Here is a 124302-nt window from a genome sequence, read left to right as displayed (position 1 = left end):
TTATTATTAAGTATGGGAATTAGTCTCTTAATATGTTTTATAAACAACAACTTCTAAGCTAACCCCTGCCAGGGGCCCAGCGCATTTAATAGTTAAAAACCAGCAAATATTCCTGTAATGTACGAGTATTCACCTGACCACCCCGAAGGTGATTAGTAATATATTAAAGTATACATAGTTTTGTCTTTCTCTCTCTCTCATACTATATTTTACGGGCAAGCATGCAAGACTAAACTGCAAATTACTAGACATTGTACTCGAGTTCTTTTAAGTAGTTTTTACGTAGTAGCACTTAGGTACTTCTTTTAATTAAACTAAGTGTTGTTAATCTAAACTTTGAATGAAGTCCAGTCAAACTGATATAATAGAATATAAATAATTTGATTATGTGTAAACAAGCTAGATCTTAAAACACAGCAGTTCATTTCAAATTACACTCAAATTTTAATTTTATAAATTATTTAACAGAACTCTTCATTTATACGGTATAATTCAGCTTTTAAATAAATAGAATGTAGAAGGAACCCATCATAATCATTTGCAGCATTCCCAGGAACTTCATATTTACGTCAGTCCATCCAACATGTACGAGTAGTTATGACATCACGTTACGCTGAAGTCGAGAGCCATCACGCCGCGAACTAATCTTCAAACTGTTTACAATGCTCGTCTTTCAAGACGTCTATCCAAAGTGCGTTGTAAATCAGGGAATTTACTGCCTCGTACAATGGTCATTTACGAAACTTTATTTTATTATTATCTGCGACTGCCGTGAGTTTCGCTTCGTAAAGAATGCGGAGTATTTGGCACGGAAGCTGACAATGCTGGAACAGTCCCACTATTCGTTGATTGAAGAACTAATTACTCTGTTGTGGTTTATTGTTTTGTCTGCTTAAATTATTATGCTCCTCTAGTTTTAAAGCTCCTCTATTTTTTTTTTAGTTTTAAAGAATACCGGCTAGAATTTTCGATGACACATTTTTGAGATGTATCTACTCTTTTTTAATTGTTATTGCTTTTTGAGGTCTTTGTGTTCTTGAGTCAGTTGTATGGCGTGTGTGTGTAAAATGTATATTTGTGAAATTGGACGTCTATGTTTATGAACGCATTAAATATAAAGGTGTATCCTTTTTTAAAATTTTAATATAAACCATATAGCATCTCAAATTCAGTGAAGAATCCATAGACATATTGAAAGCTAACCGTCTGTGTACCACAACGCAACAGAAACTATGTGTGGTAAATAAATAGTTACGCTCAATTTTTTTCTTCAATTTTTTCTTGTATTTTGTTATGTTACAAAGTGAGTTAGATAAAAGGTTGTATGTATGAGTCTGGTATTTAGTTATAGCAAGTAGTTTATAAGAATATGATTTTAGACTACGATGCGTTAAATACTTAGGTTATTAAATGGATGTATATTATGAAATGTTATACGATACCTTAGTAAATAAATTTAGATTGACGTCAGAAAAAAATACTTACCTAAACTTAGCAGTGAGTTTGCAAGATATGTTTACGCTGCAATAAAAATAAAATGCGAGGATCAAAGTCTTAGTTAAGTACTAATGTTTTATAATAAATAAATTACGTCATAGATAAATGTACATACTGAATAGATCATATGCCATACATAGCTGGCACGGCATGGCAACTTCCAATCCAACCTATAAATTTTGTAAAAATCATAAGTAGCAATTTGGAAATACATATTAATGGGAAGCACAAAAAAATGCATATTTCCATCTTTCATTTATAAGTACACATGTCATCAACATATGACTGCCCCAGAACACTACAAAACTGCTGGAAACGGTCTCCTCTCAGAGTGAGAGAAGATAAGGTCCATAGTCCAGCACGCTGGCCAAGTTGGGGTTCATAGAGTTTACACACACGCTCTCGCGGGAGTTAAGACTTTCGCATGAGGACTTCTCCACTATTAGCAAGTGAAATTTATTTTCTTACACGCAGAAGAAAAATCAGTCGCCTGAGAATAAAACTTCGGCCCCCCAATAAAACGGTTTCAATAAGGCTATCTAACGGTATCCTATACAAAATAGTTATGTTCCCAATGATGGTCAACTAGTATCCTACTGCTAGATTCATATTAGTTTAGGGTGGATTCACCGTAACCAAATGGGAATTGAGTCACACGCCTTTGCACATATTATAAGAGCTCTAAAAATAACAATATCATGATTATAAATTGTTTTTTTTTTCGTTAAAAGAAGAAAATATCTAAGTTATCTATTTTTCCTACTTATGGTTAGTTATCGATTTGAAGTTGGCCTAAATTGAAATTACCATGTTTAACAACATTAAGACACACTTTAAATACATTTTTCTTCACTAATTGTTGCGATATATCAAATATACGATGATATATTATGTCAGGGTATGAAAAATTCTTAAACTTCTATTTAAAACATCGAATACGAGTAGGTAGAAAAGATTTACGGAACTTATACGAAAATTCACTTCCACACAGTTGTTATTGTTACGTAAACATACGTATTGAACGTTTGTTTTTAAATTCACTAAAAGCACTTTGATGTTTTTACACCTGCCTCGATCACCTAACTTTTACTACAGATTTATTCTTCTTTCCACGAAAGTTGAGGAGATACTGCCTACATACCTTCGAACAAAACTTCGAAAAATGTTTTAGATGAAGATCGTAATTTATTTAAATTCTTCTATAGTTTACACAAAAAATCTGAACATAGAATTCTTTACTATAAAATAGTACGAGAACACACCTTTGAGAATATTGGTAAAACCCTCGAAATTTTAAACCGTCACGAACTTTTAATTCTCTCATAAAAGTGACTCTAATTCTTATTACAAAATTAGTATATTTTCAATTCACCCAAAATCTATAGCTTGGGAGGCTGAAGTACTAGACTACCAAAACAAGTAAGAAGATATTTGATGTTGAAATTGATTACCAAGTATGTACCACAAAATAATATCTAGCGCTATTTTGTGTTTCCTATAGCGGTTTCACCCACAGAGATTCTGTTTGTCATTTTTTCAATTTAACTTATGGAAAGTTCTTAAGGAGACTTCCTAATCTTCGCGGTAAATTGAATAATAAATAAAAACACCCGTGTTCGTTGCTAGAAAATCCCAGCAAAATACATTCTTATTAAATTAATTCCAAGATTAACTTTTGAAAATCTGTGTTGTCTATTTTGATAACAAGCTGATATTAACAGCTATGGAAATCACAGATACACTTCAATTATGTTTGTTTGTACAAATCCACGTCAATTATTTAGTTAATGGTGTTCGTGTACAAACAACAAACGGCAAACAATAGTGATATCAGGCGATGGAGGGAACCGACTATTTGCGAAGTGAAGTTGAATGAAACGCTAATGCACTCTACATTTGTGCCGGCGTCCATTCAGAAAGTAGGTCACACCCTTCGCTATGCTATCATGTAATAAAATAGTTTCAACATATTGTTTGTCATTGTTCTAACTACATTATTTATGGGCAACCATGTTTAGGTAGCTGAAGGTGATTCGACTCCAGTAGTACCAATGTCATACCTATTTCTGCCTAATACCTAACGATAGTGTTAATCGCTGCTGTAGTGTCGTTTGTTGGGTGTGGTAATGGGGATATATTTTTGGAGACGTTCCAACTTAATCCTCAAGGGTAGCAACGTATCTGTGGCCGGCCTCGGATAGAAGTCTTATTTTTTTTTATAATATAGGAGTAGCAGACGAGCATGCAGTCCACCTGATGGTAAGTGCTACCCCAGATATGATTAGATATTCCTATCTGAGGTCGGCCACAGATGCGCCGCTACCATTGAGGATAAGCTGGAACGCCTCGGAAAAGTATGTTTCCCTTACCACACACCTCTAAACGGCAGCACAGCAGCAGCGCCTGTTGTTATTAGGCAGAAACAAGGTGTGGCGGTGGTGCCGCCGGAGTCGACTACAAAGGCTTCTACCACCTTCATAATCTTAAATTATTAAACTCTTATCTTCTGGGTTTGATTACAAATGTCCATGGTCTGCAGTAGCCACTTACCATCAAATAGAGTGCGTGCTCGTTTGCTACTTCTACATTTAAAAAAAAATAGTACAATTATTAACAGATCTTTTTTGTTTTATAATACTCGTATGTATTACGATTTGAAGAAATGGATAGAACATACTACATACTCGTAATTATAAATGCATTAACGTAATATACAGCAGTAACACATTTGCGGTCGGCTTCTACTATTTGAGATTGATCTGTCCACTTAACACCAAAAGTATTGCAGGAGCATAACAAGAGTATTCTACCCTTTCTCTTACATGAAAATAGAAGCCCGACCTTGGTATAGACGTTCTTTTTACTTATCTATTTATTCTGAAACCATATAAATATTTCAGTGGATACTCTAGCAGGTATTTTATTTTAAGATTACTGCTCCCATTTTCTCACACGTGAAAAGTAATACATATTCTCACGGGCGTTCCAAATTAAATGTTAAAATACTTACAACATACCATTCTTGAAACTCTACACTTATTCCGTCACATGCCAGCCATTCTACTCGAGATGACACTGTTCTAAATTTATTATTCTACATAAACTTTGATGTTCATGAGGCGTAGTGCTTCGGTGGCTAATGTGTTGATCCGGTTCATTCCCAAGAGAGACATAAATGTTTGCGTGATGACCGAATATCTTTCTGGTTAGATTTATTCGTATGGTACCGTGGATTCGGTCACAATGTTTAATTTTGTAACGTGCGAAAAGTCTAAATCCTAAAACTCTTTGGAAACCCGACATATCTTAAATGTTTTTGACATTTCATTATATTTCACTTATCAGGTTCCTAATAAAACAATAATGATAAAATCATCGATATACTACTACGTCTTTATTAGTAGTATATCTATGGATAAAATGAAAACTGAAAAAAAGTAAAAGACTGAAGCTTTGTAACGGGTTCCTCCTCGCAAATTCTCGATCTACGATTCTACAATGCCTACGAATTTGTGAAGACAGTTGTCCTACAAAAACAGCACATATTTTTTTGGAAATTCACTCATAACTTTAGAAATAAATTTTATAACTATATATTCATCTTATATCATATAATTCGACCTAACCTACTAACTACCTATATACTAACTAGGAGAGTAATATCTATTGTTTATGCCAGATTTTTTTATATATTGAATCATTTAACAACACAAGCTGCGTCTGCTCTTTTCAATGACTCACTTCCTCGGTGTTACGTGTGCTCACGTATTTATTTATGGCTATGAAATGTGTAGTGACGCATCCAATTTTGAGAAAAATCCTCGATATAAATACAAAATGAGTTTTCTTCTTTATTTATTCATGAATAAATGAGACTGATTGCGATCGCGGAGGAAAAAATTCCGACCCAAAAATTCTTTAAGGAAATTTGAGGCATTCAAACAGAATTTGCAGAAAGTTCATTTGCAATTCGCCACTTAATGTACTAAATAAATATTTCTATAGGAATAGGATGTACAACGTTTTTGTTACGAAGTTGCTTAACCCATGTTAGCAAACACTGTTCAAGTTCAAGATATTCTGATAAACGTACACGTTTTAGTTTTCCTTGTCCTTCAGAACATTGTGATTCAATTATATGTTTACTCTGAATTATTCTACAAAGAGTAGATTTTGGCACATTAAATTCGGCACAAACTTCTTCGCGTGTCTTCCCACTTTCATAATTTTAACGGATATTAACTTCAGTTTTTCACGTAATGATAACGATTGTAGCTTTCGTTTTGACATTTTTTAAATAAACATCTGTATGATAGTAAAGCGAAACTAAAACTGAAGGTAATTGAAGCTCAAAATTTGTACTTACGTGTGGAATTTGTGGGTAGAATAAGAATGAGTAAACAAACAATGGTATCTCAGTTACAGAGGTTTATGCATATAAAATTTACTCGCTGTCTCAGTTATAGAGGTAACTATGATGATAAATCGAAAGAACAAATCCCAGATATAGAGGTTTACCTCGTCCCACTAACAGAGGTAATTCAGTGCCAAAATGTTGGGACCTCAGCATGAGTTCCAGTTATGGAGGTTTCTCACTTATCCAGGTCCCACTTAACCAAGTTTCACTGTATTTCTTGATTATTTTATTTCCATCCAGAGTAATCGTCTAGCTATATCTTCATGGATAGCCCTATGTGCCTATGTAGGTGCTTATAAAATAGATGTCATCTATTTTATAAGTAGCTTTAGTTTAATATCTCCCGACGGACGCTACATAAAATTTTAATATTATTAATATATTTCTTCACATACCACTTCTAGTCGATTTAAGTCAAATCCAACGAATCCTTCGTTGTTTATCACCAAGCTACATAGAAAAGTCAATAAGGAGTTTCGATATTAATATAAGTAATATCGTTCTGCCAACACCATCCGGCATGTTATTCTCACAACTCAAGCGCATCGATACAACTGGAGCGTGTTTACACAATAAATTACTAATATTATACAAACATTGGAATATATTTTATTGCACTATAAAATCGAAAGACATTATTGTGGCCGCAGCTCACCGCCGAACGTTTCTTGAAACCAATAAACGTTTGAAGGTATCCATTATTTTTCGTGGCAATGAAATTGATTTTTATTATAAGTACCGCTCTCCTATACGCATCTGGTACTCCTATATACGCATACCTACGTTACAAGTTTAGGTGATAGGCATGTAGAAAAGTGGGGTTTAGTGGAATTTGAGGAACATTAATAGAAAAAGTCAGAAGAACCGATGAAAATTTAATGACAACGTTTGAAGGACGCAACGTTTGAATATACATAAGAACGTATTAAAAGAAATATACATTAAAACCTTCTGCACTAACTAAAATATTAAAATACATTAGTGCGTCACCTACATTTGGTAAACTCGGTCGACTCGCATAGAGGACTGGCATATAAGACTACCACAGTCCTCAGGACTGGGAACGCGGCTGAGATCGGCTTCAGGTAGAATTTGTGTGTTATAGATGTCCATGGGTGTCCTTAACCACTTAGCATCGGGTGGACTACAGGCTCGTTGGTTATTTCAGTCTAATAAAACTATCTGCAAACTAGTATAACTCGTTGTGAGCATGATAGTCAAATACAGATGGGTACTCATAGTAGTATCTGTGTTTGTCATCTGTCAATTCACCATTTTCACAGGGAATTGAACTCGGAAACCTTCCACAGATTGTTGTGTCGTAATATAATGTACCTATGTACCACTGACATTTAGTTGCTGTAAAGTTATATTTAATATTAGTTTCTATTAGGTATATATTATCGAGATAATCAAAAAGAACTATCTCTTTTTGATGATGACAAGAGTACAAATTAGAGTAGTAATATTCAGATCATTAATTCTCAACAGCTGGTGACAAGAACCAAAATACAGTACTCGCAGAATTTCAATTGAATCTATGGTGCCGGCTCTACTTACCTAATAGTTGAATTCCCAAATCTACTGCTTCTTGCTAAGATCAGAAGTATTACATTAGACCCTGGTCAAAGTGGCCGAAAAAGACCCTGTCATTACCACTTATTTTAAGTTCTATAAGAACAACGCATGTTTTTTTTTCTTATAATTAAAATTACTTTTGATGTTAATTTAAATATGTATCTTAACACCATGCGAGAGTGTATCGTTAATATTGGCCTCATTGTCATATTCACTACACATTCAGCTAAAATTAGCTAAACCATTGGATTATGAATGAACAGATAGATATAAACACGAACAGATGTATCGAGCGTACACATAAAAGTTTTATTGTTTTATTTATACCATTCGACGATACTTACGTGGTTTGAAACAACAACTATTCAATAAAACTCTTTCGGTTGAAATGTACATACATACATTTTACTACATGTTAGTACATGTATATAAAGAAATAAGAAATCTATCGGTATACGAATATTTCAAATTAATGTAAAATTATAAATATTGTAGAGTCATCGATTTTCAAGATCCATTCTCGAATGTTCTTCATTTCTTTAGGTACAAGTTGTTTATTTTATTACAATATTCTTTACGTATTTTATGTACAAAGATACACCAAGAATTTTAATTTACATTGACTTGAAAAAAGTGAATAGGTAGAGCTAGGTAAAATTATAAGATAGAGGTTTATAAAAAAACGGAAAGTTGCAATAAAAAATTATTACAAAATGCAAATTATTTATTCCTTCAACGCTTATAGCTGAATCACATTTAAATCTCCAAACTGTATTCATCCATTATCCGCAATGTCTTTTCACCAACCACCTACACCACCCACCAAATACATCTTATATTGAAATCAGGTACAACCCCATTCTCTTTCAAAATTAAAATTTCAGAAAAAAATACAAAATATTGAGGCTATCAAGCTAGAATTGGAGATTTGGACCTTATATATTCATAGCTAATCAATTCACAGTGCATTCATTCACAAGACAATATAACATACGTATATTAAAATCCTAATAAATCAGTCTAACTTATACAGAAAGTACAATGAAAGACATCCACACGGCCTTAAAGAATCAGGGGGCCTACCACCATCTTTTAAAAACCATCATAGTTCAGGAACAACATTACTTTGTTTCGTCCCACGACCTCTTTAAAACAGTATTGTTTTATTCCTGCCGAGTGATGTATAAGAATGAGATTTGTCTATTCCTTATCCAAGAGGAAACGCGACATCAAAACTAGTGTCATCTTTTTCGCACCACGGTCTTGATTGTTTTTCGTGATATGCAGTTGAATAAACTTAAACCCTTATTAATTTTCCGTTTTTTTATTGTATAAAACCAACTGAAATTTTCATATTTTGCTTCAAAAGTTAAAATTCCTGCAAAAAAGAATGAAAAATTTCGACCGACATAAAACAAAACTGCTTATTGTAATATTATTAAAACAATCTTTTAACGAGGTCGTGGTACGAAGTTTCAATGTATGATTAAAATAATATTGTTTAAGGAGATGGTAGTATCCCCCCTGGTAGATCCATAACACTAAGGTCTACGTTATACAAATAGAAATATTGAACAAAGACTGTCATCGCGTATTTTGAGTGTGAATTTGAACTTACATTGGCCAAGAAAGCTCTAGTCATTCAAAACATTAAATCTTTTTTCATTTCAAAATATGCAGGAATTAGGCAAGAAAGCAATTTTGAAAGACAATATAACAATGCGTTTAGCAATCATATTTTAGATAGAGAACGTCATTAATAAAAATATTCTTATACGAACATTTCACCTTAAAGTGTATTTAAGTAGGTCAATACAATAAATAAATAATCGATGTCACGTGAAAATAATGTCACGTACAAAATCGATGTAGGCACTTTACTTTAAATGTCAATAAACCATTGAACAAACGTGTCAGACGTGAAAGAATTCTGTTTTGACTAAAAATAAAATTGTTTCCAACACCTGTCTATGCACCAAAACAATACTTATTTATAATTTGAAGAATGTTTTAAAATATTTAGTTCGCTGTTTATTAACATTCCAGAATGACCTGTTAAAAATAAACAGAAAAATGTTCACACCGTTTACACAAAATAATGAGTTTCATAATATTAATTCACCTTATGTCACTATATATCATTATAATACTGCAATAACATTTAGTTCCCAATTTATTGGGGGAAAATCACCAATTCACATCACTGTGATGTTTAAGTATAAATAGCACTCGAATTTTAAGCCGTGACTTGTTCTTTAATAGTTTTGACAAATACTAAAGTGTCTACGCTCTATTGTTTTATAGTAAAAAAGCTATTTTACGATAATGTGTTCCACACGACGCAATCATGTAACTATTTTTCGCGCGGCAGCGTAAGATTAGCTTTAATAGTATTTTATTGACATTGTAGTAGTTTTTATAAACGGCGAAAGAGTGCTAGACTGATCAATAATTCATTTTTGGCTGAATTAAAGCTTCTCGAGTGTTTACTTATTTTCTTGTTAATAAAACTCTCATCGCTGTATCTCAGGTTTGTTTAAAGTCCAAAGCAGATCGGCTTAGACGGATGATTCGTATATAACGATCTGCACTATAGGCGGCTTCGGCTGACTGGACACGGGACTCGTGATATCCCTGATCATCGCTTCCATGGCTGCTTCCCACTCCAGTTGTCGCTTACCTCCACTCAGCCGCGGCATTGTTACCTTCAATGAGAAAAACACATATCAGTATTTACCGTGGGCTGGGATCCAAAATGTGGTCTTTCGGATCTAACTACTCTGTTTCAGCATAAGCCTATTGATAATAAACAATCTTAACCAAGTTTTGCTTACCGATGGTCATGTCGTATTTTCCGAAACTCGAAACTTCTTGTAGGCAATAAATGTCAAATTTCGAACTTTGGCAAACATTGGTTAAGATTAATTATTGCTAACTAAAGTTAGTTTTAACCAGCCTTACATCTTACCAATTTTTATTAAGCTGTGAAGATTTCTAGAGCTTCTAAAGAAAAATATCTACACATTTCTAAAATCAAACTACCACTATTACCAATAAACTACATTGACCACAAACTGACTACATTTATTTAAAAAGGTCAAACTTCTCACAGTTCTACGAAGCAAGAGCAAAGTGATGCAATTATTTCTAGATATCCACATTGGGCATGATAACAGGTAAACACTAAACAGGATAATAAGCGATGTAGGTACATGTCTACTGTTAACAAAAATCATATTATTTTGGCAATAAATAAAGTTTTAACGCAAGATTTATCATTTTTCTACCTTTCAAGAATTAAGCGCTAAAATGTTCTGGTGACGTCACGCGTGGATATTGCAAAAAAAGTTCAAACATAGGCAGGTGAGTCAAGACATCATCAAAATCATTAATGTTTGATTCTTTAATACTGTCATCATGCCTTTTGTGGGGAGAGGCCTGGAGTGTGACTTGGAAAATCAATCGAACGTAGTACGCTAAGCCAGCAATTATAGCTTATGTTCCAAGTTACAATAAAAATTAAACTATAGTAAGCAATAAGACAAATACTTCAAAGTAATTCTATTTGTATTTTTTTATTTCAAAACACCATTCATAGAATCAACGATCGTATAAGATCCGAAAATAGTAATAGGGAAAGGACTTATTGTTTCCGTCTAAAAGCTATATTATTCTCCTTTAATTATTGCGACAATGTATCCAAGTTACTACTGTTTGTGGAAATTTAAATTTGAACTGTAGTAAACTTTACCATAGCAGAAAGCAGAAAGCAGACAGCCTAGTGGTTGAAACTCGACCTCTCGGGGATCCGAGTTTCAAACTCCTAGATTATTTTTGCTATAACGGTGAAGGAAAATATCGTGAAAAAACCTACACACCTAGGAGTTCTTTAAAAAAGTTCTCAAAGGTGTGTGAAGTCTACCAATTTGCGATTGGCGAGCGGCTTGAACAATGGCTTGAACCTTTTCACGTTAAACGCATTTTTACTGGCATTAAAATATCTGTAATGAAGCCGAAAATACAACTTACGTTCTTGGCAGACTTCTTTATGTAGCCATGAGAGGGAAAAAAGTATTGGTGAAAAAATCTTTTTAACGGAAACTATTACGCTGGAGCGTTATAATAAATGTCAGTTATTGTCGATGACCTAGGTAAACTGTATTTTTTTTGCCTGCGTATATATTCTAAAACTATTACCTTAGTTTTGACGGTCAATCTAAGTTTTTGTTTGACTGACTTTTTACAAAATAGTGGAAGAGGGGGAACAGTGCTACAGTACATTTTATAACATTAAAATAGCAAACAAACATGCAATCTACCCGGTGGTGATTACTACCGCCTGAAATCATCTGTAACCAACTCTATGTACAACAGATTTCATCTCTGTTGTACATAGTGCTACGTGAAGCCGATCACAGATGTTTTGCCATTTTTGAGACCTAGGATGGTCACCCTCATCTCATTATATATTACAGCCGATATCTATAATCCTTTATGATTTGAATCATAAGAAATATTTTTGATCATAACCATCTCTACCACAGTAATATCAGGTGTTCGTCCATTTTTTTATATTCATTACACAAAAAACATGGCATCATTGTATTTAGCATTGACATGTGATGTTCCGATGGATCTCTGCGAAGGTCGGGTACTGACGCACTTTTATAACAAATAAAGTTTTATAACCATTACATCGGAAACTTATAAAAATATATCGTAAAATACGTTTCGAGTTCATAAAATTTTATATTTTCTATACAACTAGCTTTTGCTCGTGACTGTACTCTTGGATTTCGTTTAGAGTCGGAATTATCATAGTAAAAATTAACTCAAAAGCGGTGAATAAAATGTTTCAAATGATTTAAGTAGTACTTTGGCCTCATATATTTGAATTACACTCTTTACGTTTTTGAACTTTAATAGCTTACACGTTGTATATTTATTATTACATTAGGAAAATAATACATTTGTAAATTAAATTAAAAGGTATCACAAAATCAAGTTGATTGCAAACATTTATATTGCACTTCAACTATATTACAAGTACACTTGGTAACACTTGCACCATACTAAACATATTCTTCAAAGGTTTACTGTGAGCATGATTTCAGTAGCAATAACATCCTAAACTTATAATATCCAGTGGTATACAGTTTTTCATAGTTGTTTACCAAAGTTTTACGACCCAAACAACTGTCAACTAAGTTTTCTTTATTATATTCTTTAGTAACAAAAAGATAGAAGAGTTTTATCGCGGGTCTTTTACTCGGGATTTCGTGAAGAATGTGTTAATTTACAATTTACAGGCATAATATATAATATTTTCATTTTTAATGCGTATCAAACATGTGCTGTGTCAGACAAGCAAGTATTTTCTTAAACAATTTACATTGACATATTTATATCTACTGTAACGTAACACAGCCGAGCAGGCGCGGGCCGTAGCTGTCAAAATATTGCATAGAAAAATATTTTTTTTGTCTGTCTTAACACGCACAGTCGCACAATGTCTGTATATATAAACAGGGTTCTAATTGTTTATCCTCTCTTAGTGTGATACGAAATATGTGTAGGTATTCAGTGAGATAAAAAGATCACTCATATTAACCCAAACGTTACGGAGCCATTGAAGTCATTTTATGGGTCATTAAAACTAAAAGGGTCCTATTGCGATACTGGAGCCATCAACCTTGTTTTGATGAAACCCAAGTAAACTTGCTAAATTCCTAATAAAAGAAGATAGAACTGATTTTTGTTATTACCTAAGATCGCTAAATATATACCTACTAATGTTTAAGTTTTCGTATTCCGGAGAATTAGGTTCGAAGACATGAACTACTTATTGCTGGGGAGTTTTTGCTTAAAGCTCCAGTGCGTAAGTACCTATAAAATTTCATTAAAAATGGGCCGAGAATGTAAGCGAAAACGAAAAATTTTGTATTCTCTTTTTCCAGTGAGAAAATAAACGAGGGTTACATAATATTTAACGTTAAAATGTTTCATCATTTGTTTATTCTCAGCTTTTCCTTTATCTCATTTAAAAAAGAAAAATATTAATGACCAACAGAACCCTAAAAACTAAAGCCTATTGCCACTGAGTGAAAATTAATTGCTGCATATAGATTATTATTTAATAAACTTCAACTGAGATTTACTGAGATCAAAGTGGTCTTTGATCCCTGTGAATTAAATTTAAACGTGCTATCATCATCTTCAATCACATTGGCGAGTACACAGTCATGAGTCGGCAGTCTGTCGGCACTACACTGCAATGCACCGATTTATTGATTCGCTTGATTTACTGCTTTCGGACACTGAACCGAAACGTTGGAAATGTTTATATTATGGAAACAAGTATCTATAACACTAAAAATTAAATTATTACAAAAATAATGATAAGGTACTACCCATATTACTCCTCATAACACAAACTTTAGTCAGAATTTCTAAGGTATACGAAATTTATGTATACGTTAAATGATTTCTAAAAGTTACAAATAACCAGATCGGGCATTCACAAAAATACACTATAACACTTTACACCATGCACCATATACTATACGAATAACAAACACATTACGAAAATTGCTAACACATTCGCAGTTTCACTAAATCTGGCTACAAAACTGTTATTCGGGTCAAGGCTTAACGAGTGCTGAGTAACAAAACTGGATTAATATCGAGTACTTACAACAGTGAGGACCTTTCGCAGGTCGTTATGTAGAGCAGACACGTCGACTCCTCTGCCGGCGTCGCCGAGTCTTCTCAGCGTGTCTGCCAGGGGGCCGGAGAGTGCGCGCAGTTGTTGCCAAGATCTGGCGTACTGCCTCCGCACCAGCTCGATTATCGTAGACGTGAGCGCCAGACCGATCAAAATGTACAGTGTGCACAGTAGCATGTACTTCGGCCTTTCTGGAAATAAAACACGGCTAGGAACGTCGCATACCTAGTGTAGTTTTAAACAAAATGCGGACAACGACGTAGCTTAAAAAATCTAGCTTAAAGTTTAACCTCTACATCTTTGTCTGTCTTAACTTTGTAGAATGTAACAACATTTAATTTTTATTTTCAGATTTAGGTAACTTTAGCACCATATACGTGACTGCAAGCTATAGAATTAGTTTTCCAACGCTTGGCCTCATATTTGTCCTACAAATGATATATACCAAGTAGTTTTACTTGACTGTGGAAGGCAATATTTTTTAAGCAGGTAGCTTGAAACAATTTCATCATTTTTATAAATTGTTTCGAACATATTTACGACGTTGAATATTATTATTTATTCCATATTCATTACTTAAAAATTAAATGAAAGAAGCCGCATTGAAAGACGTAATGCGGCGCATCGACACCACACATGTACTCTTGCCTTTTAATAGCAGTGGAACTCTTCACAATTATAAGGAGTGGTTACTTACTACGATTATTAAAAGCTAACATTAATAAACTCACTAGGCACTAGATCACCAAAACCAATGGTGGTCATAGTTATGAAGCAGAAGTAGAATCCGTCGTAGAAACTCCAGTCGTCCTCCCACATCTTGAAGAGCCCAGCACCAGCAGATAAGTACACGAACAAGAAACCCACCGCCCAGAGAGCGTACAGCGAGCGTTGACCCGCGGGATTTGCTTCATATATCCGACTGCAGCATTCTGGATTAACATACAAAAAATAACAAAAACAGTTATCTACGAATAACATTCAAATAAATGTGTGCGTGAAACTCACGTTGCTTAAGATCGCCTACAATATATTTGGATAATTCGTTTCTCATTTTTTTATTGGAAATAAAGGTATCGTGCTGTTTATACTCTGCTACTGCTTCATAATTTGTACATTACCGAAAATCTGTTATAATATCTTTGTAAAAGTACTTAATATATTTTTAAAATACCAACACATAATATATTTGATGATAATTATGACAGAGAAAATGTGTAACAAATGAAAATCTGTATTACAAAATAATAACGCCTGCCGTGTAGGTACACAAAACTAGTACATGTTAATTGCTTGCATGACATTTTTAACTTTATAACTATAATTCGCGTGCAGATATTTGCTAATCGACATTCAACGTAACCCACAATGTAATGTTTTCCAATGTTTCAATGATCTAGCGGTCGACCTGATAGTTAGAGGTTACTGCAGCCCACGACAAAATAAAATAAGCAATTTCATATAGAACAGAGTTTCTACCAGAAGCTGATCAAAAGATGCGTTGTCATCCTTAAGCACTCACATGGTCGTCCCATATGCAAGAAAGTCGGCATCCATAAAACACTATGTACTATTTTTCTTTCACTTTACTTACTTGGCATGGTAGGCAACTGCTTCGCTATAACGGACACGACCGTAGCGAAGACTCTACCGAGGTCGGCAATGACAGTCAGAGTCAGTGGTATACCCACCAGGGCATATATCATACAGAACAATCTTCCCCAAAAAGTTTCCGGGACGATGTTACCATATCCTAAAACATAAAACATTAATTATGGTCCGCTAGCCAGGCATAAATTTACTCTCGGGTAATATACTACGTTTAGTCAAGTGTCAAGTCTACGTTTAGTGTTCCTAATAAAAGCTTCTTTCTTACATATATAACTAAGTGCGGAAAAAAATTGTTTATATCACGGCGTGCGTAAATGGACGTTTTACGCACGCTTCGCGTGCGCAAAACCCCCATTTCCGACCCCGTAATATAAAATTTTATACAACACGCGGACGAAAAATGTTTTTCTGACTCGTGTGATTGCAGTCCTCGCCTGCGGCTCGGCCTGCAAACTCACACTTGTCAGAAAAAAATTTTTCGTCCTCGTATCGTAATGTACTATTATGCCGCTCTCTAAGAAATAAGAAAAACATAATAAATTGACGTCGAAAATAAATATTACATTTCAAATGCTTACATGGTCGTACACACCTATTGTAGTAAGCACAGTGGAAGCGAAAAACACTGCTTGTAGCGTACTCCATTTTTCTTCTGAAGGCGGGAAATTATTTTCAATTTCTAAAGCTAATCCATTTGAAGAGGCTTCTTCTAATACCTATTTTTTAATAAAAATGAGTCACGTTAAAAAGTAGTCATGTATTAAAACATAATATAATACGATATGAAATACTTAATGTGTACACAATTAAAGCACTTATGTAAATATAGCAACAGGCAGATGTACTCGTATAGCGAACATCTTCCATAAAAATTAACTTACGATATGATATGATAGCAGATATTTCACTTTCTATAAAAAAAACCAATATGAATATTAAGTACCAAAAGTAACTTACTCTCTCGTAAACAGCTAACTGATCACTAAGTAATTTCTCTATACTGAAGTCCTCAGTTCCATTTACATTGTAATCAGATACAATTCGTATCAGATTCCACCTTTCCGTCAACAAACGATCTCTGTGATACTCTTGCTTTGTTATCTCCGCCGGGTACTCGAGGGCGCGAAATACCTTTATTGAAAAACAATTTTGTATATTGTAATATGCATTAGTGTTAAGTAAATAGTAACTAAGATAAAAAACATTACCTTTTTTAAATGTTCTGTAAATTCATGTGTTATAAGCAGTGATAGCCTAGTGGATAAGCAGTGATAGCCTAGTGGCATAAGCAGTGATAGCCTAGTGCATAAGCAGTGATAGCCTAGTGGTTAAGGAACGCGGCCTCTCGATCGAGGGGTCCGAGGTTCAAATCCCAGGCACGCACCTCTGATTTTCAAATTTATGTGCGTATTAGAAATTAATTATCATAATTATCACTTGCTTAAACGGTGAAGGAAAACATCGTGAGGAAACCTGCATACCTGAGAGATTTATAAAAAAAAATCTTAAAGGTATGTGAAGTCTACCAATACGCACTTGGCCAGCGCGGTGGACTATGGCCTAATCTTTCTAATTAAGAGAGGAGACCCGTGCCCAGCAGTGGGACAGTAATGGGTTGATGATGAGGAGACTATGCAAAAAATATTTAAAGTTACTGTCTCGTATAAATAAAGAAGATCACAGACATAAATAATTAAGTCGGTTTATACTATAACTGTAAAAATAAACCAGTCAAATAGTAATATAATTAACCAATTACGAGTATTTGGTGATAAGACAATGGTGTATCTGGATCCATAAATAAATAATAACATTGACAGTAGAGCATCTAATATTGAACAAGAAGAGTGGAATAATAAATTTATATTTGTGTGGTATAACTTGTGCTTTACGTTCAAAATAATACGCAACTTCACGACTTCACTTTATTTTGATTGTATTTTTAAGAATGTAAATAAAATCAAAAATTTTCAAACTCTTTCTCATACAAGCACGCAGGCGATTTTTTCAACTTGATGTCAGTGACGTTAGGAAAATTAGAGTAATCTCCCGCGTTTTTGCAAATGGGCATGTAAGGTGGCACCATCTTCTGGTGAAGTATTGAGTGCCACGATGTTTCTTGAAACCAGGCGTGGCTTTTTATATCAAACACACCTGATTTGAGAGAACCGAAACGCCTTGTCGGATCTACATCTAAGAGATTTTTCACCAATGATTTGCAAGCAGGAGTCATACAGTCAGGCGTCCGGAACTGTCCATCCAAGATCTTTCCGTACAACTTCATTGTGTCAGAACTATAAAATGGTGGATACCCAGCATTCATTTCGTACATAAGAATACCTAACGACCACCAGTCGACAGAATACGTGTAACCTTTAGACAAAATGATCTCCGGAGCTAGATATTCCGGCGTCCCACATAACGTCCACGTTCTGTTTTTTATTATTTTACAGAATCCGAAATCGCCCAGTTTAATGTATCCGGATTCTTCGATAAATATATTTTCCGGCTTCACGTCTCTGTGGATTACACCACAGTGATGTAGATATTCTAACGCTAACACCATTTGGGCGGCATAAAATTGCGATAAAGGCTCTGATAGATTACCTAGCCTCTTGATCAACGTAAACAGTTCCCCGCCGGCTACATAGGGTAATAGTAAATATATATATGCATTGTCTTTGCAACAAAAATCCAGTTGTATTACAAAAGGAAAGGTTACGCTTTCCAAAATCTTCTTTTCGAACAACAATTGCTTTACATTCTTCTTTTTTACTATTACAGCCTTTTCTATGGCTTTCATGGCGTGGTAATCAAATGTATTTTTGTCGCGTACCAAAAATACAGTGCCAAAAGAACCAACTCCTAAGGTTATCAGCTGATCAAATTCCTCTGCTGTCTTCTCATAAACAACTGGATTCGTGTAATTTTTCACGAAATCATATTTTAATGCGTCCAAGTAACGTTTGTGATTAATTTGAAGATCATGGGAAAAATATTCTTTTTTTTCTTCCTTTTTATCGAACGTTGTGGTCATGCCATAGCTTTAGCTTATTAATAAATACGTGACAAATAGTACACAACTCCGAACTAATTAAATAAACTATTATAACGTATTATTATTAACAATAAAATATATAATTTATGTAACATAAAACTCAGGTGATGTGCGTCATTGATATTACAGATTACACTGGATGTCAGTATGTGACATATCCATGGTTCAGATTTTTTAGCTATGAATAATTGCTGATGCATTATCTTTGTTTTCAGTTTGTATGGTGCCAGTCATAAAAAAGGCTGAATCGATTTGGCCTTGTCCCAATAAATCAATAACATCGGTAAATATTCTATACATAAAAAAGAATTAACTAATCTGAATAGAAACTCCATGCATACATATACATTTTATTCTCATATAAATTTATATAAAATATATCTTATATAATAATAACGAAGCAGAACTGGATCGGATTCAATCTGATTTTAATTCATTGCTAAATCAACACATCACGTTCTGTCTCAGATCTAAGAACTTAATAGTTGAAAGACACCTGTCTATCATGCATCTACATGTTGTTTTAAAAATCCATAAACTCTTGTTCATACATACACTTCGACATTTTTCTAAGCTTTGTTTGAGACACTTCTGGAAAATTGCTCGTATCTCCAGGTGAAGGGCATATCGGGACAAAAGGAGCGGGTACCCTTTGGTGCAGGATTGATTGCCAGCAGATTTCTTTAAACCAACTAAGAGATTTGATATCAAAGGTTCCGTTTTTCAAGCACCCTAAGCGTTTTGTAGGATCCACTTGTAACAAACCTCTTAAAACCTGCTTGCATTCTGGAGTAAAGCTATCTGGACATTTGTATTGCCCTTCAAGTATCTTCTCGTAAAGTCTATTAGGATCTGATGCAAAGAAAGGCGGGTGACCCGCTCCCATCTCGAATATCAACACGCCAAGAGCCCACCAATCTACTGGAAAAGAGTAACCTTTAGATAATATAACCTCAGGAGCTAGGTATTCTGGTGTACCACATAGAGTCCAAGTCTTTTTCTTTAATATTTTGCAAAACCCAAAATCGCAAAGTTTCAAATATCCATTAGTATCCACTAAAATATTTTCAGGCTTAATATCTCTATGGACAATGTCGCAGTGATGTAAATATTCCAGTGCTAGAGTAACTTGACTTGCATAGAACTTCGACAAGCTCTCGGAAAAATTACCGTATTTTTGGATATACGTAAACATCTCGCCGCCCGCTATATAAGGTAATATAAAGTAAAGGTATATATTGTCTTTAAATGCAAGATCTAAAGATACTATGAATGGAAACTGGACGCCCTGCAATATTTTCTTTTCCAGTATCAGATGTTTTACATGATGTCTCTCTACAACAATGCCTTTTTGTACAACCTTCATGGCATGATAGGTAAATGTCGCTTTATCTCTTACTAAGAAAACTTCTCCATATGCACCATTGCCAATAGCTTTGATATTATCAAAATCGGAGGAGTTTTTATCATAGCTTGGCGGGTCGTGATACTTCTTAATGAATTCTTCCTTTAGCATGTCCAAGTAACGTATATGATCTTGATGATTCTGACTCGTGTAAGACGATTTAGCCATAAATCAACCTGACCGTTCCTCTATTATTACATCCAGCGTTAATAAATATAACCAATTATTATAAATTGAATACAAATATACATAAAACATGATTAAGTAAAAAGTTTACAAATGAAACTGACATCTATGTCATGTCATAACAGCTTGACTATTATTTAAGCAAAATACGCCCAGTACAATGACATTTTATACTAGCATCTATGGCCCACTCTAGTGAATTATGAAAAGTAACATTACTTGTTATTTTATCTGTCAATTTATAATATTGAATGATAAGATTTATACCTATCAATGTTTATAGGTAGTGGTAGCATTTAACCGTATTTAAAATATTCAAAGACTGCATAATTATAAAAAGAACACTCTGTGGTTAAAGCTTTTACTTTTAATTCTCTATGGTTGATATTTCATCTATTCATAATTTTATTTTTGGATCGACAAGATGCATTGATTTAGATATAAAACCGTAGTAAGTTATTTTCAACGTTGCATATATACGAGTATCATATAAACAAAACAATAAAACTGATTTTCAATAACTACATTATATAAAATGTCAGAAGAAAATAAACGCCGCATCTTCTCTCCTCGCGGGGGCGGTTACTCTTATTCTAAGCAAGAACAATATTCGCAATATCTGCGAAGACTGCATCAGGAGTTTATTGAATCGTGGAATGAAAAGTCGACAAGCAACGCGAAGCTAAGTGATTTTGAACGCATAAAGGTATTAGGTACAGGCGCTTTTGGCGTCGTGTACCTCGCCAAACATGTAAATACTGGAAGATTTTATGCAATGAAGATGTTAGAAAAGGAAAGGGTTGTAAAACTGAAACAAATAGAACATAGCTACTATGAAAAGAAAATTCTATGTGGACTCAACTTTCCTTTCGTTGTATACATGAAGTACTTTTTTAAGGACAATGTTTATCTTTATTATGTTTTGCCGTTCATAGCTGGCGGTGAAATGTTTTCTTATTTGCGCAAAGTAGGCAAATTCGAAGAATCTGCCTCAAAATTCTACGGAGCTCAAGTTATTTTAGCATTGGAATATCTACATGCATGTGAATTAGTATACAGAGATTTGAAGCCAGAAAATATTCTTATCGAAAGAAGTGGATACATAAAGTTGACTGATTTTGGTTTTTGTAAGCTGATTCGCGGTCGAACCTGGACGTTGTGTGGTACCCCTGAATATTTAGCTCCTGAAATTATTTTAAGTAAGGGATATGGAATGTCAGTTGACTGGTGGTCTCTCGGAATTCTTCTCTTTGAAATGAGCGCTGGTCATCCGCCATTCTTCGCATCAGATCCCATGCGGATTTATGAAAAGATTGTTATTGGAAAATATAGGTGTCCAGGTCATTTCACGTCCGAATTAAAAGATTTGATCGGTCATATCCTTCAAGTTGATACTACTAGACGCTACGGGAACCTCAAAGACGGTATTCTAGACTTTAAAAATCACAATTGGTTTAAAGACATGGATTGGGACAGTTTGTTAAACAATCGCGTTCAAGCTCCGTTTATTCCCAAGATACGGTCACCAGGCGATACTTCATATTTTGATTACTTCGAGGAAGAGAAACTTAAAGAAAGCCCGATCTGTCTATATGATAAAGAGTTTGAAGAATTTTAAAGCTACTTTATTTATGTTAAACATTTAAGTCTATTTAACAAAAGTAAGATAATTAAATTTTATTTAGTTTAAGTGCTTATGTCGAAAGATAATAAGTTACTATTTAATTATTATTTGTTTTTCTTCATGTTTATAAGTCAACATGAAATACTTTAGTCTACTTTCCGAATAAATACTCAAAAACTAGTTTTAATTTTTTTTTAGACACGTCACTTTATTTTTTATAGATCTAATAAATCATTATGGTCCCGCCCCGGGCAAAGAACCGCAATGCGTCGAAGGAGGTGTTATTATAAAGCCTGTTCTACGAACAAAATAGCCTATTACCTACTTTCTATTTTAAATCCAAAGTTACCCCACATTATGTTACTGCGGACATGTAACGACGACGTGTTTCCTATGTTTGTCGTTTAACAGTAATGAATGGACCCAGATCTTGATAATAAGGTACAATACTTTTAAGTGAATTCTAAATTTTAAAAAAATCCACGAATTAATACAAACATTTCAACATTTTAACCTTAACCTTTTAACGTTTGTTAAAAGGAGACTAAAATCCTTCTTATAGGTACATTTATGATGTAACTTAAGGGATAACTTAAATTCATCGTCGTAGTTTTGTTGAATACTTAATTTACTTTGTTACTTGTTAATACTCAATTTACTTTTCTTATACCCAATGCAATAGTCAAATTAGTTACTCACCAATCCCCCACCAGCGGTGTACAACATAAGCGCGACGAACAATCCCACGTGGGATAACGCTGCTCTTGGGAACAACCGCTCCCATTTCGAAGGTTTAGATGGCGTGCCCATCAGGGTCTCCGTCTCCCAGGACACACTCTTCACGCCTTTGCACATGATGTCAGATGTTTCTTTCCAATACCAGAGAAAACACCATTTCGACCCCAAATAATGTTATGTACCGAGTGGTATCATTTTTGATACATTATCGGAGTGATAAGCAGCGAAATTGTATGATGGTACCTGAAACAGAAAAGCAATTGTTGAAATGTTCATTCGTTAAAATAATAGAAAGAAAAAAGAAACTAAATGGCTGTCAACACTGCATTTTTCTTTAAGTTTCTATTCACACATACTTTAACAAAAACCACAACTGCACAGTATAAAAATGCTTCATTTTAATAAGATACATGACAATTCGTCGCCCAAATCAACAAAGTGGACGATATAAACCCAGAAACTTAAGACCCCACGTCATTTTATAAAAGTTGAAAGTTTTTTTGCCGTACGCAGCACGCCAGTACATTGCATTACTACCAAAAAAATTTAACAAAAAAATACAACCGACTTCTATGTCACTACAAAGTAAAAAATAATTGAAATAAATGTTGGTTTAGTGTTTAGTACATATTTCTGAAGTCGGCGCTCTATATATTTCGTTGGAAAACGATGTAAACAGCGTGTCTTATATGAGACCGGCTGAATAAAAAGATACCGGCCGAATTGATAACCACCTCCTTTTTGAAGTCGGTTAAAAGAGACATTTCTTGTAGTTACTACAACGCGATTACAAAAAGACGAAGATAAACTAATTAAATTCGTGCCTTCAAACTTATACAAGAGTTTACAAGACATATGTATATAAAACGTATATTACTACCCCCAAGGTTGTCTGGATTAAACTACGTTAGCGATAACCTTTCCTACACAATTGTTCGAATTGCTTCTTTGAAACATAGCTGTGATTATTTCTTAATCAATATACGTTAATGTATATTCTATTATATGCCATAGATAAGCAATCAGCAATCAAAACACCCTTTGTACATCATAAATAAAACGAGCTCTCGATTACCCGTTAATAAATTAGACCATGTATCGATTATGTACTCAAACTATTATCTGATATCGATAAATAACGAACGTATTACGTACTTAAGTTATTCTGAACTATGACTAAAAATAACAGGATTTTTCTTCGGCAAATCCTTTAATATTAAATAACATTTGAAAAGTATTGGGTCCGTTTTATGTTCACATTAACGGCACATGTGGGGATTGTGTGGTACACGTATTTGGTAAACGGTAAACAAACCAATACGACCAAGGAACCGATATTTATTATTAACGTCTCACTGACCCCATACCTTATTATCTCTTATTCAATTTGGACTTATAGCCGCTACTATGAAATTAATAGATGTTAATCAAGAGCGAATTGTGCGAAATATTATATTAGCCAATCGTCGAAAGACTACTTGTTTAGTCTTTCGACGATTGGAACGTGCCTAACTATTGTTAAATATAAAACATTGCATAATCCTGATTTGTCACCAAAGCGTGGAATCCATAGATTTTCGCAAACGGAATTGCTGTAAATTTCAGATAATATAATACATAAGTATTACGATCATGAGATCATAATTTTCCAATGCTGCAGAACTCCTTAGTTTAAGGCAAAGACTACAAAACTTTAAAATCTATGTAACTAAACATGGTAGAGCTCTTTGTAGTTACATTAGCCGCACCACCGCTTCACCTATTTCTGCCTCATAACATCAATCTTTTCTGCTACGTTGCATTGAAAATGTGGAAAAGATTTATTAAGTGAGGTGTTTCACTTTACCTTAGGGCAGCAACACATCTGTATCGACTTAACACAAACTTATGCTCTTTTTTTTAGACTACCAGCGACTTACATCAGTCATGCTCATTTACAACTTGTAAATAATTCGATTTTCTTACTCAATCAAGAACTGCAGTTATACTCCAAGATCCACACTCGAAGATGTCTGCACAATCGAAAACATACGTTTAACATCAGTAATCCGTATTGCTACAAGTAATGTACTTTATTATTCACGGACTGTTGGGCGCCATTGGTAGGCATTAGTATGGATCGCGATACAGCCGCAATCACTTCTAAGGTCAGTGGAATATATCGTTAGTTTTAGACAAAATATATTTATTCTACTTTATGGAAATTACTAAACACTTTCTATAAGTAGGTTGTCGGGTTCATACTGAAATTATCTATGTTATGGCTATTAGGTACGTGTGTTTGTGTAAGCAAACATATTTTTTTTTTCATTTATTTAATAAAGAAGACTTACAAAATAAACAGAATTTGAAATCTGCCAAACTGTAGGCCAGTTTGTCGGCAGTACACATCCAGCTCTCGTGGTCGTCATATAACAAGTTACACACACGATTACAATTGTCTCACTCCAACACAGATCTTACATAAAGTTATAAAATATATAAATACTCTTATTACTTACATTTACTCGAGTTACATATAATAATATCATAATTATCAGTGATACAGATGTGCTTTTTAAATATAGTAGGTATGGCTATAATAATCTTATATAAAATTCTCGTGCCACAATGTTAGTTACCGTACCTTACCGTACCGTACCGTACCGTACCGTAAACATAGTTATAAAAACAAAAACCCGGCTGATTAAAAATATAACCTATCACTCCCACAATAATTTAGACGAATCCAACGACATCTAAGATATGAAATATTCATCAAGCCGTTTGGGCTATATTAAGTGCCGAAGAATAGATACGTACATACATACACATAGATACGTACATAACTACATACGTACATACATACATACACTCAAAAAACATTACCCTCCGCAATCGCAAAGAAAAAGTGACAAAAATAGGAATGTAAATTCAACAATATCTTTAGTATCCACTTACGACTTGAAATTCAACTCAAATATATAATAAATAAGGATACACATGTTCAAGATAATAATATTTTATTAACCGATCTTAACATTGCAGATATCAACATCTGTAATAATCTTGTGAAACGTGATATAAGAGTATAAGAGTTTCCGTATATCTGTGTTCTGAATCACGTTTAAAACATAACTAAGTTATTTTCATTATCTTAATAATACATATGTAGATCTACAAGTTCGTTAACATTATTATTCTTCGTGGTTTCCTATCACGTACGTACATATATAAACCTACAGTGAAGTGAAAAAAATAACTTTACGCAATGTGGATTCATTACAATTCACTTATCTTGTACTAACAATTTGTTTATTATTTGGTAATAACAAAAAATAGTTGACAATTAATATTAAGAGTTTGAAAATATATACAGAGGGTCACTGATTAATTGTTATCAGCAATGCCAATCTTTGTCGTCAACCCATTTCTGTCCCATTGCTAGGTCTACCGATGGATGTACCTACGGGTCTTTTTGATAGACTTCACCAATTTTGAGGACCGTTTTTTAAAGAGCCCTTAGCCGTATAGATTTCTTCGCGATAGTTTCCTTCATCTTTAAAGCAATAAATTTCTCATAAGTACATAACTTTTAAAATCAGAGGTTATTAAATTAAATACACCTAATAGAGGTAATTAAAATACACCTGTCTAAGTTGTTCCAGACAACCTAAAATGTTGACTGAACCATGAACAAATCCAGTGCTGTATAAAAATGATAAGAGAAAAAAAGTCAAGCTAATATTATTTATTAGTTTCCTTGGTTAAAACTGCCCACTTATACCCTGTACAGCATTCGTATTACGAGTATATAATAGATAACTTATCTTCCTTTAGGAAGCCTGTTAAAAGGAGCTTTAGATTTAGATTTTCATTTGTAAGTTCCATCTATCAAGAGTAAGAGCAGTATATATGTACACACCATAGTAGATGCTATAATGTACATATCTACTTACTACAAAATACAAAGTTAAAAATATTAGGCAGACATATTCGAAGAATACAAATTCGAAGAAAATGCTATCCTATGCATACGATGACATTCATGCGAGCGTATGATGCATGTGACGATTCGTAAAGCATTTTTTATAGTTAAAGACTTTCCAGGAACATGTTGTCGGGGGAAAAGCTAGCACATTATAAATATGTATGTATATTGTATAAATCATACCAATGAAACCAGATGGAATTGAAATACATGTATCTAAATCGCACGTATAATCCAAATGTAATTTAAATATTTATTAGTACTCCAGCGCAATCGGTGAAATAAACAAAATAACTCGTCTGTAAGTTATTTATTGAATCACCCGTTCCAAAAGGGTTTACGAGTACTTGAGAGTCTATGAGTTTGAAGTAATTACATTTTGTACCGTAAAGGGAATGGATAAGTAGTACGAGTCTTCGGTCTTCTATGCTTGAAAGTGGATTCAAATCCTAGACCTTCGAATTTAGACATCCATAAAAAATAGTATTATTATCACGGCTAACAAACGTCGTGGTCGTAACGTAACTAACTTCTGAAAACTAACTGAAAATTCATCATCATGTTTACGAAAAAGTTTTAAGGTGGTTTGATAGACTTCAACCCAGTTTGCTGTAGAATTACTTTAGCTATTTTTGGTCAAAGAGGACCTTTCCAACCGGTCTCACCGGCTGACCGGATAGATAGAAATTCGGATAAGGATCATTCAATCAAAATCTAGCAGTCCTTTTGGTGGTTTGAGACACATTTACAGCCTACCTACCTCGTACATCTCTGGTCGAAAGAAACCCTTAAAATAAGTGTATAAATACATAATTGTTAAAATAATGAAATGCTGAACATTTAAACATTTTTTTCGCTCTACTCTTACAGAATAAAGAGATGTCTAGAGAAATCCGTATCTCACGACATCATCAGGCGATTTTAAATGTAAATCCATAAGATGTTTTGTTAAACAAAATTAACATAATTTTAATGCACATTAATAACAGCCACGACAAACAAACAACTTATTCGTTCAAGTAACTGTGCTAATTGTTTGTGTCTAGGGATACAACTGACACTGATGAATTATCTGGGAGTCGGCTAGTTTTGTCAGGTCTACGTCACCTATATTCTATTTATATTCAGTTAACTTTGCCAAATTGGAAATATTACAAAAGCTTGCCATATAATACCTTGATGTAGGTATAATTAATTATTCTGTAAATATTGATGATGAACAGAAAAGTAGCCTGCAATGGCGTAAAAGTTACATAAGCAAGTTATTCTAAGGACTCTCCGATATCTAGGAGCAATGTCTTGACTATAAGAACCGCCTGATTACATGTATCTAGCACATGTCTACAAACTACGACTTAACAGTAATACCTACTTGAATGTACATTTTCGAATATAACTGTATTATTAATAATATAATTATTTAGCATAAAATATACTTACCAAAAATTGTATCGTAATAAATGATTACTGTACTTATGTATTTCTTAACTTCCAATTCCAAAATCAATCACTTATTGTTCTCATTAAACTCAATGAAATATTTATTCTTTGTTACTCATATAAAAAGTTTGTAATTTGTAATTAATGAATACTAAATAACCAGTTGCCAATCAATATATAAAATCACACGCGTTACGAAGTTTCGGCCGAGGACCGTTTTCGTAACAGGGAACGCTCCCGCCGTGCTTGCGGCCGACGGACAACTGAAAATGTTTCAGAGACCGAGAGCGCTAGAACTTTCAGCCGCCTTATTCCTTATCCCTTGGAAGCAGATTTCATAATGTAAATAGACATTGAGGCAACGAATTTAAATAAGGTGTACGCATTATGCCGCAGTTTTAAATAGTACTATTATACGAGTAATTGTAAAAAGTTAAAAAAATTGTCGTGAATCGTCAACCCGTTACTGTCCCACTGTTGGGTACCGAATTCCTTTCAGTGAGCGATATTTTAGGCTACAATCTACCATTTAGCTAGAAATACAAATTACGAGTTATTCAAATAACTCTCAGGATAGATACTCTCACGATAGTTTGCTTCCTGGTTAAAGCGAGTAATAACTTCTTTCTCTCTTTTCTGTAAACCTTATAAAACAGTATTTTTCTTGGTATAATATTTTTGGCTTTCCTGATATAAAGTTGTTGAGGAAAAAGTAATCTAAAATACAAGGAAAGATTCTTATTTTATTTTATTTGACATTGGTAACAAAACTTCACGAGCAGCAATGACCATTCAATATGATTTCATATCAATATCCTCAATATGATTCAATCTATTTTAATTACATGCAAGTTTCCCTAAAAACTTATCCTACAAATGTACAGTCAGCTCCAAAAGTAGATGAACATATTAAGATTGCAAAAATACAAACGTACATAAGTAGCTGAACACAACTAGCAACATAATGAAGATCACAAAAGTTTCAAAAGTAGATTAACACTACAGTGTAAAAGTAGCAGAACAATGATATACCATATTAGTAATGTTAGCCATTTAGCACATACGGTGTTCATTCCTTTTGACACGTTAGTGTTCATCTAGTATTTAAAGGTGGTAGAACCCTTTGTGGTTCAAGTCCGGCGGCACCACCGCCACACCTATTTCTGCCTAATAACAGCAGTGTTAACCGCTGCTGTGTTCTGTTTTAAAGGGTGTGGTAAGGGAAACATACTTTTACGAGGCGTTCCAGCTTAGTCCGCATCTGTGGCCGACCTCAGATAGGAATATCTAATCCCATATCGGGTTGATTACAGATGTCCATGGACGTCAGTAGCCACCAGGTGGATCGCATGCTTGTCTGCTACTCCTAGATTATAAAAAAAAAATCTAATTTTGATGATTTACGATGTTCATCTAATTATGATACTAGGGGTGTTCAGCTATTTATGAACGCTGCGGTGTGTAGGTAGAATCCTGTTCATCTACTTTTGGAGCTGACTGTACATTACCTATTACTTAAGTCACCATTTTGTCATTTAATTGTAGTAATTATTCATTTAATCAATATAATGTATGCTAAGAATGCGGTAACACAAATACCTATGTAATATTTGTCTCTGGGGTATATCAACAGATCCTTCTCTATTATTAAATGCAAATAAGCACCTGGCTTTACATTGCTATCCGGCTGACTTATAACGAATTCTTCGAGTAAGGCAAAGTAATAAAACAATGAATAATTCCATTTTTATCATTCCTATAGCGGTAAAAACAAATGTGAAGTTTTACATAAATGAGATGGTATTGCATAAAATGTAAAACAAAATTATAACAGTCATATATTTCTGAGAAGCGACTAATTACCTGTTTGGTTCAAAATAACCCAGAGTCTGAGGCAAACCGTCGCAGAGATGACGACGAAAACATTTTGGACAAATGCCACTTAAAGTTTTTCCTGTTTTTTCTTATTAAAAATGTCATTCACCTAAAAGGAAAACTTTTGTCATCGGCCAAAAATGCGATGGTTTAGACAAAGCCGAGAATTTTTAACACGATTTACCCTCGCGTGGCATAATAGGCATGCAAATGCCACGCAATGTGCCAGGTTCAATTCTTATTAGGGCGAAAAACTATATTACATTCAAGTTACATACATTATCCCTTCCTTCATCGCACCACTCGCCGAAGGATGAAGTTCCATCCGCATCAACTGGACCCGTGGCGGCCCTCCACGGTTCGGTTTGAACGTTCATTTTTGCTGCGTATTTACGTGCAAAATGTGGAATGAACTTCCTCCTGAGGTATTCCCTCAGGACTATGACATGGGGCTTTTCAAAAGGTTGTAAAAAGAAATCTTCTTCATCTTCGCCGGCGATGCATTGGCGATTCCTCTGGTGTTGCAAATGTTCATAGGTGACGATGACTGCTTTCCATCAGGTAGCCCGTCTGCCTTGTCGTTAGGTTACATATATATAAAAAAAAGTTAGATTAAATGTCTCATTTCGATCGGCGTTTACGTAATCGTGATTGCGTGTCCCATAACAAAAAGGGTTACCTACTACGCTTAAAATTAATGTCCCACAAAATCCCTACAATCTAAAAAAATAGGTTAAACCGGAGATTCATAATAAAATATTTAAATCAGCGGCATAACCTCAGTGAGCAATGGCAATAAATGTAATTTACGCGGAATGAAAGTTATTCAAGAATTATTTATTGTATATAAAGCAAGATAAATTGCCGGCTTCCACCGCGATTAGCGCGATAGAAGACATCCATTAGTGTAGTGCCGATATTTATTCGAGGTTCATTTTTAAGGTATTTTCTCACTAACGACGACAAGCGAGTAAGAACTTGACTGACATTAAGGGCTCGTACACAAAACTGCGATGCGACGTCGCATCGTAAAAATCTGCGAGCTCCCTCGACGCATCGCAAAAACTTGCGAATTAATTCGCATCGCGCATTCCTGCGATGTTTCGTCACACTTGTTGACGCCATTTTTAGTTCGTTTTGAGACAGCGTGTAGGAAAGATGCACAGACCTGTATTTGTTGGGTGGGAAGACGTATACTTTAATGTAAAAAAATGACAAAGTACGACGTTGACTTTTCATATTACTCATTGAGGAGCGCCCTGTTCTTTGGGAAACTAAATATAAAATAAATGATATTCTCTGTTACTCTTTCCTGTATCTCCTAAGCAATAACAAAAGTGCACACTTCTTTTTACGATCCGTGTCACGAACTAATTTCAAAATACGTTCCGTACGGTTGACGGTTGTCGGAAGAATGGTCACCCTGGGAGACGCTATGCCGCACGATATCGCATCGCAGCAAATCGTGTCGCAATTTTCTGCGTTGCGAATTCGCGTCGCGTCGCATCGCAGTTTTGTGTACGAGCCCTAAAATAACGAAATTTCCAAAGTGTATGAATTATTATCAGCATACGGCTTTTGTATATTTTAGGCATACAACATTCGCTTAATGTAAATTTATGACCGTTATAAATACTCAACCCATCCAAAGAATTGCATACCTAGGTAACTAGGTAGCTAATTAACATAGGTACACAAGGTAATAAAAATCCTAAGTATAAGCATGAATAAAAAATACGCTTTCTTAATTCCCAATTGTGAACGATTTTCAAATGTTTTGTTAGTGTCTGAACTTTACCTCACGTTGTGAAGTCGTTTGTTAAAATATTTTTAGAAGCACATGAATCAGGACAGTTAATAAGTTCATTGAAAAAACTGCTTATTTTATAGTCAACGATATGATTTTTTTAAATAAAACAAGTACAAGTTTTTAATTCTTGTCAATTAAATAAACAAAAAACCTCATGTTTTTTCGATAAAGGAAAAAAACAAGCAAAACGCTGATGTTCTTTCGTTCATCGTTTTTTTCGACTTTTATTTATGTTTATATAACTTAGGATCCTTTTAAAGGGTGAACTCAATGCCAAATAACAATAAATGCTAATCAGTTATAGATGCCCCTAAGCATAGAAGAACAATATCGTCAAATAAGTAGTATTGGTGTTATTTGTTCGTCGACAGTGGAACCACTGTCCATGACAGGTTGTGGACTTCGCCATGAACCCTGTGAAGTATTAATCTACACGCAACTACCTGATCTTTCAGTGCGATTAAAGTGTAGGTTTCAATTTTTGCTTGTAATTTGTGGCAGGCACGTCAACTGAACTGAACAGGGTAAATAAACGCTGAGTAGCGTTAAAATGTAATGTAAGAAATGTAATCGCAAGCTATTGCGCCCGGTTGTACTCGTATATTAACTTCTTTGCTCTATTTCATTTTTACGTAGGTCTCTTAAATATGTTTAAGGTAAAATTACAAAACTGTGACCTGTTACAAAAAGTACTCTACTATGAATGAAAGTTCCATCCAGATGGATTCGGTTATTATCAAAAGCAGCCCGAACAAGCTAATAACAGTAATCATGCAATCCATCTAATCGTAAAAGGCTACTGCCGCCTGTGGACATCTACGAGTATATCAATCAATCTCTTAAGGGCATTATTGTTTTAAAGTAGAGAAAGATGTAGGCAGCTGTGATACCTCCGGAATAGAACCATGAAGTTTTATCGCATAGTTAGATAGTCCGATTAAATATAATTATAAACTTATAATTTGTAATTTTATAATTTAATTATTTATTTCAAGTAACAAAGACTTATTTTTTTAATTACAATTAAAATTTTAAGTTAAATTACAATTTTATATGTAGAAAACTGCAATGAGAAATAAATCTACAGTCTACTCTATTGCTTACCATCTTCACATCTTCTTATAAAGAAAAGTTTTTAGAATCATACACAGACGCACATACTTTTACATTTATATAGTATAGGATGGTAGAGATAAGAAGAATTAAGATCTACAACGTTGGAATTGAAACAGTCGAGCAAAATGTTTTATTTCTTGCGGCGGGCGTTCTGGCGTTTCGGTTTTAATACGGTTTATAACTTACTGTTCTCGTAACGACTCAGAAACATGCAGGCTTGCCTCTGTAAATATTACATCTACAAGTGATGTAGAAATTCGTATTGATAATATTATAACATGACTTACCCTATTTTAGCAGACGAGCACGCAGTCCAACTGATGGTAAGTGGCTACTGCCTTCCATAGACTTCTGTAATCAACCCCAGATCAGATTAGATATTCCTATCTGAGGTCAGCAACAGACGCGCCGCTGCCCCTGAGCACTAAGCTGGAACGCCTCGGAAAAGTATGTGACCCTTACCACACCCTTCAAACCAGAACACAGCGGCGCTTAGCACTGATGTCATTATGCAGAATAGTTGCGGTGGTGGTTTTTACGATAGAAGAATTAAGTTCTGAGACTTGGTTTTTTTACAAGTTATACTTTTTATGGCATTAATTAATCTATTCACATTTGCCTACCAAAGACCAACATTTTAAAATTTGTAATAGGCAGAAACTATATACGATAGTAGATCTTTGGTAAGCAAAATATTGGATAGATAAGTTATACAATTTTGCCTATTTCCTTTACATTCAGAAATCGCCTTTATCAACAGATATAAACGATATGAAGTTATACCTATGTTACATATACTTATGCCAAAACAATGTAATTAAATCTTGTTGTTATTTGAATATTATATTATGTACCTAAATATTTTGGCGGTGACCGGAGCGGTTCAGCGGTTTTACTTGGCAAACATTTAAGAAGAATCTATTTATAATAACTATGGAACCACAAATTGTTTTTGAAATAGAAAATAAATTAATGGCAAAGCATACTCCATAACTTACACCAGAGTTATACACTACAGGTGGATCAAGGTCGGTTTTATACGACATAAAACTCTGCCATGTCATAAAATAGTCATTAGAGGTTAAGGTCTCTTTTTATGGTGTCTCAAAGTGATACGTAAACCAACTTTGACTTCAATGTATAGAAAATAACGTTAGTTAGGAAGATACCGGCGCTGGGTTTTTATGAATTACTTACTACTAATTAATTTAATTTGGCCACTTTTTTAATTCCATGTCTTATACGATGACTACAATGTCGCCAATTTAAAATAATTGGCCAAGTGCAAGTCAAATTCCCACAAGTAGGGTTCCGTACCTCGAAAATTTACATGTTCTTTTAATTTTTGTAATTTTAACAGCTATTATTAAAGTTAATGCATTGTTATTATTTCAACTGTCTACCTATTCCGGTTCAAAAGATAAAGCGAAAAACGTCGAAAAATAGCGGTTTCTTATATGGGGACACCTATTTATTTATTTTTAGTATTTGTTGTTATAGTGGCCACTGATATACATACTCGTAGGTACTCACTCTGTAAAAAATTCAAATGTCTATCTAGGAGATAGATCTCCTGAATCGTAATTTTTTTTATTATATAGGAGTAGAAGACGAGCATGCAGTCCACCTGATGGTAAGTGGCTCCTGCCGCCCATGGACATCTGTAATCAACCTCAGATAGGATTAGATATTCCTACCTGAGGTCGGCCACAGATGCGCCGCTACCCCTGAGGACTAAGCTGGAACGCCCCGGAAAAGTCTCTCTCCTTTACCACACCCTTCAAACCGGAACACAGCAGCGCCTAACACTGCCGTTATTAGGTAGAAATAGGTGTGGCGGTGGTGCCGCCGGAGTCGAACCACAAAGTTCTACCACCTTCAAAAATAAACGTAGGGCTGTCTGCCATAGGGCTCTGGCTCTATGACAGACGGACAGACAGCGGAGGCTTAATAATAGGATTCGGTTTTTACCCCTTAGTTACGGAACTCTAGCTACGATATTATTGTTATTAACCATATTTTTTTATTAAATTGTAATCAAGTGACTCGAATGGAATAAAGTTCCACGTCAGGAAATAAAAAATGAGAAATTATATATCTTCCTTATGATTATTTATGTACAAGTAATTATTCAATCGCTATATGCCTTTGAGGAAACATTTTTAGTAAAAAACCTGCATCATTATATTATATCACTATCGATTACAAATCAATGCAATTTGCTAACAAAATAATAATGTCCGTTCAACTGTCAAAAGATGATAAAGGTACATCAATAAATTCAAACGTATCTAATATTGAGATATAGGAAAAAATTGACGTATTTTCGTTAGTTTGTTGTCGTTCTCTTCGATACTCATGGCCTTTATTATGTCACGCAGAATACCCTGCAGTTTGTTCCCGACCCGCGTGTGCTTTACGTGTCGTACCAAAGTATCTATGGAATTTATATATCTACAATTTGTAACCTTGGGGTGGAGCAAACGTGCGCGTGAGCTTGCGCGACAGGAAACTAGCCCATACCCTTATTTAATTTAATAAACTTAAATAATGTTTATCCGGGCTAAGCATGTCCGTTAATGCATATAATTCTTTAAAGGTTCATTTTGTAGGGGCCTCATAAGGAAAAGCAAAGAAAAGCCACATTTTAATGTTCATTGAAGTGTACGTAAACATAGATTTTGATTTTCGCCACATAATAAATATTAATTTTAAAAGTTATATTCGCTTAATTAATAATGACATATGTTACACAGAAAAAACATAAAAGTACTTGATGCCCGACATTGAAAGCTGACCGGACAAAGGGTCAGTGGTAACAAACAGAATGTATCTTATTTTGGCAATGTCAATACGGGCAAATACATATTTACATTATAATATGTAATAGAATAATTAAAAAAAAACATACCTTAGAACGTAAAATAGAGGCGGATATTTTGTTTGGAAATCCTTCAATTTTAAAGTAAACAACATATTTTTTTTATTCTGTTTCTAGGTAAAAATAAAATGTAACACCTATTTTCCTGTTTCTGGAAAACCGGTTGGTTGTAGTGGTTACTAAGGTGTTCAGAGTTTTGCTTTTACTCTTGTATGTACCGAGATATGCAAGATCAAAAGTGAAATAACATGGAACTTATCGGAAAAAAATGGTCGCAGCAAGCGTGTCCATTCGGGGTACTACGAACTAAATAACCCGATGTAAAAAAAAGTTAGTCTTCATTCTAATCTTATCGGTGGTTGATTACAGTTGCGCATAGGCGGCAAAAAGCACTTACCATCAGGTGCACTGCATGCGCCTTCGCTATTTTTATACTGTAAAAAAAACTAAAAACTTGTGACTGACTTGATATTCACTTAAAATTGCTCTTTTATTGAAATTTTACAATAATGAATCAATTGTGCCATAATTTATAATAGATAATATCCTTAGATCTCAGACCGTAGTGGGATTCGCGACCGGAATAATTTAAAGTCGATAAGAGGTCGTAAAGAAGTCGAATTTATATACCATTGTGCTATCATTGTTTTACACTTAAAATACACTAATTATATTTCACTTCAATGATAATTACTTATTTTAACTTAACCTTAAATTATGAGGAACTTCTTCGGAAAATATCTTAATGAATGATATTGTTTCACTCATGGCAATCTTAATGGAGTTTTATTGTTGGAACCACGGAAATAAAATAGCCGTATCAAATGTCAATGGCCTGTGTTAATGTTTAAGGCTTCTCGTGAATTACGACTCAATGAAGACAGGAAGCTTTAATTTTACCAATTAAAAGTTAAATTTTTAACAACATTATATAGTTTAGTTTTAAAACTTAAATTTTTACGACATCATAATAAGGAATCATTGGAAAACTAAGTTTTTTAAATATAAATAAATACAATACAATAAATTAATTGGTATAATTTAGACAAAACAGATTTATTTAAAGCCTAATGTTATATCCTGAAGAAAGGTCATTTTAAAATCAACATAAACCTTTTAAAAGTCGATAAAGGTGGTAAGTAAATAGTGGTACTTAAGTAATAAATAAATGGTAAATAATAGAAATTAGCAAGAAATGATCCAAAGATTCGAAACCTCCGCCAAAAGTTAAAGGTTTCTCAATTGTCAATAAACATTGTCTTCAGATTTTCATTGTAATGTCAAAGTGATGTCGAATTCCTTGCAATATTTTTGCATATGTTGATTCTAAACAACTTACTCCTACACAAACAAATTGAGATGTCTGTCGAGTATCTAACACAATCAAACGCTTTCTATTAAGGCTTTCCACACTCACATCAGCACACTAGGATTCTCTATATTTTGGGTTCCATGGACACACAAAGACGAATACAGAAACACCCAGAGCTAGAACATATATCTAAAGTCATCATTCAGATATCTGTCTACCCGGGAATGGAACCCGGAACCCTATCCACATCAGACCGATATGGTGACCGCTCCGCCACGCGGGTCGTTTATTATATTGAAACCCTTCATTTTTTCTAATATTATGTGAATTTATGGGTTTATTAAACCAGAACCAAAAACCTGCTATTAGTTTTTTGTATGTCTACTGGAAAACTCGTTTTATCTGTACAAGATATACAATGGTCGGACCTAATTAAACCCATTGGTTTTCGGGTTAATAACTTCTCTCCTCAATGCCATTAAAATAAAGATAAGTTGTGTTAATTAACAAAATAAACACATTTGAGCCGTAAAAAAACTTTTATTGGATACGGAGCCTTAAGTTCTATTGTATTCTTGTATACCTTTAAGTGTTCAAATGGTCATAAATGTTCATAAAATATCTGTAGGTATATCACTTCGCGGGCGATAATTAAATCAATTTATTGACGCAAGCCTAACATAAGTAGAATTTAAAGCTAATTATATTATAATCATACATCAAAATATAGAGACCGAAGCATAATACCCCTTTTTGGCCATGTTTATGTTCAGGAATGGAGTAACATATTATCCTCATCATCATCAACCCACTAGTGAGCATGGATATCAGCTTGAAGAATCAGAAAGCGTAGTCTACCGCGCTAAATACTGACTGGTAGAGTTCACACATCATTGATTTTTTTAACTTCCAGGTGTGTACGTTTCCTATTTATTTCTTCGCTATTAAAACAAGTCAAGTTTCTAATAAGCTCATATCTTTAAAAGTCTAGGATAACTAATCTATGATTAGTTTAAAGTGAAACAAAACTATTTGTGTTTACGTTAAAAAAAATTGACTTTTACTTAATTAAGGAACAAAAGCCTAATTATAATTATTATTTATCACTTTGACATTGACTTGATTATGTATGAATTGATTTTTTTACCTTTAATTGAATTAACGAAACAGGAGTAACCTGTATTCATGTAATAATCATATTAAAATATGTATATTATTAAAACAAGACTACATACAATACAGATACACAAAAACTTTGACCACTACAATATTTTTGTTTGTTTGTGTGTATGTATGTAGACTGTAGGTAAAATGTAATTACGTAAAATTCACGTCTATACAATTTGATATATCAAAAATGAAACTTTTTTTTTAAATTAGGAGTAGCTGACGAGCATGCAGTCCACCTGATCGTAAGTGGCTACTGCCGCCCACGGACATCTGTAATCAACCCCAGATAGGATTAGATATTCCTACCTGAGGTGGGCCGCAGATGCGCCGCTACCCCTGAGGTCCACGCTGGAACGCCTCGGAAAAGTATGTCTCCCTTACCACACCCTTCAAAACGGAACACAGCAGCGCCTAACACTGCTGTTATGAGGCACAAATAGGTGTGGCGGTGGTGCCACCGGAGTCGAACCACAAAGGGTTCTATCACCTTCAAACCTATGTACCTTAGTGCACCAAGGTACATAGGTTTAATTTTTACAAAGAGTATTTATGAACTCTACACAAATTTTGGTCTATCCTGTATAAATCCGTCTCCTATTCATTAACTTTGTCGTAATATGCATAATTAACCTCACACATGGATAACAGTTCAACAGAGAATGAAAAAATTACTACAATGTAACATCAAAAAAAATATTAAAGATTCGCAAACGAAACCGCGTCCAAAGCTAGTTTGCAACAAAAAAAGTAGATGACTTCATGAGCACGAATGCATGCGTAAGGAGCTCCAAGGTACTTGACTCCAAGTCAGCTATAACATAAATAAGTACCACAGTGCCTGTCCACACACAGTGGGTGTCGACTCCTCGTTAAATAACCATTGATCCTGTGAAAACTTTGTAGTGTTGCTGTTAACAAGATGCAATCTTTGTTTTATTTTCTGTTTCTGGTTCCGCTCATCTCTGGCGCTCTCGCTGAAAATGATTATTTGCGTAAGTTTTTAAATTATTTGTAGTTTTTTAAATTAAATTATTTGAAATTGCTTTCTATAAAATATAGAAAACATTTAAAAAGATTAACTGATTACAAGTTCATATTGAGTTGGTCGTATTTATAGATATATGCGACATATATTACAATAATAACCGATACGATGAGACAGAATATGATGTATATAAATCGTGTGTTTATCTAATCTGTTTGAAATGCATCAAAATATCAATCGATAATTTTAAGATAATCACAATTTTATTTTTGTTTTTATTCATATAAATACGTATCTATAACTTAAAACCTTTTAATTTCCCTTTGTTAGTAGGACTAATCTGGACTCATTTTGATATGTATGTATTTTATACGTAGACTGGGGATTTCAAAAGAAACTTTGTGAAACATAACCTTTTCGAGGGTAAAAAGGTAAAGATTTCTTGGGTTAAAAACATTACTAATCTATAGTTAAAAATTCATAAATATCGAGCGGAAATGCACAAGATCTCATATTGTTTTACCTTATAATAAGACTAAGAAACTGAGTAGGTTGAATTAAAGAGTGTTTCAGTTTTATTTTTAGTAATTTCTGCATCCGCATCCGCATACGCATTCAAGAAATACGTAATTTATAATTTTATGAAATGATAAAATAAGCGTCATGATAAGTCTTTTCTTAATTATCTTATCTCTCACAGATCACAATCACATCAATTACATTTTAATTGAGTTGGTATGATAAGAATGAAATCTAATTAATTGCAGATACAAAAAAAAAAACACTGCAAGAGAATAATGCAATGTTTTGTTTTGCAAGTAGTTAAGTACTTTTCTCTTGTTTTATTTAAAAAAATACACAAATATACACATAAAATATATATGTACAAAGAGGAGTTCGAATTTTTATTCAAATATATACTAAGTACGTATATTTTAATGCCTGAGGGTGCCAAGTCTTATAGATCATGCCAAGTTTCGATGTCCACTATTATGATCTGTACAATATTTCTAATAATCCTTTCTAAGATCCATTATTTTTATATACTCGTACCTACGCATTTCAAGAAATAAAAAAAAAATGTGAGCCGTCACGGGACGCCTGGCAGATGTGAAACATCGAAATTATTTTGTAAAAGTAATATGCAGAAAAGAACATATTGTGATAGGAACTAAATATGTCATAATGATAAAATAAAATATTACGATTTTTTTCCAGATAACGATGACTATTTATTGAATTCGATTGCGCATGGCGACGCGTCGCCACACCGCACACACTACTGCATATAGACTGTATATATATACCATCGTATAGCGTGGCATGCGTCGCCACGGCAGAAATCGGTTTTACGTGCGGCTATAGATGTTTCACATCAAAATTAGTATATTCTGGTACTATTAGATTTACAAAATCTTACATAACATTAATAGTATGTCTTGTGTTTAACTGATCTTGGTGACGTCCAGTTTCAATAATAATATTTTGTGACCCCTGTGATGATTGTTGGGTTCTGAAATATTTATAAAAAATATGTTATTAAAATATACAGAAAAAAATAAATTGGCTCCAATATATTAGTAAACTCAAGAATCTTAGCTAGTTATTTCAATATATTACTAAAATCGTAAATTATAAGTATCAATAATGAATGTTTCACAATAAATGCCACTATGATTAGAAAAATTAATTAATTTTTTAATGTTCATATTTATAACAAATAAGAAAAAACTTTCGTGCGCTGCACGCCATCAGCTGATTTTGAAATACAATTCTGTCAGTCTTAATAAATTTATTCTCTGAGAAGAATGACATTAAAATTAATTAATAATTTAAAAACATTGTATGCAATGATTTTTATGTGAATTTTAATCTACCAAGATAGTAGATTTTACATTTGCTGGCGCTCAAAACACACCAAATATACGCGTGCTTAATGCACAGATAAATGCATACTTTAATTATAAAAAAATAATTAACTTACTGATGACTTGATGGTGTGTCATAGTGTGATTTTGCTTTCTTTGCAGAAGGCTGATCACTTTCACTCTCTAAATTATCACGGTCAGACATTTTATTATCAGAAAAATAAGCGGGCAATACTTAAAACATACAAAATACGTCAAGTGGTGTAAAACGAGTTAAAACGACTCCAGTCGCTCTCGCGCGGCGTAGTAATACACACGAATGTCACTGAACACGTTAAACGTCATTATTTTGAATTTTAAGCCTCAAAATGCCTTCTTGTGCAATGCATAAATGCAAAAATTATGCTCGAAAAAGAAACAAGATTCATGGAATCACCTATCACACGTAAATGAAGAGAAATTATTAAATTTTGTTTATTTTTCGTGTTCGATCCGCCATGATTACATGAGTAACCAGAAAGTGACAAAGTATGTTTTTGTCAATGAAAGTGATAAAGACGCAAAATGCATGACCATGCATTTTGCGTCTTTATCACTTTCATTGACAAAAACTTTCATTGATTGAATTGAACTGTCATAGATCAATGAAAAAATTTTCATTGATCTATGACCATAGATCAACAGAACAGAAGTGACATTTTATTGAAGCTCACGATGTTCATACGTGTATGTTATAGTTTAAGATCCCACTGCTTAATTTTTGTATTAGTGTGTTTTAGTCAAAATATAACTTTTTATAGTTTATTTTAATAAAATAAAATCGATATATGGGAAATTCTGTATCCTAATCTCTAAATTTTCTTCGATATCTGTGGTAAATAATAAAAAATATTACCATAAAATTTATATAGGATAGTATACGGTATTTTAAAATTTCTTTAATTGAATAAATTAACCTAAACATAATTTAATAAACAATCTTTGTATAGCCAGAAATTAATCCTCAAAAAGACCACGGTAAGATTATATAAAATTCGCATGTCACGATGTTAGTTACTGTACTCCTGCGAAACGGTTTTACTGATTTTCATCAAAATTTATATGCATATTCAGTAAGTCTGAGAATTGGCTACTATCTATCTATTTTTCATATCTCTTAAGTGATAAGGGTTGTTCACCCTTAACATTTTTTTTATTTATATGGCAACACAATGTTTGCTGGGTCAGCTAGTACATTTATAAAATGTACACAACTTTGCAATTAATGGTCGTGTGTAAAATAAAACTGAAAATAATAAACATAAATTAGTAAAGATACTTCGCCGCCTTGAAATTGAATGAAGCCACAAACGGCTTATTAGTAAGTTTTTTTTGAATTCTTGACAAATAAAAACATTTTTAGAGAAAATTTACAAATAAATAACTAATACTGCGTAATTTACATAATAGATAAATAATTATTTCAAATATTTTAGGGACATTTTAGCACGGAGACGTGGCAAAACTTTTTTACGCAACTATTTCAATTCTCAAAACTGGGTACATTTTCTTGTTAGGAGTGAGTAATCTTTACTAATATACGATAATAAAAATAAACAATTTTTAAATCGTATATTTTAAACCAGTCGATACATCTATATAGATACATTCTTTCATCAAATTATATATTTATATAATAATAATTTATTTAGTTAAACTGTACTATAACATTTCTACGTAAACGATGTACTAAAACTATTATCGACAGTTCTGGACATTTTTTACCTTCTGTTCCATTATTTCATTGTCTTTGACAAGCATGAGTATCAATGAGAAATATACGTCCATACGTCCCGTTTTTAACGGGACAGTCCCTTTTTTCGATGCTTCGTGCCGTTGTCTCCGAAATGAACCGTTGCCGTTGTCAATTAAGTAACAGTAAATATTATAATTGTGAAAAAAACATGGGGTGCTCCATTTATCAGTTTTCATAAAGCGCCCCACATTTTTTGCACAATTATACTATTTACTTTTCCTTAAATGATTCCTAGATTGAAAATTATTTTCTACTTTTTAGTTAATTTTATCATAAAAGCGTGTTTTTTATTATTTCTAACTATATTTTTTCAAGTAAAAAGTATTTGACATAAAAAAATCGATGTCCCGTTTTGACTGAAGTAATCATTGGTCACTATATTCCATGGTCAATATTTACGTTTGCGTACACTTGAAACGCAAGGTCAAACACTAGTTGTCTTTTTTATCACATTGTTCTAATAGCTCTGTCCCTTATAGAACATTTGTCTATGTAGTTAAAGGTAATCGTCGCCACGCCAGAAATCTTTTTTACGTGCGGCTATAGATGTTTCACATCAAAAAGCAGTTCTCCTCTAAGGTAAGTGTTCATTTCCATCCAGTCATCTGTAACCAACTATTATGGGTTCTACCTAAAATGGATTCAATTAGAACAAAATTTTTAACATCTGCAAATTTGCACTTACCTTAAAATCTCAATGCCGACCGTTTGTGTAAACAATTTTATCTGTACCTTTTATATGCTTATATTTTGCAAAATAGCTGCAAATTTTGATACAATAACATTGCTAGGGTAATATTTTTTGTCCGTGCCTCATAGGACGTGACTTACCCTGTAGTAAAAGGGTTCGGTACTAAGGCTGGTGTGCAAAAATGGAACGTTTCCCTTAGAGACGTGCGTATTGCTGATTTCTGGGTAATATAAATTTATTTACTTAGGTTGTTATTTTTTTAATAATGTAAATAACCAAGTATCAAAAGTTCATTACTTTTATGTATTCCACATTCAATGATTGATTTTCTTTCATTTATCGTTACATGAAAAAACTTCAGTGCCAATTATCAGTAGGACACGACAATTAGCGCGCTTCATGTCACGCGTGTAGAAGACACGCTTGTTCCAACCAAACTTACGCTTCTTCTATCCTATCGATTAATAGTATTTTATGTCATGCGTGTCACACGCACTTGTAACGAAGGAACTGCAACGGATTTATTCACGCGTGCGAATGCACATGCGTTACAAGAAAAAGGCCCTAAGTGATAACTGTAACACACATAACTTTAAAAAATTACAGGACTAGGATCGGAACCTGGGGTTACAGACAGTAATAAGTAATTCAATGGGATTTGATGTTGATGTAATTAATTAAAACTGATGTGTAGTTATCAAGGTTGGATTGCCTTCATCAAGCCTACGTGTGATGCATGTATAATTAAAGCTATTGGGAAATACATTGTTCTTATCGTCAAAATCGTATCAAGTGGGCAAATGAATGTGAAATGTGGAAATACTATGAAATGAGCTTCCTTCTGGAGTATTCTCAGCACACAAAATGGTCTGGAGTAGTTACTTCAAACAGTGTTAAAAAGTCCACTTAGTTCGAAATTTGTAACTCCCCGTGGTTTTAATATACATAGTTCATGTTTTAAAGTTAAATGACCCCATCTATTTGTTTTATAAAATCAGTGTTAAGCACTGCCGTTCGAACGTTTTGCATACCTCTAAGAGGTGTAATATAGAGGACAATTTTGATATAACAACTGTATACCCATATTAAGCAAAATAAATGATTTGATTTGATTTGATTTGAACGGTATAAGAGAGATTATTTATTTATTTTTAATTTAAAGTGGGATTTTTTCGCTGGGCGAACACATCCCGTACAAACAAAATATTAAGCAATTAAGCAACAAAATAGCAAGCAATCTCATAACATTGTATAAAACGAGAACATACTTTGTATAAGAGAGATAAGAAAGAAAATACTTAGGTAAGTAGAGAAGCATCCGTGGCTGCATTCAGATAGTAAGTACTCTAACCCTTTCTGAGGAAGATTATAGATGCCCATTGCCCATGGGCGGCAGTTGCCACTTACCATAAGTTGGATTGCGTGCTCGTTATCAACTTGGCTTATCGCTAGTTTTTATGTAACTTCTTAAATTATATAATATGTTATAAATATGTTATAAAAAAAGTAATAATAATAATATGAAGAATTTTATTGATAATAAGTATCAAAATTATTTATCTCCGCATATCTTAAATGATCTCATAATAATGATGTATCAATTATGATAAATTGACATGTAAATCTAAGCAAATAAAATTAAAGTCATTCGATTTATAAATGACTTCTATTCACATATTTTTTATTTGCGCATGATAGAACATAAGATTATTTTAATGTAGAATTCTTCATAAGTTTTTAATAAATGCATGGAGCAGTTGAATGCGCTAATGCTTGTAAGAAATATTATTATATTAATCATCTATTAGGTACTTAAACTATTATAAAAGAATGGATGTGTACGGATATAAAAACTTTATCTATATCCTTATTAAATGACCAAGGACTCGATAGGTGAACAGCTGTTTTATCACAATACCTACGTCATTCGATTGTTAAATCGTATCTTTAAGGCTCACCGCCCATTGGATACTATCGTTTCAGAAACATAGTTAACACGAGTAAATTGCATCTTAAAAGTTGCTCGCTTACTATTTAGTAATATACTCGTATATGTCTTTTAGACACACGCGACGATTATCAGCAATAATACATATGTATCAATTGCTGCGAAGTAGCTATAGCAACAGTTGGTAGTCTTGGCAACTGTTGCTCACGTTACGATAGCCACTGAGCGATTAGTCTTAACACTTCACGTAATTAATTTATGAACAAATACCTGCTCGCAGTGGACAAAACATATCTGAATCAATATTTACTTTTTTTGCAAAAAGTGACCTTAAGTAAGGATTAAAGATATTACCTACCAAAATAAATTAACATAATGTTGAACATTTACTTACCATGCCTATATTTATTATTACGTAAACGTGTTGTTTTTCGCTAATTAAAAAATTCAAATACTTATGTGTAAATTTAAGTAAATGTGGACAAAGTACTTCCGTCATTTAAATATTCGGTACATGCAATATTCGGTTTTATTTACAAAATATAAAATGAGTCAACAAATATACTAACGTACTTACATTTTAAACAATGAACTAAAAATAAAAATGAACAGAGAACATTGTGTCTATGCAAAAGAGGATCACAACGATACAATATCTATGTAGAGGAGGCCATTGTCGTCGGCGCGCAGGATGACAATGTAGGCAAGAGTTCGTGCGAATATATTTTGCGAACCTTGATTTGACGATATTCACAAATCCCGGCTTTTTCGGCTTTTTTTGGCTTTTTCGGTGAATATTTATTGCAATATGACACCCGTTCGCTTTATAAAATTACATATGACGATACGTGTGGTTTTAAAAAATCACACGGCTTGCATACAACACGGAGGATCATTAACGTAGTTCTAACTGCGTGGGATACTAAATCATTCAATCATGTTTTTTGTCTTACATGGACAATAACTGTCTACTATATAAAACTTGTCAAATTTCTTGATGGATGGATGGATGGATGGAGTTGGCCAAAGTTGGATAGACCGATTAAATTAATCACAGGCGTTAAACAACGTCGGACGCGGTCGAAAGTTATTTGGATCAAAGCTTCTGCTGCGCGCTTCTGCGTAGGAACGTTAAACCTTCGTAGAGTCTGCGTCAACTTCTAGTTCGCTCTGAAGTCTTTGCGCATAGGAGCAGTCAGAGAGCCAATACGGTCGAATACAACCACAAGCATATACTCCGTAGCAACAGTAAGGGCACACTAACACATCTATGTACAGTGCAGAGAGGTCCCGCGCTTTCGTAGTCCCATTAACATACACAAGTTGCTGTTGCGACGCGACTCGCTTCTATATTCAGAGCGGGATAGAAATTTGGCGCAAACTCTACTGGACAGCAGTTTTTAAAGTTTGTCGATGACCTTAAGGATTTAAATCAACAATCGGATAAAATCAAAACATCCATCTGTCCGTCTAAGCTTTGTAGAGAGAGGCCTGTGACAAAGATTAAAATGGTATAAGTTATACATATGCCAATCTGCGATAGGGTATCTATAAATATCACTATCAGTGAAGATTACTAAAGATATATAAGATAAACATTCATATAAGTAATAACTAATAAATAATGAACAGGTAAGTTACAATTACGTTTATAGCTACGAAAATGATCAATCAATATGATAATAAACTTAATCACGTCTTATAATAATGACATTGAGGAATATATTAGAAAATTCATCATTATTAACGATTGAACTATAATTTTATTTTTAATCATCTATTTTATCAACGATTATACTTTTCCCTCTCCCTTTCGTCTCCTTCTAGGAGATCACATCCTGGTAGGTTTTCTCGGCTTTCCATGATCCGCTTTCGAATACAGCATTCGCAAAGGCCGGTAGCGAGAATAAATGTCCCATTGCCGAACAAATAAAACAATGGAGTGTAGAGTCAAGAAGAGTATCTCTGTATATCCAAAAGTGTCAGTTGAAAGTCATATTTACAACTACGGCAGCTGTTTACGAAATTCAGTTAGTTGGTATATATACATGTACATGATAAATAAATCTTTTTTTCCTTAATTTAATTAGGGTAGCGTCAAAGCGCCAAAAATATTTACTAAAATTATATTTATTAGGACATTCTAGTTCTGTCAACTATTCTAGTCGCCAATATGATTAAATTTTTCAACACAACGCACTTCACTTAATCTAGTATAACTCTAGCATAACATATACTTCTTACAGCTGAACACTTTCAACAGATTTCTTAAATAAGACGGTACTCCTTACCGCTACACTCCATAAACAAAACCTAATTTAACTTTAAAAAATCTTTTTTCCAGCTCCTTACATCGTACCGTGCAATTTCAAAGATGCCAATTTTGAGACGTGCGTCAGGAAACAAATAGAAAACAGTCTTCGACCCTTTACGAAGGGTATTGAGAAAATGCACGTACCCTCGATAGATCCTTTGAACTTGGACGACATCGTCATAGATGGGAATGGACTGAAACTGACGTTCAAGAAGGCATCCATGCACGGGCTCAGTGATTCCGAGCTTACAGAATTTAAGTAAGTACTTAGTACGAGTAGTTTAAGCAAGTGAGAAAGATGAAAACCGATAGTTACTTCAGCCCCACTTCATCATTAACCCAATATCGTCCCACTGCTGGGCACGGGTCTCCAAGCGCCGCGCACTGCATTGGCCAAGTGCATATTGGTAGACTTCACATACCGTTGAGATTTTTTTATAAATCTCTCAGATATGCAGGTTTCCTCACGATGTTTTCCTTCGCCGTTTTAGCAAGTGATAATTAATTTCTAATAAGCACATAATTTTGAAAAATCAGAGGCCTGGGATTTCAGCCACGGACCCCTCAATTGAGATGCTTTTTAACCCCTAGGGTATCACTGCAAATTCCGTATATAATCCATTTTTTAATTTTCAACAGAATCAATTTAGGCAAAGAAGAACAAAGTTTCAAGCTGGCTTTTAAGGGCAACCTGAGTTTGACCGCGCAGTACGACGCCGATGGACAGATCCTAATCCTGCCTATTAAAGGAAACGGAGATGCCTTCATTCTTGCTCGTAAGTTGCATTTGTGGTTTTATTTTCTTTTCGTCGTTCTTTTATTTTCTTTTTTAAATAATGACCGTGTCAAGTGCCTTATTTTGTTAAGGATATAACTGGAATGTATAGCCTAGTTTAAACCTGTGTATATAGATTTAGAAGCATAATATTTTTTACAGTGCTTTTTAGAGCGTTGATAAAGTATTTGAAAATTAATTTCCTAAGGGGCTCAATAAGGGACGAAAGCTTTTATAACTTCAAGACCATATTTTTAATAACGGCATGTCATTCCTTCTTCTGCTTTAAGTACTAATTTGATTTAATTCGATTTTGTATAGAAAACATCGAGGTGGAAATGAACTGTCTTCTCCTGCAATACAACGACAGCAAAGGGGAACACTTGAAGTTGGGCTCACCTAACTACAAATACGATATCCAATCCACTACCTTCGATTTGAAGAACTTATTTAACGGCAACAAACAGCTGGGTAAGGAACTTTTTAACTTACTATAATATTAATACCTTTTTTATTATATCGAAGAAGCAGACGAGCATGCAGTCCACCTGATGGTAAGTGGCTTCTGCGGCCCATGGACATCTGTAATCAACCCCAGATAGGATTAGATATTCCTACCCGAGGTTGGCCACAGATGCGCCGCTACCCCTGAGGACTAAGTTGGAACGTCTCGAAATATGTCTCTCTTACACTCTTCAAACCAGAACACAGCAGCGTTTAACATAGCTGTTATGAGGCAGAAATATGTGTGGCGGTGGTGCCGCCGGAGTCGAACCACAAAGGGTTCTACTACCTTAAAAAATTGCATCCTTATGCATTGAAGCCAAAATAATACCTATATCTTATTGAATGTTTTCCTGGTCGAACCATGAGGGATTCTAAGAACTTTTAATTTATTTTAATCTTAAGAACTTATCTTCAAAGGAATCGGTTAAGAATATACCTACTGAGAATAAGCCACGTACCTCTGTTGCACATGGCCATAGTAAAAAGGATATGATTTTATTTAGCTACCGTATAAGTCACCTGTGGGTATACTTACGTCATTGTGCATTCTGTAAAGAGGAACAATCGAAGACTAATTAATTACGTGTTTTGCAAGCGAATGTAACACTTCTATTGTACAGTCTCATCACTCAACATTAACAAAAGACGACTTGTAATTACTAACAATAGGTATAATAAGTACCATTACACATCGTAAACATAGTGTATATACTAACTTATTAATACGTTAGCAACTTTGTTAAAAACGCCATTAAAAAGACCACAAGGAAACAAGCTTTAGTTTTCATAGTTTTATTTGTCGTAAATCATCACTTTTTGTCGTATTTTGTTTTTATTTTATTTCAAGCATATAAGCTTACATAAACATACTAAGCAATATGTTAATTAATGTCAAACATACTTAAAAAATAATGGTTCGACCATACAACAAAACTAGCGCCATTTTCTCTATTTGTATATTATAAGATCCTAGATTACGTAAGTGTTTAACTTGATTTCAAATTGTTTTTTTTTCCTATTCTAATTAATCCACTGATGTTTATATTATATTACAAATGACTTACATGTTTACCACGCTTTTATTAGCTTTATCTATCTATATGTATGTAACGGAATTTTTGAAATCGATTTTTACCCGATTAGTTCGAAATTTATTTTATCCCATGCTCCTCATCAGGATCGACAGAAATCAGGATTAACGATTTTCCTTGTGCGATTTTAGCGTGGTATTAAGTTTTTAAACTTCCATTCTTCCAACTATTCCAATATAATTGTTCACAGCGGAGACCACACTGCAGTTCGCGAACGAAAACTGGAGGCAACTAATGGACGATCTTGCGCCGTCGGTCGTGAAGCAAATCGTCCGCGCTTGCATCAAAGTCATTAACAAATTCTTCTCCAAACTTACAATCAAACAAATTATAAAGGATTATCATCACTAATAGACTGAAACTTATATTAGTCGGTCAATTGGTATCGCTTCGTCGGTGAGACGGTACCCATCTGATCATTGCACCGATCTCTGTTTTATCTATAAGAAGTAACCCTACAACGGAAGACTTAATTGAAGTAAAAGTGGCCTACATATTCTCTAGTTTTGCATGAAAGTTTTATCCAACTCCTTTCAGTGGTTTCCACATTAATTTATTCCTTGAAACAGATTGGTAATTTTAAGAGTTATATTTCACCAACATAACTTAATGTACCTACCTAACGTCACTCTCATGCTCTTAAAGAAAATATTTACCGTGTTTCCTTATCTTTCCATTTAATAAAATGTCAAGCAATAGTAATTGGTAATAAATATTTTTATTATACAGGTTACTATATTATTAAAATAATTATTTTTTTCACATCGCATCTGTGAATAAAATCTAGGTTTAACCATATGATTCAAGCGTACAAAGAAGCAGAATTGATTACACAGATATCATATAAATCACTTTTTTTCCGACCCCTTGGGACGCACACGCTCTATTAGGGGGTCGCAAAGCCTTGGTCGAAAGGAAAGCTACTATAGGTACTTGATGTGTTTAACAGCTAAGAATTTATGAAAATAAATACGAAAGTTGTACGGATTTGTAACATTAAAAATGTTTTTACTAAGGGGACGAGCCATCGGAAGGTTGGAAAACACTGATATAAATTATTGGATCGACTAATTGTCAATATTAGGTAATTATATATACGTACTTGAATAAGTATTTGCATATCTTGTCCACTGTACGACGATGTAATAATTATCAAGGTTTTTACGCGGTAATAATGTTTAAGTAGAGTATTAAAGCGTTTTTATAAGTTATTGTTTGATTTCCTAGTTCGATTTCCTTTAAATCCTACCCTATAACTACCTAATCTGTACCTTAACTAGTACCTACACTTAACTATAGGTACATAAGTAATTATATTTTGTATTTTCGCTTACTTAAGCTCTAGATATTGAATCATTACACAGAGTTGTACTCGTATAATGATTCAATATCGTGTATGTATACAATGCCTAGTAGTTAAAAAACTCGGCCTCTTGATAACGGCGAAGGAAAATATCGAGAGGAAACCTGCATACCTGAGAAATCTTAAAAAATAAGTTTTAAAATGCAGGTAGTGAAGTCTACCAATTCGCACTTGGGCGGCGCGGTGGACTATGACCTAATCTTCTCATTCTGAGACCCTTCTCACCCGTCCCCAGCAGTGGGACAGTAATGGGTTGATGATGATACAGACTTGTAATATTTTTTCTTGTCTTTCACTCCTAGCTTGCTTTTCACAAATTCCGATAATAAACATTGGTATTAAAGTAAAAAGATTGATGATCTATAATAGTGTAGTTGTAGGCCGGTATAAAAATACATACTAATTTATATTATATATCAACAAACTTATGTTTTACAAGGAAGTCGTAACATACAAATGAAATGTTTTTATTACTACTATGCCTATATATGAAGATAGGTACCTACCGACACGTTTACATTTTTACCAAGAAGTTAATTAATCATTCAAGATTAAAAAGATAATTTGTTGACTGGAACAAATTATTCTTAGAAATGCTAAATATACTGAACTTCACCACAACGTGGTTAATTAATATTCAAGTGTAATTCTGAGATCAATCAAATTACTTCAATCCGATAATTTTATTGTCTTGTTCTTATTAGTGATCGAAGTCTTAATTGGATGTTTTTTTATATCAAACCTGTAGAAAACTATTATTTAACTGGAGTAAACCTTGTTGTCCTTGATCTCTGTCACTTTTAATGTTGTTTTATTACTTGCGGTGGAAAGCTGTTTTTTCCTCGTTTAAAAGTTGTTTATATAGTCAGAAAAGCGGACAAGTTTGCAATCCATCTGATAGTACATGGTCACTGACACTCATAGACATTTGTAACTAACTCATTACACCATGGCTCTTCCAACGGTAGATACGTGTTGATCAGTCAGACTAGAGGATCAAAGCCGTTTTTTCTTTCCAAAATACGAAGTAAGAAGAGATGGAAGGTAAAAATCGAAACGCACCTGATGCGAGATTCAACGCACCGCCATGGACTCATCCGTGCTACCATAGAAGATACTCTAATCACAGTGCATCGTTTGGACTTTTACACAGGCATCCGTCGTATCACTTACTTGTCTATCCGGTATATCATGCTAAGATGAGAGTCGAGGAAAAAGAACTGTTTGCGTCTCCATGGCTCCCACAATACTGAATCCTAATATAGAGGCATGTCATATGACTAATATGTCATATAAGTACACATAATTATTTGGTTTAAAAATATTAATCTCCAAGGAAAATGTTATAACGATTTGTTGATGATCAATCGTTTAATAGTCTCTAGAATAGTTTAAATATACAATTATCTTCGTTCTATCTGAACTTGAGGCTCTGGCCCATCGCTGTTACCTGAGCTTAATGAGCCAGGCTGACGGTTTCGGAAAGCGACTTGAAAGTTTGGATCGTGGTTGCAGTTAGGACCCGGGCAGTTCGGACGACACGACATTTGAGGTCTGTACTTGTACCACATGAAGGCAACCAGAATAGACCCTAATACGACTAAGCCCACAGACATGCCTATAATCCCAGCTCGGAGTTGGGGTGCTGAAATAATAAAAATACATGAGTGTGATGACTCAAATAATTTGGAATGACGATTGAAGGTGTGGTAAACTGTTTGTGGTCTATTGTAATACAGAGTTTTGTATCATATATAGACTCTTTCTCTCGCTTTGTAGTGGGCCACAACTACGGCCAAATCATGGCTAAGCTAACACCGTTTAACCCATTATAAGAAGTAGTTCTTAGCACTTTTAAACTTCCCATACGTTTGTTAATAATGTAAGCAAAATCTAAAAACTACGTTAGACATAATGTCCAAGACATTTAACTAAAATCCTAAATTACAACTTTTCATAATCTAGTAGTTACTACCAATCTTATACTTAAATATATTAACAGTCTACAGTTCTACACCCTACAATTATAGTGGAATTAAGCTAGTCCCTTATGTTTTGTTGTATCTCAACTGTATTAATGTACATTATGTTGGTGTTCAATAAATAAATAAAATAAAACCATACCATTCTGAGGAACAGAGAGAACTATTTTATCTATCGACTCCACAGACTCTGTATTGATAACAGCTGCGCAGGCCCATTCTCCAACATCTTCTGGTAAAACTCGTTTTATGTTTAGCGAACAATCCCCATAATCCAGCTTTCGACCTGGTGTAAAGTAAAACCGATCCAATATCGCGCTAAAAAGAAAAGTAATATATAACACAACATGATAAGTAAGTAAATAAGAAACTATTGAGTTATAATTTTATTAATTTATCATTTATATCATTAGGTATATCATTTATCTTTCATTTATCATTGTCTGCCACCTTAACAGGATAATTTTAAAACTATATTGAACTTGAGCAGATAGGTTTTAAGAAACTTAGGAAAAGGGATGAATTTTCTGTATGATAAACTTAAAATTATTTTTAAAATATATAGGGATCTTGCGTTATTTAGAACCAATTCTCACTTGATCAAAACGGTGGACTTTGTCGTAAATCAATTTCAATCTGAGAGGAGACCTGTACTAATCAGTGGAACAGTAATAGGTTGACGATAGTCATAATAAAACTAATTTACTTACTTTGCCTCAGTTATACGGCTATCAATATTGATGCCAATTCTTTTTGGAGATAAGAACCGACAATAATCCAAAGGCCTTTTTCCGTTTGCGGTATGACAGTACAAGGTAGCTTCACCACCAATTGCCACCTCAATCTCTTGATCATTGGCCGCTAGTGGGCCCGTTACTCTAACTTCCACTTGATCTGTCACTTCGAGCCCTAACTGATCCCGGGGACCCATGTGACAAATCCAATCACCGGCATCCTCGTTTGCAGAATTTTTGAAAGTAATACCACAATCCCCTGTCTGTAAGCTCTCTCCAGAATACCTAGGATTTATATGGTTATTTCAATTATATTATAGACTAATGGAAACGTAACAAAATTTCATTTATATAATTATAAGTTTTCCTGTATTTAATAAGACGAAAGGTTCATGAAATAATTATTAGATAATAAAATGTATGATATAAACAGGTGTGGTAGCTATGAAATCGATTACCTACATTATTATTATGCCAAGAGATCTATCTTGAATTAAAACTTTTTTCCTGCTTTAAATAGATATTTCCTATAATCATTTTTGTCCTTTTAAAAATCCACACAAACGAGAAAATAAAACGCTCCAGAAACAAAGAAACCTCTAAGAGTAAATAAAAATATGCAAATGACTTACCAAAATGGTTGTTGTTCGTTCTCCAGCTTCAAGGGAGTGAACTGGGAGCCATTGGGATGCTGGAACCAACAGTATTGTAGAGACACTTGCGCTCTACACATTATCGTGAAAGACATGTTCTCTTGTACAAATATCTTTCTCTTCTCATTTCCATTGTTTCGAAAATCGTTACCTACAAAATAAAGTCGTTTTAAATCATAGCACTGGATTCCAAATATTATGTAGGTAAATCGAAATAAATATCGAAAGTCGAAACTCGAGAAGAGTGAAATATTTAATCGTTATGTACGTGAAGGTACATCAGAAAAATGCAATGTTCTTTAAAATATTTTGTGACGTAAAACACAACCTGTTACAATACTGAAAAGTAAGTAATACTATGATAGGAAATTATTTATTTATTAGCCAACTTCAAAACAGGAGGAGGGTTTTCAATTGGACCGTATATATTATTTTTTTTAAGTTTGTTCGCGGAAAACTTCGATTTTGATGATTCTTTTTGTTTGAAAAAAATATTTCCAATGGGACCACTTTATACGGAATGATGATGGCAGACCAGAGAAATCGAGGGGAAGCTTCAAAAATCGTAGGGGCGACTAATGCGATTGTATATTTTTTCAATAAGTATTTTCACTTATATATTAAGTATATTAATATAAAAGTTAGTATGTCATCACTAAAAAGGGTGAAAAAAAATAACAAAGAATACAACCGACTTCAGAACAATGTACCTACTAAACCAACATTTATTTCAATTATCTTTTACTTTGTAGTGTTGGATATTGATACTTTTTGTAAACCAAAAATAGAATGCTGTAGAAAAACTCTGTTTTGAATTTAGAAAATATGTCATCGGTATTCTTGCTGTAGCTTTCACACAACACGGTCGCGAAGCACTGAATATACTGTTAAACTCTGCTATTTCCTAGTTTTCTTTCATGTAGTGACATAGAAGTCAGTTGTATTGTTTTGTTAATTTTTTTCTATGGTGTTTGTAACATGTGAACGTTCAACGGCTTTTGACTTGCTGACTTTTGGATTTGTAAAAAAATATTTTATGTAAGGTACGGAATATGTAGGTATATTTAAATAGTATATTTTTGCCTACTATGTGATGCTACTCTTTCCCATCCAGTGGTACCTAGTACCTATCAAAGACAAAACAAATGTAAGCATTTAATTAAATTAACAAAGTTATGTGATTTAATGCACTGTACATTTATGCACAAACCTGATGCACTATCCAAACCTCCATTATGCGGCAAATTAGCCTAGAAACCTAATGGCCTATAAGTTAGTTTGGACATTGCATAGCAGCCAGTGCCAAGTCCATTACCACGTTTTGAGCTAAACTAGCAAAAGTCATTCAGAGTTAATTACCCGGAATTTAACTAAAGTAATTAACAAACTACATTAATTCAACACATGTTCAGATACCCACAGAAGTCATTTTAAACTTTTGTGATTGATCACATAATAGAGAACGAAAGACTATTTTAATTCAAAGTACGTGTGAACGTGTGTGTGTATGAAGTGTGTGTGTGTGTGTGAGTGTGTGTGTGTGTTAGTAATTGCCTAAAATATTAGATAGACCTGTGTTTCTCAAAGTGTGAATCGCGATCCCCCGGTAATTCTCCCCGTCTCTATTAGGGGGTTGCAGTGAAACGTGAATCTCTATAAAAAGAGAAAAAGAACAAGATTTGATATTTGTAATCTATATTTTCGAGTTACTTACTTCTCGTATTAGGTGCCACACTGATCAAAGCCTGCATGGGGTTTTGCTGTACGATATTGGTGCCAACCCACATTTGCAAGCCGAGAGAGCAACGCCAAGTGCCATAGTCTTGTGGACTAGGGTTCTCAATGGTCATACCACACTGTCTTTGGGGAAATCCTTCGCCGTAATAGCTAAAAATTGATTCAATTAATTAAGCGCATTTATACCAAAGTGGATTGTCATCCCATGACTGTTGATTTAAGAAATTAGAATCACTTGCTATAACGAATAAGGATAACATGAGGAGGAAACGCCTTCTTCAAAAAATATCTTTAAAATCTACGCATCTTCTTAATAAAAAGGTCTCAAAAGGCAATACTTTTGTCCACAACAAATGGGGTTGGCAGGTTTCTTCACAATGTTGTTAATTGCCGTTTAAGCAAGTGATAATGAAATTATAATACACAGATAACTACAACAACCTCGCATCCCCCGATTCAGAGCCCCAAATTATAATTACTAGGCTATAAGAAGAATACTGTTGCGTTTGCGAAGCAAATAATTTGTTACTAAGTAGATAATACAATTAAACATGCCTACAAAAGTGTAGGTATGTGTAAAGTAGGCAAAAGTGTAATAATGTGAGAAGCTTACGAAAGATTCACTCACTTACTTGAGCATAGCAATAAAAATTACCTACCTATGACTCCCATCACTCAGCCCATCCACGATATTGTAACCGAAAGATTCAGAAGTCTTCTGGAATCGGCAGAATGTGATATTCTTGGTTGTGTGCAAAACGTTGCAGTACATATGCAGTTTATAAGCACTAGTGTCATGCACGTAACCAACGTCTAAACGTTCCGCTAAAAAAATGAAAAAACACTGCTGTTAATGTTAATTATATTAGAACTAACCATTAACATATCAAAAGGCATTCCCATCTGACCCATCTGACCGTCAACAGTATTTGAGAAAGAATACTGTCGTCACACGTGATGGAACGGACACCATACATACCTGCTATTCTGACACACATGGGACGTGAAGTTCGATGTCCGTCTCTTTTAATGAATTTTGATTCTCTATTCTAGGTTTTGATGTTTGTGTATTGATATTTGTCTAAATATTACTTAAATCACTAACCATGATTATATTTTCATATGCCTCATTAATTTACGAATTAGGATTTTCATTTACAATTCATGAATTATCACTTATTTATAAGAGAACAACAAAAACGTAAATGAAAATATCTTCGTAAGCAGTCTTTCACATCTATGATTCGGGAATTTGGAATTTTTTAATCAATAAAAGTGTAATATGGACGATACTTACTTTCAACGGCAATCTGCCTAGACACTGGCAACTCAGACACTTGTCCGGGCAGCCCCAACAGAACATTCCAGTTCCCTTGCACCGCTCTCGTAGCTCTATCTAGAGTCACACTACAATGGCCGGGCACTAAGGAACTTTCGGAAAATGGCTTCGCAACTATACAGTAGGAATTATGGAGCGTTGTAAGGTCTATTGTCGCCTTCATTTCGCCGTCCTGTAGAGATATTGGAGATCCCGAATATGACGGGATTTTATCTAAAATGAAACATTTTTTAAAGGCATCGAATTTGAAAATTCTGATTGTTTCTAACTGTAACGGCACCGTGTACCTAATAAAGTGGCTAGGTTGTTAATTGAACGGCTAATTTAGCTACTTGGCTGCGACATATACATATGCATTATGATATAAAATACGTTATAAGTACCTAAAGTACCTATTTTCAATTTCAAGTATTATTTGAGATAAAGCTTCGATATTTTATCTTTTAATTGGTATTGTATGCTGTGGTAGTTACATTGTAGCATTTTAACGTGAGTAGCAAAAAACATTTAATGGCTGTTACATATTATTAAAATGTCATAATGTAATTTTGCTAGGTGGGTACCTAAATCTAGTGTTATTGAGGTAAATATCTACTACGTATCTTGTTCTTTATTATGGTCAATCATTTTTGGGAAATTTAATTAACATCGTAAAGGCGATTAAACTAGGAATAATATGGAGATCCGTAACACTAACCCTCCCCATCCGTAACACTAAAATCCCAGATAAGATTAGTTTCCTAACTGAGGTCGGCCACAGATGCGCCGCTACCCCTGAGGACTAAGCTGGAATGAATTGGAAAAGTATGTCTCCCTTACCCCCCTTACCTCCCTTCAAACCAGAACACAGCAACGCTCAACGGCTGAACACTGCTATTATTAGGCCAAAATAGGTGCGGCGATGGTGCCTCCGGAGTCGAACCATAGAGGGTTCTACGACCTTCAAAACAAACCTGGTTTAAGCATAGTTACTACATACTACAATATTATTACCTCGAACGTGCACTTCTGTCCATCCAGTTATAGAGTGGTCTCCCCTTGTAGCGGTAAGCCGCCATCTCCCCTCATCAGCTTTGCCTATATTGCGAACTCTGACGCCACATGAATCACTCCAGCTCTCAAACCTGAAGTCAGTAACTTGTCATAGATGGTAGTATTCGACTGTATTAGTAGAATGTACGTTACAAAGCAAAGAATTAGGTATTATAGTGTGTAGTCTTTATATCACGATGCAGAGCAGTTATCATATAGGTCTGCTACTTAAAGGATTCCAGAGTCGACTCTCAGCCAGTCAAACGTGAGGCAGTGGTGACGTCGGAGACGAACCACGAAGGGTTCAGCATAAGCGTTTACCTATATTTATTTTTGAAGGATTGTCGAAACGGAATCACCCATAGAAAAAATATTTTTCATTTTCAGCTAAGTATGAGATTGTTACAAGACTTACCTATTAGAGGGAGGCGACTGAACATTAAATGATAATCCTGTGGGTGTCGTCACATCACATGATTGCTGGTTCGCTAAGGGGCTACTTAGGCGGAGAAGTGCTTCATTTCCTTCAGTGACATTGAGCGTATGTGGCCACCCGATCCCCTGCTGCATCTTCAGGAGATTGTCTAACTTTATCTCAATGGTGTTGATTTGTGCAAACGCATAGTGCAAATATCCTATCGGGAGCAAAACGTAGATATGTATATAAAACGATAAGTAATAAGTACTACGTACATATACTCCAAAATACTCACAAATATTATAATCCATGAGATAAGGCATCAGCCTATAAACCAAATACTACTTGTTATATTAAGACAAGTTTTTGTGTAAGTACGACATTTAACAAAAGCTGTGTAAAAGGTCTGAAATTCTCAAGTTCTATTGAAACATCGAGAATAAGAGCTGCGTCCAGAATGAGCCAAATCACAACCGCTTTAATACATAGGCTTTTCTTAAGGCAATAAAATTGGGGAATAGCACAAACTATAGACGACATGCCCGTATCTATTTTAATTCTCCTACATTTTATGAAAATAATTGTCCACTGACACTCCATGTTAACGTTTGCCTCTTCAACGATTTAGGACATATAGGCAGGGCCGGATTTAAGGAAGGGCAACCGGGGCGGTAGCCCCGGGGCCTCCACAAAAGAGGGCCCCCCACAATAGAGACGTCGGTATTTTATTTCTTTTTTTTTAATTCCGACTAGTAAACACTAGTAAAAAAATATCTTTTCCTTTGAGCTTTTTTTTTCCCACTGTTTTACCTTTATCTACATTACTTTGTACAAACATGAATACTAGAAAAATCTACCTACGTTTCACCTACGATCATTTTATTCGGAAAATAATTTGGGGCCAGGGGGTCTCCACTCCTTTGTTGCCCCAAAGCCTCTAGACCTCTAAATCCGGCCCTGCATATAGGTATACTTTCTAGCAGAAATTACCGCAAATTTCCAAGAAGAGTTTAAACTTAGTTGTATAGGTGTAGCAAAATGCAATGCTACTTACCAATTAAAACTACAATTACGCGCAAATTATTCACAAACATTTTAAAAATACAAATATTAGTAACTTCGATATAAACAAACTTTACCGGGCGTACATTGCTAATATAATGAATGAGTTGTGTAAATTAAGATTATTTTTAAATAATATTTGATAAATAATAAGATTACTCTTATCTATGAAATTAAGATAGAATATCAGATAAAATAAAGGGTAACAGTAATTAAAAATGTATACAAACTGAAACGGATGTAACTAAGCAGCGCTGAATATTTTTCTTAAATATCAATTAAACCCCCCTAAATTATTTTCGTCAATATTTTAAGATGGAGCCATCTGAACTTACAACAAAATAGACGTAGTGTAGTATTGCAGGCCCAATTGCTTATTAAAAAACTAGTTATCCTTCGTCCATCCTTCCAAGTACTTAGATTTCTGATAAAATGAGTATGACCTAAATTTTTTGCCCCACACGGCAGCCCAGTGGCGATAACCTACGGGTCAAACCGTAACATCCAAAGGACTTTCAATGTCACAGAAACGCCGATTTACCAATTTATATTTTGTATGTAAATCCTTATATTTAATTTCCATCTACAACTTGGAATAAGTGATGCCTTGTAGAGAGAAGAAAATGTTTTGAAAACTATAATTTAAATAGAGGCAGTAGGTATAGTTTGTTCTGTCCCTGTAGTCCCGGGACTAGAATAGGGCTACGGTATCCCCTGCCTGTCGTAAGAGGCGACTAAAAGTGGGCTTCTGGGGCTGCGGCAGTCCAGCAAGCAACCCCGGGAAGGACGGCGGTGTGTGTGGCCGCATACAGTTGTAAACACCAGGCGTGCGGGAGGAGCGTAAACTGCTCCCCAGGGGCAGAGCCCGATAGAGGCATCGCGCTCGGAGGACTCCGGTTGGGTTTCATCGGAGATCCCAGAGTTCTCTACCAAGCGCTGAGGACGGCCACGGTAAAAATCCCACATAACCCGGCGTCGCTCCCACGTCGTCGGGTATCTTTTTAAAGTTACCCCCTCATAAACAAAAAAAAGGTATAGTTTGGTTGGACCGTCCACCGCAACATTAATTTCTAGCAGCTTGATGCTGTTCTGCGTTTCAGTGGAAGGATATGAATCCCAGCTGCTTACATATAATTAATTTAAAAATTTTGTCTGGCAACGCATATATCGGATTCCGGTATTCCGTCGATATATTTTATCACAGATGTTCATGAGCGGTATTAACACCACTTGCCATCAGATAGTATAAGGTAAGATAAGATAAGGTGGTAGAATCCTTTGTGGTTAGACTCCGGAGGGACCACCACCACACCTATTTCTGCCTCATAACAGAAGTGTTTAGCCCTGCTGTGTTCTGGTTTGAAGGGTGTGGTAAGGTTCTGTGGCCTATCTCAGGTAGGAATATGTAATCCTATCTGGGGTCGATTACAGATGTCTTTGTGCGGCAGTTGGACAGCCATCAGGTGGACAGCGAGCTCCTATATTATAACAAAAAAACTGAACTACATTGCTACTTCATCTTATAAAAAAATCCATATTGAAGTAGTGTCATGAAGTACTTCATAGTCCTTCACCAGTCACAGCTATGCCCATCGGGAAAATACATAGGGTTACAGTAAAATTAAACCACTTTTATGTATACATTCACCTCTAATAATCATGCAACTTATAAATTAGCACTTCTTACAAATATCGAGATCAGATAATTTATTAATTTCATATAGGATTAATTATAAGCTTCTCTGTCTTTTTTTCCTTTACAGGCATGAATGGTAAGACGTCATCTGCTTCCTTCATTTGCGTGAACGGAATCTGAAAGAAAATAAAAAAAATCGATTATCTGTAAAGTCGGTTTACTGACGATAGTTGAACGTGACAACGTCATAAGAAAATACTGATGGAATGGTTGCATTTTTCAAAATAAAATTTTAATTTTTTTTTGTTTAATAGTAGGAGGGAGACAGATGTGAACGCTGCCGAACGAGGAGGCCGATAGTGCCTCTTTGTCGCTCGTTCCGCGCTCTCGCTTGCACTTCAAGCCTTAAAATGGAACGCCTCAGAGCGAGGTAACACAGCATGAGACATGTTTTTTGGAGCGTGCAGCCGGCTCCATCGAATTATAAGACGTTGTCACGTCAAAACATAGATTAGTAAAGATTAATCACTCCTAACAAGAAAATGTACGCAGTTTTGAGAATTGAAATAGTTGCGTAAAAAAGTTTTGCCACGTCTCTGTGCTAAAATGTTCCTAAAATATTTGAAATAATTATTTATTTATTAGGAAAATTACGCAGTATTAGTTATTTATTCGTAATTTTTTCTCTAAATATGTTTTTGTTTGTCAAGAATTCAAAAAAAGAACTTACTAATAAGCCGTTTGTGGCTTCATACAATTTTAAGGCCGCGAAGTATCTTTACTAATCTATGCGTCAAAAGATAAATAATTAATCTTGGACAGTGCTGTATTTCTTATACATATAATATAGAAGTATAGGTAATTGTTAAAAAATATTAGATTTCTTTACGGTACTTATTTCACTTAAAGACGTAAGATAAAGCACATAAGTAGAAATTTCAGCGATCACATTTATGGCCATTGATAAATATAATGCATTAGGTAGGCATTCACAGATAAAGAATGATGTCTTATATTTCATCACTTACATTTATGTCCTGCACCTTAGCTTCCTTACTGGTAAACTCTCTTAGCACGTAATCTGTATTTAGCATGTGAAACATTCTAGTTTCATGTGATCGCAGCAACACTTCATCCACTCTTAGGAAGTACCGCAGCAACACATACCAATACGTCGGCATGACTCTCTGAAATTGTGTGAAAAAATTCAGAGCAAGTAGAAATGTATGCTTTGCTAAATTTGAATATGCATTTATAAAAAAAATGTCATAAGTGGACAACCCAAGTGGGAAAATTGTCTTCATACTGATCTGACATACTGACCGCTCCAGGTTCAAACCCTAATCAAGCAATCATCGAAATCACAAATTAACATTTCTGTTCTCTATGACTTATATGAATTTGAGGTTATTTATCTTATTTGTGTTTTCATCTTTATGTATACATAGCACTCACAACAATAGAAATTTATTTTTGGGCTCAAAAATTCATTACTTACAATTTTAACAGACAGCTTGGAGATACCATGATCATGGAGTTCATCCTCAAAGAGAGTGAGATCATGATAGAACAGGATTTGCTCTTTCTGCTTCAACAATTCAAAATTGATGGTTTCATTAGTAGGCTCCACCAGAATATTATCACTAATTGTGCCTTTATAGTCTGTTTGGAAAGTCCAGTCAAAAGTTTGCTTCTGTTTTTCTGCATCTGGCCTTTAAACAAAAATTGAATAGTTGTTCCATGTATTACGTATATAGCAACAACATTATACATATAACAACTGTAAACAAGGTGCACACCTGTTTATATGTAGGCACTGCTAGGCATAAAAATAATATACTATTATTACTACTACTATGTAGCCTTTAGTTATTCATCTTATAATATAATGATAGTCTTTTTTTATAATATAGAAGTAGCAGACGAGCATGCAGTCTACCTGATGGCAATTAGCTACTGCTACCCAAGCATATCTGTAATCAACACCAGATAGGATTAGATATTCCTACCAAAGGTCGGCCACAGATGCGCTTCTACCCTGTAGGACTAAGCTGGAATGCCTCGGAAAAGTATGTCTCCCTTGCCACATCCTTGAAATCAGAACACAGCAGCATTTAATACTGCTGTTATAAGGCAGAAATAGGTGTGGTAGTGGTGCCACCGGAGTCAAACCACAAACTGTTCTACCACCTTAAAAACCTTATCAAGTCTTACCGAGTCTCCAGCCAAGCTTCAGAACAAGCCACTTCTATAGCTTGAACTTTATTTGAAACATGTTTCAAAGCATCCAGAGGTATAAATTGTATCTTAGCACCATTACTATGAGCCAATGTGAGAATGTTTTTGGGGAACACCATATCAGGGAAGTGTGGTATGCTCAGCTCTTTACAGTATCTAGAAAAATGCATGTAAATGATATGTAGGTAGTAAATTAGTAATGTAGTAATACTTGTATGTCAAAATCATTAGTTTTTTTCTTATATTGAAGGAGTAAACGAATATGAAACCCATACGTCGCTAAGTGACTATGGCCGACCATGGACATCTTTAATCAACTCCAAATAAGATTAGATTTCCACTTAAGGTTCCCAACAGATATGTTGCTACCCTTCAGGAGTGAGTCGGAAAGCCTCGGACAAGTTTGACTAGGGAGTCAAAACTCCATTCAAACCAGACTATTGCAGTGTTTAATGCTGCTGTGTGTGTAAATATGGCAATGCTGCCTCTGGCACAGGGTTCTACTGCCTTCAATCAATTTATTTTCAATATTCAATACTTACATGCAGAATGCACAAAACTGATCATCATCCCGTTCACAAACAACCTTAGTAGGGCAGATGCTAGGCAAAATGCAACTGACGTCGTACGATATATGCCACGGCCCAAACTGTATAGACTGCGAGTTTGCAGTGAACATACCATGATCGGTCTCCTGAAACATTTACAATACACAAAAATAGTAACTATCGGCAACAATATAAAACACTCTTCATTTTATGTAAACATACCTCTGCTATATACATTATGCTTTGGATGCAATTCTATCAAATTGAAAAAGTGGAAGAATATTAGTATTTTGATACAGAAATATAATAGTTAATAAATATTTAATGAAGAAAATGCAGAAAAGAAGTAATACTGTAATATTAACTAAAACCTCTCGAAATTTTACACATTATTTGACAATCAAGTTATTTGACAATGAATGACAAATTACAAAATTGACAAATTGTCGCATAATCTCACATTGATTCAGATTAAAAAAAACTACGCCTATTTTGTCTATGGGCAAATCTATCCGAAAGAAAATATTTACATATGGAAGCCGCTTTGAAAAAGGATGTAATAATGGATTTTTTTATAATATCCTTTTCATATAAATATTGAGAATAACAGATATAAAACTTAGGATTAAAATACACGAAGTCAGAACTGTAATACGCCATAGAAAAAAATAATCAAATCAATATGGCCGACTTTTACCGGTCGGTTGTCGTCGGTTTATGTGTTTTGATAGGAGGATAATTTGATTGAAAACCTTCTATCGTAATTATAACTAATTAAGATCTATAATATTTTAAAGTGTTTAGAGAGTTTTTAATTAATTATGGAAGCCCTTATACCAGTAATCAATAAGTTGCAAGACGTTTTCAACACAGTCGGAGCTGATGCCATCCAATTACCTCAAATAATAGTTTTAGGAACACAGGTTAGATAACTTATTTTTTTATAAAATATTGTGCTTTGTAACTCAAGTTGAGGCCTTTAAAAAGTGTTTTGTGTAATTTATAATTTTCCAATATTTAACGGTTATGTAAAAATGTCAGTAAAGTTCTTTGTCCCCATTTACTTTAACTTCCCCATGTCATTGACCATATTCCCAATTTGGAATCAATCATAATAGAGTATATTTGGCTCGCCTATTAATCAATGATCCACTAGTAAGCTATTAACGATACGTAACGTTAATTATCTATATTACTTTAATTGAAATGTATAATGTTATAGAAATCTATTGTAGATTTGTACATTTACAGAGTTCTGGCAAGAGTTCTGTGATAGAGAGTCTGGTGGGACGCTCGTTTCTGCCGCGGGGCCCTGGGATAGTCACTCGTCGTCCGCTAATCCTCCAGCTCGTATACAGCCCTAAGGAAAGCAAGGAACATCGCTCGGCAGAGGAAGGTAGGCGAAGCTTTGCTTTATTGTATGTAAATAACTTAACACTCTTTCAAGTTCAATTACATAAAGCATGCCATATAAGAATATAAAGAATTAATTTGAGTACATAAAAATATGTATATGATCTTATTTTTAACAATAACATTATTGTGTACTATAGTGAATCATCAAATAGTTATTATAACCTGCTATTAACTTCATACATATTTCAAATACATGAGTAATATCATTAGAGTCCAATTTGAAATAATATTTATCAACAATACTTATTAAAATAATTGCATATTAAATTGCTGCTTAACTTAAAGTATACAATGAATAATAACTTATAAATCCCTACTCATCATTTGACCTCATTTTTTATTAAACTAACTTACATTGTGACTTAACAGCAATGTTTTTGTTTCTTCATTGCCTTTGTTGTATAAATTGCTAGCATTGGCATTCTCAATGTCATCTACAATTACACAAAGCATTGATCTTGCGCTAACTATTGTGTAAAGTGAATCATTGTTGCAATTATATTATTATCACTTATTTATCCATGTGTAGTTAGTAAATACAAGCTTTTGTCTACAGTTTCTTATACTTAATTTCCATGTTCGTAAATTATGTTTGTCTTTAAATCTTAAAGTTTGATCCTTAATCTTAAAGTTTGAGTTAGTAAGATTGTCGAAATGAGAAGGTAACAATATTGCTATCTATAGAAATTTGGTGTCTATCTATTGTACCTAATGTTTCTATCTAGAAGATATACCCAACTGTGAGAATCCCTTTTAAATGTGGACTGTGGAGAGTAGTATGGAGTATTCCTTTTGATACATTAATATATGGCATTACTCTGTTTACACATTGCATCATGTATGTTAAATATTTGTATTGGAAATTCACTATTTTTCTTTTGCTTCAATACTGAACATGATATAGTGGTTAGACTTGGGGCAGTATGAAACTTAAAATGTTTCAAATATTTTGAATGTGTTACAAAACTGTGTTTCTACTTTTGGAATAAAATTGTTTAATAGTCATGCAAAATCAGAATTAATATAAAATACTGACTACTTAAAATATTTAACTGTAAATGAAAATCTATAAAATTTAAATTAATATATTACCAAACAAATACAATTATATACTATAATGTTTTTTCTGTAATTGTTGTTTATTCCAGTTCGCAGCAGCAATCATTCTATAATATTGGATTTCTAATTTAATATTCCATTATATTTAATTTTTTTAGCAACTCATTTTATATATAATGTGATGTTATTTGTCTATTACTGTTTTTGCAGATCAATTGTAAGCATAATAATAGTAACAGAATGTAACAACAACAGTTTTTATGCTTTCCTGCAATGTATGAAATTATGTGTTTCTTATTTTACTAAAACATTGAAAATTGCAAGAACAAATTACCTTCACTTTCACATCTTTCACTATTCATCTATAAATTATAAATAAAATCACTTGACATGTATAGATCATATTACACGACATAAAATGCTTCAATGATTTCGTATCCCACTTTTACCATACATTTTTTACACAACATTTAAAAGATCTGCCCGATAATAGCATACTGTTATTTATGTTGTTGTTTTATTGCTATGCCCTTCCTTTGTATATTAATCATTATGATGTGCAAGTACAATTTATATGGATATATAATTAAGTAATAGTTATTAAATCACAATAATAACTGTTTTGATTCCATAGGGCAGATTGTTTATTACTTATTTACAATAATGAACACAAATTGATTTAAATTGTGTTGTCAAGGATCCCTCTGGAAATTAAACATTATAGGAGCATATTATTACATATTGTAATGGAGAAAAACTTTTGTTTCACAGTGAAATGTTTAATTCACAAAATGGGTTATTGTAAAATATAATCTAGTATAGACCTAAGATCTGTTATATATGTAATTTGTTATATCCAACTTAAAGCTAAGAGTTACTCAGTTGCAATTAGAAGTTTGATATGTATGTGGCCTATATTACTTTAAGTCATGTTGTATTAAATTTTATGTTATGACAATCGCCCTGTTTACTTAGCTTAGTAATTTTGTGATAAGAAGAAAACTTAGTCACAAATATTCTGAATGATTACAAATTTGTTATATGATTGTTGTTATATTTTGATTTTTTATGATTACAAGTATGTTTGTAATATCCACCGCAGTACTTAGAAACGAGGGCTCAGGGTCTGGTATACCTTGGAATCCAGTTGCTCAGCTTTCCAACACATTATTTGCAAAAGGTTCGTATTTTTGCGGACTTATCAGTCTTCCTTTATACATATACATTATATATATACCTTATAACATTATTGTATAGAAAATGTTTATTAGTTCGAGAAATTATTTACTTCGTCCTTATTTCATTTATTTCAATTAGTAATGAGAAAAAGTGCTGTTGATCCCATATACAATTTGAAGATTGAACTAAAGTTTACCAAGCTTACTTGTGTATATTGATAACCACAGTAAATGAATACTTCGCAATTATATGCTGCTACTGCTACCTCTTAGTTTAACTACTAACACCCGTTAGTAATGATCAATCGTAACCAAATATCTGCTACCACGAAATTTGACAAGTTACATAGGCAAAAACCTCTTTCTTTTGGGAAGTCGGTTAAGAATTGACAAATTTCGAAATTTTGATGGCAAAGATTGGTTAATATTAATTATTACTAACAGTTGTTATATCACATATCTGTTATTTACGATTTCCACATGAAAAAGTAGAGTGATCCTATTCAGGCCAACACTATAATATTAAGCTATTTAATTAGTCATCTGCATAGTATTAATTGACGTTAATCAAATTCAATTACTGGCAACAATTTATATTATCGTCGAGTTACATTTCCCTCATATTCGATTTAAATCACAATAACTGTTGGGTAAATAATCCTTAAAATTAATCATAATTATGAGTAGGTGATTTATTATTCCAATTACATAAAAAATGACTATAACTCAGGTTACGCATATGTATACTTACTTAGTCATGCAAATTGCGAATATGCAAAAATATTTATTTACATTAAATATTTAAATCAGTACCTAAAGTCGGTATTGAGTGAAATCGGCGATGCTATCAATAATGATTAAATTCTACCTATCTCCTAATAGCATTCCTATCAATTGTTCCAGATAAAAATGTTTGAGATTGTTTTCTAATTATTTTAGGAACTGTAAATCTAGAAGAATGGGGCAAATTCCTGCACACGAAAGACAAAATCTATTCGGACTTCGATCAGATAAGGCAGGAGATCGAGAGGGAAACGGATCGGATGGCGGGCAGCAACAAGGGCATCTGCCCAGAAGCTATCAACCTGAAGATATACTCAACCAGAGTTGTCAATCTTACCCTTGTAGATCTTCCTGGTATCACCAAGGTATACTTGTCTTTAATATATCATTGTAATTCTCTTTATTTTATAATTTGGAAGCAAAGATATAAATCATATATCTATGTACTATCTATACAATCTAATTATCTATTCACACGACACAAAACGTCTACAGGCTGTGGTTACACGTTAATAACATCGCTGCCACTTCTTATCGCTGCGGTGTGACAACCAAAAGAGTTGTGGTGGTTTTTTGCAATAGAGAGGCTTTTCACACGTGGTGTCGGTTGTGGTTTCGATGTTGTTACTACCATCACGTTGATTCGGCCGGCTTGAAATTTGGTCCATATGAATAAAACTTATACTATTTCTGGTCGCTCGCGCAGTTGCGATGTGGTTGAGGTTACGTGTGATACGGCACTTAGAACCACGCTATACGGACTGCATACATTAAACATACGTCAATTGTATAATGAGCACAATAAAATGTCTACAATGGACAAGGTTGTGTGTACTATATCTAGTACTTGTGACATATTGATACATCCTATTTCATTACTATACTTACATGCTAATACATTTCAATTAGATTTTCTAAACACGTAAACATAAGTATAGTAGAATCATCTTAAAGCAACAGTCGAGAAGTATCAAGTAACGTGAATTAAGAACTTATTTTTTTTTTTGAGTCTGTCCGGAATAACTGTAAATCTAAAAAGATAAGATCTTTTCTGAATGCTTACCACCGCATGTGTAACAGTATATTGTATTAACAATGGAATCTAGTAGTGAAAATATGCTCGTAGAATTGAGTCTAACGACCTCCGTGACGGACCAGCGCGCGCGACCGTACCAGATTGACACGCAGAGGGTTATAGGTTCAATCCCCAGGCAGTTAGATATATACAATAATATGATTCATTTAGATTTCTGGCATGGATCGGGGTGTTTTTGTATTAATATTAATTCTTCATGTGAGTGTATGTATCTTTGGCACCTTTTTATAAGCTTTAAAAAGGTGCTAAACTACACACATTTTAGCAAACGACAACGCAATTCAGCTGATTGTAATACTGCTGCCAATGGACATCTGTAACTGATTCCATATTAAACAGGTATTCTACTTGAAGGCTCAGATGCGCCGCTACTCCTGAGTACTAAGATGGCGACCTCATATGTAAGTCCACTGGCATTACCATCCTTCTGTCGCGTACTACAAATAGGTGTGGCGATGGTACGTGCCCGGTCGAACTATATTGATTCCACCACTTTTCAAAACCGCCAAAGACGGGAGTATTATGAGAGTGTGAGTCGCAGTGTATTGTGAGAGTAGAACATCACATCTTTTTTCAGCTTTTTGCAGATATCGACTAAAATAACTTTAGTCAAGTATAATAACGAATATGTTTGTCCTTCATTAGGTGCCTATAGGTGACCAGCCAGAAGATATAGAAAACCAAATTAGGAATCTAATAATCAAATACATTTCTAACCCTAACTCGATAATCCTGGCTGTGACTGCGGCCAACACAGACATGGCCACCAGTGAGGCTATCAAGATGGCCAAAGAAGTTGATCCCGATGGAAGAAGGACCCTCGCTGTCGTAACGAAGCTTGATCTCATGGATGCCGGTAAATATTATTTTTTATATTTGACACGCAAATCATCTCATTATCTCATGTGATTGATAATGTCTCAATCTCAATTTAGTTTTTAATTTAGTCACAAGTAATGTCCGCGGGCGGTGGTAACTATTTAACGACACAGCTCATATCACGCTCAAACATCTAATTTAAAGAATCTAAAATACATTTGTTAAAAGTCGCATTAAAATTTACATTAGAAATTGAGTTATTTCTATTATGTTTCATAAAATTAATTAGTATTGTATGACAACAATACAAATATCTAAATATTAAATTTGTTTATGCAACTTATGTTTGATAAAATAGTGAAATAAAGAATAAACATGGCATGCATGTACACATTGGTATTTATACAAAAACATGTTTATTAAACGTACCTACAGTCTGTTAAAAGTAAACTACAACTCTATGTAAACAACAAAATACATCATTATATTAGAGGTTATACAGCTGCAGAATACCTATAGCTCTTTATGTTAAAGAAGCAGAAAAGAAACATGCAGACCACCAAATGTTTTCTTTATTATTGCCTAAGTCATATCCAGCCTTGAATAAAACGAGCTTTCTTTTCAAGTTCGAATACATACGTTTCTTCAGAAGATTCAGTTGAAAGTGATTGTTGAATAAGTTAAAAGGATCCCCGATTTCATCTCCTGCCAGGCAGACGTCAAAATGATGCATGTATATTATACCTGTCTGGATATTCGTACATTCGTCCTTGTATGCGTGTTTAAGAAACCCAGTGAAAATAATGTGGTTATGGATGTGGAAAACGAGAATCGAAAGTGTTATAGCACTTTGCCATAATAGAGTAACACATTTTTTTCTCAAATAAATAATATACACAATGTAACTGTTACGTAAACATGTTATTACTGTAAAGTAAACATATCGTTATTTTCAGGAACCGATGCGATCGACATCCTGTGTGGGCGGGTGATCCCGGTGAAGCTTGGGATCATCGGCGTCGTAAATAGATCGCAACAAGACATTATCGATAAGAAATCTATTACAGTAAGTTACATTAAAAATCGTGTTTTTTGAAGTTTTTTTTTCTTTTGTAAAAAGGCATTTGTAAACTAAAGCATACTTGTTATAAAACCTAAGACCACTTACGATGTAGACTTCACGCGCCGTTTGACGTGTTTTTTTTTGAGAATTCTTAAGCATGTAGGTTTAGCCGCATTGTTTTTCTACGCTTTTAAAGCAAGTGTTAATTTACTTAGATATCGGAGGTGAGTGCCTTAGATTGTATCTGTGATTTCTAGTAAGTTTGAGAGGCCAAATTTCAAACCATTGGGCTATCATTGCAATCATGTTTAAATATAAAATACTTAATAATGGAATATGAAAGTACATATTAATTTATCGCAGGATGTTCTAGGATTTCTAGTAGGTTTGAGAGGCCAAATTTCAAACCATTGAGCTATCATTGCAATCATGTTGAAATATAAATATGCGGTTTCAATATAAAGTACATTAATATTAATTTATCACAGGATGCTCTAAAAGACGAGGCGACGTACCTACAACGGAAGTACCCGACTATAGCGACGCGGAACGGTACACCATATTTGGCGAAGACCTTGAACAGACTCTTAATGCACCATATTCGGGACTGCTTGCCGGAATTAAAGGTAAGTTATGATGGTAAATTACCAATGGTATATTTTAACATACATCAACTTATATGAGGTGTAGAGTGTAGCTAACTCTATCGCGGTCTCGAATTAATGTCGTACGAGTTACGTGGGCGGCTTTGTTCCCTTATTTTAAGTTTCCAATTTTTAATAAATTCGGTGTATAAAGTTACTATAATGTTAGTTCTTGTTAAACTTCTGTTAAAATTGACCTATAAAAAAAAGTTATTTTCATGTTAATAACAAACTGACTTCGTCCAAGAGACAGGTTTTGAACTCAATACGCTATTATTTTTATTTGGTTCAGTACTTTTTTTTTTATTAAAAAAATGCATTTATCCCCCAGGTGCGTGTCAACGTAATGATCTCCCAGTTCCAATCTCTGCTCAATTCCTACGGCGAGGACGTGTCGGACAAGTCTCAAACCCTTCTGCAAATCATCACGAAATTCGCGAGTGCGTATTGCTCCACCATAGAGGGTACAGCCAGAAACATCGAGACCACAGAGCTGTGCGGAGGCGCGAGGATCTGCTATATCTTCCACGAGACCTTCGGACGTACTTTGGACTCTATACATCCACTTGTAGGTGAGTGTGTTTGAACAATTATTGAATTATCTATATCCAAAAGTAGAATTGACCTTTAATTAGTAATAAGAGGCTTAAGTGCCCTTTGCTGTCACCGAAATCGACTAAAATCTACTTATGTGGTAGTTGAATCGTTATAACCACAAATATCAAATAATCATATAAGAATAATAAAATTAACAAATAAGTCATTCAATATTTAAGACTAAAGAATTGATCAATATTATTTATTTTTATTTGTTTCATATCCAGTTATTTATTGACAATTGCAATGCGCTGATTTTTCTAATTTATAGCATATTATATTTTTATTTAAAGTCTATTTCGTAAATTGACTTAGACAAGGTTAAGTTTTTCTATTAAATAACGTAATATGATATGTGCAAAATTTCGGTTAGAAGCGTTGACAACGTAACATGACACATTCTAATTTGATACGAGTGGATTATGATAATCGCACGTATCTTGCATAAACACTCGACACTCATGCCCACGTCTGCCGTAAAAAATACTATTAAAGATAACTAACTAACTTCAGTTTCAATGAAATTTCTTATATAGGCTTGATTGCTTGAAAAATAATTATGCGTTATTATAGGACATAGGGAATTTTCTAATACCTCCAGACTTATAAGCACCAATAACGGTAATTTAAAACGCCACTATTGTTATCCAAACTGCTTTAAAATTACAAGCCGTTATTCCAGTGTAATATATTCGTATTTATGTAACGTAATGCAATTACGCGTATTTATTTAAAAATATTATAATAAAAAACTACTTTGCATAAGATCAGTGAAATTTCACGGCCGTATAAGGCATAGTTACAAAATAAAATAGGTTTGTAATTGACCCCGCTGCAATCAACCCACAAAATTCCATCGTCCTAAAAAAATATGCAATAGTGTTTCCGATTATCAATAAGGCATATAATACGTCCTCTATAACCCTAAGAATTAACTTATTGGAAATTAGTATATACAATTTAATAATTTGAATTTATAAAATGCGACTTAAAATTAAAATTTTATATTTGTACGCCATTTATGGCAGAATGGGCGAAAATTATTGACTATAACACCAATGTATACACCTTATTCTACAAATAAAGATTTTTGTATTTTGTATTTGTATTAACTTATTATTATACAAAAACGTATTTCAAAAAATCAATCAGGTTTAACTCGAATGGACATACTGACGGCGATCCGCAACGCGACCGGCCCCAGGCCCGCTCTGTTCGTGCCAGAAGTCTCCTTCGAACTGCTAGTCAAGAGACAGATCAGAAGACTTGAAGACCCATCATTGCGATGTGTTGAATTGGTAAGATTTCTACCAAGTAACTAACATTAAAAGCACATAATTTAACATTAATTAAATTAGTAAAATCATTTGTATGCAAATATTGATTGAAAAGTATGAACAGTATTTTATAAAAAAATATTATGGAGTAGTTATTATGAAAGTAAAGTCAGATATTTTATCTACATGAAGTGCAATAGATAATTGTAATAGATTCTTTTTATATCAAGGAATGTGCCTTTCACTTCTTTTCAAGTAGAAAATTGCAATGTAAGATAATATATGCAATTACTGGAGCGAAAAACGTGTCTAGTGAAACTGGTCCACCAGAATCTCAAATTGCTTTTAGATTTTACAATAGATTTTTATTCTTAGTTTAATTAATTAAAATGGTATGCAAAACACTTGATTTTTTTAGTTAACCACGCAAAGTTTGTTCCTTTAAAAGCGTGTATGTGGCAGTGTTCCTAATGTCGCAACAGAAAGAACTTGATCACCTTTAAATTAATTGTTTACTAATTATTAAGTGCATTGAGCCCATATCTTCTAATGTATCACATTAATATACGTCAATCCTTTTTAAAATGTAAAAACTGAGTCATGCTAAGATAGGAGAGAGAAGCGTCTGTCCGAAATACGGCTAGCGCTATGGGTTAGAGTGATAGAGGATGAGCCTGCCTGCCCCTGCCGAATGCGTTAGAGAAAGGGGAACCAGACAGACTGGCGCCGTAACGTGTTACGTAGCGAAGCGGTTTAACCCTCCATAAGAAGTTATCACTTTAAAATTATTTCATGCTTTCGTTTATAAATTTAAAATGACAATTACATTTCTATCTTCATCATAATCAAATACTTTAGAAATAATTCGTTTGTTTGTCAACTTATATTCTTATCTTTTAAATTCAAATTTTCGAGCCTTATACATACACTAGTCCAGTACATTATAATTAGACAAGAGTTGAGTATTTTAAAAGAATTTTGTTATGATCAAATGCATGTGTCCATCTCCAGGTGCACGAGGAGATGCAGCGCATCGTGCAGCACTGCGGCACGGAGGTGCAGCAGGAGATGCTGCGCTTCCCGCGCCTGCACCAGCGCATCGTCGACGTCGTCACGCAGCTGCTGCGCACGCGCCTGCCCGCCACCAACTCCATGGTAAGCGAGGGTAGCATGTGCACATGCGCACGCTCCAGGCGCACGAGGAGATGCAGCGCATCGTGCAGCACTGCGGCACGGAGGTGCAGCAGGAGATGCTGCGCTTAGAACCCTTTGTGGTTCAACTCCGGCGGCACCACCGCCACACCTATTTCTGCCTATTAACAGTAATGTCAAGCGCTGCTGTGTTCTCGTATGATGGGTGTGCTAAAGAAGACATACTTTTCTGAGGCGTTCCAGCTTAACAATAGCGGCGTATTAGTGACCGACCTCAGCAAGGTAACTAATCTTATCTGTGGTTGATTGTGTCTTATCTGTTGTGGACATATGTCCACTTACGATCAGGTGGACTGCATACTCGTATGCTACTTCTATATTATTAAAAAAAATACTTTTCACTTCCACTCAATCACTTAGTGTCAGTTTCACTTGAAACTTTCCAGGTGGAGAACCTAGTGGCGATCGAGCTCGCGTACATAAACACGAAGCACCCGGACTTCCACCGCGAGGCGGCGCTGGTGTCGGGGCTGCTGAAGAGCACGGACGCGTACGACGAGCCGCGCCGCGCGCGCCAGGCCGCGCACTCGCCGGTACCGCACTTGTTCAAAGTATATATTATATTGATTGTGTATCGTGTGGGTGGCTGCATGTACATTGTACATATGTGCAATGTTGCCGATTGGACGTCTAATGTTGTAGCCTAACTACAGGATTTTATAGATACTGTTTGGTAGTATATATCAATTTACTTTTACTTACAAAATATCGGAATTTGGCAATTTCTATCTAATAGACATGGTAAAATTTCGATTTTTGGATAACAAAATTTGGATAGATTGATCATTAATGACGGGCATTACAGTAAATACCTTAATATAATAAAATATATTAGTCTTTACGACGATATGAGATAATAGAATTGCGCGCTATTTGACGTGGATTATATTGAAAAACGAGTGACGTTAGGAGTCCATTTGGTTACATTTCTGGAAAGGACTAACTGACACTAACCAAGGTGAGTGGTTCATTCATTTTTATATTATACTTCTATGAGCAAACTGGAAGTGTTCATACAATGATTTTTGGACACTTTAATTCCCACGAAAAATTGATATGAGTAACTCATATCAATTTTTCGTAATAAAACATAAAGTTCACTAAGAAATCAATTTTGAAATATTCCGATGGTTTTATAAGTATTTACGGCTACAACGTTCATATATAAAGTATTTTAATAATGTGGTTATTTTATTAACTTTGTTAAACTAAAAAAAAATTAGCAAGCATAGCATTTAAAAAAATAGCAAGCGCAGCTGAACTATTTCGCCTCTCAAAAAACCGTGAGGGATTTAGACAGCTGATAGCCGACCTTTACTAGTTGGAGAGGCACCGCAAGAAGAAGAATGGTTTTATAAGTATTTACGGCTACAGCACTCACATATAAAGTATTTTAATAATGTGGTTATTTTATTAACTTTGTTATACTAAAAAAATATTTTAAGTGTCATCATTAGCTAACACTACATAATCATTTTTCATTACACATGCAATATTTATGACCATATTTTTTATTTATGGTTTTATTTATAGACCATAGTTTTTTTAGTAACTTTGTCTATGGTAATTATGACCTAATTTATTCCGAAGTAGATTAAAGTTAGACGGTACAATATTGTTTCTATAGGTTCTATGCATATAAATCCATGTACGTAAATCACACCTGCATGATAATTAATCTAATCCTATTTACTCTGTACTTGCTTGTTTAGAACTCTACCTAGTCATGCTTTCAGTGCATTGTTTATTTATATTAAACTAAGAATCTTAGATAACTTGTAACTTATTTGATAGCATTAATATGTTTTGCTAAGAAAGTTTATTATGCTAAAGTATCTTACAAAGTTAATAGTTTTTTTTTTTGGTAATTTAAATTTAGCCGACTTAGCAAAAGTATTGGCATTGAATCCAAATACTAATTGACTGTTTTCTTTGAATTGAAATAATTTTACTTGTGAGTTTGTAACGTGTGTGTTGTTTGTAGCTATTCCTTCGCAAAATGGGTGAAAGTGGGTCCACACTAGTATTGTTGGCAAATTTATGGGATGCGAGCCAGGTAACGAGTGTCTGAAGTGCTGTGCGCTTAGCGCTCTCACACTCACTGTTAGTCCCATGTTCATACTAAAATGTTGATCATGTACATTATCGTATTGTTTCGCTTACGACCGTAATTGTGTTTGAAATTGTTTATATTTGTTCAAGAGAATGGCAGTAAGGGAGATTGTAATTGTCACTCAATTGAATTAGATTTCAGGGACTCCTAATTTTGGCATAGGAAATTTGAATACTCTGGTATAATGTGGTACTTTAACACATAATTCCATCAAAATATGTGGCATAATAAACGAATTTGGTTTTTAATTTAATTTGATTTGATTCGCCACGCCACTGCCAATGGCCTTACAAAAATCGCGTCGATTCATATTTTCTTTACACAATCCGCAAGGCAGAATGAATATACTGACCAAACATATAAATAATTCATTTAGATGTTTCTCTTTTTTTGTGTATGATTCCATATTACTACTACCGCACTTACAATACGAGTGAGAAGCACTGGCATCAATGTCTTTGCACTGCTTAACATTATTATCATATTACACGTTATTGCGAAATGCTATAGATTCGCGAAATTATTTTAACTGGACCCTAATTGTATTGAAAAAGTATTCATTGTATCCGACTCAAAATGTTAATATTTGTACATCATGTGTTCGTCGCTTTGTTTACAAGTGGGTTCTCTTTTAAACCATTCTGTTACTAAGAAATCTGTCATTAGTTTCATACGAGTTTTAATTTGCAATGTGCATGAAATTGTGCTTCACTTTTTGTTAATATCTTGTAATTTAATTATGTTAAGTTTAGATTGTGAAAAGTGTTTTAATATATTTCAGCAAATACCCGCAATCACCGACGGACACGATAATAAATCGCCGCCTCAGACTAACAACAGCGAATCGCCAGTAACCCCACAGGTAATATTTTATGTAGTCCCGGTGCCAAAGTTGCTGACATCGGAAATTCAAACTAATGTGTTGTTGATAGAAATAACTCATAGTTACCTTAAAGGAAGTAGCTACTAATAAATATATCCGTATTGGACTTAACATCAGTCAACAACAACTATGTAGAGTATACATATATCTTTTCTCATTTAATAGAATAGTTAAATAATCCCTTACATATGTAAATATGTTAATTGTAGAATAAATTGTAGTGAAAATTTGTAATCACACCCTTTACTCACATTTTAATGATCCGCTACCATGATAGTCTTTTGGGGTTACAATTCGTAACTCATAATTAAATTATAAATTTAGATATCTATCGTAAGTTTTAACTGTTTCTATATATACATATACTACATATCGCCCACGATAGTATACTACTAATTTGAAGCTATTTTATATGTTGTTTAAACATGAAATATTATTTAAAGCCGTTTGTCCATCGCCACGGTCACCGAGCCTATACCGATAATATTAATGACGGCGCCGAAGTAGCGGCACATACATTTACTATAGCCGCTTGTCCACCGCACGTCCGTCACCCGAGCACCATCATCCCGTCCGCCGATATTTCAAGTAAATCGGCATGACCGCTAGATCGGCACCGAAATTTTGACGGGTCGATGTGTCGGACGCGCGTGACGCGCGTCGTCACGCGCGTGACGGAATTTGTCCATACACTGCCGTCACACGCGTGACAGCTGGAACAAAATAAACCGCCGATATCGGTCGCGGTGGACAAACTATTGCCGTCACGTCATATTAAAATTGGCCCGAAATAATCTCGGTATCGGCTCGGTGACGGCTGCGATGGACAAACGGCCTAAGAAAGCGGCCATAATATTAGGCAACATTAAAAGATTACATAATAATTTATGCTCGTTTATGTCTGTAATTTTTTGTAATTCTGTAATTTTGAAGATGTAGTTAAACATTGTGATTAATAGCATGTCACGAATGATGCGAGCGTTACCAACATTTGTGTACCATTAGGTGAATGGCAGTCCAGAGAACAAAGTTCTGACTCCACAGAAGCCGGTGAACCTCCTGCCCGAAGTGCCGAGCCATACGTCCCGGAAACTGTCCGACAGGGAGCAGCACGACTGCGATGTTATTGGTAATTATTATTGTTATATTTTTGATTTAAGTGATGGTTAGAAGTGGTAGAACCCTTCGTTTTTAAACTGCAGGAGAATCACAGTCTGAGTTGATTTATAACAGCAGTGTTAAATATTTCTATGTAGTTCAAAGATTACCAAACTTAACTTTAGTTGAAAGGGAGGGACAACGTGAAGCGTTTCAATGTAGTCTTCAGGAGTAGCGATGCATCTGTGGCCGAGTTCTATCTATGTTCTATGTTCTATCTGGATTCTAGACTCTATATAATATTTTTATTCTACCTGGGATTAATTACAGATTTGTATAGGCGTCAATGGCTACTCACCATCAGATGCATTGCATTTTCTACTCCTATATTACAATAAGAATCCAATAGTAAAATTGAAACGATGTTATATTATTTATTCTATATGAACTTAGGATTATCCCATAGAGCCATAGAATTTTCGTCAAGAAGAATTCATTTGGGTGTGTGTATTATAAAATATTCATGCATTGATTATATAAATGCGTCTGCTAGTGTGAATTCGTGAATAAAAATGGTTATAACCAAATACAAAGTTAAAATGCGATCCAATACATAATAATAATATAACACATGACACCACCATCAAACATTACGCCAATAACACGGTGTTTAAAAGTAAAAATCCAAATCATTATTAAACTTAACGTACCACATAACCATACATTTACATTTCAGCGGTTCCCTATGATGTAACGATTGAATAGTGTTTTGTTATGATGCTAGGTGGACGGAGCGAGACCGCGACTCAAAATTGTTACACAAAGACTGTACAAGGCATCAGCATGATGCAATTGAATCAAATGGGTGATTTAGTTGGTGAGGACCCCGATAGCGGCGATATGCGATTAATGCTTCACTCATCTGCTCACTGTTAGGTTTCCGACCACCTTTCATCATAATTGCTACTTTGCTTGACGCGCTTGGGATCTGCTGTGTATATCACATTTATTCAATGCTACGAACTAAATTTCTAATGATGATATTCGAAAAATAACTATACTACAGTACTGATAACTACTAAAATAAAAATACGAATATATAAAGTACGAGTATCAAAAGCAATATTTAAAAAATACCAACGGTCTAATCTAAATGATCTAAAATCTCAATATCAAATGAATGTCTAAAAACATTTTAAATTTCTTTAACATAATATTATACTTTGTGAAGTAGTTATAACACACGGTTTAACAAACTCCGCACGGATTTACCCTAACAAATTTACATTTTTACATACACAAACAGGTACTAACGCGCTGTACTTCAGTACATACGAGGTTTACCGACGTATAATTATAAAACTAAGAAGATTATAAAAAATCTAATTTAACAGTCAATTCCATTATCATCATTGAGTCGATGTCATTTTTTATTATGGAATCCGCGGCAAATATAAAAAGATGTTTATAAGCTATTGAATAAATGTGGTAACATGTTTTTTATATTTTATGTTATGTAGAACTTAATAGTCGGTGTTCCACTACTGACTGGATAATTATTTATATTATTTGCCTTAGTAAATAACTTTCAACACCTATTAACACAATCATTAACATTTGCACCCTTTGAATGTTGTTTGAGCTTGATTTTAATATTAGCATTGGACGATAAATGTTTTGAATTAAAAAATGGGAAATTATTTTGTCGAGAAAGCGAAACTTTCGCTTTACAATTTTATAGCAACATCGGAATTTTAATGGACTCTAAACGTATTTGCAGAGAGACTGATAAAGTCGTACTTCTACATCGTGAGGAAGTCGATCCAGGACTCGGTGCCGAAGGCGGTGATGCACTTCCTGGTGAACTACGTGAAGGACAACCTCCAGTCAGAGCTGGTCACGCACCTGTACAAGTCTGACCAGGCGGAGAGCCTGCTCAACGAGTCCGAACACATCGCGCAGAGGCGCCGCGAGGCCGCTGATATGCTTAAGGTACAATATAATATTATCATACGACACGAATAGTTCTCACTCACATTCTAAAGAATTTACAAATTTAGAACTTTATATATACAAAATGTGTAGGTTAATAAAACTTTCAAATGACAACTTCAAATTACAACTTAAAATCCCAATTTAAGACGGTGAAGGTGTGACAGTGTGTTATGTGTAGGAGCAAGTTGAATGTTATTTGACGTAAATTTTTGTGGGGATAATAGACATTATTTATAATGACCAGAATATTCTTATATTCTTAACAGAATACCAAACAGTATGTCAAAAAGGGATACACAGCAAGAAAGGGAGTCGTGTTAGAGTCACTTCATTAAACCCGTGTCGCTCTCACAAAACCGACATTTCAAGTAATAAAAGAAAACGTGTACTTATTTACTTAATTTTTCATTATTATTTGTAATTGTTGCAGGCTTTACAGCGCGCCGGTCAAATTATAAGTGAGATCCGCGAGACTCACATGTGGTGATGCACATCCCAAGAAATGGACTCTAGTCTATGATTTAGTAAATTCGAGCGAAGCGCTCTGTACATACTCCCCTAGTGTAGGTGAATTATGTGCATTAGGCATTTTTACTTATAAACTATGCATACATTTGCTTTTAAATTCTGCAGCTCTCTGCATAATCTTCGCCTAGCGTGTCGTCTTCACTGGACCGGAATTTATTATTTTAAAACTTAACGCCACGTTCAAGCAGAAAACAAAAGCAAATGAATGTTCCCTGTGAATTGATGATTATCGAAAATGATGCATGAATCCGAGTGTTGCATACTAAAAAAAATCAGTAACTCTGTTAAGATACAATAAAAATTAAAAATATGTTTATCAATGGAGAAAATGCAGTGAAACAAAGTATAATATTAATAGCATTTCCAGCTTTACAAAAAGGAAATATTTATTAGAGATATTATTCTTGTATCGTTACTCACACATTTTTCAATGCAATTGTGAATTTTATTTCCTAAGAAAGACATTGTGCCAATGATATTTTTTGCTTAAAAGCACCGTTAAAAATGCAACGGATACAGTTCGGTTGCATATTTCACAAAATGCTATCGACTTCAGTTACCATGTTTAATTAAACTCATTATTTAATAAACTCACTAAAACTAAAAGTATTTACACATGCATATTGATATTTGTACACATGTAGCTAAACTATATAAATTATAAATATAATTAGTGTTTGAGCATTCTCAAATATTAAAATAGAATATTTCTAATGGCTTGATATAGTTTATGTTGATATTAATTATTATCAAAGCTACATGTGGGCAGACATAAAAATAGGTTAACACTAATTTCACATAGTTTTAACACAGTGATATTACTTTAGCGCATGCTTATGGAACTATCGCAAATGTGACGACGATGGTTTTTACTTAATGTTGTTTAGATGAAATGTATTATGAACTGTTTGGTTGTTAAACGTTCGGAAGTAGTTATATGAATGGTTTTTTATTTTGTTCTCGTTTTCGTGTCAACAGGGCTGAAGGTAGTTTAGATAATGTAAAGTAGTTTTGTCTTAATATTTGATGTTCATAGCCGCTATGAATTCGCTTTTGGAGTATGTTATATAATTGAGTTCCTTGTTTGTTAATGATTAAGTTTTGATTTCGCATGCATCAAGTCATTTTGTGTATCGTCCGAACGGAAGGTATTTATTAAAATAATTTTTATTTTAACGCAAACTTAGCGTAGTGTGTATTCCAATGTTACACAATGTATTTATTGTTATAGTCCGATGTGTGATGTGCTTATGTACCGAAACCAATTGAATGTTATACAAGGTAAAATTGTATTTAAAAGTCTGTTATAAAATTATAGAATAATTGTCATGGAACTGTTTCGTTTTTGTTCAACCTACTTTCTATTGGAACTCGCTTCGTATCTTCAAAATGCGGTCTGTCAGTCTGCTGGAAGCGCTTACGTTAATATCTGCATAGTTATACACTGTAAAGTAAATATTATGTATGTATAGTAAAGTATGTATAATAGTCAAGTATACTGTTTACACGCATATGGTGATAATTATTAACAATTATATCGTTAGGAGCCAATCCTGTATAGGCAGTTGACCACAAACTTTCAAATACACTTGCGACGTTCGCCGTTGCGTCAAAGATCGATATCCTAAAAACCTTTCGGTAACTCTCCCTTTTGAAGTTCTAGTATCTGCTTAGTCCATCCCCCTTACAACAATTAATGACCTCTATTACATTTTGCTGGCCGTTTCGTTGTAATATTTTTCACTACATAGTATAAAGGACAAAATAAAACGTCAATAAATTAAATAAAACGATAGTTACATTTTTCATTATTTATTACATGCTAATAAAAGATGTTAATGGTTAAAATTTGTGACATTGATTTTATACAAACAATATGGATATAATTCGAGGGTAAATATATTTTAAAACAATATTGGTCACACAATATAACACAAGTTGGAAGCTTTCGTTATACGGCATTTACATTGAAATCAAATAAGAAATTTACTTCTTGAAAATAAAAATTAAAAACTTATTTTTCCAAATCTGCATAAATTCCTGTAATAATAGTTTGATAAATAGTCCAAATGAGACTTGACGTCTCATAGCTAACTACAAGTAGTTATAATCCGCGCAAATCGTCGTAAGTAAAATTTGTATTAATGTGCAAGCATCAATCATGTCAAGCCATTGTATTTTGCTGAAATTTTTAAATGCGTTTAAGATTTAACTCCTTGCATACTGTTACGAAATTTTCTGTCCTTATATTTCCAAAATATTACAATTACGAACGATTTAGGTACCTATAGGAAAAAATTGCGACTTGTCCAGCTCCTTTTTTATATTAAAATATAATTTAACACATAATATAGTCAATATTATTTTAATTTATGAAGACCTTTTTATTTAAAATATTGTTGTAAAATAATATATAAATTTATCTTTAATATAAGTTGATTAAAATGGAATTTATTTAATCCAACACAGACTTGTATATTATGTACCTACTTTATACGTCATGCCATAGAAACGGTAGACGGCGCCAATTTGTGTGATATGATGTCCCAAATATTGATGACCGACATGAAAACATTATTTATAATAACAAATATTGCCTCACAACATAGTTAAGGTTTGTGTTTCATCACAATTTTGCCTTCACAGTTAAATTTGTAAACCTTAAGAAACATTAGGAAAATTCCTCCATTACACTATGAAGTAAGTTGTGACATCTCTAAAGAATTCTACCTTAAAATTATGTCAAGGTGAACTAAAATATAATAACATAGTGACACACTTACGGCTACGACTTTGACATTTATAAGTTGGGGCAAAGTTTCGTTTAATCATATTTCGGAAGATTCGGAAGATTTCCGTCAAAACTATAATGCGCTGGTTCTATATTAGTGAATAATAAATTGATAAATTTAATATAAAAGTACTTTACAATAAAAGAGAAATTTTGTATTTTAAAAATGTAATCCTAATTTAAGCAATACTTTTTGTTATAATTTACAAATAACACGAAAACGCTACGAAAAAAGTAAGATTTTTGCATAAGTATACAATTATTTCAATAATATATAAAAACAATTAGATTTTTTTATTATCATAGTAGATAAATAATACAACAGCACAATTTACACGCAACAACAATCACTACCGTACAATAAAAGGAATGGAAAATTATTTCACAACACATTTAGCACTCAAATCTATGGCATTTATACTCCTAATTTATATTATGGCAAGGACTTAAAATACTTCTCATAATGAACTTTTTATGAAGTATTGGTCTTTAATAATTTTACTAATACATGTACACTGTTATCCCCGCATTACTTATATTTTCCTAGAATATATTTATACTGAAATTAGGCTATCAAAAATAGCGGTATAATATTTTTGAAGCGATTTAATTGTTATTTATTTTATACCATAAAACATTATAGTTATTTACGTCGATCCTATAATTTATTGTAGAAAAAATATTATTCAATTACTTGCTAAGGTTAATTTGTACTTGACGATATTATTTATTAGCAGTGTACTTGCATAGTGCCTAGTTTTGGATGGAGAAATTGTGAATATTTAAAAAGTGACAGTTATTATTTTTATTAATACAATATTAGAAATACGCTAAGCTAATGAGAATCGGTGTGAGTATCGTTCGTATTGCTAAACATCGAGATTTACTTCTAATCTTTGTCTGAAAAGAATCACTTCAACTATTCTACTCCATGAAGCCATTCTAATTTTATTTAATCGTCGCACATATTGTAAGAACCACATTATGTAAATGGTAATATGAACATTTATCTGGATTTATTATAAAATGGTGACCTAATGAACTTGTACGTACACAATCGTTAACGTACATAAATGACGAGCGTACGGGCCTTTTTCCTGTCACGCGGGTTAATATCCGCGTTTGACAAACATGACAAAAAAATGTCTATGAAATGATACACAATGATACGCATGTCAACCAAATCCGCATCCAGATACAAACCCGCGTAATAGGTAAATGCCTCTTGCATTAATTAAAAGTAAATAGAGTAGACGCGACACTATGTCAGTCAAAAAGACGTCTACCGCCGCACGCCCCTACTGCTAAATGGGGCTAAAATGGTAAAATCGCGTTTAATCGTGTGTAGACTATTAGATCTATTTTACTCGAGTAGTTTTGGGGCAATATTGCAAAGTCCATCGTTATTATCGTATACGAATGGGTTGTTCAGTTCAATGACTGTGCACGGTACAACACTATCCTTCCCCGCACTTAATAATAAGAACCACTGCGAATATTGCATTATTCTATTTTATTTAAACGATTTGATTTTTCGAAGACGACATTAATCGGTTAAAAACGGTATTTATATGATAAAATTTATTTCCGATTATTGACCATTTTATTATAGTAGAGAGAAAAAAGTGGAGAGATGTGGCTGTACCATGCACATACTATACAGGTTTTATTAAAATATACAATGTAACACATCAGTCAAAAATAGTGCACGAGGGCGTGTTCGCGGACATGTTTGTATAATAAGCCAAGTAAAGGAAAACCTACATAGGTGTATATAATCGATATCGGTCGTAGATATTACAGTCAGACCCAGCTAATTTAGAATGGCTGTAACTATAACAACAGCGTGATTCTGGGAGTGTTCCGAATTATGGAAATCCTGAGATTTGACACGTAAGACCTCATTTATATCTACAAACATTCAGTGTCGTATCAGACATAATCTGTTCTCTATACAATGTTATGACAAAGACGGCCCGTGTTAGTACAGTCATGTTACCGAAGATTTTGTTTTCCCACGGACCTGATCACGATCTGACACATACGATGTCCATAGATATAAATGCATCATGTTTCTTATCCGGAGCGATCATAACTATAATAAGGGGTCATCCATAAATTACGTCAGACGAATTTCTCAATTTTTTCATCCTCCCCCATCGCAGTTGGTTACATTTTGTGAGATCCCCCTTCCCAGTTTTGCTAGAATTATTAAATTAGAATAGCAGTTCCGAAATTATTTTTGTCTATATAAATTATCTATACATATAATTGTTGATATATTATTATAACGTTTTGAAATGTGACGTCACGAAATTTAGACCTCCCCACTCCTTGTCACACAAAGTCACACTTAATTCACGCCCCCACTTAACGTGTGACGTAATTCATGAATGACTCCTAAAGCTAGCTAGGGAGCTATTTTATAGATATAAATATATGTATCGGTGTGGCGCACCTTTTAACGTGTGACGTAATTTATAAATTACCCCTAAGGTCGTTTGTCCACCCCCACCGTCACCGAGCCGATACCGATAATTAATGACGGCGCCGAAGTAGCGTACTTACATTTACTATAGCCGCTTGTCCATCGCACGACCGTCACCCGAACACCGTCATTCCGGCCGCCGATATTTCGAGTAGATCGGTGTGACCGCTATATCGGTACCGAGATTTTGACGGGCCGATGTGCTGGCAATATAAAACACGTTGGAACTAGTCAAGACACTGCCGTCACACGCGTGACAGCTGGAACAAAATAAACCGCCGATATCGGCCGCGGTGGACAAACTATCGCCGTCACGTCATATTAAAAATCGAGCCGAAATAATCTCGTTCTCGGTATCGGCTCGCTGACGGTGGCGGTGGACAAACGACCTAATGGGGGTGTTATCTACTGTACTATGTGTGGTGTGTGCGCGCTACACGGAGGTGACGCGCGGGGCGCGGCGCTAGGAGGGCCGGCGCTCCGCCTCCAGCAGCTTGTCGTCCGAGCAGAACTTCTCCAGCTGCTTCACGTAGTACGTGTTGAAGTTCAACCTGCACACATAGATAAGTATAGATATCTCACTGCCTTGTAATTGAAGGAAGCCGTTAAATGGCTTAAACGGCTGACAAATGTGTCGGCCATTTAATGGCTGTCGTGGTGAAATATACACGGAACGATGCCGACTTGTGCAAACAGTGACAATTTCAATTGTCAAATCTGGTTACATTTTCTTGTTAGGAGTGAGTGGTCTTTACTAATCTTGCACACGGTAAGTTATGGCCTCATAGTTATCGGCAAACAATTCTCCAAATAGTTTGTCGAACAATGACGAATATGTACACGATGTGCTTGACCGGCGCATAATACACGCACGCACATAAACAAACATCACGCTGAAAGGACAGGTATTTATGGCGAGTACCGTATACACCCAAATATTTTAGTTATGAACATGAATTCGTGACTATTCGTCTATAATCGACGAGTATCTAATTATTGCATTAGAATACCACGCTATCAATGAAGCAATCGTCTGTGAGAATGTGTCAGCTGAAACATTATAACATGAAGTTACTTTAATCTGTACCTTCGAAGCTCAAGTCTCGGAACCTTGAGGTCACCATACAGTTAACAATCGCTGGTCAAATAAATCAGATATAACTAATGGATAGGTTAGGACTCCAAGTGATATATCATGAGCACTTTCGTGCTTCGAACAGCATTAAGCTGTCAGTTTATGTATCTTGTCATTTGATGACCTTTGTCAAACATATCGGAAATCATACGAACAACTTAAATCATGCCACGGCAAATCCGTACTATGCTCGACTGATTGACATTAGAAAAGCGTATGGGATGTTGTAGGCCTCTTCCAGTCTTATTACTATAAGATTGAAGTGGCAAACGAGCATGCAGTCCGCCTAATGGTAAGTGATCAATATTGCCCATAGACATGTAATTAACCCTATATAGAGCAGTGGTTCCACCTGAACCTGATCAGCAATACATTGCTCCTTCTAAGGAATAAGATAGTCGCTTATGTAAGTCACCTAGCTCACCCTTCCATCTGAACGCAAAACCTGCTTCAAGCTAGAATTTGTGGGAGTGGTACCTCCCCGGTCGTACTTTACTGGTATCACCTGTCGATTCAGCTCAAATACAAAATCTAACAATAAATAGCTCTAACTCTTTATAAAGAAAATAGAAAGATACCTCACCGTCTTGAAACTGGATGAAGCCACAAAATGCTGAGTTGTCAGCTATTTTTTGAAGTCTTGACAAATAAAAAACACTTTTAGCGAAAATGTACCTACATATAAATAACTAATACTACATAATTTAGGTAATAAATAAATATTTCAAACATTTTAGGGACATTTTAGCACGGAGACGTGGCAAAACTTCATTTACGCAACAATTTCAATTCTCAAAACTTACACTTGTTGGGAGTTATCTACCTATGTATTTTACTTATCTAAGCTCTAACCTGGCAGAGATGTTCAGCAGCTTGTTGGTATTGTTATCCCGGGCCATACGTTCGATGATTGCGAGGACGGACAGCAGCGCCGCCGTGAACCGCAGCCCGTAGCGCGACACCGAGCGGGAGAACGAATCCGCCGATCCACTTGTTGTACCACCGGCACACCCCGTGTCCTGGGGTTAGGGTAATCATCGTCATATACATACATAAATAGGCTGTACAACACTGTTAAGAACGTTTTTCTCTTTTGATTATGAACCCATATTTTTTAATTTCTTTTCGTAGCCTTTAAAAAGCTTTAGTGATGATCTATGAAAAATGTACATAAAAGATAAAATTTATGAATACGGTCGAACTTTAAGTATATGACTTACATCACTTACAAGATTATCTTTGACTACTTAATATTGTTGGTATTATTACGTGCTCTTCATTGAAAGATTGTAATAAATCACTTGGATCTTGAAGGTAATAAACTAATAATATAAGACCTTGTTACTAGGTAAAATTAATTCATAAAATTTAGTTAACAATATATCAAAATTAAATAAAATGTGACATTCAAACCGACTACTGCTATACACATCAATAAAAATCACATTTAAAAATATACCGGGCGAGCAAACTTGGTAAAATTTACCCACAACTACATATTTACCAAACTATAATTAAACTTTAGGATTACGTGCCTATACGTCCTTGTACGTCCATGTAAGTAGACTGAGTATTACAAACTGCAATAAAATGAGTCACATTGCGTGCGACACAATATTCATTGTGAGGTTCCTTATAGAGGCGATTGATTTGTAATGTACCTATTCGAGTTCCATCTATGGTTTATGGTTTGCAATTAAAGAATTAGCGAAGAAACGTGACATTTTAACTTTGTACTAGCATTCTACTTAAGGATGACAACGACTGTATTATTTTGCCTTATTTAAATGGGTGCTAATCATTGCAATCGTTAAGTGGAAAACTTTTTTCTTTAACTATCTCATTTAATCAGCCATGGAAATACAAAACATAATCCTGTCCAATCATTATGTTTAATACTAAGTTATAACTAAAAGCTTATACTATCAACCAAAGAAAATATGACGTTCAGTTGAAATAGATTTTACAATGAAGAATACCCAAAATAAAACAACTCACCGTATGGTTCTAAAACAGTCATGAAACAAAAAGCAAGAGGGTGTGTTAATGATTTAGTTTATCCACAAATACTACATGGAAGCACTTTACTTTGAATTTGAATGATGCGACAATATTTTTATATATATTTAGGCCTATGTGTAAATAAAATTGAAAAATAGTGAATAAATGAAACTGGAATATAAAAATATTAAAATCTCACAAATGAAAGACTAAAAAATGTTCGTTATTTTAAAGTAGCAATTTTGGTAAAAATACATCGTTCTTTTTTTAATTTGTATACTATTTGCAAGACATCAAATCAAGAAAAATATTTTGGATATTTATTTTTGTATTTGTACTAGCTGACCTTAGAAGATTGTCATCAAAAAATCCAAAAATCTAAAACTGTACAAGATTCCTATCATTTTACATACAAAACCAACTAATTACCTACAACACTTTATTACAAACTTTTACATTACGGTGAATGACAATAAACCGTGTTTGAGATACATGAACCTATTTTTGTGCTTACAAATGCCGTGATGTGGTTACTCCAGTGCTTTAGTGATATACATATTTGCTTTACGATATATGTACATAATACCTCACTATATTCTGTATTGTCATACGTAGATCCAAGCATACTGTTAAGCTCAGCGTCCACGAAGTACTTGTGCATCTCCTTTGCCAATTAACGTGTATTGGTAGCGTTAAAATACAAAATAAAACAACGTTAAAATTATACACATTCATAAACAAGCGAATAAAATAGACAGGAAGCGGCTGCGTGACAGTAAAATAAAATATCTAGACGTCTAGAAATGATTTTGATATTACTAAGAGAAGAAGAATTAAAATAAATTAAAACGACATATAAACTGCATCAAAATAAAGCAAAATAATGCCATATACATTACATTTTCGATATTTACATATTTTGTGAAAGTATGACAATCTTAAACATAATTTCAATGTTACAATTGGTAAGGAAAGTAACTTTAAGGGCTCGAACACATAACTGCGATGCGACGTGATGCGAATTCGCAACGCAGAAAATTGCGATGCGAATTGCTGCGATGCGATATCGTGCGGCGTCGCGTCTCTCAGGGTGACCAACAACAACAACCACTGTGCGATGCGAATCAATTCGCAAGTTCTTGCGATGCGTCGAGGGAGCTCGCAGATTTTTGCGATGCGACGTCGCATCGCAGTTTTGTGTACGAACCCTAAAGAAGGAACATCTCTGATTTTTGTCTCGTTCTTTGAAGCAGTTTATATAGCCGAAGTACATTGACATTTATTTGAAATATCTAGTATCATAAAATTTGTATATTTAAATATGTTACAGGAAATTAATAAAATTTCTAGAAACACATATACAGAAATATAGCAGAATATTATTAAAGGATTAAGAAAATGTAGCTGAAATAGCTGAAACATAGTCCTAATATTCTAAAGTAATTTCTATATTATGCTGCTGAAAATGTGAAATATTACATATTTATGTAAATCATATATGAGATACATCGACACTTAACAATTTAACAAAAACACAAAAATGTATTTGACTTTTTATAATAGTACATTACAATACGAGGACGAAAAATTTTTTTCTGACAAGTGTGAGTTTGCAGGCCGAGCCGCAGGCGAGGACTGCAATCACACGAGTCAGAAAAACATTTTTCGTCCGCGTGTTGTATAAAATTTTATATTACGGGGTCGGAAATGGGGGTTTTGCGCACGCGAAGCGTGCGTAAAACGTCAATTTACGCACGCCGTGATATAAAGACAATTTTCAATAAGTGTTAAAATATATTTAACCCGACTGCAGAGAGGAATTTTTTTAATCCAAACGACTTGATGAATTTTTAAAACATAAGCTATATTACGCAATCGGGATTTATTGGTTTTATAATAATTCTCTAGTTAATTTCGTTTAAACTAAATTTCCAGCATTGTTTTTAATATCTGAAAGCTAACAGAAATATGCTAATATATATTTTTATTTACCATAGCATTTACTAAACAAAAAAATACTAATAAAATAATAACTGGTATAAAATCGTACCTGTATAAAGGTGCAGAACTGCACGCAAACCAGGCAGAGAGTGGTGACTGCCTTGAGCAGCTGGGGGCTGGTGAGCATGCAGTCCCCCAAGCAGGACTCCAGGAAGTCGTTATGGCGCTCCAGAACTTCGTCCACGTTATTCACCTGGAATTATAAAAAAAACATTAAATATACAAAATGTTTTTAATATATGATTTACGTATTAGTAGGATACCAGTGTGCAGTGCACCTTTTTTTTGTTTTTGTTGATGAGGGGGAAACCTTCAAAAGGTAGGTACCCGAGGCCGTGGGAGCGACGACGGGTTATGTGGGACTTTTACCGCATTAACCCCCCCGGTGGCCCTCCTCGGCGTTTGGTGGAAAACTCCGGGATCTTCGATGGAACATAACCGGAGTCCTCCTAACGCGATGCCCTATCGGGCTCTGCCCTGAGGGAGCAAAGTAAATTACGCTCTCACATCCACTGGTGATTATAGCGATATGCGACCACACAAACCGCTGTCCTTCCCGGGGTCGCTTGCTGGACGGTTTGAGCTCCCACTCTTACCGCTCGCAACTCCGGAAGCCCCTTTTAGTCGCCTCTTACGACAGGCGGGGGATATCGTAGCCCTATTCTGGTCCCGGGACACTCTGGGACATTCTGGTACAGGGACAGTATGCAGTCCACCTGATGATAAGTGGCAAATTCCACCAACTGAAATCCGTAATACTTCTTATCAAAGAGATTCTACCTAACCCTTCTAAAGCAGATCAAGCAAGTAGACGCATTGCCACTTCTGAAAAGGTGATCCCAATTTATAAGTCAGTCGGCATTCACACCTTTCCACCGAAACGGAAAAATTGCTATTTTATAAAATGGATATGCAGGTTCTGTCATAATACGATGTTCCACCATTAATATCCTAGAAATTTGTCATCCTCTATTAAAAATAAAAATATCAATAATCAAAGATTTTGAAATTTAAAATTAGCCAACTATAGAGTTAATTTTTCAATGCCATTAATGCCAAATATAGCACTGAATCATATACAGACTTAAAGCAGAACGTAACGTAGGTCAGTGTCTTGATCCCCTCTCGCGTTATACGAGTGTTGCCGCGCTCTAATAGCTTCCGTTGTTAGTGCAATCTTATATAAAGTGGGCCTACAGAGCGTTGGTTGAAATGTATTGCTTCGAAGAATGGACCAGTAGCTAGCAAGGATTCATTTGTTAAATTGTTCTTTATTGAATCACAAAGGAATACTTTGCAAAGAATAGGGCTTTTATGTACGTACGTTTTATTATTTTTTACAAGCTTAAAAACACTCAAAGATATGCAGAATGTCGATGATGTCACAAATTAACGATCACGAAATAATTCATTTTTTTGTATATGATATTTCAATTTTACCAAGAATAATTTGACTTTGAGATATATTTTGACAGTACTTAAATTTCCCTTATAACAGCAATGTAGTGCTCCTATATTCTAGTTTAAATGTCGTTAGAGCCCAATTGAGAACACCCCAAAGTTAAATTTAAAATGTTTTGGCATTTATGTAAATAGTAGTTATATATTTCATTATTTTTCTAAAAACAATGTCCTCAACTATGGCAAAACATTATTTTACTTCTCAAAATAAATACTTGTGACAGACTTAAAATCCATAAGTATAAAAGAGATTTTTTTGAATTTTCACGTTCAAATTGGACAAACAATGAGTGTTGTTCCAGAGTAATGATTAATTCAACCTTGTGACGTAAACATCGTAGAGGGTAACGCCTACGAATTAACAGAAGCCGCTCCGCCCACTAACAAAACTGCTTAAATAAAAAAGGACAATTTGCAAGGTTTTCACCTTAATTGGAAATAATGCATACAATTTTAATACGTGTTGTTGCGCGCAATAGCGCGTGTTTTTTAACGTTAAAATATAATTTCTATATCGTTATGCATAAGCATAGAGCCTTATACCAAATATATAATGTTAACGCAATTAAGAAATGCTGCATCCTCACTGAAAAAAGATGATGAGAAATAACCAAAACAGTTCATAGAATTTTCTCATTACAGATCAGCACAAGTAAGGCTGTGCGGTATTTGTATGTACGTGATATTATGATAAGGTAATCATTGCAGCGTAGAACCCGCTAGCGTTTTTGGGATTCTTTCATAATGAATAACAATCATGGCATTATTATTAATAACTATTAAACAATTGTATCGCTATACTAAAAGTTTAAAAGTATATTAGTAAAGTTTCACCTAGAACGACCCATGGGTAAATTGAAAGGTACGCTACGGTAATTATTTCAAAGAGAATTGGATTAACAAACGTTTGTAATATCTTTTATGAGGCGTAACAACCACGGCAAATTATTTAATCAATTATAATCATCAATATGTTCAAACATAATTCACTGGAACGGCTCTAGAAAAATATGTTCGTTATTGAATCGCTAAGGCCAGCACGAGTAGAAAAACGAGTAATTTCACGATGCGTAACAACCACGGCAAATTCATTGAACCATTCTAACATAGTTTTGAGCGTATTTCTAAAGTGAATAGGTAAGTTGTGGTACTGCGCATAGCGCAGGATCAGCAAATGATCGCCTCCCACAAGCCAGCGCGCGCGCACCGCCTCACTTTGACCACGAGTCCGAGTGGCGCGCACGACAAGTGCGAACCAATTGCGAGTCGACTGTGTGCATAGTGCTTGTGATCTGTGTTAAATACTCCAGTGTATCATCCCTTGGAATTCAGGTGGGTTTCGACACTTAAATCACACCAATATCCCCGTTTTATCCACGAATCGATGTGACATGACAGTGCCGCGGTGTTAAAAAGCAATTGTTCAAGACCTGTTTCAAATACGTAGATACAAAAGTCAGAGCCTGTGTCATATTTTGCGATGATTTTATGTGAATTTCTAGTATTTTGCCAATTATTAACGCATTTTTCACTTCTTACAATTGAAATATTGTGACAAAATTGAAATTACAGGCTCAAAACACCGAAAGTATATAAGCAAATAAATCTGTACAAAGTTTTTACATTAGTAACTTGATTTTCGGCCTCCAATAGGAAGTCGCTTTTTAATATTTAAGTGACGTCATCCTCATTGTGACAACAAAAGTTAACTAATTACCTTTCTTCGGCCAAGAATCATTGGGGAACAATGAAAACATGTAAGTTTACACAAAGCTCCAAACGCAACAAAACAATAAACATGTGGATGTCACGGTTGAATCGGGAGATCGGGTCCAACACATATGTTGAGTCTAGCCCTCGAACAAGGTCGACAAGGTTGACGTCATTATTATTATGATGCTACAGGACATAATCGAGTGGCTGGCCGAGTCCACGGGATGTGGTATCATGGATACTGTAATTGATAAAGTGGCATGCGCATCGCGATGCAGACTGTCCAAATGGTCGGTATATCCGGTGGCGTATAATATTTTTACGTAGAGACAATGAGCCCTTTAGATTGCAAATGCATGTTCAACGAATGTGCGGTCAGTGAGGTTTCGAACAAGTGGATAATCTCGGTTTACATTTGCGAGTGTTGATTTACAAACGGAATGATATCTCATTACCTACGTCTTCACCGCTCTGGTATGTTCTCGTACAATCAATGTCAGTGTCAAGTAATGTTACAACAAACACTTCTCATAACATTTCGTTTATAAGCAAAATGTAGAGATTTTTAAGACGGAACATTTAAATGCGTTATTATTGTTTTTATATAGTGTTATACTACAAAGTACTACTCGTATATACATGTGAAAATTTTGAAATATGGCGATAATAATAATAAATTCATACATCTTTTTTATAAAATAAGGACCTTCTTACATTATAAAGTAGGTAGAACACTCAGCAAAGAGCACCTGCGCTACGTAGAACAAGATGGACGTGTGATCGAAGATTAATAAATAGATTATGCATTGAATAATGGACCTCAATCCCATGACTGGTGACCTTTAAGACTTATGCAACGCCAAGTACCCCATACATTGACAGTGCTTCGAGTTTATTGGACAAATCGAACAATTGCATCTTTTATTACATTTGAAAACTATGTTTCTGGTTATTAACTTATGTATAAGTGTACAGTACTTAAATGGCTGAATTTATCTTCTTATTTTTATCAAAAACACTGATACAAGTAGATGGTTGACGTTCGATAGGTAGGTAGCAGGTTACTGTAAGGTTCTATACATTGCACGTTCATAATAATATAACATATGCTGTATTTTTTTTACTTCGAGTAAGCAAAAAAATTTCCGTCGGATGCAAATTGTATTGTATATCCACTATAATACAACCTATATAATAAATGATTCGGTTCAAGGATATTGTTCATCATCATCATCATCGTCATAATTGAAAGGTGCAAATAAGTAGGTAGTAAAAAATATAACAAAATGTAAATAATTCTAAATCTTAAACATATTTTAACTGAATTTCCAAGCAAAGAGGTTATTTTTTCGTCACGTACCTATTTAATTGTTTTTAAAGTATAATCAAAAAGAACACTCTTGTCCTAGTCCTAGGACTCTTCCTAAACTATAGGACAATTTTCATAAATAATCATCTTTATATAGTATTGTAGGCCAACTAATCTTTTTGTGATTTGCGGCTTAATAAACACAGTTCATACATGAGATATAGTTTTTCTGTCACACAGAAATTTGTTTTTTTCATCGAGAATCGAACCTCGAATAAGTGTTTGTAGCTAAGTCACTCAGCAAATTGTTTGTGTTAAATTTCATAGAACTTGATTAAAATTTAAAGTTTAATTTAACCTTAACAAGGAAATTTGCAGTTTAGTAGTAAGTATGCCGTAAACAAATTGTATTATTCATCTATTAACCAAACGTTGGTCAAGACAGCGCTTTAACACGAAAATGCTAATTATTGTTATATTTAAACAAAATCGTATAACTAATCTAATCCAACACCGGAAATTTTATTTCCTTTACGCAATATTTGGCATTTTAGGGTTATGTCAATATACGTGTGATTAGTTTCCCACGCTTAGCTGTTCGCTATCCAAATGCTTGTTTGTAATTTACAGTCATGTATGAAACGCGATCGATACGTGTATCGAATCGAATTTTAAACCACAGTTTAAAATGTGCTTTTTCGTTTTAGAGAATGTTCTTAAGTTACCATAACCTACGTTATGTTCTTTTACCAGTGTTATAAGGACCTATATTATTACAAAGATGTTTAATCATAATTTAACCAGAATTCTAGAAGAAATCGTAATTAGCAAAACGTAGTTAAAACATATGTACAATTATACATATTTCAAAAAACTCTTTCATTTTTTCGGGATAAAAATTACACATCCTCCTACAACATTTTACAACAGTGAAAAGTCAAATAAATACCCGTCCAATAGTTTTAGCATGATGCGTGAATAGCGCAGCTTATAGGTTAAAGTATTTATTTACCTAACAATTATTTGTACAATCAAAATAAATTACATCATAGATTACTGGAAGGGCGACACAGGCATAACATATCTGAATACAAAAGTAGTTACTGACTCGCTATGAAACTATATTTATGTACAATATAAAGGTGGTAGAACCCTTTGTGGTTCGACTCTGGCGGCACCACCGCCACACCTATTTCTACCTAATAACAGCTGTTTTAGGAGCTGCTGTGTTCCGGTTTGAAGGGTGTGGTAAGGGAGACAGACTATTCCGAGGCGTTCCAGCTTAGTCCTCAGGGGTAGCGGCGCATCTGTGGCCGACCTCAGGTAGGAATATCTTATCTTATCTCTTCAATCTTAGGTTGATTACAGATGTCCATGGGCGGCAGTAGCCACTTACCATCAGGTGGACTGCAAGCTCGTCTGCTACTCTTACATTATAAAAAAAAAAAAAAAAAAAAAAATATAGTGTTCACACAAACCTGTAAGAACAAAAACAATAAAAAGCTTAATTTTCATATCCTTACAAGAATATAAAACAGGTTACGAAAAGTACTTAACTACAGTCTAAATTGGGAATATGAAGATCGGTTTAATACTCCGCAGCCTTTTAAAATTCATGTTATAAGACCTTTTAACCTCATTGTATTGCATTCGCTTACACACCAAATGTCAACATAGCACACATGTTTCCATGATTGGTTCCAAAATAATCCTAAGTCTCCTAAATATGCATTTGTTATCAGTTTCAGATTAGATGCCTTTTACATTTGGGATTGGGTAAAAATATTCAAAACGGTACTTCGAACTGGTCAACACTTCAATCAAAATGGTATATTGACTCATTGATAGACTCATAGACATTGCAAACCTTAACAAGGGTGTCTGCTGATGATGCAGATATCAAATAATAATACATTTAATATTGCTCCGACGTATCCTATATGACGTTTAGGCTAATTTCTTATCGAATTACTTTCTCAATAATTATCTTTGAAGGTATTTCGTATACTAGTGTGATTATGGCAATCACGATACTGTTAGTCCTCGTGCGGTACCTAAAAACCTGCGGGCCTAAAAACCTTGATTCAGTTAAGTTGACTTAATTAAATTCAACTAAAACATTTCGGACGCCATGACAAGTTCAGGTCACAGAACACAAACATTGATACAAGTGTTGACTAACGATGACTACACATCGCCCACGTCCCTCACGAGGCCAAATGAGGAGCTGGCGACCGTATCCTTCCAACAGACTTCCGGCACGGTAACCGATAAACGGGGCACCGTTTATATAGACCCGAATACGTCCAAATTAGTTATCTATGACTAATTTAATATTGGTGTAAACAGTTAACCATTCAACTATTTGGATGTGTCAAACGACGAACGGATATATTTGGGGGTCGTCACTAAATTAATTCACACTCTTAGGGAGAGGGACTTTACAAAATGAACCTAACTTTAGACACGAGGTCGTAAGTTTCGTGACGTCATTCCTGATTACATGTATCTTTTATAAATTAAAAAATAACAAATTTGCATATGTGTGACACCTAAACAGACGTGACAAGGGAAAGCTATAAAAATGTGACAAAACGTACATTTAATATACATAGGTCATTCCTTCAATATAATATTACATGAAACAATTAAGGATCAAATTGTAATTGACCCTTTTTATTCTGACTAGGAACCCGTATGAAGTAATTTAATAGGAACGAATTGATAGTCAATTAAAATCTTAATTATAGCAGTCAAAAACATAACTTAGAATGCGATATTTAATAGGATGGTGAAACGGTAGAGACGACTCTACATATGCGAGATTTACAAGACGGTAACTAAGTGCACTTGAAATATTTCGTGAAACTGGATCTAAGTGTTATCTGCTTGATTGATTGTAACTTAGATATAGAGAGATAGATAGATAAGATTGCAACTTGTAACGGAAAGCTGATTTCCGTGACAGTCTCGCGTCGGATATTCCGAGAAAGATCGCAAACGAAACAAAAAGAGTTACATACGGCGCGCAATAACATCGGGTGTCCACGGTGCGTAACGGAGTTGCGCTGGTAGGTATGAATGTAGCAATATCGTCTGCAAAAACTGTTAATCCCAAACTGGGGAGTCTGCGCTCCGGCGACTCGAAATAGAAACTCAAAAACACAACATAGGGATGGCGAGCGGCGATCGATTAATCGTAGAATCGATCTTTTGGACCAAAAAATCGATCTCCAGTATTGGCTCGATTCAGTGAACCGATCTTTCATCCTAGAAAGTCGAAAATCGTTTTTTTCGAACTTCATTGAACATGTAATAATGTGTTATAGACATTTTTTGCTGCCGGATTCGTATTTCAGTGCTTGTGTGGTCCTGAAGACTTTTTTCGCTAGCTTCGCCAAAAGATTTTTAACGAATCGATCAATCTTCGATTCGAATCGATCTTTTTCGAAAAGAATCGCCATCCCTAACACAACATCGCTTCACCCGCACTTCGGGGTGTCGTAAATGAGTCGGCGTGAGCGCAGATCTTTACGAGCCATTAAGTATAAGTACTCGATACTGTTTGATTGAACGAAACTGCATCTTGCTAAATCAAGTATTTATTTTGGTACAAACATTCGATCATCCATCCGCTAAGAACCCCGTAAATACGTAGTTTATCAAGTTTAAGGGAATTAACCATAAATATGTCTGGTAAACTCTATCATGAAAACAATTTTCCGTTAACTTACGCATAATGGTAGAAAAAATATGATTTTAATATTATAAAGATACATTTCACTTTAAAAGGAGGCTCTAAGTAACAATTATTACAAGATTCGATGATGAGTGGACGACAAACCAAACAAAACAATGTAAAAACAAAAGAAACATTCAAATATGTATAATTCTCGCGTCAATTTAATTACGTGAGTCATTCATCATTGCAATAATGTCTTATTAATGAAAACTTTAATAAGAATTTAAACTTACTTCACACTTTCACAAAACAAAACCGAGAGTGCATTCTTATATTATTTTCTCCAGCGTCGAGAAAAGTAGAAAACCGTCTCGTTTTTAGAGCAAAGCAAATTAAGCACAATGTTGACAAAAAGCACCTCGTGCCTGCCTACTGGCCATTGAAGTGCGTGTCCAAATTGAAATGTGTGCGGAACGGAAGCCTTTTAAAATATTTATGTTTTTGTTGGCCAAGCGGATGTGTGGTAACCCTGGCTATTAATGGAAGTAGGTACTGGGCATGTTGTCCAGCCAATGTCAAGTGGTTATTACCGGTAATATATCTATAGCCAATAAGTCCAGGAATCCTTCCTAAAGCACCCAAACCATTATGCTATTTCACTTCTTACCGTTGTATATAAGTTTGAACACCCGTTTTGGTGTGGACACTTACGAGGGTCCTCACTTAGTCCTCATAGATCCTAAAGGAAGTAGCAATGCATCTATTTTTCGGCATCAACTGATAGATCTCATGTCATAAAAGGGGGTGATCACCACGGTTTATTGGTTACAGTGATAACTTACTCTCTAGTGTGCTACATTTTAGTTTCATATTTTAATTTAAAAGCATTTATACGGGCCACTGCACAATTATACGTCGTAAGGCAGAAATAGGCAGTAATATTCGTACCGCTGCTTATGTACCATTATCATTCGGATGATCTCTTACGAGCGTATTATTACTCATCTCATAAGTCACAATGCAACCGTGATCTGCAGCGATGGCCGGAATACTTGAGTTACAAATAAACCAAAACAATGCAAAGTACTTCCACTTACAATTAAATTTAGAGATGCTCTTATATAAATAAAAAAATATATTGCATATTCACACAGTAACTAAACATAAACCACCAATTAAGCTTATTTCCGCAGCTTTCGATTTTACAGTTTAAATTGAAACTTTTACTTGGAGTATAAAATAATCTATATTGTCTACGCATAGCCATATGCCATTCTGTAAAAAAAATTACAGAAATCAGTGCAATTGATCGTAATTAGTACAATATGGAAATCAAATATCAAAAGCAAACGGCCGAATTAAAATTAGTAATTTGAGGTTGAGTGACAGTAATTCCATTTATACATAGAAGAATAGAAAATACATTATATTTCACAAATGCTAAGTAAATTGCCGTGGAACTTATCCCTTGAGAATCTCTTAATGCCTGCAACGGCACTGTATTCCTAACTAATATTTGCGCGGCTGATTTCGAGTACCTACCAAGATATGTAAGCTAAGCGAACTTGTAGACGATTTACATAAAATATACGAGCGTGGGCACAGCTGGTTGCAACACAGCGCAAGCCACCTACCACAGAGTGGATTTAATTGCACTGCAAAGTATTTTAGGTTTATCAACGAATTATCATCAAATATTCAATTTCATATTTTTCAATTTACCGATTGTGTCAGATTTTTACAGGCCCCTACAGCCAAACTTTGCAATTTTACGTCAATAATACTCTTAACATATTCCAGTTCATAGTAGTTGAAATATAATCAGATAATCGTTAGACCCCCAAAGGGAGACACTTCCTTATAATACACCAAACTGAACTAATATACTTGCAGTTTTGAAAGTAGTTTGTGGTTCCCTTCGTGGGACCCTTTCGTGATTCCTACAGAACCATTGATTATTATAGAGCTAACTGCATATTTTTTATCAATGCAAATCATATTTGAAATATACCTACATAGAATATCAAGTCACCACTTTGTACTTATTCCAACCGCATATTATAGTCAAAATTGAATCACGTTTTTCATTCAATTACTCACATCGCGATAAATTATAACTTCATAGGCACGACGAACTTTCACTTTGCACGTTATGGAATATAATATTAAATAAATTTCCTACAATATATATTTTAGGGTTTCGTACCCAAAGGGTAAAAACGGAACTACGTAATGACGAACGTATTACTAAGACTCCCCTAGACAGTGGAGCCCTGTGACAGACGGACAGATGGACAGACGTCTGTCCGTCTGTCTATCTCGTGAACCCTAATAGATAGTTGCTTGATTTTTTATAGAGTATGCTTATTTGTTATAGCGGCCACCCCTATGGCCGCTATAACAACAAATACTAAAAATAAAAAAAAGGTAGAAAATAAATGGGAGTTATGTAGCCCTAGAATAGAATAGAGCCATAGAATAAACTGCTATTTTTCAATGTTTTTCGCTTTATCTATTTAACCGTAATACGTAGACAGTTCAAATTTTTACAATGTATTTACTTCAATGGCTGCTATAATAACAAATACTAAAAATAAATAATAGAAATAAAAAATATGTGGTACGGAACCCCCCGTGTGCGAGTTCGACTTGCACTTGGCCAATTATTTTATTTCTATAATAAGTAGGTAATCTTTCTTCGTTGTTTAGGGCGTGGACGGCAATTAGCCGGTCGGTAGCGTGCATACGAGCGACCACAACATATGATTAAGCCACAACGGAAGCAGTAATAGTAATAGCCTAACAGATTAAAGAAGATTACTCTTCTAACATTATCTCACTGACCAGTTAGAAAGTACAGTTTGCACGTACGACTATAACTTCATAGTTTACTTACTATATGAGCGTTTCTCGGGGATTATTGTGCAATTCATTACTTAATAGCCGTTAAGGTACTTTTAACGCAGAATTAATGTTAATGAGCGATATTTTAAAGACGTGAAATATATTAAATATCTTGAAATGATGACGAGATATTCATAAATAAATTAACGATAACATTAATTCACGGTGTCATAATTATAAGCGTGGTACAGTCATGGCGTTCAAATGGCTTAAGATTCTTCTTAAGAGATTAAGATGTTAGGTACACGTCCAATAGAAATCCTTTATAATATGAATGAAGCATCATGAGTCTTAAAATAAATATGGTTTAACGAACACAATAGAGATGACACACTAACCCTATGAACCCTATGAACCCTATGATCTCTTGAATGTTTTTCTTACTACATTTAGGTTAAAAATAAACCGAATTACAACACCACAGTTTAATTGAAAATAAACTTTGCAGAGTGATTCAAACTGACACCCAAAAACATACCTAAACTTCGTCACTTCATATAATAACAATATAAAATAACATTGTACCATTGCTAATAATATACATAAGTATTGTTGGCAAAATGTTTAAGTAAATCGGTATTATGTATGTATATTATTAGACCTCACAAAGTAAAATTCGTACTTGCGTCATATTATCTATTGTATACATAGATACAATAAATATTGTTATGTTTATTGTAGCAATGCCAGTGATAATAAGAAAAATAACCCAATATGTACATCATCATTATCAACCCATTACTGTACCACTGCTGGGCACGGGTCTCCTCTCAAAATGAGAATGATTAAGCCATAGTCCACCGCGCTGGCCAAGTGCGTATTGATAGACTTCACATACCTTTAAGATTTTTTTTTTATATAAATCTCTCAGGTATGCAGGTTTCCTCACGATGTTTTCCTTCATCGTTTAAGCAAGTGATAATTAATTTCTAAAACGCACATAAATTTGAAAATCAGAGGTGCGTGCGTGCCTGGGAATTGAACCTCGGACCCCTCGATCGAGAGGCCGCGTTTCTTAAACACTAGGCTAATCACTGCTACTATATATATGTACATCAGATGTTATATATTTTTACTTTTAAATAATATAAGTCAAAACTAAATGATATGAACTTTTTTAACCACTTCTAACTGACTATCAAGTATCAATATTGAAAGATCTAAACATTTACGTCTGTTAGTAATTAATCGTACAATCCATTGCCTTGCCCATAAAAAAGCGAAATTGTCAATTTTGACTACTAGCAAAAGTACTATCGAGTCAAATTTTGATTACTGGTAAGCAAAAAATAACTAAACTCTCTCTTTTGACACTTGTTCTAGTTCTTCGGACGTTAGTTTAAACTGTAATTTAACTAGAGTGTTTTCTTCCCAACAAAACTATTTAAATGTATGCCATATTAATGCACAGAGTATTCCGAGTCATTATTCCGAACTTGAGGCTGCTTTCAACGTAAATAATTTACATGCCATTTTGATTTCGGAAACCTGGCTAAAACCCTCCTTACACTCAACCACATTTTCACTTCCGGGTTTTGTGCTGATTCGCAATGACCGCACAGAGAAAGGGGGTGGCGGTGTAGCGATTTATTTAAGATCCTCTTTTAAGTACAAAATTATTGCCTCTTCGCCGTCTTGTTACACTGCTTCACCTGAGTATCTGTTCATAGAACTAGATGTCATGGGCACTAAGGCGATTCTAGGCGTAGTATACTGTCCTCCATCCATCGATTTTTCTGACACTCTAGAGTCAGTTTTAGAGACCCTGGGATCTGAGTATACACACTGCTTAATAATGGGAGACTTTAATACTGACATGTCTAAGTGCACTCCTCGTTCCCTAAGACTTAAATCCTTAATTGAGTCGGTTAATTTCTCAATTCTTGCCTTATCAGCAACTCATCATAATATCAACACTGATGACTCATGGATTGATCTTATCATAGTCGCGTCTCCGGAGTGCATTGTGTCTTATGGTCAACTTTCTGCCCCTGGCTTTTCCCGGCATGATCTTGTCTACACATCTTATAAAATTAAGTCTCCCAAACAAATTCCTGCCGTATTGCAATTGCGAAATTTCGCAAGAATGGATGTGGGCAAGCTCAAGAGAGATGCCTCTTTGATCAATTTTTCCCCTTTAACTGATGCGTCAACGGTGGATGATAAAGTCCTTTTCCTTAACAACACCATTCTTTCACTTTATGACGCTCACGCTCCGTTGCATGAGGTGAAATTGAGGCGTCCTCCTGCTCCCTGGTTCACTAACGATATTCGCGTAGCAATGGCCAGACGGGATCGTGCTTTTCGCAAATATAAGAAGGAGCGCACTGAAACCAATTGGGTAGCATTTAAAGCTGTGCGTAATCGATGCAATCAGATGGTACGAATAGCTAAACGCCGATATATCCACTCTAATATTTCTCTCTCGTCAGCCGCTGGTATGTGGAAATTTCTGAGGTCACTCGGTGTGGGTAAACCCTCTTCGTCGGATTGCTGTTCCTCTCTCTCTTTGGATGACTTAAATCGTCATTTTACTTCCACGGTTCCTATGAACAATACAATCCGTTGCCACACTATTGCTTCCATTGCTTCTATGCAATCTTCTTTTGTCCCTGCCTTTAAATTCTCTCCTATTAATCAGGAAGAGGTTAAAAAGGTTGTCCTCAGTATCCAATCCAGGGCTGTAGGATGTGATGAAGTGAGTAGGACTATGATTTCCAACGTAATTGATAACTTTCTTCCAGCTATTACCCATATCATTAATTTTTCCTTGTCCTCTGGTCAGTATCCCTCTATCTGGAAGAAAGCCTTTGTTCGTCCACTTCCTAAAGTATCCCATCCTACGCTCCCTAACCATTTTCGGCCTATATCTATTCTCCCGTTCCTCTCTAAGCTTCTGGAAGCCTGTGTACATAAGCAAGTCTCTATTCATATATCGAAATATAACCTGCTGAGTATATATCAGTCTGGGTTCCGCTCCGGTCACAGCACCTCCACCGCTTTAGTCAGAGTGTGTGACGACGTCAGAAAAGGGATGGACGATCGTAAACTGACGGTGATGGCGCTTGTTGACTTTTCTAACGCTTTTAACACAGTCGACCACGATATTCTCCTCGCTATTCTTACTCACTTACAGTTCTCGCCCTCTGCCCTGAATTGGTTCTCTTCATATCTTCGCGGGCGCCAGCAGTCCATCTGTATGGGTAATGCCTCCTCGGACTGGGCTTGTTTAGATGCTGGTGTCCCGCAAGGCGGTATTCTCTCTCCTTTATTATTTTCTTTATTTATTGACTCCATCACTCCTTTTATCAACTGTTCGTATCATCTGTATGCTGATGATTTGCAACTATACGCTCAAGCCGATGTTGATAACCTCCACAGTGCAATAGCTAAGATAAACGATAATTTGAGTGCTCTCCGGAGTTGGTCAATGCGCTATGGGGTACCAGTCAACCCTGCCAAATGTCAAGCTATCGTCATTGGAAGCTCTAGACTGCTGGCTAGGATTGACCGGAATTCTTTACCTGCAGTCATTTATGACGGTACGCAAATTCCAATTTCGGAGTCGGTGAGGAATCTTGGCCTGTATATTGACAGCTCCTTGAGTTGGAGTACGCAGGTTACAGAAGTGTCTCGTAAGGTCAATGCTACCTTGCGATCTTTATATCGCCTAAAGCACTTCCTTCCCATTAAGACCAAACTAATGTTAGTGAATACCCTAATTTTGCCTATCATCGATTATGCAGATGTGTGCTACTCAGATCTGACCGAAGCTCTTCTCAATAAACTAGAACGCCTTCTCAACAATTCTATCAGGTTCATATTTGGCCTTCGTAAATATGATCACATCTCTCAGTTTCGCAGCCAACTCAAGTGGCTTTCTATTCGTCAGAGGCGTAATTCTAGAATTCTCTCTATGCTTTACTCTATCTTGAATGATACAAATACTCCTCCTTATCTGAAGGATCACTTCCAATATAGGTTTTTAACGCATGATAAAATGCTTCGGTCGTCCAATAATTTAAGAGCCGATATTCCACTGCATTCTAGCGGTTTTTTTCATTTCTCATTTTCTGTTCAGGCGGTACTACTTTGGAACGCCTTGCCCGTGCATATCCGCAAAGCCCCCAGTAAAGCTGTGTTCAAAAAGCTTGTCCGAGAACATTATCTGAACTCCTCATCTAATTCTTAAACGACTTTTGTTACTACCTGTGTTTATTTAGTTATTTATATTTATATATATGATAAATAGTATGTATTAGTTTATTTATGTGTATCTGTATATAGGTATATTATATTATATATTTATTTTATTGTTAAAATATGTATATTTATTTATTTTTAATACATATTGATATATCTGCTGTTTCTATTATTGTCTATCGTTCTTTGTTACTTTCGCATAACACCTGCTGCAAATTCTCCTCATCCACCCAGGGTTGACTGGTAGAAAATGCCATCAGGCATTATGTTTGCCCTTTTGTGCATTTCTTTTGAGAGGTGATGCAATAAATTTTTTAAATAAATAAATAAATAAACTAAGAACGTTAAACTTTATCGATCGAGAACAACGTACGCCACCGACAGTCGCAGAATGATTTCGCGTAAAATCAACATTGTTTTCAATTCTATCTTAAAAGCGATCTATAAATCAACGCAGCAGTAAAAGCCAACTGTTCGATTGAAAACAGGTGAACCGTCTCCAAACACAATGGTGAATTTCTGGCGTAAGCGCTGGACGGGAAATAAAATGAGCATTGTAGCCACGGCTTGAATATGTGGAGTAACTTTCCGATGACGGAGTAGTAATAGAAACAACATAACATTTTCCACATTTTTAACACGCTTTTATTAGCTTCAGACGTATGTATGTTGGTATGTTGGTATGTTAGTATGTAACGGAATCTTTCAACATGATTTTAACCCCCTTCAAAACGTCGGATTAACTCGAAATTTGGCATACTTATTAAGGACCGATGACAATTCAATATTTTAAACATTAATAGTTTTGTACCATTGTCCTTATCAACATCCTCTGGATTAACGATTTTCGAGGCGAGATTTTTCAAACACCTTCAGCAAAGTTCATCGCAACTTTAGATTGCAAATAATTATTGCTATTTAGTTTCAATAGGCGTAACTTTTATATCGTGATTTTTAGTTTAGAAAATAATAATGTTATTTCCCTATAACTCAAATGTTCTGAAACATATCTATAATGCCCTCCTGTAGAATGATTTTTAGGATTCCGTACTCAAAGGTTAAAACGAAACCCTCTGCGGTCTGTTCGTCTGTCGTTGGGCTTTATCTCTTAAATCGTAATAGATAGACACTTGATTTTTTTACAAACGATGAATAATGGTGGTCGCTATAACGAGAAATACTAAAAATTAATAAATAATTATAGTTCAAAAAACTAATTTTCTACTTTTTAGTTGATTTTATCATAAAAGCGTGTTTTTTAGTTTTTTGAACTATAATTTTTAATGAAGAACAAAGTTGCGCGTGCGGATGTAGCACATAATTTGATTGTTTGTAATATTAACTTACGTCGAAACCTTCCTTATTACGTCCTTTGGAAGCGATCGCGGAAAAGGTATGTTTTTTTAACGAATTCGAGTTCCGTTCGATATCTTAGTTTTTATCTAACTAGCCGGGAAACTTCTTTCAGCATTTTTCGCTTTAACCTAAAGTTTCAAATTTAGCCATCTACGCACACTTGAAAATTTCACCTGGATGCAAGTATAAAATATTTCCCAAAACAGCCATAGACAACGTTGGTTAAATTTAAAAAGACGAGAAATCATCCTTTAACAATTCTAGCTACGGCAACACGTAGGAATCTTAACTTTAAATGTACATGGTTTTTAATTAAAGCTCTATCGTTAGGTATATGAAGTTTTAAAAATCACCATATTAATAGTAATTTTAACATGAGTCAAGCAACATTTGGACACAGCGATTAGGATACTGAACGTATATCCAAAGACAAATATGTTTTAAGTAATCCGACAGGCATGGCGAATCGTAACTACTGAAGAACGCATTTACGTTTTGCCTCAACAACTTGAGAATTTTTGATTTGTTTTCCGAACAATTGTTAATAAAATGGTAACGTCATAAAACTTTATTATCAAAATGACGTTTCATGAAGAAATTACTAATAACATTAGTTAACTATTCCGAAAAAATATACCTATGATAAACATGACCCCAAAAATGTATCAATTTATTTCTGCAAGTACACAACACTATCACGGCACAATGCGGGTATTTTAAAAGGCAAATTGAAAGAGCGTGTGCTGAAAATTAGGCCCTCATTCCTTTCTAAATTAACCAATTCAAACGATAAATATATAGTATCCGTAATTATTATTTTTTAATAAAATAAGCATAAATTTGTAGAGTGCTATCGATTGAATCTATTTACGCGTCATATAATAGGAAACAGAAATTGGAACAATTGCCTAATTGTAGGGCGTACCGTATGCGAGAATCATTAATTTTATAGCACCGAGAGAAATTCGGAATAATTGCTCCTTCATTATGGCTCCCGAGATGTTCATATCAAACGAGCTCATTAAATTCGATGATAGAACAACAAACTTAACACTATTTCTTAGTTCAATTTTTAGGTGCTGGCTAATGAACAAAATTGCAATAAATGAGTGCTTCAGGTGCATTTATGAAATATTTCTTTTAGTCCTCAATTCCCTTTCACCGGCTTCGTTTAATGTATCAATTTATAAAAACTCAACTTATGTATGTTTAAACAGCAATACTATATGTTATCTTCTATAACAGCATACAACGAATCACAGTTAAAAAAGTAAATATTTATGTATTTGCAGCACCTTATCTGTGTGCACAGAATTTAACGCATAAACCAATAGCTACAGATATCAAAAGATTAACACATAGCTTCGTAGGTACTAATGGGACTAACTAGACCACTATGGATTCACACGATCATTTGCTCAACTGGTTTGCGAGTATTATAAAATTGACTTTAACTATTTGCCCTTATAAGTAAAAGCTTACCGTACATAAATACGAGTAAACGTAACTCCCACGTATAAGTTTTTAACAATATAACTATTGGAGGATGACGTCATTTATGGGGAATAGTAGGATATACCAATAGAATGTACGCCAATAAAGCTTTTGTTGTAAACCCGTACGTGTGAGTTAAAGCCGACAGATAAGACTACTCGAGTAGGGGAAAATTTGACACTATGAACATACAGAGTTAATTGAACTCAATTGAATAACAACGTCTGCTTCGGTCAGGATTAGTGTACGTAGTATACGTATGCTCGTGTAATTTATTTTATAGAAAAATTGTGTGATAGAGGAAATAATCTCACGTTTCTGTTTTTTTCTTTTTTGTTTCAGATGCAACAATTGTTTAAAACATGACGCAGGACAGTTACGAGATGAACACCAATAGGATAACACGCGGAGGCTCACTGTTCGGTACAGACCCTCAAACGCAACTCAGGACCGCTCTACTAAATAATGATTTAACCACATTCAAAAAACTCGTCAGCTACGGTGCAGTTGATCTCGATTTCGTTTATCAATATCCGGATTTCAAAACTTGCCTTGAACTAGCCATTTCTGAATCAGACAGCAAAAACAATAAAATAAATTTTGTGAAGCTTCTTCTCCAACATGAAGTTGAAGTTAATAGAGTTAACGAAACATATGGAGTTGCTCCTATTCATATAGCTGTTGAAAACGGAAATATTGAAGCATTACAAGCCCTTCTGGAAGATGACAGGATAGATGTCAATGTGAAGTCTAAAGGAAATACTGCATTACTATTGGCAATAAAGAAAATTCAGGACTTAGATGATGATCGCGAACAAGATTTAATCATGTACGAAGATATGATTGAAATGCTTTTAAAAGCTGGTTCTAATGTAAATTCCCCAGACCTTAAAGGTGTCACGCCTGTATTTTCCGCTGCTAAGCAAGGTCTTGAAAGAGTCGTTACGTTAATATTAGACTACGCTCAAGACCCAGTAGATTTAGATTCATATAAACATATAAGCGGGAAGACAGCTCGTTATTATTTACAAGAGGCTTTTCCTCATTTACTGGCAAAATTTAATTCTGCTGCAGAAACTGTTCAAGTCATTGACGCTGACAAATTATTTTCATACCTAAGTCGACATGAAGAAAACAATTTTGTACGTGATTACACCAAGTTGGTAAAGAAAAATGAACACCGTCCTATACTAACTGCTAACAATGGTATGCATACTATGTTACAATTTGCGACTGAGAAAGGGTTTGAAAAAGCTGTTGAAATTTTATTAAAATCCGGAGCAGATCCAAACGCTACTTGCTCAGGAAACTCGTATCGTCCTGTCGCTATAGCATGTAGGAATGGATTTCATAATATTCTAAAAATGTTTATTGAACATGGTTCTACATTATTTGAACCAGTAAATGGTGAAACTCTCTTACAAATAACTATTAGAGCTATGAAGTTTACGTCAAAAGAACCAAACGTTGATTTCAAGGAATGTTTAAACACATTGTTAACCGATACGAGAGTTAAAAATCAGATCGACGTAAATCATCCTGATTTCAAATCCAATACCGCGTTGCACTATGCTGCTAGAAACGGTGATCAGCATGCAGTCTTGTCATTACTTCGAAAGGGAGCATGCGTTGGATTGTTGAACAAATTTAACGAACCTCCACTAGCAGACATTAATGCTAAGACATTAGAGACTTACTTAGATGAATGCATAACGACTAATGGCGAACGACCAAGCGATGACGATTATGAAATTCGCATGAAATACAGCTTTTTAGTGTATCCAAATAATTCCTTGGAAGACGAAGAATGCAAAGTGCCTCTAATGGACAATACAAATAATAATGCTAAGGACTGCGATTCCATTTTGTCCCCTGAAACAGAAGCATTACTGTATATGACAAGAAATGAGGAATTAAAGCCACTACTTAAGCATCCTGTTATAACCAGTTTCTTATATTTGAAATGGCAGCGGATAAGCTGCCTTTTCCTCGCCAATATTACTTTCTATGCTGTCTTTTGGCTCAGTTTAATCCTTTACATTATATTGGGGTATGGAATTGAAAAGGACCAAGTGAAATCCCTTGGAGGATTTAATGTCGTTACCCACATTGCAGCTAGTATTGGACTAATACTTTTAATAGTTCGAGAATTGTTTCAATTATTGGTTTCACCAACGAAATATTTACAGAGTTTCGAAAATTTGATGGAAATAACACTTATAGTCGTCACATCGTGGATACTATTTAACGACTCAGCAGATGAACATACTAAACAACAACTCTCTGCAATTGCAATACTCTTGTCTTCAGCTGAACTTGTGTTAATTATTGGTCAATTCCCAACACTATCGACAAACATTGTGATGCTGAAGACTGTCTCTTGGAGTTTCTTCAAATTTATACTTTGGTATTGCATTTTGATTATCGCGTTTGCTCTAAGCTTTTATGCGTTATTTAAGAAAATAGATACAGATGAAGGTCAAAAAGCGCCAAATCCTAACAACACCGGTGATGATGAAGAGGAAGAAGATTTCTTCGAAGACCCAGGTAGCTCCTTGTTCAAAACGATAGTCATGTTAACTGGCGAATTCGACGCCGGTTCCATAAAGTTCAGTACATTTCCAATAACTAGTCATATAATATTTGTTGTTTTTGTTTTTATGATTCCTATTGTTCTGTTTAATTTACTAAATGGTTTGGCAGTCCATGATACTCACGAGATAAGGGCAAATGCTGAACTAGTCGGACATGTTTCACGTGTAAAATTGATATCATATTTTGAAAGTGTGCTCATAGGAAAAGTGTACACAAAGCCGCCTAAATTGTGGTCTTGGTTGCCATCGTACTTGCAAGAATTAACGTTTATTAAACCTGAAATGCTGTGCATAAGACCTTTTGCAAGGCGAATAAGTCTATTTCCGACCTTTCTGCCACTTTACCGCATAGTCGTAAAGCCAAATCGAGACAATATTATTGAAATACCTCAACCGTCCGCTCCATACATGATCGGCAATGATAACAAAGACATAGAGACAGGTAAATGCTGCTTCAATTGCTGCCAGGCTTATAAACTTGACCGAAAAATAGTGAAGAATGCCAAGACGATAATAAATAAAAGGTCCCAGGTTTCCGAATTGGAGCAAATCAGCAATAAACTAAACGAATATGAAGAGAAAATGACTTCATTGGAAGACACATTATTAAAAATATTGAAGAAATTGGAAACACGTTAAAATATTTATTAATAATATTAACAAAATAATATCAATTATCAAGTAAAAGATTTCTACATGCATTTACGTGATCGTGATGTTCAAATATAATTTCGAGTTTGTAACTTGCTATATTTATATTTTATATTTCATTTTTTTAACTATTGTATTACATAAATATATGTACATTTTTATTTAAAACAAATAGTTTTTTATTACTTAATACTACGATTAACAGTTTTCGCCTGGTGGTCGAATTTCGGCCATAATTGTTATAGAAAATTTTTAGATTTTTGTATTGATAAAACTTAAAATTAAAAAAAATATAACTTTATCTATAAACAGGATGGTCATACAGTTAAATTTATTGACAAATACCTAATTACCTTTGTTTGACTGCGGATTTTTAAGGGTAAATATCATACATCATAATATATACACTATAACATAATTCTTAACTTTTCTTAGTTGGAGATATAATTTGAATGCTTACTGTTAGCGAATGGTGTTTAAAGTTTTTACGAACAATAAAAAAAACGCCTGGACTTTGCAGCAAAGTTTAAAAAATAAAAAATAATTTAAATTGACATTTTTTTTTTAATTTTTCAAAAGTACCTGAATGGGAAACTTCATTGAAATAGGTCAAAAAATTGCCTATGGCTGATTACAGATGTACAAGGGCGGCAGTGATCACTACTTTTTTTATTTTTAGTAGTTGATATAGCGGCCCATATTTTTTATGAAAATTTCAAGTGTCAATCTATTACAGTTCTAGAAATAGAACCCTGTGACATACTGACAAACGGACAAACAGCGGAGGCCTTGGTAATAAATAGGCTTCCGTTTTGACCCTTTGGGTACGGAACTCCAAAAATCAACACTGACCTTATCCAAGCTGTGTATGAGCTGGCACCAGGAGGGCTCGATGACCTCGACGCACATGTAGTACTGCAGGTGCTGCACGCAGCTCAGCATGCGCTGGCGCAGCGCGAACGCGTCCGCGTACAGCCGCGCCTCCGAGAACCGCTTCACCACCTTGTTGTACAGCCACACCCTGAACGTAACGCTTTCATTTTAACGGGTAATTTATAAAAATAATTTATATGCAATTGTGAGTCAAAAATTAAAACTTTAAAATAGCATAGCTTTTTAAAATTATATTCATTCGCGCATTTGGCAAATAATGTATTTATAGCGTGAGGAGAAGTTGCGCGCGCCTTTTTCTATAATATAAGAGTAGCAGACGAGCATGCAGTCCATCTGATGATAAGTGGTTACATTACAGGTGTTCCTGAGCGGTATCAGGGACATATGTAATCAACCCCAGATAGGGTTAAATTCCTACGTGAAGTCGGCCACAGATGCACCGCTAGTAGTCAGGGATAGCATCACATCTGCGGCGAATTTCGGGTAGGAATATAATTTCTACATAATAAAAAAAACAAATAATAGTGATATTTTTTTAAATCTTTTTAATCTTTTCGTAAATTTACAAAAACATATCTATTTTTTTGGCTCGACTTAGCGGAGGCACTGCCGTGCCTCCAGATTTTTAGCGTGAGGCAAAGTTACACGCGCCTATGTAACACATAATTTTCAGCGTGGGACGAAGTTGCACTCCCCAGCGTAGCACATAATTTCAGTACACACACGCCTAACTGAATATCTAATCCGAATCTACCTGCGTCGCAACCTGGTATGGTGGTTGTTGCATTATTTAATTCAACAGGTCAGACAAAAATCTTTAATTTGTGCTGTCATACAACCTAACTGACTATCATCGCAACAGACATGATTTTAAAATGTAAGAGAGGCAATCACCAAAGCAACATACCTGCACAGCAACCTCTCAACATGTTTGCAATAGAATAGATGTCTAAATATCATCTGGTAGCAGGCAATAGCCTTGTGGTTGAGTATTAAAGAGACCGGCCACTTCACCTCCATCCCGAAGGAGAATGTCTCGATGCCGGTCAATGGTGGACAGTCTTTGTTTTGTTTGTACTCTGAAATAAAAAAGGAATTGTTCACAATCAAAATGTATTGAAAGAATTTTCATTTATGAACAGGGTACTAAAAATGCTAGGAATACATCTATTACAATATAATTAAGGTAATATATTTTACCTATAAATAAACTTTTATACATATTATGCAGTCGCTAGGAAATGGTTTGGTATATAACAAAATGTCTAATGAAATTGTGTCACGACAAAATGTATTTCAAAAGAGCAAAATTTTACTATATTAAAATAATTGTAAAATATTAAATAAGTACAGCAGAATTCTTTTATATTCTCATATGTGTCCGAAGAAAAATAATTTAATTTAATGCGAATTCTATCGCGATTATTTTCTCCCTATGCTTCACCCCTCACACTACTTGAATATTAAATAGTTAAGAAAAACAGATGTTACTCCATCTTCATATAATATAAACGTCATAGGTAAAATACCTATAATATAAAACAATTACATACCCTTTTCTTCTTCAGTCTCAATTGACAAAATCTTAAACATTTGGAACTGTAGATCATATGGCAAGAGTTCAACTCTCATGTCTTCATTGTAGGGATCGTGACTAGCCGCTGACAACCTGAAATAAAATAAGACATCAATAAATTAAAGCATGTGGCTACTTATTAAACTTAAAGGAAACAAATGTAAATTGACAATTAAAATTTATTATATTTGATTATTTCATTGGTCACTATGACTAATGTGACCGGCTACTGTGGTCAATAAGTGCTAATACTACTACAAAATTCAAGCCTATTTCATGTCTCCAGAAACTATTATTTTTTTTTAAGTATGGCCACTTTCCCTCGCTTGAACCAAAATAGAAAAAAGCAAATACTGCTGCTATTTAACAGAAATTTGTGAATTATGTATGAAAAAGTCAGAAAACTAACAACTTACCTCAAACATAATCCTAATAGAGATTCGAGTTTGGAGGGTATAATATCATCAATCTTTTTAGAGAGCTCCTGTTCAGTTGCATCCATGAATTGGACAATAAAGTCTCCTTGACTCATTAAGAAGTAATTCTTAACCGACTTCAATCTACCCATTAAATCATACTCCTTCAATAAGAGTTCTAGTAAAGATTTACTGGCAAAGGCATACGCTTTTTGGATGATGGCCCCATAGTTCTGTTCTCTTAAGGAGTACTTTATTTCTTCTGTATTCGTTTTTGTTATTGGTTTTCCTGTAAATAACGTAATAAAGGTAATCGGTTAATATGATAGATAGTACTTCTGTATTACTACTACACAGATAGGCTACTTTTTACCATATATTTTTTTTAATCTGAATATTTTAAATACACTAAAAAATAATGACCTAATATGGCAATACCTATTATGGCAAAAAATATTACTCACCACATTGGCTTATAACATTCAAGTACTTTCCAGTTCTTAGTATGATATCAGTGAACTTTTCAAGAAATTTGGGCACTCTGTCCCTTTGAACGCAATATCGCTTCTCCCAGTAATCAGCAGAATAGTCTACTGGCAACTCTTCTTTATTTATCAACTCATTATCTTCTATCATGAATTCCTGAAAAACAAATTGATTATTACAGCAAATTAATAATAACTACGTAAGTAGCCAATTCAAGTATTATGTAGTTGTGACCTCCGATTGGTAATTACAGGGGGTAAATATGGGGGCTCTTTATATAAGCTTATTTTGTATAACAAAGGGGATGATGGGTTTAGGTGTTTTTACGTCAGCAATATTCATTTATTATTTGTTTTTTTATGTACTTTCTAATTTTATTTTTTTACTGTAAACAGAAAAATGGGAGGAGTTTGGCTTATTTTGCTAACAGGGTGAGGTGGTTAAAAACGATTAAAATTCTACTAACCTAACACTTACATGTTCAAGAGTGTCAAAAGTAGTAAAAAATGGACTTTACCTGAAAAGGGTCAACAATAGTCCCTTTATGTATCCACTGGTCCAAGATACTGAGGTAAGGTCGGCAGGAGCGCTCAGTGAGGAACAACGATATTTCTTGTGCTCTAGCGTCACCCATTAAGGTATTAGTCTTGTCGTGTAAAACCGTTAATACAGCGCCCCCGCGGAGGTCACTCTGCAAGTAAGATCTTTATTTATTCCATGCCTATGCTATTCACCATGCTAAAAATAAAAGTTATAACAACACTACCTGTAACATCTATATTCTATACAATAATATAAAGTTTCCAAGTGATGTGTAAGAAGATACGGCCCCATTAAATTTCGGTTATGTAATCATACATAATAATTATAGATAAATATGGGCTATCTGATCCAGCCAGTGAGAAGTGCCACTCCATTCACAAACAAAAAATTAATGTCTCAATCCTATGTAAATCTATTATAATATAAGCTATCCTAGTGTGATAGTTATGCCTCCATGTTTAAACAAAAGAATCTGTATTTTATAGTACAATCTATTATTCATTCTCTTTTTAGATTTATTAAAAATATAAATAATAATTTATTCAGTTAACATTTTATAATAAGCAACATAGATATGTATTACCAAGAAGAAGTTTTTCTTGATAACATAAATACCTAAATGTTACCAAGAATTTCAGTAATTTTTAGTAAAATAAATAATAAACTTATACATTAATAAATTGTAATATTATTTCACAAACCTTTCCAATACTAGTTACAATAGCGGCAAGGACTTGCATAGTATGCATTGTTGGTAGGACGAAGTACCATAGTTTCTGCAGTGACAAGTTTGAAGAGATGTGTTCTGTTTCCAACTGGGCTATCATGGTCTGAAATTGTAATTAGAATAATTATGAATATGTTAATCTCATTAAAAAGGCTGCCTTTCCGTTTTCGACTCTGTTCCTTATTTAAACTTGAATGTTATTAAGAATTATTATTAATGCATCAATTGTCAATACAATTTCTTTCAAAATCTGCATGTTATACATACATAAACCTATTACTATTTATATATTTGTATGTTATAAATCCATATATTAATAAATTTTCTGTAACTATTTTAAGCTACTTGTATTAATGCTTATATTTACTATTGCCAACAATATAATATACTTATATTATATGGTTGCCAATAGTAAATTAATATCAAGCATTAATATTTTTTCTTATTATTTTCCACAGATAAATCAAAAACTCATTCATTTCATTCATAATTAATACTTAATAAATTTGAATGAATAAATAGAATGTTTTTTTTTCACATGCAGAGTAACACTTAGTTGAATTTCACTGCAAATACTTACATAATAATCCTTAAGCAATATTTCAATCGCGGCAACAAGTGCATGTAGGACCTGCCCAGACCACATGTCACAGTGCTCTAAGAATCTCCGAACTATTGAGTAGTTTGAGGCAAGAGGCAACATCTGCTGTACAATTTGTTTGAGGGCATCATCCAAATCATCAGAAATCAGGAATGTGCGCGGATCATAAGTATCTTTGACGGGCTGGTGAACTATGTAGTTGCCAGATATTCCAGAGAAGACATATAATAGCTCATCGATGATTATATTCTCTTGGGATGGTACTGGAATACCAGCTGTAAAAAAAAGAAGAAATTATTCCATAAAGGAACAAACATATCTTAACATTGATTTTTAAATGAGCATATGCTTTTACATCACTAATGAGCTGTTCTCTTAGGAAATGAATATTGTGGTATTATTTTTATAATAAAGAGGTGGAAAATGAGTATACAGTCTACCTTATGTTAAGTACCAACTACTAGCAATAGACTATTATAGTTAACCACAGATAATTCTTACTACCAGATCACAGAAGTGTCTGATATTAAAGCCATATCACAAAAAGGTTCTATCACCTTCAATAATACAACTAAAAATCTAATATATAAAATTCTTGTGTCACAATTTTCATTGCCATACTCCTCTGAAACGGCCGATTTTGATGAAATTTTTGGTGCTTATCCGGTATCTATGAGAATCGGCCAACATCTATTTTTCATCCCCCTAAGTGTTAAGGGTTGTTCACCCTTAACATTTTTTTTATTTATATGGCAATACAACGTTTGCTGGGTCAGCTAGTAATAAATAAAATTGTAAATACCTAAGGAGGCAATAATAGGTAAGGGCTCTTTAGGAAAGTCCCAGGACATAGCAGGATGGTCCTTCTGCCAGTTGGGCAGATCCAAACTGCTGTACCAATTGGGTCGAAGCTTAGACTCTTTCTCTTCAAAGGATTTCATTACTAGCTTCTTGCTTTCATCTACTGCCTTTAATAATTTGTCTTTTATCTGAAAAATAATGAATATTTACTACAAAATAAGTATTGATAATAAATTCACACATACCTCATTTTTATGTATGTAATATTGAAGCACATACATTATTAAAATATTTATATGACATCTCTGACATCTTTAAAATAAAAAATTAAAGTAGATCTGCAGTATACCTTCCGTTAAATGTTTTATTAAAATATATGAAGATTGGTATTAAAAATTGTTTAATGGCATGTACTAAGCTGCCTATTTTGAGTATCTCTGCCTTAACATGGTGCAAAGAATAATGGGTATAGTCCGCATAAAACTGCTAGTCCGCTCTGAATATAGAAATGAATCGCATCGCCATAGCAAATTGTATGACTACACCTGCTAGCAACAACTTCAGAGCGTACTAGCACTTAAAAACAAAATCAAAAGTATTTTCAGGTTAACCATAATTCTATAATCTAAACAGTTTTCTTTTACAACAAACCTGTGGTACATCTTCTTTGGTGATCTGATGTTTATTGTCACCTAGTACAGGTTTCGGGGCTACTTTTGGTTTTGAATATCGAGATTTCTTCTCGTCACACACCAATTTATAGAACAGTACTATGATGTCCGACAGGTTGTCAGTACTGAAAATAGAACAAAAGAACAAAATATAATAAGTTAACCACTAAAATAATTAATAAATTCTTATGACTTACATATGATATGACTTTTTAATTTGTTCCATATACATAACTAGATTTCAATTTGAATTCAGATCTCTATAATAAAAGAGAGGGAATATTCTGAGCAGATTTTTGTTGGGGTATAGATAATCAAACAATTTGATGGTGAAAAAAGTCAAAGTGAAGAAAATATGTTCCTCTATCACTTAGATTCTAGAGCTGGCTTTGGTCCTCCATTTCTGAAATATTGCCACAAGCTAAAAGGTTATGGATGGACCAAAGGACATGATTTAAGATCCAAGAGTGCTTGAGCCCACTAGCCCCCTGGGATCCAGTAATAACCCTAGATATTTATTTTTAACCCTCAAAAAGATACTTTGCTTCTTTTAACACCAACTTGGGAAATCTTTGAAACTAAACTGTAACACAGTTACAAACACTATATCACAATGTCAACAGTTAAGAGGATGAAGCCGATAGTCATTTAATTAATTTAATTGCTTAATAAAGCCGATACATACTTGCGGTTCTTCAGCTCCTCGTATTTTTTCAAGAATACTTTGGCGTTCGATGCCTTTAGCGCCAATCTTTGAGCGTACTCATTTACTTGTTTCACAGAGAGATTACTGTTCCCGTAATTAGGATCATTCTGTATATAATCTAGTACTGTGTCCGCTTCTAAACTACATCTGCAAAACATATTACCAATTTATACCATCTAAAAATATTGGAAAGACTAAGGATATGTATAAAAAACTCGGAGTACCCCAATGCATCCAATAACTCCTTTATGGTACTTTGCATCTTATCCTTTGGCAAAATCCAATTTTGAAACATTTATTGTTGATAATGGCACTGAAATCAAATTGTTACATTTGGATTGTTTGACAGTTTCAATTTCGGTATTGCCAGGTTAACGCTTTACACTTGGTAACATATTTAACCTTGTTTTTCGGTCTATATTTGTCTTTGGTTGTAAAATTTAAAAAAATATGATTACAACAACATACTTAAAATTATTGCTTTCCTATGTTGTTATACTTAAAACTATATATTTCCTATGTTGCTTAATTTAAAAAAATGCGCCATTACAAAATTACAAAGCATAGAGAGGTGCATATTTTAAATTTATGTTCCTATACTAACGCCACCAATTTAGCGACTTTCAACGGAAACTTTTGGATAAATCTAGACATCTAAGCTTCATTTCATTCCACTATTGTTAAAATACGTAACGGCTAATAGATGGCACTAGTAGAATGAAGAATGTTTTATAAATGAAATGACATTTTTTATAGTGATTAAGTATAATAAATACTGTAAGGTTTGGACCTGCATACATTTTGAATGATTTAATAAAATATCCTTTTAGTGTGTACCTATGTCGCTTACGATAAAGTTCCGTCAGCAAGTTATCCATTTCCAAGATGAAATATAAAAGATTTTTATATTTTAGTAACTGGTCTGTCGTACATAAAAGTATTATGTTGTTTTTGGAAAAAACAAGTAGAAAAAAGACCGCGTGGCGGAGAGGTCACTATACCGGTCTGACCCGCAGAGGATCCCGGGTTCGCTCCCCGGTCAGACAGATATTTAAATGATGAATTTAGATGTCTGTTTCTGGGTCTGGGTTTTTGTGTATCTGTCTATATGTCTGTCCATGGCACCCACGACACAGGGAATCCTAGTGTGGGGCTGCGTGTGTAGAAAGCGTTTTTCAAACGTTTTTTTTTCAAAAATAAAAGAGATAACTAAGAAACTAGAAGTTACTATGAAATAGGTAATGTTAAAATAGTCTGTATTTTGTTTCTTACATTGAAATGAGCATGCAGCCCGTCTGATGTAAATGACTAGGTACTGCCCATCATGGATATTTGACATAATTATGTAATCAACCCCAGATAAGATTAGAACCTTAGCTCAGCTTGGCCACAGATGCGTTGCTACCCCTGAAGACTAAATTGGAGCGCCACGATTAAATATGTCTCCCTTACCACATCCATCAAAGCAGTACACGGCAACGCTTACCTATAGTATTTCTGGATTCGAACAACAAAGAGTTCTTCCACTTTAAAGCAATAGGAAAGTAATAGATTCCGCGCGTCGGACGAGCAGAGCGTTCCATGTTCGATCTCCGGCCAGACAGATAGTTGAATAGTAAATTTGAATGTCTGCCCTGGGTCTGGGTACTCGTGTATTCGTCTCTCTGTGTGTTCATGGCATCCACAACGCAGGGAATCCTAGCGTGGGGCTGTGAGTGTAGAAAACGTCTTTAAAGGCTGAGATATCATGGGAAAATGAATTGACGTTTATAACAAAACAGAAAGAACTTAAAGAACATTTTATAAAGAACACGATTTAAGTAACATGATTCTGTATAAAGGTGCCGAACAGTATTAGAAAGGCAAAAAAGAACATTTTTGATGTGGCATGTAAGCCGTTTTTCACAGTAAATGTTGTGTCAACTCCTAACAATCGTCACAACTTTTTTTACGTTGTCGGCAACGTCTGACAGTTCTTTAACAAAAGCTTTGTTCAAAGTTCGGCTGCCGCTTGTAGACACATAAAGGAATTCGATTTCTGTTTTGATTGTTTGATATCAAAACTAAAGACTCCACACTTGTTTAAAATGCCGATTCATGAAGTGTACGTACTCTGGGAACAAAACAAATATCGTAATTTGACATGTGTTGGCAAACTATGGTGGTGTCACATGTACTTCATTGTACCTACCTGTATTCTGTAGGCTCT

At 34.4% G+C, this 124302-nt stretch overlaps 9 protein-coding genes across 21 annotated transcripts; 4 read left to right on the top strand and 5 right to left on the bottom strand.

Annotated features, from left to right (window-relative positions):
• Positions 1-8205: 8205 nt before the first annotated feature.
• Positions 8206-23075, bottom strand: LOC140751794 (TWiK family of potassium channels protein 7). The gene is made up of 7 exons (XM_073085837.1): positions 22800-23075; positions 16785-16958; positions 16420-16543; positions 15811-15969; positions 14948-15148; positions 14187-14407; positions 8206-10197 (listed from the first exon to the last, which is right to left on the bottom strand). Exons 1-7 carry the CDS (start codon positions 22953-22955, stop codon positions 10051-10053), a joined length of 1182 nt encoding a protein of 393 aa, XP_072941938.1. The 5' UTR covers positions 22956-23075; the 3' UTR covers positions 8206-10050.
• LOC140751718 (ribosomal protein S6 kinase alpha-1-like) lies at positions 17745-20596 on the bottom strand. The gene is made up of 2 exons (XM_073085745.1): positions 19413-20596; positions 17745-18871 (listed from the first exon to the last, which is right to left on the bottom strand). Exons 1-2 carry the CDS (start codon positions 20456-20458, stop codon positions 17788-17790), a joined length of 2130 nt encoding a protein of 709 aa, XP_072941846.1. The 5' UTR covers positions 20459-20596; the 3' UTR covers positions 17745-17787.
• On the top strand, positions 20876-22280 carry LOC140751796 (cAMP-dependent protein kinase catalytic subunit alpha). Its single transcript, XM_083059018.1, has one exon. It carries the CDS (start codon positions 21012-21014, stop codon positions 22092-22094), a length of 1083 nt encoding a protein of 360 aa, XP_082915144.1. The 5' UTR covers positions 20876-21011; the 3' UTR covers positions 22095-22280.
• A 16167-nt stretch (positions 23076-39242) lies between the features above and the next one.
• Positions 39243-51593, top strand: brP-2095 (juvenile hormone binding protein brP-2095). Its single transcript, XM_073085613.1, has 5 exons — positions 39243-39404; positions 48044-48272; positions 48653-48789; positions 49110-49259; positions 50577-51593. Exons 1-5 carry the CDS (start codon positions 39332-39334, stop codon positions 50735-50737), a joined length of 750 nt encoding a protein of 249 aa, XP_072941714.1. The 5' UTR covers positions 39243-39331; the 3' UTR covers positions 50738-51593.
• A 1543-nt stretch (positions 51594-53136) lies between these two features.
• LOC140751891 (uncharacterized) lies at positions 53137-59853 on the bottom strand. Its single transcript, XM_073085994.1, has 9 exons — positions 59642-59853; positions 59188-59318; positions 58153-58407; positions 57515-57680; positions 56833-57005; positions 55098-55269; positions 54442-54750; positions 53874-54049; positions 53137-53394 (listed from the first exon to the last, which is right to left on the bottom strand). The coding sequence occupies exons 1-9, from the start codon at positions 59794-59796 to the stop codon at positions 53153-53155; spliced, it is 1779 nt and encodes a 592-aa protein (XP_072942095.1). The 5' UTR covers positions 59797-59853; the 3' UTR covers positions 53137-53152.
• A 2483-nt stretch (positions 59854-62336) lies between these two features.
• LOC140751983 (TIP41-like protein) lies at positions 62337-65549 on the bottom strand. The gene is made up of 6 exons (XM_073086148.1): positions 65351-65549; positions 65123-65274; positions 64557-64736; positions 63841-64054; positions 63371-63529; positions 62337-62518 (listed from the first exon to the last, which is right to left on the bottom strand). The coding sequence occupies exons 1-6, from the start codon at positions 65363-65365 to the stop codon at positions 62423-62425; spliced, it is 816 nt and encodes a 271-aa protein (XP_072942249.1). The 5' UTR covers positions 65366-65549; the 3' UTR covers positions 62337-62422.
• Positions 65550-65798: 249 nt separating this feature from the next.
• On the top strand, positions 65799-84223 carry Drp1 (dynamin related protein 1). Of its 10 annotated transcripts, none has more exons than XM_073086140.1 (16): positions 65799-66051; positions 66380-66524; positions 68706-68783; positions 69721-69929; positions 71306-71516; positions 72436-72545; positions 73031-73168; positions 73518-73758; positions 74936-75081; positions 76072-76215; positions 76659-76805; positions 79167-79247; positions 80313-80397; positions 81151-81243; positions 82147-82358; positions 82792-84223. In XM_073086140.1, the coding sequence occupies exons 1-16, from the start codon at positions 65950-65952 to the stop codon at positions 82846-82848; spliced, it is 2199 nt and encodes a 732-aa protein (XP_072942241.1). In that variant the 5' UTR covers positions 65799-65949; the 3' UTR covers positions 82849-84223. The 10 variants fall into 10 exon arrangements, with proteins under 10 accessions (XP_072942241.1, XP_072942239.1, XP_072942240.1 ...); XM_073086138.1 differs by having other exon boundaries at positions 80274-80397; XM_073086139.1 differs by having other exon boundaries at positions 76659-76823.
• A 462-nt stretch (positions 84224-84685) lies between these two features.
• LOC140751734 (gamma-tubulin complex component 2) lies at positions 84686-122463 on the bottom strand. 2 transcript variants are annotated; one of them, XM_073085771.1, is made up of 16 exons: positions 122318-122463; positions 122073-122240; positions 121368-121512; positions 120718-120904; positions 119895-120190; positions 119289-119417; positions 118562-118735; positions 118023-118200; positions 117559-117847; positions 117120-117235; positions 116474-116645; positions 115525-115693; positions 93355-93498; positions 91891-91968; positions 90156-90322; positions 84686-88719 (listed from the first exon to the last, which is right to left on the bottom strand). In XM_073085771.1, exons 1-16 carry the CDS (start codon positions 122386-122388, stop codon positions 88632-88634), a joined length of 2571 nt encoding a protein of 856 aa, XP_072941872.1. In that variant the 5' UTR covers positions 122389-122463; the 3' UTR covers positions 84686-88631. The 2 variants fall into 2 exon arrangements, with proteins under 2 accessions (XP_072941872.1, XP_072941873.1); XM_073085772.1 differs by lacking the exon at positions 91891-91968.
• Positions 96030-114676, top strand: pain (transient receptor potential cation channel family member painless). 3 transcript variants are annotated; one of them, XM_073085767.1, is made up of 2 exons: positions 96030-96098; positions 111770-114676. In XM_073085767.1, exon 2 carries the CDS (start codon positions 111790-111792, stop codon positions 114658-114660), a length of 2871 nt encoding a protein of 956 aa, XP_072941868.1. In that variant the 5' UTR covers positions 96030-96098; positions 111770-111789; the 3' UTR covers positions 114661-114676. The 3 variants fall into 3 exon arrangements, with proteins under 3 accessions (XP_072941868.1, XP_072941869.1, XP_072941870.1); XM_073085768.1 differs by lacking the exon at positions 96030-96098 and adding an exon at positions 109042-109065; XM_073085769.1 differs by lacking the exon at positions 96030-96098 and adding an exon at positions 109947-109970.
• Positions 122464-124302: the final 1839 nt, after the last annotated feature.

Source organism: Epargyreus clarus, unplaced genomic scaffold (assembly GCF_041222505.1).
Source record: "Epargyreus clarus isolate Ecla_fem2 unplaced genomic scaffold, WU_Ecla_fem_2.2 ptg000023l, whole genome shotgun sequence".
Lineage (NCBI taxonomy): Eukaryota > Metazoa > Arthropoda > Insecta > Lepidoptera > Hesperiidae > Epargyreus > Epargyreus clarus.
The sequence above is the reverse complement of the archived record's forward strand: the minus strand, read 5'-3'. Positions and strand labels throughout refer to the sequence as shown.

What these genes read in the sequence shown, in the direction of transcription:
- LOC140751983 (XM_073086148.1), bottom strand. An exon ending in CAGTTTTGTGCATTCTGCAT is followed by an intron (nt 64,737 to 65,122) that starts GTAAGTATTGAA and finishes GCATTTTTCTAG; the next exon opens with ATACTGTAAAGAGCTGAGCA. An exon ending in CTAAGGTGCAGGACATAAAT is followed by an intron (nt 62,519 to 63,370) that starts GTAAGTGATGAA and finishes ATTTTCTTTCAG; the next exon opens with ATTCCGTTCACGCAAATGAA.
- Drp1 (XM_073086137.1), top strand. Translation starts at nt 65,950, where the DNA reads ATGGAAGCCCTTATACCAGTAATCAATAAGTTGCAAGACGTTTTCAAC. An exon ending in TCGATAAGAAATCTATTACA is followed by an intron (nt 72,546 to 73,030) that starts GTAAGTTACATT and finishes AATTTATCACAG; the next exon opens with GATGCTCTAAAAGACGAGGC. An exon ending in CGGTACCGCACTTGTTCAAA is followed by an intron (nt 76,824 to 79,166) that starts GTATATATTATA and finishes AATATATTTCAG; the next exon opens with CAAATACCCGCAATCACCGA.
- LOC140751794 (XM_073085837.1), bottom strand. Translation starts at nt 22,955, where the DNA reads ATGTGCAAAGGCGTGAAGAGTGTGTCCTGGGAGACGGAGACCCTGATG. An exon ending in GCAGTTGCCTACCATGCCAA is followed by an intron (nt 15,149 to 15,810) that starts GTAAGTAAAGTG and finishes ATGTTAATCCAG; the next exon opens with AATGCTGCAGTCGGATATAT. An exon ending in TGCGAAAGGTCCTCACTGTT is followed by an intron (nt 10,198 to 14,186) that starts GTAAGTACTCGA and finishes TTCTCATTGAAG; the next exon opens with GTAACAATGCCGCGGCTGAG.
- pain (XM_073085767.1), top strand. Translation starts at nt 111,790, where the DNA reads ATGACGCAGGACAGTTACGAGATGAACACCAATAGGATAACACGCGGA.
- LOC140751718 (XM_073085745.1), bottom strand. Translation starts at nt 20,458, where the DNA reads ATGGCTAAATCGTCTTACACGAGTCAGAATCATCAAGATCATATACGT. An exon ending in GAACAAGAGTTTATGGATTT is followed by an intron (nt 18,872 to 19,412) that starts TTAAAACAACAT and finishes AATAAGCTAAAG; the next exon opens with CTATGGCATGACCACAACGT.
- brP-2095 (XM_073085613.1), top strand. Translation starts at nt 39,332, where the DNA reads ATGCAATCTTTGTTTTATTTTCTGTTTCTGGTTCCGCTCATCTCTGGC. An exon ending in CGCTGAAAATGATTATTTGC is followed by an intron (nt 39,405 to 48,043) that starts GTAAGTTTTTAA and finishes TCTTTTTTCCAG; the next exon opens with CTCCTTACATCGTACCGTGC. An exon ending in AGATGCCTTCATTCTTGCTC is followed by an intron (nt 48,790 to 49,109) that starts GTAAGTTGCATT and finishes GATTTTGTATAG; the next exon opens with AAAACATCGAGGTGGAAATG.
- LOC140751891 (XM_073085994.1), bottom strand. Translation starts at nt 59,796, where the DNA reads ATGCAGCAGGGGATCGGGTGGCCACATACGCTCAATGTCACTGAAGGA. An exon ending in CTGAGTGATGGGAGTCATAG is followed by an intron (nt 57,006 to 57,514) that starts GTAGGTAATTTT and finishes ATCAATTTTTAG; the next exon opens with CTATTACGGCGAAGGATTTC. An exon ending in TCTCTCTGTTCCTCAGAATG is followed by an intron (nt 53,395 to 53,873) that starts GTATGGTTTTAT and finishes TTATTATTTCAG; the next exon opens with CACCCCAACTCCGAGCTGGG.
- LOC140751796 (XM_083059018.1), top strand. Translation starts at nt 21,012, where the DNA reads ATGTCAGAAGAAAATAAACGCCGCATCTTCTCTCCTCGCGGGGGCGGT.
- LOC140751734 (XM_073085771.1), bottom strand. Translation starts at nt 122,388, where the DNA reads ATGTTTCAAAATTGGATTTTGCCAAAGGATAAGATGCAAAGTACCATA. An exon ending in CCAAAGAAGATGTACCACAG is followed by an intron (nt 120,905 to 121,367) that starts GTTTGTTGTAAA and finishes ATTATTTTTCAG; the next exon opens with ATAAAAGACAAATTATTAAA. An exon ending in TCATACACAGCTTGGATAAG is followed by an intron (nt 93,499 to 115,524) that starts GTCAGTGTTGAT and finishes TTATAATTCCAG; the next exon opens with GTGAATAACGTGGACGAAGT.